At 43.6% G+C, this 144,179-nt stretch overlaps 1 protein-coding gene across 1 annotated transcript; it reads left to right on the top strand.

The window, feature by feature from the left end:
* The first annotated feature begins 38,609 nt into the window (after positions 1–38,609).
* CLGN (calmegin) lies at positions 38,610–142,826 on the top strand. The gene is made up of 15 exons (XM_077476937.1): positions 38,610–38,775; positions 52,368–52,524; positions 58,149–58,222; positions 65,947–66,005; positions 78,381–78,522; positions 81,039–81,120; positions 99,953–100,145; positions 103,363–103,552; positions 114,307–114,420; positions 120,158–120,314; positions 123,367–123,582; positions 125,629–125,748; positions 130,190–130,334; positions 132,982–133,085; positions 141,026–142,826. The coding sequence occupies exons 2-15, from the start codon at positions 52,375–52,377 to the stop codon at positions 141,104–141,106; spliced, it is 1,827 nt and encodes a 608-aa protein (XP_077333063.1). The 5' UTR covers positions 38,610–38,775; positions 52,368–52,374; the 3' UTR covers positions 141,107–142,826.
* The last annotated feature ends 1,353 nt before the right edge of the window (positions 142,827–144,179 follow it).

Here is a 144,179-nt window from a genome sequence, read left to right as displayed (position 1 = left end):
CGGAGGTTCCCCTTCCAGCAGGACAATGACCCCAAACGTGCTGCTAAAGCAACACTTGAGTGGTTTAAGGGGAAACATGTAAATGTGTTGGAATGGTTTAGTCAAAGCCCAGACCTCAATCCAATAGAAAATCTGGGGTCAGACTTAGATTGCTGTTCACAAGCACAAACCGTCCAACTTGAAGGAGCTGGAGCAGTTTTGCAAGGTGGAATGGGCAAAAATCCCAGTGGTAAGATGTGGTAAGCTCATAGACTTATCCAAAGCGGCTTATAGCTGCAAAAGGGGGCTCTATAAAGTATTGACTTTAGGTGGTGAATAGTTATGAACATTGATTTTTTTCTGTTATTTTGTCATATTTGTTGTTTGCTTCACAATAAAAAAAAGAAACATTTTCAAAGTTGTGGGCATGTTCTGTAAATTAAATGATGCAAATCCTCAAACAATCCATGTCAATTCCAGGTTGTGAAGCAACAAAACACGAAAAATACCAAGGGGGTGAATACTTTTGCAAGGTACTGTATATCAAGAAAAATGGATCTAGTGGGAACAAATGTCTGCTTCATATTTGAATGGTGCTCAGCTCCAGACTTTGAGGGAATAACAGTAAAGGCTGCCATTGCCAAAACTTTTTTACAGCATATATTTTCCATGTCTGAGACTCAGAAGTACTTAGAGCTGAATGCTGGTATAATAAATTATAGCCGAAATACAAGAGGAATGTGCATTCTTACTTGAATCTCTGTGTGCTTTGTGCATGTGTAAGTAGGTGCAGTTAGTCTGCATCTAGGAGGCTCTGTTCCAGAGTAGTGTCTGGTTACAGAAAGCAAAGTCATTAGGTGCTAGGCCCCTTTTAGTTGGAGCCCTCCTGTAGTGATTTCATTGGTCAGTTGATTCCCATATATAAGCCAGGTTGGGAGAAGCCTTTATGCAGTTGGGACATGGGAGCCAGAGATCCCACCATCAGGCAGATGTAGCCAACAAGTGGAGGCCCTGGACAGTGCTTGAGACCAGGGAGATGTAGACCTGCACCCAGAAGTGTCGGCTGTTGACTTCTTGACCCTCATGGAGTTGGGGGCTAGGGTTGGTTACAAAAAGGCCTATTTGGCCAGGACAAAAGTTCCTTTAAGTGAGGGTCCCAGGAGAGGTGTACCCATGGAGGAGGTGACTGCAGAGATCACATCTCGGTGAGTACTAATGACCCCCGGGTGAAGAGAGACTGTTTAAGGGAAGATGGCTTACCAAAAGTGTTGCATGATACTTTAACATTTGATTAATGCAGATCATCCACTAAATGTAACATAGAAAATTGTGGCTTAAGCTGCTCACATTAAACCTATTCTGGTACCATCTCCATCCAAGTACTATAGAAAAAAAAAAAAATCTCCACCAACCCTATGGAATGAATCCTCCGATAAGGGTGAGACCACATAGCACAGGACTTTCAAAGTCTATATTACAATTGGTAAAATATCACCTAAAAAATAGACCATAGATCAATATGCCATCAGCCATATCCAAATTATTTGTAAAAGTGTATAATCAACATCTTGTAAAAACATAAAGGATCAATGAGTTTTGGATGATTTGCTTTCTCACACTCGCACATGAAAAGATATGGCTAAACAAATAAAATTATAAAGATGAGATACAATCATCATATGATACAATACAAGCAACTCATGTCTATAGGGAGGCAGTGAAACCCCCACCTAAAACCCACTCCTCCATGTAACCATAACGGTCCCCCCCCCCCCCCACACACACAAAACACCAAGCACATACACCAAGGCAAGCCAGGAGGGGAGGGGGGGGGCAGCAGCAGCTCAAAGTATAGACCTGGGCTTGAGCACATGGCCACTGAAGTAATTGATGAAATAAATATTGTTCAAAGGTGGTTACAAATTCCCTCTATCGCACCTATGTATTCATTTGTCTAATGTCCTAGTTAGCTAGTCTATGAAAACTCTGATCATGTTACTGTTGATATCACAATAACACAATGTTGGCTATGCGACCAAGCGCACGGCTTAATAAAACAAAGTCTTATTTATTTCCCAAGAAAATAGGAAAATGCTAACATAAAATACTAAGGAAATATATTACAAACATAACAGAGCACATAATATCAGACTATCAAAGATACATATCACAATGCTTTCCCTCAAAGCTTTATATCATCAGGCTGGGCTCAGATGGCAAAGAGAGAAAGCCATGCGGCTCAAAATTGTGGCGAGAGAGAGCCAAGTGGCCCAGGCAGAAGCCAAGACTGATAAGGGTAGAGATAGAGAGGCATGCAGCTCAGAGAACCACCAGTGAAAAGGGAGGAATTTCCTCCTGTGTGCCCTCTTTACACATTCATCTAGACCCATTTGTAACCACCCCCACTAGCCTTCTGTCCAATGAGCTATTGCGAAGAGGTAGTCCTTTTAATATCTTGTATTGCTGTCCATCCTGCTGTATTGGCTTCTAGGGGCAGCATTGTCCATGTATCATGTCGCTGTATCCTAGTTCAATCTTCAATCTTAGCTGGACCTTTTGATCTTCTGTAGCAGGACATTTCATCAATCATCTTGTCAGCTATGCTCCCTTTCAAGTTTGCTTTATAGCAACAGACAGTCCGGAGCCAAGAGCTGTTCAAAGACATTCCAGACCGCTCCAGCAAAGCAAATGCTTGGTTGTATAAACCAGAAAGAAATTCAGACCTTTAATCTTTAAAGTCATGGAACTGCAAGTATCAGCATGGCTGATCTTTGGGAATAGGAAACCTATGTGTAGAAACTCCAGAAATATAACATTAGACCATGTTGCCTTCCAACAGCCACTATTCAATAAATAACTCGTACTACATAACCATCAAAGCAACTACTAGCAACCAACATGGAAGGCATACATAGTTTTTCTCCTTTTAGTTTTTCACCATTCTTAGTTACTTTCTGTACATGGCCCGCTTGAGCTAAATAGTTTGAAGTATTTATGGAATAGTGGCCATGTGCTAAAGCCCCAGTCTATACTTTGAGTCCCTCCATGGCTTGCCTTGGTACCCTTGCTTGGTATTTCATTGGGAGGGGAGAATCTATTTTCATTCTATGGTGGAGCGGGGGGGTTCTTTTCCTTTACTTTATAGATGTGGCTAGGCTTGTATTGTATATTGCACAATATGTATCTCAAGTTTTATCATTTTGTTTTTTTAGCCATATCTTTTTCATGTGCAAGCATGGATCCTAAGGAAGCAAATATGATAAATGCATTGATCCTTTACGCTTTTGTAAGACACTGATTATATACTTTAACAAACTATTTGGATATGGCTGATGGCATATTGAAATGTGGACTACTTTGTATGTGATATTTTAACTATTGTGATGGATACTTGGGATTTTATTAATATTTGTAATTTTCCTATTTCGGCATAACTGAAAGTCCCATGTTGTGTGGTCTCCCCCTTACGTGGGGAATTTATCTACTAAATGTGACTAACAATATACTGTTAAGTAACCCTGGATACTATGTCAATGTGATCCTTTGGGATCCTCTGGGAAAGTAGGCCTCTGGCTTTGAGTGGGCACAAGATGGTGGATGGTTAAAGTCTGAATCAGGTGGGTTATTCTAGCAGGAGAGGAAGTGGGGCAGGGACTGGTGCTTTGTGCCCCCAATTCTAGCCATTCACAAGCCCCTCTTAAAAAGTATTGCAGCCTAAAACATGGCCTTTGTGCAGGATTATGCTTTAATAAAGACCAGTCACTTCTGTTTCTCTCCTTGTGGCTTGTCTTGTATTTTCCCTTCCTGTAATACCTGCAGACAGCCTCTAGCAGGTGGTCCTGATGAATAATGGTGTGGCCACCATTATTTTACCTACCTGTAATACCTGCAGACAGCCTCTAGCAGGTGGTCCTGATGGGTTTCTCTTATGTTCCGTACACATTATCCGAATTTCCGACAACAAAACCATGGATTTTTGTTTGAAGGGTATTGGCTCCAACTTGTCTTGCATAAACACGGTCACACAAATGTTGGCCAACAATTATGAATGGGACATACAAGACGTACAGGATATCTCCATTATGAATGCTAGTTTTACAAGACCGATTGCTTCCGACTCATTATTGATTCCGAGCATGCGTGGACTTTTGTCCGACGGACTTGTGTACAAGCGATCGGAAAGTCCGACAACAAACATTTGTTGATGGGAAATTTGGGAACCTGCTAGCCAACATTTGTTGGTGGAAAGTCTGACAACAAATGTCAGATGGCGCATACACATGGTCAGACTTACCGCCAACAAGCTCACATCCAACATTTTCCATCAGAAAATCCAATCGTGTGTGTGCGGCATTACAGTTCGGCTTCGTGCAGCACAGTGGTGATGTCAATACTACATTTACAATGTAATAACTAGGCTTGCAAAGGCATTTGGGGCACATAAAGTAGATTTATATCCTTTGTGGCCTATCGTGAATATTTTAAAATGTTTTTGTGCCTGGAGTTCAGCTTTACAGCTTAATTATGGAGCTAATTGGAAATTGCATATACAGTATCACACAAAAGTGAGTGCACCCCTCACGTTTTTTTGTAAATATTTTATTATCTTTTCATGTGACAACACTGAAGAAATTACACTTTGCTACAATGTAAAGTAGTGAGTGTACAGCTTGTATAACAGTGTAAATTTGCTGTCCCCTCAAAATCACTCAACACACAGCCATTAGTGGCAACAAAAGTGAGCACATCCCTAAGTGAAAATGTCCAAATTGGGTGCAAAGTGTCAATATTTTGTGTGGCCACCATTATTTTCCAGCACTGCCTTAAACCTCTTGGGCATGGAGTTCACAGGTTGCCACTGGAGTCCTCTTCCACTCCTCCATGATGACATCACAGAGCTGGTGGATGTTGGAGACCTTGCTCTTCTCCACCTACCGTTTGAGGATGCCCCACGGATGTTCAATAGGGTTTAGGTCTGGAGACATGTTTGACCAGTCCATCTTTACCCTCAGCTTCTTTAGCAAGGCAGCGGTCCTCTTGGTGTGTTTGGGGTCCTTATTATGTTGGAATACTACCCTGCGGCCCAGTCTCTGAAGGGGGGGGGGGATCATGTTCTGCTTCAGTATCTCACAGTACATGTTGGCATTCATGGTTCCCTCGATGAACTATAGCTCCCCAGTGCCGGCAGCACTCATGCAGCCCTAGACCATGACAATCCCACCACTATGTTTGACTGTAGGCAAGACACACTTGTCTTTGTACTCCTCACCTGGTTGCGCCACACACACACTTGACACCATCTGAAACAGATACGTTTATCATGGTCTCATCAGACCGCAGACATGGTTCCAGTAATCAATGTCCTTAGTCTAACACAAGGAGAGGGGCGCCCCTCTCCTTGTGTTTGTATCATAGTACCTGGAAAACCTGGTTTCGGTTCCTCCTTGGTGGCAGCCCTGCGTGTGGAAACCCCTGGAAAGAAAATAGCCCATTCTTATGGGATTATATGCCATAAATACATAATGGATGTTTAAATCTGTATATAGATTGTTGTGAGGGTTTTTTTTCCCTACTGTGTGTATTGTCTTAGGTGATTTGCGCCTCTACTTGTCCTATGTCTAATGTCCTTGGTCTACTTGTCTTCAGCAAACTGTTTGCGGGCTTTCTTGTGCATCATCTTTGGAAGAGGCTTCCTTCTGGGATGACAGACACCCAGACCAATTTGATGCAGTGTGCGGCATATGGTCTGAGCACTGATAGGCTGACCCCCACCCCTTCAACCTTTGCAGCATTGCTGGCAGCACTCATACCTCTATTTCCAAAAGACAACCTCTGGATATGATGCTGAGCATATGCACTCAAATTCTTCTTTGGTCGACCATGGCGAGGCCTGTTCTGAGTGGAACCTGCCTGTTAAACCACTGTATGGTCTTGGCCACCGTGCTGCAGCGCAGTTTCAGGGTCTTGGCATTCTTTATAGCCTAGGCCATCTTTATAAAAAACGCCGGCTGGCTTTTCTGTCTGTTCCTATCCGAAGCGATTGATACAACTTGTGTTCGTAAGTGCAATTTGAACATATTTAATAAAATGTTTTAATGATTTTACATTATGGGAGGCTTCCCTTCTTTTTGAGTCACCATAGCAATATACACAATAGAAGTATGGAGTCTAGGAGTCCTTAACACGGTCTAGATGGTCCGTTCCAGGGTGATCTATAGTTCCTGATTAATCCTAAGGAAGTGGAAGGAATATATTTAAATGCTCCCCATTGTTTGCCGTCTGGTAAGCACATCTGCATCTCGGTGCTCGGGCATCTCCTTTTCACATGTATATGTGTGAATCACCGTGGTGTTACAATAGAGAGTACCTGAGAGGATTGTTTCATTCCAATAACCCCTTCTTGTGAATGAACTATTGCAGTGTGGAAGTCACTTCCTGCAAATTTTTACTGTTGAGGACATTGATATTGGAGATTATCAGTGACCAAAAACTGTTTTGATTATATAATTATTGTATAAGGGTTAATTTTTTGTAATTTTATTTTTGGCGCAGCTAGTTTTCTTTTTCTGTGCTTTTCTGGTGTGTGCGTCCCACCTCTGGCTGCAGCCTGGTGATTTTTGTTTCTTTTTTTAGGTTTTGTGTTCCGCACTTTTTATTTATTTATTTTTTTTCCATAGGCCATCTTTATGTAGAGCAATAATTCTTTTTTTTCAGATGCTCTAATGTCGCATACAGATGATTGGACATTCCGACAACAAAACCGTGTTTTCTTTTCCTTCGGATGTTGGCTCAAACTTGTCTTGCATACGGACGGTCACACAAATGTCGGAAATTCCAAACGTCAAGAACGCGGTGACGTACGACGAGCCGAGAAAAATGAAGTTCAATAGCCACTGCGGCTCTTCTGCTTGATTCTGAGCATGTGTGGACTTTTGTGCATCGGAATTGTGTACACACGCTCGGAATTTCCGGCAAGAAGTCTTCTTGTCGGAAAATTTGAGAACCTGCTCACAAACGGTTGTCTGAAATTCTTACAGCAAATGTCTCAGGGAGCATACATACAGTCACAATTTCCAACAAGCAGCTCACATTGAACATTTGTTGTCGGAAATTCCGATCGTCTGTACACAGCATAAGAGTTCTTTGCCATGAGATGCCATGTTGAACTTTCAGTGACCAGTATGAGAGAGTGAGTGCAATAACACCAAAATTAACACACCTGCTCCCCATTCACAGCTGAGACCTTGCAACACTAACGAGTCACATGACACCGGGGAGGAAAAATGTCTTAATTGGGCCCAATTTTGACATTTTCACTTAGGTGTACCCACTTTTGTTGCCAGCGTTTTAGACATTAATGGCTGTGTGTTGAGGTATTTTGAGGGGACAGGAAATTTACACTGTTAGACAAGCTGTACACTCACTACTTTACGTTGTAGCAAAGTGTAATTACTTCAGTGCTGTCACATGAAAAGATATAATAAAATATTTACAAAAATGTGAGGGGTGTACTCACTTTTGTGAGATACTGTATGAGTCCCCATGTAAATAATGTATTGTTGTTGAGCTGCCAGTAGATCAGTTTTTTTCACCACATTTTTAGCACACTAATGCTGCGTACACACAATTGGACTTTCCAGCAGACTAGGTCCAACGGTGGTGAGGAGTCAGAAGAGACCCAGAGCTCCCTAATAAACTACTTAAAAAACCTGTCTAGTGTGTTTTTTTTATTGAAACTTTTTCCCCCCCAGGTGAATGGGTAGGGGTACAATGTACCCCATACTTATTCACATAGGGTGCGTGGCTGGGATCTGGGGGGCCCCTCTTATTAAAAGGGCCTCCCAGATTCCCATAAGCCCACAGACCCCGACAACAAACGGCCAGGGTTGACGGGAAGAGGCCCTTGTCCTCATCAACATGGGGACAAGGTGCTTTGGGGTGCTTCCCCAAAACACCCATCTCCATGTTGAGATGGGCAAGACACACTTGTGGCAAGACACACTTGTCTTTGTACTCCTCACCTGGTTGCGCCACACACACACTTGACACCATCTGAAACAGATACGTTTATCATGGTCTCATCAGACCGCAGACATGGTTCCAGTAATCAATGTCCTTAGTCTAACACAAGGAGAGGGGTGCCCCTCTCCTTGTGTTTGTATCATAGTACCTGGAAAACCTGGTTTCGGTTCCTCCTTGGTGGCAGCCCTGCGTGTGGAAACCCCTGGAAAGAAAATAGCCCATTCCTATGGGATTATATGCCATAAATACATAATGGACGTTTAAATCTGTATATAGATTGTTGTGAGGGTTTTTTTTCCCTACTGTGTGTATTGTCTTAGGTGATTTGCGCCTCTACTTGTCCTATGTCTAATGTCCTTGGTCTACTTGTCTTCAGCAAACTGTTTGCGGGCTTTCTTGTGCATCATCTTTGGAAGAGGCTTCCTTCTGGGATGACAGCCACCCAGACCAATTTGATGTAGTGTGTGGCATATGGTCTGAGCACTGACAGGCTGACCCCCCCCCCCACCCCTTCAACCTTTGCAACATTGCTGGCAGCACTCATACGTCTATTTCCAAAAGACAACCTCTGGATATGATGCTGAGCATATGCACTCAAATTCTTCTTTGGTCGACCATGGCGAGGCCTGTTCTGAGTGGAACCTGCCTGTTAAACCACTGTATGGTCTTAGCCACCGTGCTGCAGGGCAGTTTCAGGGTCTTGGCATTCTTATAGCCTAGGCCAGTGATGGCGAACCTTGGCACCCCAGATGTTTTGGAACTACATTTCCCATGATGCTCCACTACAATGCAAGGTACCAGAGCATCATGGGAAATGTAGTTCCAAAACATCTGGAGTGCCAAGGTTCGCCATCACTGGCCTAGGCCATCTTTATAAAAAACGCTGGCCGGCTTTTCTGTCTGTTCCTATCCGAAGCGATTGATACAACTTGTGTTCGTAAGTGCAATTTGAACGTATTTAATAAAACGTTTTAATGATTTTACACTATGGGAGGCTTCCCTTCTTTTTGAGTCACCATAGCAATATACACAATAGAAGTATGGAGTCTAGGAGTCCTTAACACGGTCTAGATGGTCCGTTCCAGGGTGATCTATAGTTCCTGATTAATCCTAAGGATGTGGAAGGAATATATTTAAATGCTCCCCATTGTTTGCCGTCTGGTAAGCACATCTGCATCTCAGTGCTCGGGCATCTCCTTTTCACATGTATATGTGTGAATCACCGTGGTGTTACAATAAAGAGTACCTGAGAGGATTGTTTCATTCCAATAACCCCTTCTTGTGAATGAACTATTGCAGTGTGGAAGTCACTTCCTGCAAATTTTATTTACTGTTGAGGACATTGATATTGGAGATTATCAGTGAGCAAAAACTGTTTTGATTATATAATTATTGTATAAGGGTTAATTTTTTGTAATTTTATTTTTGGCGCAGCTAGTTTTCTTTTTCTGTGCTTTTCTGGTGTGTGCGTCCCACCTCTGGCTGCAGCCTGGTGATTTTTGTTTCTTTTTTTAGGTTTTGTGTTCCGCACGTTTTTTTTTTTTTTTTCCATAGGCCATCTTTATGTAGAGCAATAATTCTTTTTTTTCAGATGCTCTAATGTCGCATACAGATGATTGGACATTCCGACAACAAAACCGTGTTTTCTTTTCCTTCGGATGTTGGCTCAAACTTGTCTTGCATACGCACGGTCACACAAATGTCGGAAATTCCAAACGTCAAGAACGCGGTGACGAACGACGAGCCGAGAAAAATGAAGTTCAATAGCCACTGCGGCTCTTCTGCTTGATTCTGAGCATGTGTGGACTTTTGTGCATCGGAATTGTGTACACACGCTCGGAATTTCCGGCAAGAAGTCTTCTTGTCTGAAAATTTGAGAACCTGCTCACAAACGGTTGTCTGAAATTATGACAGCAAATGTCTCAGGGAGCATACAAACAGTCGCAATTTCCAACAAGCAGCTCACATTGAACATTTGTTGTTGGAAATTCCGATCGTCTGTACACAGCATAAGAGTTCTTTGCCATGAGATGCCATGTTGAACTTTCAGTGACCAGTATGAGAGAGTGAGTGCAATAACACCAAAATTAACACACCTGCTCCCCATTCACAGCTGAGACCTTGCAACACTAACGAGTCACATGACACCGGGGAGGAAAAATGTCTAATTGGGCCCAATTTTGACATTTTCACTTAGGTGTACCCACTTTTGTTGCCAGCGTTTTAGACATTAATGGCTGTGTGTTGAGGTATTTTAAGGGGACAGGAAATTTACACTGTTAGACAAGCTGTACACTCACTACTTTACATTGTAGCAAAGTGTAATTACTTCGGTGCTGTCACATGAAAAGATATAATAAAATATTTACAAAAATGTGAGGGGTGTACTCACTTTTGTGAGATACTGTATGAGTCCCCATGTAAATAATGTATTGTTGTTGAGCTGCCAGTAGATCAGTTTTTTTCACCACATTTTTAGCACACTAATGCTGCGTACACACAATCGGACTTTCCAGCAGACTAGGTCCGACGGTGGTGAGGAGTCAGAAGAGACCCAGAGCTCCCTAATAAACTACTTTAAAAACCTGTCTAGTGTGTTTTTTTTTTTTTTTATTGAAACTTTTTTCCCCCCAGGTGAATGGGTAGGGGTACAATGTACCCCATACTTATTCACATAGGGTGCGGGGCTGGGATCTGGGGGGCCCCTCTTATTAAAAGGGCCTCCCAGATTCCCATAAGCCCGCAGACCCCGACAACCAACGGCCAGGGTTGATGGGAAGAGGCCCTTGTCCTCATCAACATGGGGACAAGGTGCTTTGGGTTGCTTCCCCAAAACACCCATCTCCATGTTGAGGGCATGTGGCCTGGTACAGTTCAGGAGGGGGGGTGCTGGCTCGTCCCCATCCCCTTTCCTGACTGGACGGGCTGCATGCTCGGATAAGGGTCTGGTATGGACATTGGGGGGACCCCCAAGCTGTTTAATTGTAGGGGGTTCCCCTTAATACCAGACCTAAGGGACATTGTTGCCTCTCCCTCACTGCAATAGGAAAATGTGTTTTTTCTTATTGCAGCGAGCGCGAGATGTATAGTACCCTGCAGCTGAGAACCAGCACGATAGGATCGCGCTGGAAACATTCTCGCGGGCAGGTGCTGTAGCTGCCCTTGCATCATATTTGGTCCTTTGGACCAGCATACAGAAGAACAGTTTCCCGATGGGAACTGGGTCGGGGGGAAGTTTAAAATATGTTCTATTTCTAAAGTCCGTTGGATTTTTGGACAGCAAAGGTCTGATGAAGCCCAAACACGATCGAATTTTCCAACGGATTTGTTCCGTCGGATCTTTTCTGTCAAAGTCCGGTCGTGGGTACGTGGCATCAGACCCAATACACACTATTAGATTTTCTTCAGATTTACCAAAATCTTGTAGTGCAAGGGCCTGCCTGATTGCATACAAATTTAAACTCTTATGCCCCGTACACACGATCGGATTTTATGACAACAAAACCGTGGATTTTTTTCCGAAGGATGTTGGCTCCAATTTGTCTTAGCATACACACTGTCACACAAATGTTGGCCAAAAATTCTGAACGTGAGAACGAGGTGTCATACAAGACGTACAACGAGCCGGGAAAAATGAAGTTCAATAGCCAGTGCGGCTCCTTCTGCTTGATTCAGAGCATGCGTGAATTTTTGTGCGACGAACTTGTGTACACACAATCGGACATTCTGACAACAAGTTTTGTTGTCTGAAAATTTGAGAACTTGCTCTCAAGCATTTGTGTGTGGAAATTCCGACAGCAAATGTTCGATGGAGCATACACATGGTCGGACTTACCAACAAGCTCACATCGAACATTTCCCATTGAAAAATCCAACCGTGTATATGTGGCTTTAAGGTTTTACCTCCTATTATAGGGCTTTGGTAAATCTTTAGAGAAAAATCTGCAGAAAGTTTAACCACTTCAGCCCGGGACCATTTTGCTGGTCAAAGACCAGACCACTTTTTTGCGATTCGGCACTGCGTTGCTTTAACTGACAATTGCGCAGTCGTGCGACGTGGCTCCCAAACAAAATTGACGTCTTTTTTTCCCCACAAATAGAGCTTTCTTTTGGTGGTATTTAATCACCCCTGCAGTTTTTATTTTTTGCGCTATAAACAAAAATAGAGCGACAATTTTGAAAAAAACGCATTATTTTTTACTTTTTGTTATAATATCCCCCAAAAATATATAAAAAAAACATTTTTTTCCCTCAGTTCAGGCCGATACGTATTCTACATATTTTTGGTAAAAAATATCGCAATAAATAATTATTGATTGGTTTGCGCAAAAGTTTTAGCGTTTACAAAATAGGGGATAGTTTTATGGCATTTTTATGAATATTTTTTTTTTACTAGTAATGGCAGCGATCAGCGATTTTTTTATTGTGACTGCGACATTATGGTGGACACATCGGACATTTTTGACACATTTTTGGGACCATTGTCATTTATACAGCAATCACTGCTATATAAATGCAGTGATTCCTTTGTAAATGACACTGGCAGTGAAGGGGTTAACCAGTGGGTGTCAGTGCAGGGGTTAAGTGTTCCTAGGGGTGTGTTACTAACTGTTGGGGGCTGGGCTTTAATTTAGTGAACACTGATCTCTGCTCCAATCACATGGAGCAGAGATCAGCATCACTAGTTGCTAGGCAGAACGGGGAAATGCTGTTTACAACGGCATTTCCTCATTCAGCTGCCCCGTGAGACGATCGCGGGTATCCCCGCGGCGATCGAGTCCGTGGGACCCGCAACCGGACTCACAGGGGTCCCGACCAGCACGTGAGCGATGGCAGGGCGGCATTAAAGATTGGACGTACCTGTACACCAATATGCCTGCCCATGCCATTCTGCCAACATACATCGGCGTGCGCTGGTCGGGAACCGGTTAATAGTGTGTATGGGGCTTTAGTTCTCCAGCAAATGTGGCATTTTGCAGGGTTTGCGACAAACCTGTTCACACTGATGGAGGTGCTAAAACCGATCCCCTTTTCTTAATATGGGTAAGGCCTCTTTCACACAGGGTGGAACAGTGCTGATCCGCCCCATGGATATCCGCTTGCTCAGCGGGGATCACCGGAGCGGCCTGGCAGGTTAGGAAAGGGGCACTTCATGACAATACCAGGCCACATGCCTTCAACATGGGGGGTGCTTTGCTTTTATCAGACCTTTATCCAAGCATGCAGCATGGCAGGTCAGGAAAGGAGAGGGGATGAGCGAGCACCAGGCCACATGCCCTTTACATGGGGGGTGCTTTGCATGCATCCCCCCCTTTTTCCTGGGCTGCATGCTAAGATAAGGGTATGGTATGGGTCTTGGGGAGACCCCATGCCATTTTTTTCAAATTTTGGCACGGGGTTCCCCTTAAAATCCATACAAGACCTGAAAGGCCTGGTATGTATAGGGGGGGGGGGGGAGCGGGGGCACGCTGTTTGTTTTTGTTTTATTTATTCCATTTATTTTTTATTACAGGCATTCTTTTCACACACAGGTCGCATGTACAGTGGATATAAAAAGTCTACACACACCTGTTAAAATGTTGGGTTTTTGTGAAGTAAAAAAATGAGAAAGATAAATCATTTCAGAACTTTTTCCACCTTTTTAATGTGACCTATAAACTATACAACTTAGTTAAACAACAAACTGAAATCTTTTAGGCGGAGGTAAGTAAAAATAAAAAACAAACAATATGATTGCATAAGTGTGCACACTCTTAAAGTGGTTGTAATGTAAACCCTTTACAACCACTTTAAACTACATACAATTATATAATAATATTATTATTGTACTGTGCTGTTCCCGGCAGCTCCCGCAGCATGACCTCCAGGAGAGATGTCGCAGGGGGAATACAAGGACGACTGCGGAGGCAGTCGTTCACTAATACTTTGTTGAAGTTTTGATTTTATTACAGCACTCAGTCTTTTTGGGTATGAGACGATGAGCATGGCACATCTTGACTTGGCAATATTTGCCCACTCTTCTTTGCAAAACTCCAAATCTGTCAGATTGTGAGGGCATCTCCTGTGCACAGCCCTCTTCAGATCACCCCACATATTTTCAATCGGATTCAGGTCTGGGCTCTGGCTGGGCCATTCCAAAACTTTAATCTTCTTTTGGTGAAGCCATTCCTTTGTTAATTTGGATGTATGCTTTGGGATGTTGTCATGCTGAAAGATGAAGTTCCTCTTCATGTTCAGCTTTCTAGCAGAAGCCTGAAGGTTTTGTGCCAATATTGACTGGTATTCGGAACTGTTCATAATTCCCTCTACCTTGAGCAAGGCCCCTGTTCCAGCTGAAGAAAAACGGCCCCAAAGCATGATGCTGCCACCACCATGCTTCACTGTAGGTATGGTGTTCTTTTGGTGATGTGCAGCGTTTGTTTTTGCGGCAAACATATCTTTTGGAATTATGGCCAGAAAGTTCAACCTTGGTTTCATCAGACCATAACACATGCTTCTGGGAGACTTCAGATGTGTTTTTGCTAAATTTAGTTGTGCTTGGATGTTTTTCTTAAGAAATGGCTTCTATCTTGTCACTCTACCTCTCTATAGCCCAGACCTGCGAAGAATATGGGAGATTGTTGTCACATGTACCATACAGCCAGTACTCGCCAGATACTCCTACAGCTCCTTTAATGTTGCTGTAGGCCTCTTGGCAGCCTCCCTGACAAGTTTTCTTTTAGTTTTTTCATCAATTTTGGAGGGACGTCCAGTTCTTGGTAATGTCACTGCTGTGCTATATTTTCTCCACTTGATGATGACTGTCTTTACGGTGTTCCATGGTATATCTAATGCCTTGCGAATTCTTTTTCTGTACCCTTCTCCTGACTGATACCTTTTAACAATGAGATCCCTCTGATGCTTTGGATGCTCTCTTCTGCGGACCATGGGTTTTGCTGTTTGATGCGACTAAGAAAATGTCAGGAAAAACCTACAAGGCATTTTAAATGATGGCAGGTGTGTGCTGACTCCTATTTAAAGAGGAAGTAAACCCCTTCAAACCACTTTGACCTACAGGTAAGCCTAGATTAAGGCTTACCTGTAGGTCCAAGCAATATCTCCTAAACCTATATGGTTTAGGAGATATTTGCCCGAAAATGGGCACCGCTGTCTACGGCGCATGCGCCGTAGACAGCGGCGCGCAGGCGCACTAAATGCGGCAAGTCCAAGAATGGATTTGCCTAATTTGTCGACTCCCGTGCGCATGCGCGGGAGTGACGTCATCGCGGCTTCGCCGAATGGCAGCGGAGGAGCTGCGAGACGCGACTCCCGTGCGCATGCGCGGGAGTGACGTCATCGCGGCTTCGCCGCTGTCATTGGTCGGAGCTGCGAGACGCCACCAGCAAGATGGATGTGGCGGACTACAGGGATCAGCGGCGACTTCGCTGGCTCCTGTGTCAGGTAAGTGACACATAATGAGCTACTATGCGATGCATAGTAGTCCATTATGCTTTACCTTTGCAGGGAAAAAAAGAGGAAGTAAACCCATCAGGGTTTACTTCCTCTTTAACATGAGTTTGAATGTGATTGCTTCATTCTGAACACTGAAATTCCCCCCCCCCCCCCCCTAAAAGATTTCAGTTTGTTTTTCAATTTATAGGTCACATTGAAGGCGGAAAACGTTCTGAAATGATTTCTTTGTCTTTTTTTATAACCCAGAAACCTAACATTTTACCAGACGTATATTATTCACACCATAAGATTCAAGGATATTTTCCCCCCATATTTCTGGGGGAAACAAGTGCGTCTTATGGTCCGAAAAATATGGTAAATCTTTTGCTCTATTCTAAACTTAAGAAATTGAACTGATTCATGCATGCCTAGCATTTCAAGATGGTATTGCTCCAGGCCACCCTTCAAGAAGATTATTGCATGAAATCATCACGCTGAAAGAGGCCAGCCTCTCAAGTTGGATGCCCATTTGGGGGCATCTGTGATTAAGGCCTATGAAATTTCCTGGCTCGGGGATAGAAAAAAACATTCTAGAACTGGCCGCTGTTTTTTTTGGCCCTGTAATCCTACCCTCTCATCAAAGGCAGATCAAGTCCTTCCTTGCAAACTATAGCCTCTGATCTTATAGGCCCAGAAAAACTTTGAAGATCTGAAAGCATCCTATGATCCAGCTCCTCATAGTGTTAGCAGATCATCTCAGCTATTTCAGACAATTACCTATAGTTCATACAAACCTGGGGGACACCAGAGGTCAGCCTTAGGGCATTGTTGACACCTATTAATTTTTTAGTGCATTTTCAGTTTTACAGAAACACAATACAGTCCATTTAACATGGTTTTCTATGGATGTAGTTCACATCTGTGCATTTTATGGAAAGGGCCAGGGACTTTTTCTGTTTTTTGGTTTAAAAAAATCAACCTAGGCGATCTTGAATTCTTGAGGAAGACATGGGGCATATTTTTCTCGCTGTTTGAAGAATAGGAAGAGATAAAAGATTAATTATGCAAACATGTTTGATATCTCTGGAGATATTAAAAGTGCTAATGAGTTTTAATGGTGCAGTTATTTTTAAAACCATAGCCATGACGCAATATAACTTTTTGACTGTTAACCGTTTCCAATGGGAAAAGAGCCAGGCAGTAACTAAATCGTAATTCAGCAAGCATTTATTATTGGAACATTTTGATAGCATGTCTTATCGTCAGCTTTTTTTTTTTTTTACCTATAACAGTAAACCTTCCCAAGTATTACATTAGTTTTACTACTGCCATGCTGCCCTCTAGCGGCTGTAGTTATCACAAATTTATTTTTTTCCTTTCTCTCTTTAGCCAACAGTTTTTAGTTTTTTTTAAATAGTTGGGTAATTTATAACAGTTTTCTTGCATTCTCAGTCATATGAACATTTTGGAAGTTGCCATAACTTAATACACAAGGTTTATCATATCCTATTGTCCTATTGTTATCCCTCGTTTTGGGGAAAAGAAGAATTCGGAAACTGAGTTTTAGTTTTAACCTAATCTAGAGATTCAACAGTTTAGCAGGAAGGGAAGGTGATAAGCAGTGGTGTATTTCAAATAATATGCTTACCTATGTAGCTCTGGCTCCGGACAAGCAGGTGCTATGTTTTTTCTAAAGTTAATTTGCCTGAAACCACAGTTGGGTTTTGGGGCTCTTTCTCAAAATTTCTGGTTTCAGTACCAGTCCAGCTGGGTTGCACTGGATTCTCCTTGACCGCAGGTGTCACTGTCACCGCCGGAAAGGTTAGAAACGCAGTCTAGCTGGGTGTATTGAATGCCACTGATTCCCTCAGAACCAGCCCAGTGGGAGTGTTCTCCAGCTGTGCATTCTGGAGGGTGGTACATGCTTTGGGGTTCCGGAGATTATTTTCTGTCTGTTCGGTTCTGGTGGTCCTCCTGACCCAGCCCCCTGGCCCTTTTGGCCTGGGGTGCGGAACCATGCATTCCGAGTCTCAGTGCTGTCTGACAACGCAACTGCAGGGGCAGGCCTGAATGGATTTCGGGGCCTATTGATCCAAAGGTGGTCCGGTGACATCTCATCTGAAGGGAGAGGCCCAGCAACTGGAAGACCCCAGGGGAGGGCTCTTTGGGAGAAGCCCGTGCGTAAGGCTGGCTTCTCAGAAGGAGCATGGAGGCTAAGTTGAAGGACGCAACCTGGACAAACACTCATACGGTATCGCCGGATCGGCTAAGAGATGCTGATACCGTATGATAGCTCTTTAAATTTGTCTATGTCCCTCAGTAACGCTCAAGTGTACATCATAAGTCTGTGGCAGAGACTTTACCGGCTGCTAGGCCTAGTGAGAGGAGGTCTATCCGGGGGTTGTAAAATCCATCTGTGAAACGGTTGCTATTCTCTGGATTTTTTCTATAAGAGACTTCCATTTTTGCAATCAAGTACCTGAACACACTCCTAACCCTCTATCCTTATCGAAAGACTCTGTTTCTGTTCTGAATAAATAACCCAAAAGAAGATTCAGTGTCAGTTTCCACATTTCTTTGGGCCATCTACCACAGGAATCCCTAGAGGGAGAAGCAGACAAGAAGGTAACGGTAAGCCCAAATCAAACCAGAAGCTCCTTCGGGGGTCAGTGCTACACCTAGAAAGTAAAAGAAAGAAATAATACATTTTGATGCTAGACTTCTAGAAAATGGCCTCTGCATTGAAGGCTTCCATAGTAATGGAAGTGGAGGGTCTCTCAGTGTTTGGCTTCCCTCTTCCTCTCTGTTCAGGGGTGTGCACCTTCTTCCCCTTCCTCTGGGTACACAAACAGGATAGACTGGCCTCCACAGGCTGCACTGTGATGAAAGTGTACTATGTCAGGATGCAGAGACCATTCTCCTAGAAGCAATTGCTGGCAACTCAAGAAATCTGCCTGCCAATTTTCCACTCCTGGGATAAACACCGCAAATAGATAAGGGAACATGCTCTTCTGCCCAAGCCAGAATATGGCTTACCTCTTTGTGGGCGGCATGACTCTTGCTGCTGCCTTGGTGATTGATGTAGGCTACGGCCGTGGCATTGCTGGACTGAATCTGGACAGGATAGTTCCACAATCTGCTTGTCCAGGCTCTTAGGGCCAGACGTGCCGCCCGAATTTCTAGAATGTTGGTGGGCAAGGCTCTTTCAAATGCTGACCCCTTCCCCTGGACAGTGTTCTCTTCTAAGCCCTTGTACGCATGGTCGGACATTCCGACGGAAAATGTCCGATCGGACCGCGTTGTCGCATAATCCGACCATGTGTGGGCTAATATCCGACGACAAAGTTTTAGAGCTGGGCTATAAAATTTTCCGACAACATGATCCAATCGGACAAAGTGCCACCCATGCTCAGGTCAAATTCCTAGACCAAAGCTATTGGCTACTAGCCTGAACGTAGTCCCGTCGTAATGTAATAACGTCATCACGTTACGAACGATCGGATTTTCCGACAACTTTGTCCGATCGTGTGTATGCAACACCAGTTTCGGACAAAATCCGTCGGACAAAATCTGATGGATTTTGTTGTCAGATTGTCCGACTGTGTGTACAAGGGCTAAGACTGCTCCCCAGTCCAAGAGGCTTGCATCGCTTGTCACTACCCTCCAGGTAACCGGCATGAAGGTTTTGTCCTTCTGTAAGTTCTTGGCTAATAACCACCAATTGAGACTGATACATGCTTGGAGTCAAGCACATCGGGCAATCCAAATCCTGTATTTTTCTGCTCCAAACAGACAGAATACTGTTTTGCAGTAGCCTTGAATGGAATTGGGCATAGGGAACTGCCTCGAAGCTACCATTTTCCCAAACAACCTCATGCAAAGGCAAACAGAGGGACCCTCTCTTGTCCTGACCATGTGAACCAGCGCGCTTATAGTGGCAACTTTTGCCTGGGGTAAAAAAACACTTTCTTGTGGGTTGTGTCTATAACTAGAAACAAAAACTCCAGCCTTTTTACTGGCCGTAGGGATGATTTTTCTAGGTTGAGAATCCAACCTAAATGCTCCAGATATTTGACTCTGCTTGCCACATTCTGATCTAGCCCTATTACAGACTGATCTATCAGCAGCAGGTCGTCTAGGTATGCCACTACCATTATACCCTGGGCTCTTAATCTTGCCAAAGGCGGAGCCAGGACCTTTGTAAATACCCGAGGAGCAGTGGCCAACCCGAAGGGCAAGGCCATAAACTGAAAATGTCGCTGTTCTACTGTGAATCGCAGGAATTTCTGATGAGCGGGAAATATTTGAACAAGGAGATAAGCATCCTCGATGTCTATTGGTGCTAGGAGTTCTCCTCCCGGAAGAGTGGACACTACTGTATTGTGCTATTTTGCTATTATCACTATTGCGGATGTTATTAGTGAGTGGCCGCGGTGTTTCCCAATCAGCGTATATTTGTGTGCTTGATTTGACCTATTAGGACCGCTCACCGGCCATATAACTTCTGCCCTATCATAGCCCACGTTAGGCCTGAGAAAGGAGTGTAGCTCCGCAAACGCGTGGCCTATCCACCCCAGTATCCGGAAGTGACGTCATTCTCCTGGTTGTCAGCGTGCGTTCCACCGTCCGGAAATGTCAGCAACTATTGATTCAGCTTGCTCCCTGGACACCGCTGCCATCTCCAGTGTTTCCAGAAGATTGCTTGCTGCTTCTTATTCTTAAAACGGGGCTGCCTTCCATAGCTGCTATTTTTCCACAAAATTATATGGACTTTTTTAAGCCATGATCTGTTTATATGTCACTTTTGTACTTGTCACTTTGTACATGTAGTCTCTCCAATTTTTTTCGTGAGCAATTAGATTGGTGGTAAACACAGTGTAGGAGTTAGCGCTCACTCCATTCATCTATATGTTGAGATCTAAAATGGGTCTGACATCTCCATTTGGTTTTGGCACCATAAAGAGGTTTGAGTAAAACCCCATCCCCTGTCTTCCTAAGGGAGTCTCTATGCTCACCCTCTGAGACAGCAGCCAGTCAAGTGCCTGGAATAAAGACCTCCTTTTTATTAGGTCCTTGGGAACGCTCGATCTTAGGAGGCGAGATGGTGGAAACTCACGAAACTCTAGTTTGTATCCTTGAGACACTGTGGAGATGTCCCATCTGTCCTGGATTTCCTGCCACCAGGAAAATTGTCAAAGTCTTCCTCCCCACTAGATCGAGCGGGGGCACCCCTTCATAAGTGGGCCTTGGGACTCTGCTTTGTAGATTTCTGCCCCCAGGGCTTTTTCTGGCCCAGCGTTTGGTTCTGAGGCCTTCCTCTTGGTGTCAACGGCAGAGGCCGTTGTAACTGCCCAGAGGCTGTTGTCCCCGGTGATGGAGAAGCTGAACGTTTGAAAGAGAGACGCCTTTTCTTTCTTTTCACTGGAAGAAAGGTATTCTTTCCACCCAAGATTTTCTGGATGTATTTATCCAAGTCATCCCCAAACAACCGTGCCCCATGAAAGGGAAACCCAGTCAGCAGCTTCTTACAAGGCAATGCCTCCTGGATGATCCCAGTCAGCATAAATAAGCTGTTCCAGCAATGGGTGTGTTACCGGCCTCAAAATGTGAATTAAGAGAGCCGATGATGTTAGACGCGATGAGATAAGGTGATCAGCTTGGCGTGGACTGCAAAGAATCACACAAACAGCATGAGATATGACCACTGACTTTATGGCTGGAAGTAGTTTTATTTTTACATAACAATACATCTTTTACATTTTTATAGTCACATGTTTATAACCATTAACAATATATATAATACCGATTTTAACTAAAGTATTTTAAAACGTAGTTATAACAATGAACATTACTATATTTTAATAACATATATATCCCTGTTATTCAGTGTTATGGATAATTATCTTTATCTCTCTGGTACACTTTAAGTGCCCGTTCACACTACCGCGACTTGTCAGGCGACTTAGCCGCCTGACAAGTCGCGCTCCGTTCTGTACTATGGAACCGTTCTAATAGGAGCGACTCAAGTCGCTCCGACTTAGAAAAAGGTTCCTGTACTATTTTCGGGGCGACTTCAGGCGACTTGCATTGACTTCTATACAGAAGTCATTTTGCAAGTCGCCGCTGAAGTCGTGTGCAGGTCGTGTCTGTGAGTCGCGCTGCAAGTCGCGTCGCCCCTGTGTGAACGGGCACTAAGTGTGCAATAATCATACTAGCAATGCATTGCTTTAATACAAATATTTTCATGGTAGTACTCTTTTTTAACCACTAGATGGTGCACATTGCATGTCTGTATGATGCAATACATAAGCTTTACATACCATAGGTTTTTTTCTATATTAAATAACAGAAAACGTGCTTCTATAAATCTATGCAATTTTCAATAAATCAGGTTTAAATATACCTATTTAGAACGGTTTAGTGTTTATCATAGACATTTGTTCTGACTAATGCAGTATTTTCATGTTCTTATGCACTTTTCACTTGTTTCTGACACATGCTGTTCTAAACTTCTAATTACAGCAAAACTATAGCATAAAATCTGCTGAGACTTTTTCTGCATCTGCTCAAGATGTTTAGGAATCTTTCTATCACAGGTTAATACAGATTATGAACAATTTAGAGTACATACCTGCAAAGAATCACACAAACAGCATGAGATATGACCACTGACTTTATGGCTGGAAGTAGTTTAATTTACAGTCACATGGTGTGTGGCCTTATATAGACTGTTTGTGTACCTTCTCTGCCATCTACTGGTTATTAATAGAATAGAAGGGAGATGTTTAGAAAATATATAAAAAAAAATGAATATGTACTTTGCTTTGGGGTGTCTGTTTTGTGACCATATAAACCCCAGTCCGTCACACTCTCCCCTCCTTCAGTTAATGGCTCCCGACATTAAACTCAATTGGTATCTGAACACTATTTAGTGATTTAAGTAACCCAAATAGGTACTTGTTGCCACCAAGGAGCTACGTTAACTACCTGGCATGTCCTGGGAGTAGCTAGCATTGTGTGAGTTTGTATGGTGTGAATCTGACTTGGTATGTATCTTGGCTGACCTAGTGTGTCATATGTAAAGATCTCTTTAGGCTTAGCTTGTCTGGTAGATCTTCTGACAGGAGTTGAGTCTTCTCCATCAACATCATTCTCCATTTGCATATCGTGGTTCACAGGTAAGTTTTGACTTAATGAGGGTAATTCTGCAGTGTCTAGTCCCACCATGTCTGTAGCCCAGATTTGGTCGCCAACTACTGTTCCATCATTTTGTTCTTGTTCAAGATTGGGTGTGGTAGTTGTAGGATAGAACTCTTCAGCAGAAACTCTTAATGGGATTTTCTGTACATTTTGAGAGTTTGGTTGAGACACAACACGATCATGACTTTCTGTAGTCTCTGGTATATAAGGATAATACCATCTTTCTTCATCTGAACATTCCTCCTCCTGGTCCACATCCATTCTGGTATCCTTTCTGTTACTTGATTGTCTTTGTTTCATCGGTACTCTTGGAATGTGTCCTTCAATTGGTAGGTCATTTACTGGTAGTAAAAGATTTCTGTGCAGTACTCGAATAGTCTTTTTACCACTTTCAGGCTGAATTTTGTACACAGGCCCATCTTTGATTCTTTCTACCACTTTGTGTACTGGATTCTTCCCAGTATGAACGAAGTTTACCAGGTCCTCCTCTTTCAGAGAGATTTCATACTAAGACCCGATCACCCGGTTGAAGAGATGCTCCTTTTATCTGTTTGTCATAGTACTTCTTCCCTTTAGCAGATGATTTTTTGCTATTCTCGGATGCGATTTTGTAAGCTTCTTGCATTCTAGATGCCCATTTCTGAGTAAATATTGGTTGACTTTCTGATTCCTTTTCCAAATTTAGGTTGAGCATTAGGTCAATTGGCAAACGAGGAGATCTTCCATACAATAGAAAGAATGGCGAGTATCCTGTGGCTTCATGCCTGGTGCAATTGTATGCATGAACCATATGTGGAAGATGTTCTTTCCAATCTGACTTTTTCTCTTCCTCTAAGGTGCGAAGCATCTATAACAAAGTACGGTTCAGTCTCTTCACTGGGTTACCCTGTGGATGGTATGGAGTAGTTCTTGAATGAGAAATCCCTGCCAATCGTTGCAATGTCTGAAATAAGTTGTTTTCAAATTCTCTTCCTTGGTCATGGTGGAGTTTCTCTGGATAGCCAAAACGTGGTATGAAATCTTGAAAGATCTTTTCTGCCGCCATTTTTCCAGATTTGTTCTTAGTTGGATACGCTTGTGCAAAGCGTGTGAAATGGCACATGCTGTTCTAAACTTCTAATTACAGCAAAACTATAGCATAAAATCTGCTGAGACTTTTTCTGCATCTGCTCAAGATGTTTAGGAATCTTTCTATCACAGGTTAATACAGATTAGGAACAATTTAGAGTACATACCTGCAAAGAATCACACAAACAGCATGAGATATGACCACTGACTTTATGGCTGGAAGTAGTTTAATTTCCAGTCACATGGTGTGTGGCCTTATATAGACTCTGTTTGTGTACCTTCTCTGCCATCTACTGGTTATTAATAGAATAGAAGGGAGATGTTTAGAAATATATAAAAAAAAATGAATATGTACTTTGCTTTGGGGTGTCTGTTTTGTGACCATATAAACCCCAGTCCGTCACAGGTGCATAAGAAAAGTGTGTGAACCCTGAGGAGGTTTAAGAGAACCCAAAGAGGAGAACAGATCTTCAGTCGTCTCTACTAAGGGTAACTTATAACCAAAACGCACTGTTTCAGTGAGTGATTGAATTAGCAACTTTTGCAACTGTGAAGTTGAACAAGACTCCTCTGGAACAGAATCCTAAAATAAGGAACCATCCTCCTGCCCCTCTAGTGGGCCCCCCAGGGGCACATCTGAATCCTCTACCCACTCCTGATCCGCAGATGATGGGTCCAGGACACGGGAAGGGGACCTATCACGCTTCCTCTCAGCCTGGGAGGAGGATGCAAATAAACTAGCTATCTTTCTCTCCAAACCAGCCAAGGCTGTAGCTAAATTACCCTTACTGACTTATGCAGAGGCTGGAATGTTGGAGGTAGCTACAATGCCTGACAGATTCAATGGCTCAGCTTGGTCAGCCGCATCAGGAATTTCAGGGGGAGGATGATAGTGTGGAGGCATGACTAGGGTGCTGAGACCCTGACCGCTGTGCTTTTGCGCCCCTTCTCCCTGTTTTTGGCCCTTTCTTTTGGGAATAAATAGTCCTAAGCACACAGCAGATCTACTATTATTATGCATCTATTGCTGAGCTCAGTTTTAGCAATGGTTAATATTCCGCTATCAAATGCCACAGCAAGATGCTGCGTAGATGGATGTGAATATGCCTATAGCCAGCACCCAGCTTGCATGCCCCTGGAATAGTGTCTGTTAATATGCCACGTCCGGCGGCGTTGAGTCACCCCCCACCCCCCGTGATGTCCCCTCTTTTCATATAATATGAAGGAGGGAGCGCTCGTGCGTGTGCTGCAGTTTCGCATTTGGAATCCCGGGGGCGATAGAGTCACGGGGGGGGGGGTATACTGATGCCTGGATCCCCAACCCCAAGCTGCTGGCAATAGGAGGATGAGAGAGCAGATGGGAGAGCAGACACCTCCACAGTACTGCTTGACACAATCATCCAGGAAGCAAGTATGAAATGCTTAACATCAGGTGTGTCATATACACCCTCTAGTGGTTGAAATAAAAACAGGTAAGACAACATCTACTCAAATAACAAAAGAAGTCTACAGGAATCTCCCCGGATCTTCTTTAACTTGCCATTCCTGCCGCGGGGTACTTACTGGAATACTCACAGTGACCCAATCTTCACCCATCACTGTGGGTTGGAGCCATGCCAGACCTTCAAGGACGGAGTCCCCTTTATATGTAGGGTCCACTGCCTTGGACCTGTATAGCGCCCTGCCCGAGCAAACCTGTGGTATAGGAATGTGACCAAGGTGCTGGATGCCAGGACCCAGCTCATTTAAGAGAAGCATTACAGGCAAAACCTCGTTCTTCCGTACCAAGGCTTGGGTACCATCCACTTTGGCCTTTGTTTCTGGCTCTTTGAATGGATCCGAATGCACAGCTCCTTGACCCTGACAGGACAATCTAAGATGCATTCTCAGCACAATCTTTAACCGTGACCAACACATTAGACACTGGCGAAAAAACTGAGGTACTCTCTGTGTGGGAGGGGTTATATAGGGAGGGGGGCACTTCACTTCCTGTCTTTGATTATGCCAGTGTCCATCATCTGAAGGTGGCGTATAACCCATACAATAATTACTGTGGTACTCTGTGTCCAGTGATGTACGATAAAGAAATGGACCGTTTGGCCATTGACATCAATTTATGGTCTGCTTCCGTTTTTTAAACGGACGAAAAATAGGGCTTTCTTCCGTTTAAAAAAAAATGGATGTTAATGAAGGCAGATGTTGGCAGATGATAACATCCACTTGCCCATAGTAATACATGGGTGGTTATTTTTCATCCTTCATTGGACGGACGAAAAATGGACAAACTAAATGCCCTAGGCACCCTCAAGTGCAATGTTATTTTTTATAGGAGGAATTCCAGACATTTGGTAGATTTATCAGGGTGTTGCTTAGGTATAGTATACATTTCTAAATGCTCCTTATAAGAGCTAATCTTCATTTATAGAGTTTTTGTCTGCTTTAAGATAATGCTGCAAAGGCAGGCTCTCTATTTTTGTCTTGTGTACATAAATTACTATAGCTGTGAGTGATGGGGTGAGGAATTGTGCCCTATAATCCAATATATGGGCCTTCACAAATTAAAATAGTCTCATGATGTAAGCAATGACATACACTCCAAGTAATTTATTGGGTACACTGTGCTAATACTAGGTAGTGTCTCTTTGCACTTAAAATAGCTTCATTTCTTTGGGGCATGGATTCCACAAATATCCTTTGAGACTCTGATTGCATCATGTAATTTCTGCAGATTTTTAATTTGCATATTAAGGCTTTAAATCTCTTGTTCTACCACATGTATATCGCCTACCATATGTGTGCATCAGCAGACATCGGGATTAATCAGACTAGTATATTGCTTGGCCAGTGTTCAGTATATAATCGGCAAATATTACTGTTCTCATGTACATATAAAATAAATATAAATTCGACATAAACTTTTTTTTTTTTTTTTAAACAACAATAACATTAATGAGATTATTTACTTCTATCAGAGCTCCTTTTGATGACCACACAGTCTAATTATAGTTGTACAGACTCAATTAGATTTACCAAGTAATATCAGGGTCTCCTTTAAAGCCTAACTCCATGTTTGAATAAACTTTAGTTTGTTTGGATCAAGCACAGATTTTTCTCTGCAGACAGGAAAGAACAGGGAAAGTCACGTGACCACTGGACAGTGCTCAAAAAACAAGGTACTCGTGGAATTTTTGATTGAAATAAATACAGCGACAAGATCTACAGTATATGCATCACTAAATATGATAATGGCAATTAATACTTGGCTATACATGGCTATAAAAAGAGCTGGAAAAAAAATCACAACTAAAGGTTTTAAACTAGGCATTCTAAACAAGAAAGAGAAACAGTTTCTAATTACCAGGGCACCATGCACTCCTATCCTATACTATTTGTTCCAGATACATAAGAGCCGTACCTGCCCCCTGGGCTGTCCCGTAGTCAGTGGAATTGTTTGTCTTGTCCTGGGTGGGAAGGTATATTGATTCTTACCTTCAACCTCTTGTGAAAAAATGCCTTCATATATAAAGGACACCAGGCATACCATCAATCTGCTATCCAGTCACAGATCTAGACAATGGACTGTGGTTGGTGACAGCTGATGTATCCTCATTGTATATGGTTACATCGCATGATCTTGGTCTAGCAGCTGTTAGATATTATCTAAACTGTGATTCAGATTTGAACAGGTGTCGCACAATAATTTTTCCCAAGACAGAGGAGTAGCCATGGGGAGGCTAAATGTGCCCCTAGCATGGCAAATATTTTTATGGCCAAATGGCAGGAGGATGTCATCTATGCCCAACAGAGACCCCAGCTGGTCCTGTGGGCCAGGTATATAGACCACATCCTCCTCCTATGGGATAGTAGTGCGACAGATCTGGAAGGGTTCATAAGCTCTCTGAATGACAAAAACAGGGGGATCCATCTGAGCTATGAAGCTAGTTTGGAAGAGGTCAACTTTTTGGATTTTACGACTTCCATTAAGGTGGATAGATTTGTCACTTCCACATTTTTCAAACTGTTAGAGAAATTAAGTATTATACCTCTAAATGTCAACTATGAATATGCATAGAAATATATCTTTATCTTCATTAAGTTTAAAATGCTTAGAAATATGTTTTATATAACCCTATTATACTTCAATATGCTGAATAATCATGTAACTAGGCAAATGCTTACATTAGCAGAAATTGAAAAACACATCACAGCTCACAACAATGAAATGTTTAGAATCTCATGTATGTGGCAGGGTGTTGCCTGTATTCCCTCCTTCCTGCTTCACGTTCAGAATAAAGGTTGAAATTATACATGGGATCAGGACATTACAAGCAGGAAGGGGGAAGGTTTAAGGGTGATAAAAAGAAGCATGTAATCATATGACAGGCAGAATTGAATTTTTGAAGCCTGAACGTACATGCAACAATTTCTCTTGCATATGCAAATAAATAATATCTTAACTTGAATCGAGAAACGGTCTGAGAATACAGATTATTCTCCAACACAAACCTACTGATAATTCTTATATTCCTTTAGATGGCTGCCACCACACATCTTGGCTTAGGGCAGTCCCTAAAAGCCAATTTATGTGGCTTAGGCGTAAAAACACAGGTGATCATGTTTAAAACACAGGCTACCATTCTAAAGAATAGGTTAGTCAAGAAGGGATATAACTGTGAGTCTTTCCAGGGTACTGTGGGTGAGATCCAGTAAATGGATAGAGTGGCTTCACTTGAGAAAAAGGATTGGTTTTCCTCTCTCCCATTTCTTTACCAAGCGTTTTATACAAAGGCATATTTTTAGTAATGATAGATTGTTGAGCACCATTTTACCCACTAGACCTAGAGTTATTTTTAGGGGTGCTCCCTCCCTTAGGTTTATGATTGTGCCAAATGTGTGTAACCCCCATCTGAAAGTTTCTTTCATTATCTTATGGATATATCATTGGAATTATTTTATTATTTTTTAAATTAGACTTTTTTTTTGGGAACATATTAGGACGATATATGTTGTCCTTATGTCTCCTAATATTTTTCTTAGCCACCAGATGTTGCTCTTGGTGGGTTTATAGACGAAGTATGAGATTTCCTGTTGCTGAGTACCGTTTATATGGTTTAGGCATCTATTACAGGAATTCTGGAATGTTCATGATCTAATTTGTAGCCACTAGATGTCGCCCATCATACATTTAGTGTGGTTACCCCTTGAAGGCAATTTATCTGATTTCCTGTTATGCAGTGGTGTTTAGTCGGTTTGGGCAGTCATTTGGCCACTGGTGGTCTGTTCGCTCATCTTATTCCATGTGGTTTTCCCTAGGGTATAGTTATCTTTTTATTAATAATGTGTTCTATACTCCTTAAATTTTTTTACATATACAGTAATATATGCTGCAGTTTAATGCCTGCTATATAACTGATTTTAGTTGCTAGATTGGTTATCCACATGTGATTGGCCACCCAAGGCTCAGACAGAAGTGTGGTTAAGCTGTATTGTATATAGTGTGGTGACTCGATCAGCTGCCTAAGCCCTGGACGACAATGTCTTATGATGAAATGCATAGGGCGGAGCGATGTGCTGACGTCATTGCACTTCTCGGCTCCCGGAAGGATAGGTAGCTGCGAATAGCCGGCCGGCTTGTGTTTGTTTTCCAATGCAATTACATGCTCTCCATGTCGTAAGTGCAATATTTTATATCTTTATTTAAAGTTTTACGTATTTTTTACACTATGGTAAGTATTTTATATTTTGGAGACAGTCTGTGACATTGATACCTGGAAGGGGATTTTACTAGCTCTAAGAGACTTCTGGGACGTTTTAAAGGCCCTGGCTGGGTTTAGAGCCGTAAGTGTCACTGACCTTCCATGATAGAAGGTCCATGCAATCTGGTAAGGGACCATTTTGCCTATGGTGGAGGTGATCAGGGCTCAAGTCCTGTGGGAACTCATGGGAACGGAGTTCCTGTACTTTTTCCACAACAGGAACTCAGTTCCCGTTAGCAGCCGCATCCTGCGAGACTTTGAAGTATGCAAGCTGTGTGGCAGGTGCTACACCAGCAGCCGCCGACACAGCTCGCAATAGTAACTGCCGCACACCAGGGGTGGACTGACCATTCAGGCATTGCCAGTAGGGGGCCCCATGACAGATTCCTCTTCAATCTACTGTCAATCACAGCTAGCTGATGGGTAGATCAGGTCCCTGCTGCTAAGAGATTGTATTTAGTCAGACCTCTCTTGATGCGCACCTCCCCGCTCATCCCACTTTTGGAGCTATTTTTTCTCCTGGCGTTTGACTGTTTTTGTTAATAATAGCGCAGTGTCATATATTTTTCTTTATGTAAACAATTCTTGTCTATTTAAAATATTCTCCAAGCATTATTTAAAGGATTTATGTATTTTCGATGTCGTCTTTTGAACTGCATAAAAAGATCCTTTCCTTACTGGTTAGTATTTTTTCATTGCATTTTATTTTTTAAATTGGTACATGTCCTAGCATGGTAGCTACTTATGCTCTAGACCAGTTTTTCTAAACTCCAGTTCTCAAGGCACCTCAACAGGTCAAGTTTTCAGGCTTTCCATTATTTTGCACAGGTGATTTGATCAGTTTCACTGCCTTAGGTAATTACCACAGCTGTTTCATCTGAGGGAAATCCCAAAAACATGACATGTTGCCCCCCCCCCCCCAAACAAAGGTAACCTTTATTCATATATAATAAAAATACAAATTCAACATTTTATATTAAACATTCCACTTGCACAAAACTATCACAAGCCATTTCCTGCATGTACTCCACACATTACCCTTCTCATAAATGCTTGTTCTGATAAATATGCCATTGACAGCACTTTCTTATATCTTTGATCCTGCCATAAATATTGTAAGTTGATATGAATTGTTATCAATTAGAGTTTTTAGATCTCTGTGAGAACAAAAATCATACAAAATCACACACCTCTATGTTATGTAGAATAGGAGAGGAGTGGAGTGGAGGGGTGATTCATAGTCTTATCCTGTTTCTGTTGTCCTGATACAGAAGAGAGAGTTAGTGCTGTCATCTTAGATCTCAAGGTGGCAAAATCCCCAGATGAAAATGGGATAGAACAACTATCAGATGATGACTGCAGCATTCCTAATTGTGATAAGCAAAATCACTGACCTCTAAAATAAAATCTTTCCATAATGCAAAATATGTATTCTTCAGCCATACTCAACACCAAGGAGGAGAGAATCATAGATAATCTTGAATATGATCTGTATGTTCCAAGCATCAACTATTACCTAGATCAATGTATCAACGAGTGGCTGAAAGCCATAAAGAATTTAGGGCAGAAAGCCTTGAAGCAGGAAGTAGGTGGAGAAATTACTCACTATAGAAGGTCAGAGGAAGGCAAAAAGGCCCCTTTCACACTGGGGCGTTTTTCAGGCGCTTTAGCGTTAAAAAAAGCACCTGTAAAGCGTTTGAAAGAAGCCTCATCTGCAATCCCAATGTGAAAGCCCAAGTGTTTTAAGAGCCCTTTCACACTGCCAGCTTAAGCTAGCTGCGCTTTACCAGCATTTTTCAAGCGCTAGTGGGGCGCTTTTAACCCCTGCTAGTGGCCAAATAAAGGGTTAAAAGTGCCCACAAAGCGCTGCTGCCAAAAGCGCTTTGCATGCGCTTTTCAGGCGCTTTGCAGGTGCTTCCCATTGATTTCAATGGGAAGGGGCGCTTTAGGAGCGGTGGATTCACCACTCCAAAAGTGCTGCAAAGAAGCTGCTTGCAGGACATTTTTTGATGCCGTGCCAGCGCAGCACCCCAGTGTGAAAGCACTCTGGCTTTCACATTGGGATTGCAGTTGAGGTTTCTTTCGGGCGCTTCACATGTGCTTATTTTAACGTTAAAGTGCCTGAAAAACGCCATAGTGTGAAAGGGGTCTCAGTGTGAAAGCACTCGGGCTTTCACATTGGGAGTGCAGATGAGGCTTCTTTCAAGTGTTTTACATGCTCTTTTTTTTAATGCTAAAGCGCCTGAAAAATGCCCCAGTGTGAAAGGGGTCTTATGTGGTTTGTGGGAGAAAGCCTCAGTCTAGGTAGTCCAGCAGAAGAAAGACTGCTCCTGTGTAGGTGGTCAGTTGGAAGAGGAATGCCCCAGTTCAGGTGGTCAGTAGGAGTAAGAATGCTTCAGTGTAGATGGTCAGCGGAAGGAAGAATGCCTCAGTGTAAGTGGTCAGTTGGAGGAGGGATACCTCAGTGTACGTGGTCAGCTAGACGAAAAATGCCTCAGTGTAGGTGTCAGCTGGAGGCTAGAATGTCTCACTGTAGGTGGTCAGAGAGAGCAGGAATGTCTCAGTGTAAGTGGCCAGCAGGCTCAGTGTAGCTGGTCAATTGGAGGAAAAATGCCTCAGTATAGGTGGTCAGGGAAAGAAAGAATGCCCCAGGATAGGTGGTCAGAGGGAGGAATAATGCCTCAGTGTTGGTGGTCAGAGGGGGGAAGAATGCCCCAGTGTAGGTGATCAATAGGAGGAAGAATGGCTTAGTGTAGGTGGTCAGTGGAAGGATCATGCCTCAGTGTACGTGGTCAGCGGGAGTAAAAATGCTTTAGAGTAGATGGCCAGTGGAAGAAAGAATGCCTCAATGTAGATGATCAGTGGGAGGAAGAATGCCTCAGTGTAGGTGGTCAGAAGGAGGTAAAATGCCTCAGTGCAGCTGGTCAGCAAGAGGAAAAATGCCCATGTATATGTGGCCAGCGGGCTCAGTGTAGCTGGTCAATTGGAGGAAAAATGCCTCAGTATAGGTGGTCAGGGAAAGAAAGAATGCCCCAGGATAGGTGGTCAGAGGGAGGAATAATGCCTCAGTGCAGGTGGTCAGCAAGAGGAAAAATGCCCATGTATATGTGGCCAGCGGGTGGAAGAATGCCTTGGTGTAGGTGGTCAGCTGGAGGCTAGACTGTCTCAGTGTAGGTGGTCAGAGAAAACAGGCATACCTGAGTGTTGATGGACAGAAGGAGGAAGAATTCCTCAGTGTAGGTGGTCAGAGAGAGCAGGAATGCCTTAGTGTAAGTCAGGAGTATGCAACCTTGGCACTCCAGCTGTGGTGAAACTACAAATCCCATCATACCTCTGTCTCTAGGAGTCATGCCTGTGATTTTCAGGGTCTTACAATGTCTCATGGAATCTGTAGTTTCAAAACAGCTGGAGGGCCGAGGTTGCCTACCCCTGGTGTAAGTGGCCAGCAGGAGGAAGAATGCCTAATTGTAAGTGGTCAGTGAAAAAGAGAATGCTCCAGTGTAGGGGGTCAGTTGGAGGAGGAATGCTTTAGTGTATGTGGTCAGCGAAAAGAAAAATGCCTCAGTAGGTGGTCAGAAGAGGAAAAATATACCCCCAGTGTGTGTGGTCAGAGAGAGCAGGAATGCCTCACTGTAAGTGTTCAGTGGAAGAAAGAATGCCCCATTGTAGGTGGTCAGTTGGAGGAGTGCCTCAGTGTAGCTGGCCAATTGGAGGAAAAATGCCTCAGCATAGGTGGTCAGTGGAAGAAAGAATGCCCCATTATAGGTAGTCAGTTGGAGGAAGAATGCCCCAGTGTTGGTGGTCAATGGGAGGAAGAATGCCTTAGTGTAGATGGTCAGTGGGATGAAGATTGCCTCAGTGTTGATGGTCAGTGGAAGGAAGAATGCCTCTGCATAGGTGGTCAGTGGAAGGAAGCATGCCTCTGTGTAGCTGGTCAGTTGAAGGAGGAATGCCTCAGTGAACGTGGTCAGCAGGAGAAAAAATACCTCAGTATAGGTGGTCAGTTGGAGGAGGAATGCCTCAGTGTAAGTGGCCAGTGGAAGAAAGAATGCCTCAATGTAGGTGATAAGTAGTAGAAAGAATGCTTCAGTGTAGGTGCTCGGCAGGAAGAATGTCTGTGTAGGTGGTCAGAGGGAGGAAGAATGCCTCAGTGTTGATGGTCAGAGGAGAAATGCATCAGTGTAGGTGGTCAGCAAGAGAAAGAATGCCTCTGTAGATGTGGTTAGCGGGAGGAAGAATGCCTTGGTCTAGGTGGTCAGCTGGAGGCTAGAATTTCTCAGTGTAGCTGATCAGGAAAAGCAGGCATACCTGAGTGTTGGTGGTCAGAAGGAAGAAGAATTCCTTAGTGTAGGTGGTCAGAGAAAGCAGGAATGCCTCCATGTAAGTGGTCACCTAGAGGAAGAATGCCTCATTGTAAGTGGTCAGTGAAGGAAAGAATGCTCCAATGTAGGTGGTGAGTTGGAAGAGGAATGCCTCAGTGTAGGTGGTCAATTGAAGGAAAAATACCTCAGTGTAGGTGGTCAATTGGACTAAAAATGCCTCAGTGTAGGTGGTCAGTGGAAGAACGAATGCTCCACTGTAGGTGATCGGTCAGAGGAAGAATGTCTTAGTATAGGTGGTCAGAGGGCAGAAGAATACCTCAGTGTAGGTGGTCAGAAGAAGGAAAATGCCTCAGTGTAGGTGGTCAGAGGAAGGAAAATGCATCAGTGTAGGTGGTCATAAGGAGGAAGAATCCTTTATGCCGCGTACACACGATCGGACTATCCAGCAGACTTAGTACAGCTAACAATCCGATGGACTTTGCAGCTGAGGTCCGCCGAATTTTCAAGCGAATGGACTTGGCCACACACGATCACTCCAAAAGTCCGGCGCATTCTAACGTGATGACGTAGAATAAGGAAGTTCGTAGCCAGTAGCCAATAGCTGCCCTATCGTCGGTTTTAGTCCGCCGGACAATTTTGAAGCAAGTCTTATTTCTAAGTCCGCCGAACTTTTGGGAAGAAAAAGTCCGCTTGAGCCCACACACGATATAATTGCTGGATAGTCCAATCGCGTGTACGCGGCATTAGTGTAGGTTGTTAGATGGAGGAAGAATGCTTTAATGTAGGTGGTCAAAAGGGGGAAGATTGCCTCTGTGTTGGAGGAAGGAAGAATTCCTTAGTGTAGGTGGTCAGGAGGAGGAAGAATGCCTCTGTGTAGGCAGTCAGAGGGAGGAGGATTGCCTCTGTGTAGGCAGTCAGAGGGAGGAGGAATGCCTCTGTGTAGGCAGTCAGAGGCAGGAAGAATGCCTCAGTGTAGGTGGTCAGTGAGGGGAGAAGGAAACTCCAATGTAGGTTGTTAGAGGAAAGAAGAGAGTTTCTAGTGTTAGGTGCTCAGTATAATGCCGTGCACACTTTCTGGCAGACTAGGTTCGGCGGACTTTACGAACGAACTTTCTGGCAGACTAGGTCCGACGGACTTTCGGCGGACTTTACGAACGAACGGACTTGGCCACACACACTCACACCAATGTCCGACGGATTCGAACGTGATGACATATGACCGAACTAGAATATGGAAGTTCATAGCCAGTAGCCAATACAGATGAATGGATTTTTCGACCGGACTCGAGTCCTTTAGAAAGATTTGAAACATGTTCTAAATCTAAAGTCCGTCTGATTTTTAGACAGCAAAGGCCGATGAAGCCCACACACAATCGAATTGTCCGGTGGATTTGTTCCGTCTGACCTTTGCTGTCGAAAAATCTGGTCGTGTGTACACGGCATAAGACCCTGCAAGTGTGGGAAAAGTAGTGCTTAAAAAAAAGGTTATTGCGGGTTTACAAATCATTTTTACATGTCAATTTTTCCTGGTTTGTGTAATTTGGGGGTAGCAGGTGGCGTGTCCTTTGTCTACATACTTTGTGCCATACTGTGTCCCTCTTATCAATCTCAGAAAAGCTAAACTTTCCTCTGAACCCACCTTCTATGGGACCATCTCACTCAATTGCTGATTGTTTAAAAATGTAATGTGTGTCTAGCAGTGGCGGCTGGTGCTCAAAAATTTTGAGGGAGCCCAAACAAACTGAAAACTACTGAAACACCCACCCCCCCCCCCCCATCAATTGCAGCCTCACTGTGTCCATCAAATGCAGCCATTGTGCCCATCATATGCAGCCACTTGTGCCCATCATATGCAGCCACTTGTGTCCATCAAAAGCAGCCATTGTGTCCATCAATTGCCACCACTGTGTCCATCAATTGCTTCCACTGCGCCCCATCAAACGCAGCCAGTATGCTAGATCAAATGCTGCCACCGTGCCGCCTGCAGCACTTACCTGTCTCGGTGGGACAGCTCCTCGATGTCTTCTCCTGTCCTCTCTTCCCGTCCTCTGCTATGATTGTACCAACCACAGTGCCTGTCGTTTCAGCCAATCAGGTGACAGTTAACAGATCCAAGCACCTGAATGGCGGAGAGGCGGTTTAGTGTTAGGAAAACGAATATCCATTCACTTTTCTAACACAGCTGAGTGACCTGTGAGCTCCCAGGTGCAGATCACCATTTTTGACGCCTATTAGAACCTATCTCTCTAATCAGGTGCTTCAAAACCACCCCCCGCCGCTGTAATTCAAACGCCCTGTGCCAGAAAAGGGGCCGGGCCCCTGAATAGGGGGTGGCAGCTGCGGCGATAGAAAGATTTATCCAATGCATCAATCTATCTATTGGTGCTAAAGGGGGTGGCAAGAGAGAGGGGGTGGATGCACCGCCACTGGGTCTAGATTACTAATGTAAGTAAATTGAAATAGTGACTTTGTATCACCACAGAGTGGTACTGTGGATACAAGAAGTTAACACATGTGCCACGTCCTAATTACTTGGAAATTAAAAATAGAGCATCGAACCTTGACTTTTTAGGCACACCCGTACACAATATTAAATTGAAAATATTTTATTACAGCAGTTAAGACAATAACCAAACAAACAATATGCTTTAAACTCACGCTAATGTATACTGCATGTATGATAAGGTATTCACCACTTATATATCAAACAATTGCACAACGTCAAAAAATGAAAACCATTGTAAACGGTATATTGTTTCCAGAATGCTTGATGAACTGTCGTTTTGTGGCATACTGTATCTTGACTTGCTCTACATGTTTGCGCGCTGAACGCTTCTTCAGGAGCTTAAGGCACTTTATGATCATTATGCCGAGAGTTTATTAAAAACAAGAATAAGAGAAAGGCAGTTGTTGAGGACCATGGATACCCCTCAAAAAGGATATTTGTATGCTGGTGTCCAGTTCCATTTGTAGGACCAGTGACATTTAATACAGAGAAAAAAAATATATTAATATAAATAACGTATCCACAGGAGTTAATCACAAAGACTTCTAGTCACTGGTGATAATATATTGCAAGAATCAAAGACTGCTCAAAGGCCAATCAACAGGTGAGCACCATGTAATCTATCAAGGGGACCCTCTAGATAACAGACGGCCACTCCAGGACCATCCAATGGTAACTGGTAACCATTACCGTTGGATGGTCCTGGAGTGGCGGTCTGTTGTCTAGAGGGTCCCTTTGATAAATGACACGGTGCTTACCTGTTGATTGGCCTTTGAGCAGTCTTTGATCCTTGCACTATATTATCACCAGTGACTAGAAGTCTTTGGGATTAACCCCTTTAGTTTGTGAATACATTAATTATATGAATATATTTTTTTTCTCTGTATTAAATGTCACTGGTCCTACAACTAGAAATGGACACTAGCACACAAATACCTTTTTGAGGGGTCTCCATGGTCCTCAACAACCGCCTTGCTCTTTTTCTTGTTTTTAATCAACTATCTGCATAATAATTATAGAGTGTCTTAAGCTCCTGAAGAAGCGCTCGGCGCGCAACATGTAGAGCAAGTCAACATACAGTATGCCACAAAACGACAGTACATCAAGCACTCTGGAACCAATATACCGTTTACAATGGTTTTCTTTTTTTTTTGAGGTAGTGCAATTGTTTGATGTATAAGTGGTGAATAACATCATACAGGCAGTATACATTAGCAAGATTTTAAAGCATACTGGGCGTCATTTACAGTAAGTGCACTTGGAAGTGCAGTCGCTTTAGATCTGAGGAGAAGAGCTGAAATCATCATCCAATCATGTACAAGCAAAAATACAGTTTTTTTTATTTTCCTTGAATGTCCTCATCAGATCTACAGTGACTGCACTTCCAAGTGCACTTGCAGTGCAAAGTGGATTTTCTTTTAGTACAGTACAGTGCAGTTGTAGTGCAAAGTGGATTTTCCTTTGGTAAATCAACTCCATTGATTGTTTGTTTTTTGTCTTAAATGCTGTAATAAAAAATGTCAAATTTGATATTGTGTAGGGGTATGCCTAAAAAGTCCATGTTCGATGTTCTATTTTCAATTTCTAGTATGAGCTTCAAAGTCTACCTAGTGTACATATTCCCAGAATCATTCTGTGCAGTAACCAGAGAAGTATGAGTCTGCAGAAATGTTTTGGCTTTTGCTTGGTCTCAAATGTTGCTGTTTATTTTCCAAGGATGTAAACTCATGATGCTTTTTTTTTCTTGTGGGTCTCCCTGCCTTGACCAAAGAATGGTGGTCCTGATGCTGCTGATCCCTTTCATTTACACCATTGCTCTTAGCAACAAAAAAAAAATGTTCGCTCTGGTGTTTCTTCATATTTTTCTTCTTGCTTATTGTTTTCCAAATAGTAAACACTGTTTAAATGTCTATTTTTTTCCTGCTTCTTGGTGCAATTTTTATGTTTATTTAAAAATAGTAAAAAAAATGAAATAAAGCATTTACCATACTAGTAACAACCAAACAATATTGGCATGCAGCAGATAAAGAGCTGCACAAAGCATATCCAATGCATAAAACAAAAGAGGAAGAATAAATCAATACAAAGCAAGGAAAAAAGTAATCTGTGATCTGGAAATTAAAGCAAATATCTCTTTTCACATGATCACACTTGCCCGCATAGACTGAAACAGTCAAATCTCATATTGCCATAACAAAAAAAAAGAAAAGAAAAGAAATCAGCTGTTGTATAGCATTACAATTACACGCTTGCTGCTGGAAGGGATGCTATCACACATCAAGCCCCCCAGCAGAGAAATGCTGTCATTGTGTGTCTCCTCCTCTTGCACACCCATCCCCCCGCCCAGACACAGAGGAGGAGGATTAGAGACAGGCAGATCTCCAGGCAGCACATAGAACAAGCTGAATCTCCTGTCATCTCTCTGTCATTACTGTTACTGAGATACCTGGAGCTTTGCATGTTGGCTGCACATCCCTGATCCTCTCCTGCAGTGAGTATATACTGATGATCACATCTTGTACTATGATATCCATCCCCTAGCTCTTCTCCTACCTCTCCTCCTCCTCCTCCTCCTCCTCATTGCACCCCCCTAAAAAAAGGACCATTCCCCTCTCTGCTCCCAATCATCACCTCCTCTCTCCATAGAACCCACTGACTCAGCTTGGCTGGGATCAGCAGTCATCTCATTTATTAAAGACTGGAATGATTATCTATCTGTATTTCTTGCAAGGCATTTACATATCCATGAATAACTGTAGCTTATTATAATGGTAAATCTTTGACATAGGCCTACAATAATAAGTCCATAGGCTGTAACAAGCAATGTTAATCATATGTTTATTTCCAGCGAGCAAAATGTTTGTAAATGAATTACACAATACGTTTCAGTGTGCATATTGTGTTTATGCTGTCATTTGTTGTATCTGATTTATTTAGTAAACATGCATCTTTGATCTCCGATACTATCTCGCATTGTATTGTTTTACTTTCCTTCTCACTTTTGCAGTGTGATAGTATTACAAAATGTATTTCTTAGGCCTCCTGCATGCTGTACGTTTTTTCTGCTGCTCCTAGAGGCGTTTGGCGTTTTTTTTCCCCCTGCCTTTAAACGCCCTTGCATGTTAGCCTATGTATCAATGTACACATAGGCGTTTAGGGGCAGGGGCATTTAGTGGTAGTAAAGAAAAAAACACAGCCAGTGCGTCCAAGAGCACCAGAGTTTTGCCAGAAAAAAAAAACGCTTGATATACGCAAAGCTGGCCATAATTTATACAATTTTCTTATTCAAGTTCCTTATGATTGACCTTCAACTATGTAGTGCAAGGGCCTCCCTGCCTGCATACAAATTGAAAGGGTTTAGGTGTGACCTCATATTATATGGCTTTGGCAAATTTAAAGGAAAATTGTACAAGAAAATTGTATAATGTATGGCCAGCCTAAGCGCTAGCATTTAGCGCTTGTGTGTTATATCATTTCATTCGCCTGAGTATATTATTATTCTTGCCACTAAACTGTATTATCGGCCAATCGCTTTACGCACCTAAACGCGTTACACACGTTTACAAACGTCAAGCGTTATATTTTCCTGCAAAACTCTGCTGCCAGGAGGAAAGTCTGCATGAGGCCTTATTGAAATGAACCATGCTTTTACAGTAAGGCCCCTGTACGGTCAGGTCTGTGTCAGTTTTTCAGGTTAACCTGATCAGAAGCTCCATGTAGGTCAATGGCTAGGCAGATATAAATGGACGCACTACCTCTAAGCCCTTGTACACATGGTCGGACATTCGGACCGTGTTGTCGGATAATCTGACCATGTATGGGCTCCATCGGACTGTTTCCGTCTGAATATCCGACCGACAAAGTTTTAGAGCTGGGCTGTAAAATTTTCCGACAACATGATCTGATCGGACGTTGTCCGATCGTTTGTAGAGAATTCCGATCGGACAAAGTGCCAAGCATGCTTAGATCAAATTCCTAGACCAAAGCTATTGGCTACTTGCCTGAACGTAGTCCCGTCGTAACGAAATAACATCATCGCGTTCCGAACTATCGGATTTTCCGACAACTTTGTCTGACCGAGTGTATGCAACACCAGTTTCAGACAAAATCTGTCTAGATCTGGGGAAAAAAATTTAAACCGCCTGCATGCTTTTCAGATTTTTTCCACACCTAAACGTGAAGGCTCAGATGTAATTGGCTGTAAACCAGTGTTTCTCAATTCCAGTCCTCATGGCCCACTAACAGGTCATGTTTTCAGGCTTTCCATTATTTTGCACAGGTGATTTGATCAGTTTCACTGCCTTAGTAATTACCACAGCTGTTTCATCTGAGGGAAATCCTGAAAACATGACCTGTTAGTGGGCCATGAGGACTGGAATTGAGAAACACTGCTGTAAACAGACACAAGTCCCTTTTCATCAGGTTGCCCATAGATCCAACATGGCTCTGGAAAGCTCAGGTTTGTAAAACCAGAAAAAACAACAACTGAACAGGCCAAAGTAACATCTGTCCTGTTCTGATCTAACTAATCAGGTGATCTGTTCATGGATCCCTTGCTAGTCAGAATGGACAACGCCCCTGTGAAAGGGGCCTAAAAGAGGTATTGGTAAATATGGAGGAAGAGGATCCCCACAGTCAGAGGCCTGTTTTCATTTTCTATCCGACCCCCAAACAAGGGATGACTTACTTTAAAACACTTTTACTTCTTGTTAACAATGTATAAAAAATTCAATGTCCGTAATTTGGGCAAAGGTGCACTTTAACTAGACTTTCGCACTATATGATTGGTAAATTTAAAAGAAGACTTTACACGGAGTGTTGTAACTCTTGGCCCCTGTTACTTAAGCTGAATTCCAGGTTGGCTACCTTTGCATAGTTAAATTCATCTAGCTTGGACCAATATAAGTATGTATTTGTCATCCACCTAGAAGCTGGAAACCACAGTAGTAGGCACAGCTACTGCAGAGACCACCATTGGCTTACAGGTCCCGTGATGACCAGTTGCCCTGCTGCTTAGTGCACACGGGGATTCAAAGAACACTCTGCATTTTCTCAATGAATGCAAAGTGTTCTGTGACTGGATGAGGTGGAGATCATGATGTCACCCCCTCCTGCCTCTTCACCTCATCCAATCAGAGAATGCATTGCATTAATTGAGAATATGCAAAGTGTTCTCTAAATGATGCCTGTGCCGAGTGACCTCCTGTGCTCACTATGTAACAGAGCGGTCACTTGGCACAGGAACCAGAAGCCAGCAACAATCACTGTACTAGATGCTTACTACAATAATTTCCTGCTTCCACTGGGATCCCACAGGTATGGCACATGCATATTTACAATGGTCCAAGCTAGATGATTGTGACATTGTAAAAATTGTCATAGCTAAATTTCAGCTGTAACATTTTCCATTTGTAAATAATCCTCAAGTAGGATAAAATGGCATTTACTAGACATTCAGTGCCCATAAACATGTGTCTTTGGATCCAGTAAATGTATATCTTTATGCCTACAGAAGAGGTGTTGCTAAGTACTAACCAATACAAAAATTCCCTATCGCTCAGTCCTGCTAGTCAGAACAACCTGTTCTTACATTTGGGTTTTATGCAGGGCCATCTTTAACACGGGGCAAACAGGTCAGCTGTCCTGGGCCCAATCTTTGTTGGGGGGGTACAAAGCAGCTATCGTTTGACGCCTCGCTGCCCGCAAATGGGGGCCCTGATGATGGCATTGCAGAGCGCATGCTGCACGGAGGACACTGGAGGCTGTGTTGAAGTTCCATAGCCAGCTGAGAGGGGGCAGGGACAAGACGAGAGCTCCACTGATGCTCTGACCCTGCCCCATGCAGCCTGTATGCTTGAGAGAGAGTGGCTGCAGTAAAAGCAGGAATTGGAGTGGGAGCCCCACCCCTGGACCTCTTTATGTCCCAACCAATAGAGAGGGGGTTGGGCCGGGAGATATACTGATGCTCTGACCCCACCCCATGCAGCCTGCATGCTCAGGAGGGAGCGGCAGAGATCCAAGTTGGAGCCCTGCCTCCGGACCTCTGAAAGTGTATGGAGAGCCTGGCTGGCCAGGTATGTTCTTACCTCCCATAGGATGCCTGACTGCTCTTCTGAAACTCTGAGCTGTGTTATTTAATTGTAAAGCTTTGCATTGCTAAAAGTTCTCTGACCATCTCCTGTAGAATGTCTGCAGTCTCTGATCATCTCGTGTAGTATGTCTGCAGTCTCTGGTCATCTCTTGTAGCATGTCCGCAGTCTCTGGTCATCTCCTGTAATATGTATGCAGTCTCTGGTAATCTCCTGTAATATGTCTGCAGTCTCTGGCCATGTCCTGTAATATGTCTGCAGTCTCTGGCCATCTCCTGTAATATGTCTGCAGTCTCTGGTCATCTCCTGTAATATGTCTGCAGTCTCTGGTCATCTCCTGTAATATGTCTGCAGTCTCTGGTCATCTCCTGTAATATGTCCGCAGTCTCTGGTCATCTCCTGTAATATGTCCGCAGTCTCTGGTCATCTCCTGTAATATGTCCGCAGTCTCTGGTCATCTCCTGTAGCATGTCCACAGTCTCTGGTCATCTCTTGTAATACAGTATTTCAAAAAAGTAAGTACACCCCTCACATTTTTGTAAATATTTTATTATATCTTTTCATGTTACAAGACTGAAGAAATGACACTTTGCTACAACGTAAAGTACTGAGTGTACAGCTTGTATAACAGTGTAAATTTGCTGTCCCCTCAAAATAACTCAACACACAGCCATTAATGTCTAAACCGCTGGCAACAAAAGTGAGTAGACCTCTAAGTGAAAATGTCCAAATTGGGCCCAAAGTGTCAATATGTTGTGTGACCACCATTATTTTCCAGCATTGCCTTAACCCTCTTGGGCATGAAGTTCACCAGAGCTTCACAGGTTGCCACTGGGCTCCTCTTCAACTCATCCATGATGACATCATGGAGCTGGTGGATGTTAGAGACCGTGTGCTCCTCCACCTTCCATTTGAGTATACCCCACAGATGCTCAATAGGGTTTAGGTTCAGAGACATGTTTGTCATTACTGTTACTGGGATACCTGGAGCTCTGCCTGTTGGCTGCACCTCCCTGATCCCCTCCTGCAGTGAGTATGCACTAATAATCATATCATGTACTATGATATCCATCCCCTATCTCTTCTCCTCCTTCTCCTCCTCCACCTTTGGTGTCCCTGCCTTTAAACGTCCTTGCATGTTAGCCTATGTGTCAATGCACACATAGGCATTTAGGAGCAGGGGTGTTTAGCAGAAGAAAATTAAAAAACACAGCCAGTGCATCCAAAAGTGCACCAGAGTTTTGCCAGAAAAAACGCTTGATGCACACAAAGCTGGCCATAATGTATACAATTTTCTTATTCAAGTTCCTTATGATTGACCTTCAACTATGTAGTGCAAGGCCCTCCTTGATTGCATACAAATTGAAAGAGTTTAGGTTTGACCTCATGTTATATGGCTTTGGTTAATCTAAAGGAAAATTGTACAAGAAAATTGTTTAATGTATGGCCAGCCTAAGCACTAGCATTTAGTGCTTGTGTGTTAAATCATTTAATTGGCCAGAGTATATTATTATTCTTGCCACTAAACTGTATTATCGCCCAATCGCTTTAGGCGCCTAAACGCGTTACACAAGTTTACAAACGTCAAGCGTTTTTTTTTCTGCAAAACTCTGCTACCAGATGGAAAGTCTGCATAAGGCCTTATTGAAATGATCCATGCTTTTACAGTAAGGCCCCTGTATGGTCAGGTCTGTGCCAGTTATTCAGGTAGACCTGATCAGAAGCTCCATGTAGGGCTATGGCTAGGCAGATATAAATTGGCGCACTACCTCCAAGTCCGTCTAGATCTGGGGAAAAAAAATTAGAAACTGCCTGCATCCTGTTCAGATTTTTTCCACACACGTGAAGGCTCAGATGTAATTGGATGTAAATGGATGCAAGTCTTTTTTCATCAGGTTGCCCATAGATCCAACATGGGTCTGCAAAGCTCAGGTTTGTAAAAGCAGAAAAAAAAAAATTAACAGGCTAAAGTAACATCTGTCCTGTTCTGATCCAACTAATTAGGGGATCTGTTCATGGATCCCTTGCTAGTCAGAATGGACAAAGCCCCTGTGAAACGTGTGAAAGAGAGGTATTGATAAATATGAGGCTGCCCACGGTCAGAGGCCTGTTTTCATTTTCTGTGCCGAACTGGCAGCTCAGCGGGTGAGTGGGCAGGTGGCTCGGTGGGTGGGTGAGAGGGCAGTTGGCCAATCATCTCTGATATTATCTCTCTGCTCCCCCGCACAGTGCCATCCCTGCAGTTCTGCCTTCAATATGCAGGCAGCAGCAGGCGGCAGAGGGATTACATCATCTCTCTGCTACTTGACTTCACTCTGGGACGCAGGAAGTGATAACCCCCACCTTAGCAGGAAAGTGAAACAGCAAGTGACATTTGTAGCAGGCAAGTGACAATCTGCAACGTGTGGCATGTGACATGGCAAGTGGCAATCCATAACTTGTGACAGGCGTCGTGGCAAGTGACAATCCGCAACTTGTGGTAGGTTACATGGAAAGTGACAATCCACAACTTGTGGTAGGTTACATGGCAAGTGACAATCCGCAACATGTGGAAGGTTAGGTGGCAAGTGACAATCCGCAATGTGTGGCAGGTGATGTGGCAAGTGACAATCTGCATCTGGTGCAGGAGACGTTGCAAGTGACAATCCACAGCGTGTGGCAGGTGACGTGACAATCCACAACGCGTGACAAGGAACAATCCGCATCTGGTGACAGACGACGTGGTAAGTGACAATCCACAACTTGTGGCAAGTGACAATCCACAATGTGTGGCAAGTGACAATCTGCAACTTCTGGTAGTTGACGTGGCAAGTGACAAGCCGCATCTGGTGGCAGGCGACGGTGGCAAGTGACACTCTCAGGGCTCCCACTGGTTCTACATTATGGTGAGTTGAACTATTTCATTTTATGTAATAATAGAAATAATGTATTTCAATCATCCTGACACCATAACAACCATGGTGCCAGGATGATTGAAGCGCCAACACCAGCCATTTACCCAATAAATTGCCTGTAAAAAAAACATATTTTCTGGCAGTGCCCCTCCCGAGACTAGACTCTGAATCTGCCCCTGGTATATGTATTATGTTCCTAGATACCCAGATTTGTAGGAGATCATCCTCTATCAAGGCACTTTTAAAGTGTACTGACATAAAAAAAAAAAATCATCCATGGATGACAAACTAATTTGTGCAACAATATTATAATAAATTTGGGTAGCACTGCTATACAGCTAAAAATAGTTTGTAGGAGCTACTGTTAAAAGTATTGATCTGATCTATTAGCATCTTAGGATGGACATAGTGTTAAGATGAGATGACATCACTGGGAATGACAGGTGGCAAGACATCTGCCAGTCTTTGGACTACACAGAAAAGGAAATAATTGGGGCCCTCTCACACAGTTAGAAAATGGGAGAAAGCACTTCTCCTAGTAAAAAATTTAACTTTTTTCTCCTCAAGGAGGCCCTGCCAGTCAGATCTTCTAAGGCAATGTCAGGGGACATGCTGAGGGATGTTCAGACCAACTTTCTATGGCTATAGCCAGTCTTAGCTTGGACCTGCACATAAGCAAAGTTGGATGATGGGATTGATCTCAACAATGCTTTGCAAAACCACAGAGCAGCCCTTTAGAGCTTCATCCCCTGGCCTGGGGTGCCAGCTGTACGGGTCTCCTCACAAACTATGGTTGGCACTGAGCTATGTACAGGCATCTCCTCTTCTCAGACCACCCTGTCTTTTAAAGTTTAGGACATCTCCCTAGCTCACCTTTAAAAATGTTAACAATGTTGTAACAATGAAATTCCACCAAAGTGTATATATATATATATATATATATATATATATATATATATATAAAGCATATTAAGTGACGGTATTATGTATTTTTATTACATTTCCTGAAACTGTGACTGCATAAGGCATACACCTGCACTGTAACATTCTCCTGTAACCACCCTAGGATGCTTAATGTTGTTCTTGGTTGTACAAACCCCCAAGGTGGGTGACTGCTGCTGGGCAACGTTGGAGGAATACCCAGATGAAAGCTTATATTGTAGTGAACAATAATGTAAAATGACATGTGAGTGGAGAGTAGATATATTCACCCATTCATATCATGTCATGAAAAATAGTTAAAATATAAATCCAAATCAAATCTGTATTATCTAGTGGTGTGAACTACAGTATGTAGAATACATGAGCAATTTATGGCTGCATTTGCACATGAATGATTACAGTCTAAAAGACTGGAGTCATTTGGAATAATGTTCCAATACAATTTTATTTTCTTCCTCTCTCCTAGATATATACACTATATTACCAAAAGTATTGGGACACCTGCCTTTACACACACATAAACTGTAACCTCCCTGATGGTATGATTATGTCAGATTTTTGAATCTCAAAGCGGTACATTGTTTTATATTGTAGGCCTGTAATTCTTAGTAATAACACACTTAAATCTGTCCAAACAAGAGTCTAGTAAACATCCCGAGTATGATAAAGTTTGAAACACAAAATCATAAATTATAATAAATAACTATAAATAATTCAAAAAAATACTAATAATAAAATGAATTTTCCCACGATTCACTATTGCTCAATTCTGCAAGTGTTCTAATTTACTATCGCTTTTCTAGCTGGTCTAAAACCACTTTTGACATAAAGGGACACTTTTTGGTTGCCATGGACAATCTCAAGTTTCCAGGCAGTTTCCTAGCTCATTATGAAATACTTACCTTAGAACGAGGCCCCGTCATCTGGCCCGATCCACGCCGAGGGAGCTGACATGTTCCCCTCTGCGTTTCTTCCGTGTATCGTGGCTCCGGCGCTGTGAGTGGCCGGAGCCTTGATATCGTCACGCATGCGCGCGGGAGATTTCTTCCCGGCAGGGTCCGGCGTGTGACGGACTTTCAGCCGAGAATCCCCTGTGCGCATGCGCCGCTGCAGTCAGCAGCGCATTGCGAGGGGAAGATTTTTTTTTTTACCTACAGGTAAGCCTTATTATAGGCTTTCCTGTAGGTAAAATTCAAAAAATTGACTATACAACCACTTTAAGTGGTCAGACTTTTTATACTTGCACACGAAGTCTATTCCATTGACAAATTGTTACAATGTTTATACTTAAGTTCAACTGATAAAGAATGTTTTGATTCTTGGCAGACTGCCCATTCTTTGCCTTCCTTTCTTTTGAAGGCTGTGGCTTCAGAAGAGCAGAGAGAATTCTTTGCATAGAAAGAATTGTGAAACACTTTAGTCAAGATCACAATGATTCTTGACGATTAATTTTGCTGCTCTACTGGCAAGTATATGAACACACACAAAATCCATGAAAAAATCCAGCATTTTCATGGATATATTATGCAGTATTAGCATGTCAGCAGTTCTGCACCAGTAAGCCTATCTCTATGTGGCACAGCAATGCTAAAATAAGCTAAGGTTATTCATTAATGTGAACTATGTATATCATGATTGTAAAAATGTAGGTTTGTTGTAACCCTCTTTAATATGTATGCAAATTCTCAAGATTTTCCTATTATGTGTAGAACAGTAACCGCATAGCAACACAGCCATAATCCATAGTTACCCGTAACAACCCATTCTACTCTGAGTATGTAGAAACCTCTAACAACCCATTCTACTATAAGTAGGTAGCAACCCATAGTAACCCATTCTACTATGAGTAGGCAGTAACTCATAGCAATTAGAATACATATTTGATTTCACTAAACTGACTTTGTTTAGTACAGTAGGTAACATCCTGGGTTATAGCACATCAGCGTTGCTGCTTGACAATATATATATATATATATATATGTATGTACATGCATACCCCATTCAGCAATAAGTTTATGACCACTGACAGGGTAAGTGAATAGCATTAATTATCTCAAATGGTATTCCATGGGTATCCCTGGGTAAACAGTGTTTGAGGTGTTGACTTTGCCTCCAAATTCTCCAGATCTCAAAACAATCAAGCATCTGTGGGATGTGCTGGAAAGACACGATTCATGGGGGGGGCCCACCTTCAACTTACAGGTCATATAGGATCTGCTACTAACGGCTTAGTGTGAAATCTGAAATTGTAATTGGTGAGCAGTTTAAGCCTTTAAAGAGCAATGAATGTGCATCAATGGTGTAATAGCGGTACAGATGTCAGACTCTCAAATGTTATTTTGGTCCGAGATATCCATTGGGAATAGACAGGTCTATAAATAATTTATATGTTTTAAAAATTATCTCAGCCGGGAACTGATAATTCAGTTTAGTGTCGTTACCAGCAAGTCAATATAGTTGCTTTTTGTAACACCAGCTGTTAACCCTTTGAGGACCATAAGATTACCATCATCAATATAAAAATAATTAAATTTTTTCCCTTTAAAAATTTATTTGAACAATAAATAAAACCATTTCCACACTTGTGTCATTTTTGGGTAAGGAATTATGACAACCATTTGTTAAGAACTAATATTTTGACTCAAACCAAAAAAAGGTATTTTAAGTTCTTAATCGGATGATACGGGTGATTAAAAACATTGGACAAATACGCCCCTTGGTCCTCAAAGGGTTAAAAATGGCATCCAGAATGCCAATTTCAGCTATTTTAAAGCAATGATGGTGTCACACTCTTCACAGTGTGGAATAAACAAAGCAATTGCGGCTGTCCGCCTGTAAGAGTGGGACGCCTTCATTATGAAGTAATAGGGAGCTAATAACTACTCAGCTCAACAATGGAGTCCTGGAGAGATATACAACGTTGGCAAGTTTACTATTTTATCCCAAAAAAGAATGAATCTCAAAATCCATATAATCTGGTTAAGCTCAGGCATAGAGCAATGAAAGCCTTCAACGTCTTGGAAGACATGCCCCATATTCAACAGTTATACCACGCCCTTGATGGAGACTGCAGTTCTACAGATGCAATGCTAGTGCCAACCTCCTGACTGATCATTGACATTCTAGAAAACATTGGCAAATTTGTGACACCAATCCCAGGCTTCTTTCTTTCTTTAAACCCACCACATTTTGCTATTAACTAATTCTGATTGTAGCCCTAAACTAATTTATGGCACCGCATTATAAAGACAACCAGTTACAAAAGATTATACTAAATCATTTAAATGGTATATTTATTAGCCCAGATTTGTATTTATTTATGCATGGAAAGTGACAAAGCAGATTTTACAAAAACCTACAACTAGATTATATTGGGTCCTGCTGACTGTATTGATAAGATTTCTTGCAGTCATTCAAAGCCCTATTGTCATTTAGATTGCTTTTCCAAGCTGTCAAAATTAGTGTATGCAAGCATAGGGATCTGATGCCTGTAGATACTTTCGCAGCTAAAGGAGCAATATAAAGATTGCCCTTATGGAATGGCCTACAAACTGATTACTGTACCTCCTTGTGAATGTTAATAAAACAATTTAAAGGGGGGTATTTTGGACATAGTAAACATCGTTTAGTGAAACCGTTCATGGATGTGTTTGAACCATAAGTATATGAAATGTATTTTTTACTACTACAGAGCAGTCATGATGTACTCTCTGGAGTCCTATATTATCTAGAGAGAAAGATCATTTGTGATCATCGGTAATTAGTCGTATATAAACTGTGGATGCTGATGGAGGTAGCACTGAGCCATTAATTATAGAAACAATAATAAGCAAAAGGTGTGATGATCACTAACGTTGAATTCACATTTAAATCCCTAATCTCTGATACCTTTTTATGTAAAATTATTTACCAGTAATTGTAAATACTTGATTTTTCCCCAGGAAAGGTGTAAAAAACAAAAAGTGTTAAAGTGTGTCTAAACCCAGGAATGAAGGTTTATTATATTGCAGCTAGTTTAGCATTCCCTAGATATGGTGGTTGCACTCAAATTTTTTTTTTTTGGGGGGGGGGATTTTTTCCTTTTCACCCAATGAAATCTTGTGTTGTATAAAATTACAGTGTGGCTTAATTTTTTTTTAGGGTCCTTTTTTGGGGGGGAGTTAGATAGTAGTGTACACCAAAGCAGTGGTTGTCAACTTGCACAGTAAAGGGGGCTCAAATGTGGCTCATAATATCTCCAAAGGGCCGCATGTTTATTACATGTAATACTACAGAAAACTGCCACAGACTGAAGTTACGTCATTTCTTTGGGGACATTCGAGATCATACTTGGATCATGGAAACAATAGGCAGTATTATAATCCCATATGGACTGTTGGTATCTCCACCATGCACCCTACAGTGGAGATCTGTACTCTCCATGCAGTCTTTGAATATTTATTACATCTTTATAGGTTAGTCTCACATTCCCAGGGTGGATGTCACCAGGGGGCCCTATACACCATTTGCTAAAATAGAAAGCTGAATTATACGCTGATTGCTCCTGAGGAAGTGGAATCACACGAAATGTGTCAAGTATTATAGGATGCAATTTTTATGTTATAATCATGCATTTAGATTGGTGTAACCATTTTATATCTATTATATATATGCATTGTAATTGTGACTCCTAACATCTTCAGTTTCCTAAACTATATCCCCACTTTAGTGTTGTATGGTTCTATTCCATTTTTATGTTATTTATTACATTAATTGCTACAACCATAATGCATAATATGAATTGTAACCATAATGCATATCAATATTTATTATTTGTCAACAAGGCTATTTAATAAAATATTCTTTATAATATTTTCTTTTTTTGCATGCATGAATCTGCTTTGATGCATATGATACCTTTATTAGTAGTGACACACCTCATTTAAAGTCCCAACCCTGTCTTCTTTCTACAGTGATTAGTTACAGTTATGCCACGTACACATGATCAAACTATCTGGCGGACTTGGTCTGGCAGACAATCCACCCGTGTGTGGGCTCCGGTGGACTTTTTCCCCCAAAAGTCCGGCGGTCTTAGAAAGTAGTTTTGACTCAAAAATTGTCTGGCCGTGTGTGTGCTAGTCAGCCGGACTTTTTAAATGAACGGAGCGCCCCCCCCCCTCCTGAGCCATACCAGCCCGCGTGCCCTCAACATGGGGGGTGCTTTGGGAAAGGGGGGGCCGTGCGTCCTCCCACCCCAAAGCACCTTGTCCCCATGTTGATGAGGACAAGGGCCTCTTCCCGACAACCCTGGCCGATGGTTGTCAGGTTCTGCGGACGGGGGGCTTATCGGAATCCGGGAGCCCCCTTTAATAAGGGGGCCCCCAGATACCGGCCCCCCAACCTATGTGAAGGGGTATGGGGTCTTGTCCCCCTCTTCGGTTCTTCTTGCTGGGCCTCCGCTTTCTTTAGCTCTTTTACTAGCGGTGGCCCGGTCTTCTGTCACCTCCAGCCGCCTCTTCTTCTGACTTCAGGGGTCTTGTCCCCCTCTTCGGGGGTCTTGTCCCCCTCTTCGGTTCTTCTTGCCGGGCCTCCGCTCCTTCTTCCAGCTCTTTTGCTGGTGGAGGCCCAGTCTTCTGTCGCCACCTTCTCTTCTCCTCTTTCTTCAATTTTTGAGTCAAAACTACTTTCTATGTCCGCCGGACTTTTGGGGAAAAAAAGTCCGCCGGATAGTTTGATCGCGTGTACGCGGCATAAGAGTTTACAACCACTTTAAAGGATCTTTCGCAAATCAATGCTCCCTCAACTGACTGCTGGGCACCAAAGGCCACAATTCAAACACCAAAGAGCCGCAAGTTTGGCACCAGGGCACTAGAGTGTTATACGTTTTATCTAAATTTCAAATGCTGCAGTTGAGCCACTCATTTTAAGCAATATATTAGGGATGAGCTCAGACGTGTTCACATGGAACACGTGCAGAGCCCGACAGGAAGTCGGCGCAACGCTGCGCTAATCACAGGCAGTGAGACATTGCCCCGATGTGCGGCTGCAGAGATTGCTTCTGAATACAATAATGAATCTCACTGTGTGTATTGTGATTTTTAAACCAGATGTGTTGGGGTGTATGTTATGTACTTTCTCTTAGCTACTGTTGAGTCATTCTGTCAATCTTCTGATTTCAGCTTCACAATGCAGCTTCATTGGTGTTGGCTATACATGGCCTCAGTGCTCATCGGTCTAGCAGCAGCAGAAGCCAATGACAAAGTATATGAAGAAGAGGAGGAACTGCTAGAGACCACAGAGGAACCTGAAAGTGAACAAAACAGGAGCTTCTTGGAGGTAAGTATGGTTTCTCATCACTCAATTTGTATGCATGGTGCTTTGCATAAATATTCACCCCTTGAACCTTTCCACATTACGTAGTACCATAGTACAGCAACAATATATTACATGTATATAATTACATGTATAACATATTACATGTGTACTGTATTTGTATATTGGTGTTTTATTGTGGCACAATTTTAATAGGTAGCTTAGTATTAGTTTTTTTGTGGTAGCCTAGTATTTGCTGTTTTCGATCAATAGTGGCAAAATCACCCTTTGGCTCCAATTACAATTGCGCTTTTTTATTTTTTATAATAAGCCCTTGGCAGCTTTGTATGCCTACATCCTGCTTTTTTTTTTTCTTTACAATATTGCTCTTGCTCTTGCTCTGTCAGGCTGGATGAGGACCTCTTTCCACATATTCTTGATTAAATTGAGGTCTGGGATTTGACTGGACCATTCAAAAGCATTTAGGTTTTTTGTTCCAAACCATATCGGTGTAACTTTGAATGAATGAATGAATGAAATACTTGTATAGCGCACAATGCGAACTGAATCGCCTCTAGGCGCTGTGGCGAGCTTTAATCATCTGCTAAAAGAGGAAGGTCTTGAGTTTTTTCCTAAAAGCCAGGTGATTTTCTTCCTGGCGGATGTTGATTGGTAGAGCATTCCATAGCCGAGGCCCTTGGACAGCGAATCTCTGATCACCCTTGGATTTATACCGGGCTTTGGGCACGAGAAGGAGGTTTTTGTTGGCTGATCGAAGACTGCGGTTTGGTGTGTAATGATTTATTTTCTCCATTAGGTATTGCGGAGCTTCTCTATGCACACATTTGTGGGTGAGGCACAGGGTCTTGAACGTGATCCGATTTTTTACGGTTAGCCAATGTAAGCTCCTCAGTGAAGGAGAGATGGATTCCCAGGGTTTTTTTTCCTGTTATCAGCCTTGCCGCCGTGTTTTGGATCAGTTGTAATCGCGCAAGTTGATATTGTGGTAATCCTATGTAAAGCGAGTTTGCGTAGTCCAGTCGTGAATTAATGAGTGTTCCAACTACCACTGCTTTGTCATTCTTTGGGATAAAAGGGATGAGTCTGCGAAGCATGCGCAGCAGATGGTGAGATCGACTGACTACAGATCCTATTTGCGCATCCATTGACATTTGTGCGTCTAAAATAACCCCGAGACTCTTCGCTTTGGTCTTTGGGGAGATAGTCTGCCCAAAGACGGTTGGTGGAGACCAGGAGGTTTTGGTTGCGGGCTTATGATTTGGGTGTAAGATAAGAAGCTCTGTCTTTGATTCGTTCAGCTGGAGGGAGTTGGTGGTCATCCATTATAGTCCTCTATTGATTTGAGGCAGTTTTCAAGTTGTTGTTGGTGATCTTTTTTTCCATTGATCCGGAAATAAAGTTGCGTGTCGTCAGCGTAAGAATGGAAGCAGAGATCTGAGCATCTGATGATTTGAAGGAGTGGGCGAATGTAAATGTTGAAGAGAACGGGTGACAACGGAGAGCCTTGAGGGACTCCGCAGGTGACTGCCCGAGTTTCGGAGAGGAATTTTCCTAGTTTCACTGTCTGTGACCGATTTCCTAGGAAGGACGCGAACCATTGGAGATCTATGTCTTGGACTCCGGCTACTTCTGTGAGGCGGACGAGTAGAGTATTGTGATCTACTGTATCAAACGCTGCACTTAGGTCTAGCAGTACGAGGAGACACGGCTCTCCATCATCTGCTGCTTCGAGGGCGCCATCCCAAATCTTGAGGAGAGCTGTTTCTGTTCCATGACCCGGGCGGAAGCCTGATTGCAGCGGGTCCAGGAGTTTGTGAGTATCCAGGTGAAGTTGTAGCTGATGTACTACAGCTTTCTCCATGATCTTAGAAATGGTGTTGAGGCTTGTAATTGGCCTACTACTTTGGTAGTGTGTTTGGGGTCCTGATGGACTTGCAGACTGAAACACATCAGTGTAATGAGGGCAGAGGGGGTTATGTATGAAAGGCAAAGTGCACTTGGAAGTGCAGTCACTATAAATCTAAGGGGTAGATCTGAAATGAGGGGAAGCTCTTCTGATTTTATTATCTAATCATGTTCAAGCTAAAATTGTGTTTTTTATTTTCCTTGCATGTCCCTCTCGGATCTACAGTGACTGCACTTCCAAGTGCACTTTCAGTGCAATTTTAAGTGCACTTTGCACTTGTAGTTTGCACTTGTCGTGCAAAGTGGATTTGACTTTAGTTAATAACCCCCAGTGTGTTTCTGGTCCTATTGGACTCACAGATTGAAACAGGGTTTCCTGTTGAATTGCCCTGTAATGGCTATATACATCTTGCTCTTAATCATGATGAGTTTGCCATGCCTGTGAAAAAAACATCCCCACAACACAAGGTTGCCATTACTATGCTTTAGTCCCTGTACACACGGTCGGAGATTTCGTCAACCAAATCCGTCGGATTTTGTCCGTCGGATCTTGTCCGAAACTGTTGTATACACACGGTCGGACTAAGTTGTCAAAAAATCCGATCTTTCAGAATGTGATGACGTAATTTCGTTACGATGAGACTACATTCAGGCTAGTAGCCAATAGCTTTGATGTAGGAATTTGATCTGAGCATGCATGGCACTTTGTCCGATCAAAATTCTCTACACATGATCGGAGTATGTCCGATCGAACCAGTTGGTCGGGAAATATTTCCAACAAGTTGGAAAATTGGGTCCGACGGATATTCCGACGGAATCAGTCCGATGCATACCACACACAGTCAGATTATCCGACAACACGGTCCGATAGGACACATTCCAACTGATTCGCCGACCGTGTGTACAAGGCTTAACAGTGTCATGGTGTTATCAGGACAATGTGTAGTATTGGCTTTTCATTGCTTTTATTGTTTTGACAAAACGAATTGCAACTGGAGATCTCTGCAGCTATTTTAGATACCTCTGGCTTCTTGGTGGTTACTTTTGTAGCACCCTCATAGTTCAGAGTAGGCTGCTAGGTAAATTTAGTTAGTGGAGCAGGGGTTGATTATTTAGGGCTGTTCAGTGTCTGCTGTTCTGCTACTCCTACCTGTCTAGAGACTTCTAGAAGTATAGAGGGAGGGAGAGCAGGAAAGGCAACCTGAATATTTATGGGGCTCTGGCCAATCCTTGGGAAGGTGTGCCAAGGAGGTGGAGGGAGAGCCTAAAGGTATTCTGAGGCCATGCAGCCAGGGTGCAAAGTTCCTGAGTCCAGTCCTTTAGGATGAGACTTTTATGCAGGGACAATGCCCCTGGGGCAGAGACAGACAGAGAGGACGCTAGAGGAGCATTTGAAGACATTGAGGTCCAAGCTAGGCTTAGCTGAGGCAGCATATTGATGGGAGCTGTGTCCAAAGACTGAGGGGAAGGGAGTTGCTGGGAGGACTACTGGATACTGATACAGAGAAAAAGTGACTGTGGTGTTTTCTAACCCCTCAAGCAGATGCAGTGCAGCCAGGAGTGGTGCAAAACAGAGAGATTATACAATTGAGATTACATGATGCGTAACTAAACAAAGTGGGCTACAATCAGCCAATCATGTCATTTCTGCATGCAATGCAATTGTATTAGATGCATGCGATTGTATTAGAGCTAATTTAGAGGTGTGACAGGAAAATGCCAATTCATTTAGGGTTCGTGTACACTAGCCTACACTGGCAGATCCTCAACTTGACATTAGAAGCTATTGCCATTTTTTTGCCAAAGCCCCTAAACTCAACTCCATAGAAGCCTATGTGTTAATGTACACATAGGCTTTTAGCAGAGTTTAGGAGCTGCCTCATTTAGGTAAGCTTCAACCTCCCTCTCCTGAGCACAGAAAAATTGTGTCCAGGATAGGAACATTTTGACTGCCGGTCGTAGGAAAACGCAAAAAGGTGCATCGATTTGGCCGTGTTTTTGCCACGTTTTGCACTTTCCTGTGGCTGCGGTAAATGGCCAGTGTACATGAAACCTTAGGCTGTTTCTGTTTTTTCTAAATATAATTTGAAAAATTATTCTGATGTTTTGCTCCCTTAACTGTTGAACTACTTAGGGTAGATCAGTGACATAAAATCTCAAATAAATCTATTTTAACAACAAAATGTGGAAAGGCGTGGGGGATACTTATGCAAGGCACCTTTTTAAAAACTTCAAGGAATAGTTTCTAGTATTGTATTACAGGAGACATTTAGCTCCTAAAGGTCAGTGGCCCTGAGAATTGCCCATATATATCAATAGCAGTGTGCAGATTATATTTATATATGTTATATTATCTGTATAATATATGTTTATTAACTCACATAGTACATGGTAATTCTCAGCACAGATCTTTGCTGGACTCTTCAACTTTTGTCTAGGATGCTGCTAATGTTTAAACTCTAGCTGAGTCAAACAGCTACTGGATGTGGCTGTTAGAAAGCAGTGCAGGTTATAATACTGGGTAGGAATTTTGAAGATTAGAGATATTATTGCCTCTTGCACACTGGGCTGTGTAGCTGCTGTGCCTCCTTTCCGGTATTTTAGAGTTTCTGGGAGGGACAGGTGCTGTACCCAACCCTGCTGCCTGCAACCTGTCAAAGTATATGACGTGCTGCGGCTGGACAGGGCTGAATGTTGTATCAAGTGGTTTTCACATTAAGGGTGGGTTCACATTGGTGCAATGTCAGACATTGCATGTGATTCACACTGCACTGCTGTGCAAATCACATGCGATCTCTATGCGATGCAAACTCAGCCATACAGATTGTATGGATGAATTTGCATCGCATTCGGACCAAACTTGTGCAGGACCCTTTTTTTGGTCCGCACTAGAATCAGATCACATGTGTGTTTACACCCATGTGATCTGATTCCTGTCCAAATTGACAGTTTGCACTACGATATGTGAACCGATCTAGGGGTCTCATTAACTTTGTATTGACACACCCAGCGGTTCACATAAGGCAGTGGATTTGCATGGTATCCGTATCGAACCAGTGTGAACCGAACCTAAGGGCTGCTCTATGCATTCAGGGACTAATGCCAGAACACAGATGTCCTGCTTCTCGACATTCATCCTTGAATACATAAGTCCCTATGACAAGTTGACAAATGTTGACAAATTGCAAGTAGCAGGACTGGTTGCTGCACCTATCCCTCCTGGGACACTAAAACATTGGGATAGACACACAGCAGCTAGATGGCCCTGTGTGCAACGGGCCAATATCAAAGTCCATGCAAAGCTTTGGTCTGGGCTATTCCAATTATGTTGTGTGCTTACAGCTGGTTTCGTCTGGTTCAGAATTATTTTCTAATATAAACAGAGATTTTAGATTATCTTTTTTCAGTGTTGTCCTCATTGACTGGGGACATTCAACTGATGCCAAGCTTTTTTGATTAAAAATTCTGAACGATGTGACTAAGCACAATGGTTTACCTTCACTTTAATTAACTACTAATATTTATATTAGCACTGAATTAGCGTGTGTTTTGGATCAGTAAAAAATATTTTTTTTAATCTATTGTGCACATTGCTTTTAATCTATACAGAATAACAGAACATTGTCATAAAAAAAACTTTCATGCTGTTTCTTATCATGCTTCCTTCTCTGATAGACATGGCATATCTGATGTTATCTGATCCTTGTTTCCTTTTATAACAGGTTCCATACCAGACACCTGTTCCTAGCGGCGATGTGTTTTTTACAGAGACATTTGATGATGGAACGCTGAATGGGTATGTGTACTGGTAGAAGCAAACACCCCTAAGTATATAATTTACAGTTAAAGTTGAGCTCAGAGACTAAAATCTCCTATACGATTTAATATATTACTGCATTTCCAAAGTTGTTTTTAATCATTTCTAATATGCAACTTTCATTAAAAGTTTACCTGGGATGTCTGAGTTAAAAAGCAAGTTCAGTTTTATTTTTTTCAAGGATTTCAAGGATCATACTTACCTAGGTGGATGCAGCAGCGGTCCCCTGCAGCCTCTAAGACTGAGAACAGAGCCATCAAATGTTGCTGATCGCTTGATTCTCAAAGCTCTGTGAGCAGAGAGCTGGTGAGTGTCAGTCACCGGCTCTCTGCCCTGATTTCCAGGCAAAGACTTTCCCAGTTAATGAAAGTTAGTATACAGTGCTAAATATCTCATTACCCTTTAACTAGTGATCTAGTGCTTCTTTTTATAACTACAAATATCTAAACCACATGCCTGTGTTGCTCAAAAGTTACCGAAATCACACCCTTGCATATATATGCTACAATATATACATTTCAGCCATTAATAAATTATATAAATGAATCACACTCTCATATAAAGTGCTGCTGTGCATATATGTCAGTCCTTAATTACTCAACTGAGTCCATAAATATGCTAAGTCTTATGACAACATATAAATATCCAAATACAAATACAAATTATTGAAAATGTCCATATCCAAGTGATATAAAAGTTCTGCTGTATAAAATGCAAAGTGTTTTATGTGCAAAAAATTCCACCACCATGAATAACCACCGCTCTGGGAAACTCACCAGATGACCATGACCTCTCATTTAAAAGCAAGGTCTCTATGTACTTTTCCCCAAGGGGTTAAACATCCAGGGTTTGTGCTTTACTCTCTCATTCCATGTTCACCATTACCATAAAATTAGAGGAAAAAGAGCTCCAATAATGTGAAACCTTTTATCAACATGTGACATACAACATCAGTTAATGCACTTACATTTCATTGTGCTTTCTTTCCTGCACCTGGATTTACACACATTATGTTATTGCTGGCCATCCCCACTCTGTAACAGTTCGAGCGCGATCCACGTGTGGTCTCTCTCTACTCCCAGCTGTCACTTCACAGACAGATTAGCTTGCTTCCCATATGCCCTAATGTATGTTTAGTGGTAATGAGGTCCTCAGGAGGCAGGTGGTATTGGTAAAGAGTTTGCCCTATTTGTGAAAATGACTGTCCTGTTCTGTTCAGATTCTTCATATTTTGATGTCAGTGTGTCAATTGGCGGGTTGGCCAGTGGCCGTCCAGTGGCAGGTTTCCCAGTGGCGGGTTGCCCAAGTGGCCAGTGAGCAGCTGCAGCAGAATGGCTAAGAGGCTGCCTGATGGCAGTCTGTGTCTGTCCTGTCCCTGGATGCCTGGGGCTGTTGCACCATTGGCTCCGCATGCATGCCACTGCTACAAGCACCTGTGCTGATACACATTGTGCAGATATGGTCCACAATTGCCACTATTAGGAAGCCAGTCTTGAGCAATGAGTAAACAAATAAAAAAGTGAAAAAAAAAACATGGTACGTGCTAAGCCCTGCCACCCCATTAATATAGAGAAAAGCGACACAAGTTTCACACTAATGCAGAGTGTGAAGCTCCAGTGTATTGTTTGAGTCTAGAAGACTGGCTTTTCAGCATCCTCTGGGTTTTGTGATTCCAGATCAGGGTCTGGAGCTTGAAGGCTTCAAAATGTCTTGAGCAGAATGAAGCCTTCAATACTGTGTCCAGGTCTTACTGGAGACTTGCAGGTTGTGTGAGTGCACACAGGTGTGCATGCTCATTCTAAGAAAGGTCTGGGTATAGCTCAGTGACCCTGTCATGAGAGAGCTGTGTGCTCCAGCCAGGAGACAGTTCACATTTAGAGAGGTGGCTCCCTTGAGAGACTGCACTCCATGTTGGAGAGATTCCTTACCTGCAGGATTGAGAAATTGGGGACAGCTTTTATTATTATTATACAGGATTTATATAGTGCCAGCAGTTTGTGCATCTCTTTACAATATAAAGGGACAAAATACAGCAACAATACAATTTAATATAAGAGGGTTAGGAGTACCTTGCACATGGGAGCTTACAATCTAATAAAGAGGAGCTAGTGGAACAAAAGGTAATAAATGTGAGAAATGAAATGATGAGAGAAATAAAAGTTGTTACCTGATGGGCAGGATAGGCTAGGATAGTAGGAGATAGTAGGAGATGGCCAGGCAGATTGGTGTAGGGAGTTCCAAATGATGTGAGCGGCTCTGGAGAATTCCTGGACATGGGAGGAGCAGAGAGGACAGTTTGGGTGATATTTGGAGACAAGATTGGTAATGTAGCTCAGGGCAGGGTTGTATATGGCTTTGTATGTTGTTAATATTGTGAATTGTATTCACTGGGCAATGGGAAGCCAGTAAAGGGATTGGCAGAGAGTGGTGGCAGACACTGAATGGTTGGTAAGGTGGATAAGTCTGGCAGCAGCATTCATGATAGACTTAAGAGGAGATAGCCTGCAAAGAGTGGGCCTAGGAGGAGGGAGTTACAAGAGAGATAACAGAGTAAGATAACAAAGTAGAGATAACAAAGAGAGATAACAAAGTAATAAATACGTTGCTTATTGGTTTCAACGACTAAAAAGGGGCATATTTTGGAGATGTTACGAAGGTGAAATCTATAAGATTTGCACAGTGATTGGATTTGGGGCTGAAATGACAGGCCAGAATGTAGGATTACACCTAGCACCCTGGCATGAGGGGAGGGATTGATAGTTGCATTAATGATCTTGATGGAGATATCAGGGGAGGTGGCATGGGCCAGAGGAAATATTATGAGCTCAGTTTTAGAAAGGCTAAGTTTGAGGAAGTAGTACAACATCTATGCTGATATGTCAGTTAATAAGTTAGTATTATGAGAGGAGACTGAAGGGGTGAGGTGGGGAGTAGAGAGATAGATTTGCATTTCATCAGCGTGGAGATGATACTAGAAGCCGTGGGGGGGGTCTGAGGAGAGAACCTTGGGGGACCCCTACAGAAAGAAGAAGTGGATTGGAGGAGACAGAGGAATAGAGAGGAAGAGAACCAGGAAAGAGCAAAGTCTTGAAGGCCAAGAGAGTGGAGTTTTTGAAGGAGGAGGGGATGGTCAACAGTATAAAAGGTCGCAGAAAGGTCTATGGGACCGTAGAAATCATGCAAATATTAACTATAACCAGCAAACATGCATAGAATAATATAAAAGAAAACCCACGCCACACTTAATCAGTTTGGATAAAAAAATAGGCCACGGCCTGGTTTATTGATTTAAACAAATATATCAACGTATAAACTTCATTACTTAAATAATTTTCAACAAATTCATCCAGTATTCACCAAAGTAACTCAACACAGCCACTAAGACTCGGGCTGATCATCATCTCTTCTTTAAACATATCTTCACATGTCCCCCTTAGTTTTTCAACGAAGGGACCCTACCACATAAACCTGGCCACGACAGGAAAAAGGGGGGGTGGTGGGTGGGAAGCTCTTCTGACGATTCCTCTCAGGTGACTGGCAAAATTCCAGCAAGGGGCCCTATAAATAGCCCCCAATCACCTTATAGAAAATTCCAATTGTCACCTAAAACCTTAGCCCAATCACCTTTAACCTTCTCACCTTCTAGAAGCTACCTTGTCAAGTGACCTTGCTAACCTATTAGAATAAGCCCCTTTTGACCTACATATATTTTTTATCTAGCTGACGCCATGGTCCCCTAAGGCAAGGGGGGGCCAAATAGGTCATTCCCCCTTTTACCCCATATTATTATGAGTGTGGAGTAGTGGCCATTGGTTTTAGCAGTTAGTAAATCATTACTGAGTTTTAGTAGGGCAGTTTCAGTGGAGTGAGCAAAGGACAGACTGCAAGGGGTCAAGAAGGTTGTTATCAGTGAAGTAGAAGCTCAGACAGTTGTAGAGTAAGCGTTCTAAATGTTTAGAGGTAAGCGGTAGCAAGGACACGGGTCTTAAGCTGCTTAGGCTGGTGGGGTCCAGTAAGGTTTTTTTAGGTAAGGAGGTGATCACCACATGTTTTAGAGATAAGGAGAAGATGCCAATAGAGAGGGAGAGATTGAAGATGTGAGTGAGGGAGCATAGGATAGATGAAGAAGGTGACCGTAGTAGTTGTGAGGGAACAGAATCCAGCGGACATCTGGTAAGGTGAACTTCTGAAAAATGTTTGGCAATCCTTTAGGACATTACTGGAAGTGGCAGCAGAGAAGCTTATTAGTGGGTGACCCTTCCTCCCGGCTGCAACAAGGTGTGATTGTGAGCAATTATCCAGTGAGAGGTGCGAACAAAAGATTTTGTTTTCTGTGCCTGTTACCTAGCACAGTCCGGCAAGAGTCTGATTCATAGGTGGATTTTTTACCCCCCAACTCTTCACGTGTGGAGTTGATGGTGGAATGATTATATTGAGGACGTAATTAAGCACTCTATCTTTGTTAGTGTCTATTTAAATCTTAATGTGAAGTGATCACATCTCTGCAATGATTATTTTTGTATTTATATATGCACTTGCATGACAGCACACCCGTGATTGTAGGATTGTGTGTTTATGTAGCGCTGCCTCGATGAATGTTTTTGTTTTAAATTGAAATTGCTTGCCATTGGCAGGCATATGTGGTAGCTGCTTCAGTTTTAAATAGGTAATTTGTGGTAGTTTCACCTAATCCCCAAGCGCTTGGATTTATAGGAGGAGGTTCGTTTGTCTACAAGTTGTTTATAAATCTCTTTGGTAGTAGCAAGGTCAAAAGAGGGAAGTATTGAATGTGGTTTTGTACAGGGTATGTTAAGTGGCATAGATATTTGTGCAGTGGAGATGTCCCTGAAAATTGCATCAATCTTGTTTTTGAAGTGATTGGCAATCTTGTAAGCAGTGGGTTAGTTACTGGGTGGAGGTGGTGGTAGAGAGATTAGACGGTTAAAAATTGAGAAGAGACGACAAGGACTGACAGAGAAGTGACAAAGCAGGCTTGTCTGGCAGCATGGAGGGAGGAATTGTATTTTAGGAAGGCAGATTTAAATAGGGTAAAGGCTTGCTAGGATTTGGTTTTATGCCACAATCCCTCAGGTGCACAGCTGTCTTCTAATAATTTGTGGTGTTATCAGTCTGCCTCGGTTGTAATGGTCGGGGCTTGATACTTCGTGTAGTGAGAGGAGCAAGTGAGTCCAGTGTGGATGACAGTGAACTGTTGTAAACAGAAATGGTCATGACAGGACAGGGGTAAGATTTTGGCATAGAGGTAGTTCGCTGTAGAGTAGAAAAAAGAAGGATTAAAGTGGCAAAGGTTTCTTTGGGTAATTGTTTGCTGCTTGGAGAGATAGATGGTTGAAGACACGGACACTGTGAAAATGATGAGGTTGTGATCAGAGAGAGGAAAGGGGGTGTTAGTGAGGTTGCCAGGGGTGCAAAGATGGGAGAAAAGGTCAAAGATGTTACCATCAGAGTGAGCGGAGGACTGTGTCCATTGTGTTAGGTTAAAAGATGAGGTTAAGTTGAGATGTTAACATTAATGGGGAAGTTAAAATCACCAATAATGATAGTGGGAATTCCAGAAGGGAGAAAGTAAGGTAGCCAGGCAGAAAGGTCATCAAGAAAGCGTGAAATCGGTCCAGGAGGCTGGTAGCTCAGAGAGTCTGGGAAGAGCTGAGGCAACTATGCAAATGCAGGGAGAGTCTGTAAAGTCTCTAGGGACTGAGGGAGCCAGAGGGACAGGAGATCCCCTATCTAGAGGCCAGTGGTGGGCCGATGCAGGAAGGTGCTGTAACTAAACCGAATGAGCCAGAGAACCAGAGAGCTGGGTCTGAAGGATCCTGAAATAAGCAGTGGTGCTGCTAAAGAGTAAGCCAAGTGGCTTGGTATTTTTTTCTTACCCGTTTTTACTTATAACACTTTTTGAAGTTGAAACACCTGCTGGGAAATACTGACATAAGAGACTTTGTTTTTATTTTCAATTGTGTAAAAAAAAAATTGGGCAAGCAAGCCCTTAAACTCAGTTCGGACTGGCATTACTGAAATGCTCACCACCACTGAGTTAAACACCCCTCATGTTACTGATAAACAGGCCTTTAGCAAGCAAAATGTCACCTGGTTAGGGTTTAGATCTATTTTAAATTGTAAAAACAAATCCATGCTCTGATAAAGTCACATTGCACCTGTTCTGTAATTAATATAATCACAGCTGTAATTAAAAAAAAATAGTAAACTGTCTCAGCAAAGCTGGCCCCCTCCACCTCACTCCAAGGTAAGGTTGATCTATCACTTGCTAAAGTCGTCTTCCACAGCAAACAGGAGGACTGGGGGTTGGGACTTTAAATGAAGCAGGCAATCCTTACAGATATTCTTGTTACTATTATACTACAGCATTCAGTTTTCCATGTGCATGCTCCTGAAGAGTGGATGAATCCACGAAATGCATAGAGCTATTATATGCTATGTTTTTATGTCAACTATATGTTTTATTGACTTGATGATCACTTATATTATTAATGGATAATAGTCGTTGCTGTATGTTTATCCTTTGAACAAAATATATTGGTTTCCTTGGTGTACTCATGATTACCCCCATGTAACTTATCACTGACTTCCAATAAATTCTAACTTTTTACACCTGCCTGCTTCATTTAAAGTCCCAACACCCAGTCCTCCTGTTTGTTTCAATTAGATAGGGATGGAGACAATTGACCTTACCCGGTCACCGCCTCATTTAAAATCCCAACGTTTTCTCTTTTCTTCTAAAAAGTCTTCCACAGCAGGCTAACATGTCTAAAGGTAGAACAGTGTAAACAGTGTCATGCGAATCACAGACTATATAAATGCTTGGCCCCAGGCTTCCCTTCATACCTTTTCTGACTCTGGGTGTTTCTCCTCAGCTTGTCCACTACTGTCTTAACAACCAAAGAAATGCAAACTGCACAAAATATTGCCTACTTTGATGAAAAAGAGGATTTTTCATGTGTGGTCTCCATTTATTTGGATACCATATAAATGAGAATGTAGTATAGAACACATGCAAATGTTTTCATATAGGAGATGTGACTCTCTAAAATTTTAGGAGGGGGCACAATTAGGTCAATATGCAGTGGCGGCTGATGCTCAAAATTTTTGGGGGGGCACAAACAAACTGAAAAATTCTGAAAAAAACCCCATCAAGTGCAGCCTCACTGTACCATCAATCGCAGCTACTGTGGCATCAAACGCAGCCACTCTGCCCATCAATTGCTGCCACTGTACTATAAAGCGCAGTCACTGTGCCATCAAACTCAGCCACTGTGCCATCAAACTCAGCCACTCTGCCCATCAAACGCAGCCACTGTGCCCATCAAACGCAGCCACTGTGCGCATCAAACGCAGCCAATGTGCCATATCAAATGCTCCCTCTCTGAAACAATGAATACAACTCTCCATATGCAATGCATATATTAGTACTTTACAGTTAAACTGACTTTTATATGACAGGATTCATGTAACTATTATACTGTTCTTTATAATATTTAACAATATACTGTATGTCAATTAACAGACAAGTGTTAGCTTCCATGAGTTACCTATCCTACCACAGTTCTGTAAATTTGTAAAATAATGGGGTCCTGTTTTATTCATTCATTTTCTAAGTTAAAAATTTAAGTATGCAGTCTAGACACAGGTTATTAATTATTTGTGTTGATTTTTTTTTATTCCAGGTGGGTACTTTCTAGAACAATGAAGGAAGATACTGATGAAGACATTGCCAAATATGATGGTAAGCTATATATATATATATATATATATAGTGTGTGTATGTGTGTATATATATATATATATATATATATATATATGTGTGTGTGTATATACAGTATTTTACAAAAGTGAGTACACCTCTCACATTTTTGTAAATATTTTATTATATATTTTCATGTCACAACACTGAAGAAATGACACTTTGCTACAATGTAAAGTAGGGAGTGTACAGCTTGTATAACAGTGTAAATTTGCTATCCTCTCATAATAACTCAACACACAGCCATTAATGTCTAAACTTCTGGCAACAAGTGAGTACACCGCTAAGTGAAAATGTCCAAATTGGCCCCAATTATGCATTTTCCCTCCCCGGTGTCATGTGACTTGGCAGGTATGAATGGGGAGCAGGTGTGTTAAATTTGGTGTTATCGCTCTCATTCACTCATACTGGTCACTGGAAGTTCAACATGGCACCTCATGGCAAAGAACACTCTAAGGATCTGAAAAAAAAGAATTGTTGCTCTACATAAAGATGGCCTAGGCTATAAGAAGATTGACAAGACCCTGAAACTGAGCTGCAGCACAGTGGCCAAGACAATAGAGTGGTTTATCCAGACAGGTTCCACTCAGAACAGGCCTCACCATGATCGACCAAAGAAGATGAGTGCACAGGCTCAGCATCATATCCAGAGGTTGTCTTTGGGAAATAGATGTATGAGTGCTGCCAGCATCGCTGCAGAGGTTGAAGGGGTGGGGGGGTCAGCCAGTCAGTGCTCAGACCATACACTGCACACTGCATCAAATTGGTCTGCAAGGCTGCCGTCCCAGAAGGAAGCCTCTTCTAAAGATGATGCGCAAGAAAACCTTCAAACAGTTTGTTGAAGACAAGCAAACTAAGCACATGGATTACTGGAGCCATGTCCTGAGGTATGATGAAACAAAGATAAAAAATATTTGGTTCAAATGGTGTCAGGCATGTGTGGCGGCAACCAGGCGAGGAGTACAAAAACAAGTGGTCTTGTCTACAGTCAAGCATAGTGGTGGGCGTGTCATGGTCTCGGGCTGCATGAATGCTGCCGGCACTGGGGAGCTATAGTTCATTGAGGGAACCATGAATGCCAACATGTACTGTGACATACTGAAGCAGAGCATGATCCCCTCCCTTCATAGGCTGGGCCGCACGGTAGTATTCCAACAAGATAACGACCCCAAACACACCGCCAAAACGACCACTGCCTTGCTAAAGAAGCTGGGGGTAAAGGTGATGGCCTGGTTGAGCATGTCTCCAGACCTAAACCCTATTGAGCATCTGTGGGGCATCCTTAAATGGAAGGTGGAGGAGCGCAAGGTCTCTAACATCCACTAGCTCCGTGATGTTGTCATGGAGGAGTGGAAGAGGACTCCAGTGGTAACCTGGGAAGCTCTGGTGAACTCTATGCCCAAGAGGGTTAAGGCAGTGCTGGACAATAAAGGTGGCCACACAAAATATTGACACTTTGGGCCAAATTTGGACATTTTCACTTAGGGGTGTACTCACTTTTGTTGCCAGCAGTTTAGACAATAATGGCTGTGTTGGGTTATTTTGAGGGGACGGAAAATTTACACTGTTATACAAGCTGTACACTCACTACTTGTGTCATTTCTTCAGTGTTGTCACATGAAAAGATGAATATTTACAAAAATGTAAGGGGTGTACTCACTTTTGTGAGATACTGTGTGTGTATGTATATATATATATATATATATATATATATATATATATATATATATATATATATATATATATATATATATATACATACATACACACCAATGGGCCATTAACAATATGACAAGACAACACTGACAAGTAAAGTGAATAACATTGATTATCTATATGCTGTACTCATATAAACACAGTGATTTAGATGCCCATGTGAATGAGTAGAGATGGCCTTGTGGTTTGCCCGGCAGTCGGTTTGCTGCAAATTTTGGTCGTTCGCGATTTGCCAAACCGACGGACTTCTAGCGCTGTTCACGCGGTGGACGTATGCGTTTACCTTGTGAAGAACTTTGAGGTACAGGACAGCCAATTGAGACATTTCAGCACATGGACAATTGGACATACCTCCTACCTTATAAATAGACCTGATCTGGCGGCCATTTTACATTCTGTCTTTTGTCAGTGTAGGGAAAGGACGCTGTGTGGAGCAGGGACAGTCAGTTTAATCACTAGCTATTACTATTAGGTCCACAAAATACCTTTTAAGGACTGATATAGGTGTACAGTATATAGGGTTGTAATACACTTAGAATATACTTTCTTTCAAATATACAAAGTATATTATGGTGCACTGCTGACTGCTGTGCTGCTGACCGATTCTGCAGCTGTCTTTTGTCAGTGTAGGGAAAGGATGCTGTGTGGAGCAGGGACAGTCAGTTTAATCACTAGCTATTACTATTAGGTCCACAAAGGTCCTTTTAAGGACTGGTATAGGTGTACAGTATATAGGGTATGTATAATATACTTTCTTTCAAATATACTAAGTATATTATGGTGCACTGCTGACTGCTGTGCTGCTGAGTGCTGACCGATTCTGCAGCTGTCTTTTATCAGTGTAGGGACTGAGGGACAGTTTGGTGTTTTGGAGCAGGGACAGTCTGCAAATCACTAGCTACTAGGTCCACAAAGGTCCTTTTAAGGACTGGTATAGGTGTACAGTATATAGGGTTGTACACGTATAATATACTTTCTTTCAAATATAGAAAGCATATTATAGTGCACTGCACGGCTGTGCTGCTGACCGATTCTGCAGCTGTCGTTTCTCAGTGTAGGGAGGGACAGTTTGGTGTTTGGAGCAGGGACAGTCTGCAATTCACTAGCTACTATTAGGTCCACAAAGGTCCTTTTAAGGACTGGTATAGGTGTACTATTTGGTGTGCAGTATATAGGGGTGTAATACACGTATAAAATACTTGCAAATATAGAAAGCATAGTATAATACATTTCCACTGTGCAGCATTGTGACTGCTAAGCAGTTCTGCAGCGATACTATAAAGAGCAACAAGCTTGAGCCAAAGTGGCAAATTGCAGAAGGTGCGTTTGATTATGTCAAAGGACTTGGTTGAGTGGCTCACTCAGCCTTACTCTTCTGCACCCTCCTCATCCCCTCGATCTGCACGCTCTCCTTCACTCTCTGCTGTGTGCACCCCCAAAGACACTACCACCAAAACCACCACCACCACCATATACCCTCCGCTTGAGTCACAGGAATTATTTTCTGATCCATCACAAGACATTGCCCTATGCGCAGCCACTCTTGGCATTGGATCAGGAAAAGGAGGTGCAACAACCGCCACTCAGCAGTCTGACGACAGTACCCAGATCAGCCCAAGGAGGAGGTTGGTCCCCGGTGTTGCTGCCTACTCCGAGATCTCTAATCATAGCGGTGGGGAAGGTGACGTCGATGATGACGTGTCTAGTGATGTCACGTGGGTGCCCACAAGAGAGGAAGAGGAGGGGAGTTCAGAGGGAGATATGGACCAGCAGATAGGGCGGAGAAGCAGGCGGAACTTACATTACACAGGAGGGACAAACCAGACTGCTAATGTATCAGGAGCGAGGCATCAACCATGTACGGTCACATCTGGTGCTCCCAGGACGCCGGCACATGGCTCCGCAGTGTGGGCTTTTTTTTAACGTGTCCGCTGATGACAATAGTGTTGGCATCTGCAATCTTTGCAGTCAACGCATAAGTCACGGTAAGCCCAACACTCACCTAGGGACGACCGCCTTAAGAAGGCACATGAGCTGCCATCACCGAGCCCAGTGGGAGCAACGGAACACACAAAGCCACACTCCAGGCTCTCACCGTCCAGCCTCATCTTCTACTTCTACTTCTCCTTCTCCTCTCTCCTCACAATTGTCCTCCACAGCACCTTCCATCATGCCGTCCTCACGTTTTACTGGAAAAAGGCAGGCTTCCATGGGCCAAATGTTCGAGCGTAAAAAAATGATGACGCCGGATAACCCTCTTGCCCAACGGTTGATGGCTGGCTTGTCAGAACTGATAGCCCGCCAACTACTGCCAAAGAAATTGGTGGACTTGGAGGCCTTTCGAAAATTTGTGGCCATTGGAACACCACAATGGATGGTCCCAGGAAGGAAGTATTTCTCACAGAAGGGCATCCCAGAGCTATATGGCCATGTTCAGCGGCAAGTGAATGTATCTCTGGCACACAGTGTCGGTGCCAAGATACATCTGACCACAGACACATGGTCTAGCAAACACAGGCAGGGAAAGTATATCACTTTCACTGCCCACTGGGTGAACCTTCTGATGGCCGTCAAGCATGTAACCCGTGGCACCCGTGTAGATTTGGTTTTACTGCCACAGATTGCATGCAGGCCTGCCTCTTCTTCTCCTCCTCCTACTCCATCCTCCTCTCTCCTCATCGGCTGACTCCTCCTTTTCCGCTGCTAGCGTCTCTTCCTCTGCACCGCCCAAGATCCCCAGAACCTATTCGGCATGCCAGGTGAGACATTGCCATGCTGTGCTGCGTCTGTTGTGCCTGGAAGCCAAGAGCCACACTGGCCCTGAATTCCTTTCAGCTTTGCGTTCACAGGCAGATCAGTGGCTAACACCGCTCAATTTGACAGTTGGTAAAGTGGTGTGTGACAACGGTGCCAATCTGCTCAGCGCATTGAAACAGGGCAAAATTACACACGTGTCATGCATGGCACATGTCTTAAACTTAGTCGTGCAGCGATTCGTTGTCAAATACCCTGGGGTCCAGGACATCTTGCGGCAGGCAAGGAAAATCTCGGCCCATTTCAGAAGATCTTACTCGGCCATGGCTCGCCTTGCTGACATTCAGTGGCGACACAATCTGCCGGTCAGACGTCTTATTTGCGATTGCCCGACGTGATGGAACTCAACCTTCTATATGCTTGATAGGCTGCTCCAGCAGAAACGTGAAGTTAACGACTACCTGTACGAACTCTGCGGCAGAACAGGTTCTGGGAGCTTGGTTTTTTTCACCGTGCCAGTGGCTGCTTATGCGTGACGCATGCAGACTTCTGCGGCCATTTGATGAGATCACCAAACTGGTCAGTCGCAGCCATGGCGCCATCAGTGACATCGTACCTTACGCCTTCTTTATGGAGCGTGCATTGCATCGTGTCATTGATCAAGCCGTGGAGGAGCAGGAGCAGGAAGATGAGGAAGTCGCAATGCTCACTTAACAGGGACCCCCGTATAAAAAGCATAAAGGTCAAGGACCAGTACTGGGTGGCAACGGACTTAGACCCCCGGTACAAACACAAAATGGCGGAAATGTTACCACCATCACAGAGGGCTGTCAGAATGGAGCACTTACAGGGCTTGCTTCCAGAAATGCTGTATTCTACTTTTGCGTGCGCTGGCAGAGGAGGAATTCCCACTCCCAGAGAAAGAGTTGCGGGTACCAATCCAACAGCGCCTGCAAGAAGAGGGCGGTTTGAAGATGTGTTGGTGAATTCTGATATGAGGTCATTCTTTCAGCCGACCCATCGACAGGTGTCATCCTGATCCAGCATCAGGGAACGCCTAGACCGACAGGTGTCCGACTACATCGGGTTAACGGGCGATGTGGACGTTCTGAGAAGGGATGAACCCATGGACTAATGGGTGGGCAGGCTTGACCTCTGGCCAGAGCTTGCCCGATTTGCAATGGAACTGTTGGCTTGCCCCTCGTCCAGTGTCCTGTCCGAAAGGACGTTCAGCGCAGCAGGGGGGGTCGTGACCGATAAGCGCACTCGCCTAGCTCACGACAGTGTTGACTACCTCACATTTATAAAAATGAATGAGGCATGGATCTCGGAGGAATTCAACACATGTGACCAGTAGACCTTGTATATGCATAACTCTATAAACGATTTATTTAATCTAGCACATAGACCTTTTTTCTACCTTTGGCTCACTTCCTTGTACAAAAAAAGCACACCGTACTATATGCCCGTACCCTCCTGTTTGAAGAGGTTGAGTGGTATCATATTTTTGGGTCCCGCAGCGAGTTGCTGGTATCAGTGCTGGTGTCAGTACTCTCTATCTCGGTGCTGGTGTGGTGTCAGTGCTCTCTATCTCGGTGCTGGTGTCAGTGCTCCCTATCTCGGTGCTGGTGTGGTGTCAGTGCTCTCACGGTGCTGGTGTCAGTGCTTTCTATCACGGTGCTGGTGTCAGTGCTCTCTCTCTATCTCGGTGCTGGTGTCAGTGCTTTCTATCACGGTGCTGGTGTCAGTGCTCTCTATCACGGTGCTGGTGTCAGTGCTCTTTCTCTATCTCGGTGTTGGTGTCAGTGCTCTCTCTCTGTCTCGGTGCTGGTGTGTTGTCAGTGCTCTCTATCTCGGTGCTGGTGTGGTCTCAGTGCTCTCTATCACGGTGCTGGTGTCAGTGCTCTCTAGCCACGGTGCTGGTGTCAGTGCTCTCTATCTCGGTGCTGGTGTCAGTGATCTCTATCACGGTGTTGGTGTCAGTGCTCTCTATCACGGTGCTGGTGTGGTGTCAGTGCTCTCTATCACGGTGCTGGTGTCAGTGCTCTCTATCACGGTGCTGGTGTCAGTGCTCTCTATATCGGTGCTGGTGTCAGTGCTCTCTATATCGGTGCTGGTGTCAGTGCTCTCTATCTCGGTGCTGGTGTCAGTGCTCTCTATCACGGTGCTGGTGTCAGTGCTCAGTCTCTATCGTGGTGCTGGTTTCAGACAGTGAGGGAGATAGCAGCAGAGAAGCCAATCAGCAGGTAGTGCCAGCACCATGGCTGAGGATCAGCACTCGACTGGCACCTCCGGACCACCACAGTGGAGCCCTGCATAGGTGGGGGTAAGGGCTGGGCAGAGGGAGGGGCTCAAGCACAGGTTGGCACACTGGGACACTGGCACAGGACTGCGCTGCCCTGACTGTGGCACTGATCATCCCCTGCACCCCCTTCATAGCCTGCCCTGACCTTGCCTCTCCTCCATGGCCTTCACGCGCTCCTGAATTGTCAAAATTTCACAGATAAAAAAAGAATGCTTGTCGTTGTCGATCCCAGATTCACGTAATACTTGTTGTTATGTCAGTGTCCATGTTGTGGGACTATGTGTGCACAGCTAGTAAGTATTTTGTGGCTTAAAATATGACCTGGAGGTTTTTAAGGTTCGCCTGCCATTAAAGTCAATGGGGTCCGCGTTCGCGAAACGTCCCATCAGAAGTTTGTCCATCACTATGAGTGAGCTCTAAAGTAGCTTGATGCAGCTTAGAATGGAGTCAAATGCAGGTCAGAAGGACTTCAACTTCAGATAGGGTTGTCACCCCGGCTTGTAAAAATTTTACCAATGTAATAGGGAAACAACCAGAAGGCCAGACCCTAACTGTTAGTGAACTCTGACTGATCTCAGAAGCATCTCCAGCTGATACAAAATGCAGTGGAATGATTCTGAAACCTGCTACATTTGTCCATTGGCAGAAGTCCAAATCTTGATGACACAGACCCTTTGAACATTTGGAGTGGAAATATGTGTTCCTTGTAGCCAGTCAGTACATATTAGTATATAGAAATAACAGTGCAGATTATTCATGTGAGGTTCTTTTAATTGATATTGTACTGCATATCTTTGTTAATACTGAAGATGCACAGCAGATGCTGATCTTCAGTAGTATATAAGTCCATCACGTACCGCGCTTCTTCCCAAATGTGCCACATGTGCGCAAGGCCATTAGCATTTATCTGAGCATGACCACGTACAGCCATTCGCTTGTATTGGTGGCTGTACATGGCACATGCAGCATCTAGGGTGCCAGATAGGGATTTTAAGCTAGGCTATATAAGCTAGGGATTTTACTCCTCAGCACACAGGATTTGTTAAACTTAGGCTTAATGTACACGGGACAACCTCTCCTGAATGATTTAACTTGACAGATAGTAACTCACGTTTAAAACATCCATTTTGCCGTGTTTACATGCCGCATTTACCCGCGTTTGCATTTAGAAATATATATATATATTTTTTTTTTTTTCAAAATAGCCAAAAATGAAAAACGCCTGTGTAGCGCAGGCTCCCGAAGAGCATATGTTTTTCTCTATTTAACGTTACTAGAACCGCAGTTTGGTTTTGGGTTTAATTATACCAAATTATGGTTTCAGTACCAGTCTAGCTGGATTGCACTGTGTTCTGCTTGGGCATAGGTGGCGCTGTCATCTCTGGCAGGTGTGAGAACGCAGTTCAGCTGGGTGCATTGAGTGCCATTCTTTCTCAGAACCAACCCAGTGGGCGTATCAATTCCGAGTCTCGGGGCTGGCAAGCCCGAGGCAGAGTAACTGGAGGGAGGATTCGGAGGTGGTTCAGTGCCGTCTCATCTGTGGAGAGGCCCAGCAGCTGAGGAAGCAACCTGGGGAGGACTCTTCGGGGGAAGGCCACGCTGGAGGCTGGCTTCTCAGAAAGAGCCTGGAGGCTTAGTTGAAAGACCACAAGTGAATTTACACTCGTACTTTATCGCCGGGTCGGCTGCAAGATACTGGTACCGTATGAGGGTTCTCTAAGTTTTGTCTATATCCTTCAGTTACTACAAGTGTTTTACAACAAGTCTGTGGCAGAGAATTTACTACAAGTGTTCTACAACAAGTCTGTGGCAGAGACTTTACTACAAGTGTTCTACAACAAGTCTGTGGCAGAGACTTTTTTTCAAACGTTCCATATGCAAGTCTGTGGCAGAGGCTTCGCTTTATCTGAACACTCTATCGGCTGCTAGGCCTAGTGAGAGGAGGTCTATCCGATAGCGGTGAGGATCCAGTTGTGAATGGCTTTTCTCTGGATTGTTATAGTGAGAGACTTCCTACTTTGAATAAGTTCCAAGAGTACCTGAACTTTCTACCTGAAACCCTTATTGAGAGACTGTGTTTTGTCTACTCCTTTTTGCAAATAAAAATCCCAAAAGTGGATCCAGTGTCAGTCTCTACAATTCTTTGGGCCATCAACCTCAGGAAACCCCTAGACACACACGAGGTCAAGAAGGTAATGGTAAGCCCAATAACATCAGTAGCTCCTTCGGGGGTCAGTGCTACATCTGTAAACGAAACGCGGCTAAACGCAAGCTTTTGGCCGTGTTTAGAAGCGCTTGGCACTTGAAATGCCTCTAAACTCAGCATCTGAACTAATTTCTTTGCTTTCCAAAAAAAGGCCTCTAAACTCAACCAAAAAGCCTAAAAACTACATTAAACGAACCTGTGTACATGTGCACATAAGATAACATTGGATGAGTTCAGGGGCAGCTGAAAAAAGCAGCCAACTGCCTCTGAACATCCGTTTACCAGCAGCAGTGTACGTGAGGCCTTAATGTGCATGAGGCTGTAATAACAGTGTAGAGAGGCTTTTGGCGCCAGGGGACTGGAGTATGAGTGTATATTTTCTCTGTACAAAGGAAACAGATAAATGTAGAAAGTCTACCAGTGGAAAGGGAAGTAGGCTTTCATTTGAAGGTTATAGTCCACTGTACAAATACAATCCAACCATACAATATTTATACAATCAACTTTAAATTCACCAAAATTATGTAATATTGCATAAGCCCCCAACGAGGGACACCTAAAGTATGTAGGCATAGGAAACATCCCCTGACTACTACCTTTATACTGGTTTTTTAAATTTACAAATGCAGCAATTTAGAAATTGGATGAAAGGTTTAGTACTTGGAAACACTTTTTGAAAGATTTATACAACTATATTGATCAGGCCAAAATAAGGGACAAATGAGGAAGAAAGAGAGACTTTTTTCCAAATCAGGGACAGTTAGGAGCTATGATATTAGGACATATAAAAACTATGCAATAAATCTGTATCCAGTCACGTAGGCTCTTGCACTGCATAGTTATTGATAGATCTGTAGGAGATTATATAGTAACGTGTATGATGAGCTTTACACTGAGAACAAGAGGAGGGATGCAGATGGAGAAACCTATACCGCAATTTCTTTTTTTGCAAATGTGTTTCTGCAAAGTTTTTCTTTTCTCAGGAACATCTTGCTGTTGAAATAATATAATGACAATGTTATGGTTATAATGGATGCATATATGTTTAATGTAGTAAAACACTTGCACATCCTGCTATATTACCAGGCTGCTACTATAACCCCTCTAAAGAATGTCTTGCTGCATAACTACGGCTATATCTTACTATAGCAACACAGCAAAACAAATCCTGTCATGGTAACACATGCTAACAATGCATTCTACTCTTGTGCTGTATTGAAATAATTTTCATTATACACTCTGAAGAAATTATACTTTGTCACAATGTAAAGTAGTGAGTGTATAGCTTGTATAACAGTGTAAATTTGCTGAAATGTAGTTCCAAAACATCTAGGGTGCCAAGATTCGCCATCACTGCCCTAGGGTTAGATAAATGCCAGATGGCAGATATACATATACAGTATAAAAAGCACATCGCCAAACATGAAGGTGTCTGTCACTAACTAGTCACATATGTACTGTACCGCAAGGAGAGTTTGTTTCACATAAAGGTGCAGTATATTTAGAAGAAGATAATAGCCTGTACACTGCTTTACTCAAGTCTTGCTTTTACAACAACTTGAATCCAGTAAAAATCTACTTTAAAGAATTCCAGATATGGATATGTTCTACATAGTTACTTTGATCCAGCTTGGAACAATGTACCTATGTGTGTGCCATACCTGCATGATGTGTGCCCCTGGAAGCTGTCGTGTCAGTAAATTTCAATCTGGTTGGTTGGCAACACTGTTCTAGAGGTATCAACCAGGTATGGAATATACATAGTTACATTGGTCTGAGCTGGACCAATGCAACTACTGGTATATAGAAATATCCATACCTGGAATTCTACATAGCTGGTACATAACAGACACTGACCTGAGGTAAGCTGTATCAAACCAAGGTACGTAGGCTCATCATTTTAAATGTGTATTTTACATCATAAATCTAATCTAAATGGCATTAAATAGTATTTAACAGTTTTGGTCTTTTAATAGACAAACCCCCCTAAAAGTATATATATATATATATATATATATATATATATATATTAAAGAGGAAGTAAACCCTGAAGCAGCTACAAATAGCTGCTACTTTAAAAAAAAAAAGAGGTCCTTACCAGTGCCTAGGGGTCCAGTGCTTTCTTCCCACAGCCGGTTCTTCTTAGCCCTTGTACACACGGTCGGATATTCCGATGGACAATGTCCGATAGGACCGTGTTATCGGATAATCCGACCGTGTGTGGGCTCCATCGGACTGTTTCTGTCGGAGTATCCGACGGACCAAGTTTTCCAGCTGGGCTATAAAATTTGATCCAATTGTGTATAGAGAATTCCGATCGGACAAAGTGCCACGCATGCTCAGATCAAATTCCTAGACCAAAGCTATTGGCTACTAGCCTGAACATAGTCCCATCGTAATGAAATTACGTCATCACGTTCTGAACGATCGGATTTTCCGACAACTTTGTCCGACCGTGTGTATGCAACAGTTTCCGATAAAAAATCAGTCGGACAAAATCCAACGGATTTGGTTGTCAAAATGTCCGACCGTGTGTACAAGGACTTAGCCCCTGGGCACGCGGTCGGAAATTCCGATGGAAAAGGTCCGATCGGACCATGTTGTCGGATAATCCGGCCGTATGTGGGCTACATCAGACTTTTTCCGTCGGAATGTCCGACCAACAAAGTTTGAGAGCTGGATATAAAATTTTCCGACAACATGATCTGATCGGACTTTGTTCGATTGTTTGTAGAGAATTCCGATCGGACAGATCAAATTACGAGACCAAAGCTATTGGCTACTAGCCGCAACATAGTCCTGTCGCAATGAACGAACGTCATCACGTTCCGAACGATCGGATTTTCCGACAACTTTGTTGACACCAGTTTCGGACAAAATCCGTCTGAAAAAATCAGACGGATTTTGTTGTCGGAATGTCCAACCGTGTGTACAAGGGCTTAGGGTCTCCAGAGCCACCATATTGGATATGGGAGCCTATTGTGACTTCCTTAGGAATTTCAGCCAGCTATCCACACTGCGCATGTGCAAGATTTTGGATAGAGTAAGGAAGGGTTATAACCTCTGTCACTTTGTGTCCCATTGGGGAGATTCCCCTTCACTTCCTGTCCCATAGTATAGTATAGCAGTAAACAGGACAAATAGAGAGGGTAAATCTTCCTAATAGAAACACAGGCTCTCTATTTATCCTGGTGATCATTGTAATTAAGACAAAGAAGCACTGGGAATATTTTTTCTTTATAGAAGGTGAAAGCTTCAAGTGGTATTTCTACTCGCTTTAGTAAGACTTCTTATTTCCTGTTGTGCATCCAGGACAAAACAGAACATTTACAATTCTAGTTATTTTAATCTATGCTAGTCATTTTTCTTTATTTAGGTGAGTGGAAAGTGGAAGAGCTAAAAGAAAACAAGCTATCTGGAGATTTAGGCCTTGTCCTAAAGTCCACAGCCAGACACCATGCCATTTCATCCAAGCTCTATAAACCTTTCACCTTCGAAGACAAACCTCTGATTGTCCAGTAAGTGTCCTCTCTCTTTCCTCTGTGTAGTAATTTCCCATGTGTATCTTTTTTACTGTTTGCATCACAATGTTTGTTTGCTGAAAATTGTGCCATAACGTACCCCACCAAGCTATAAAAAACAGAAAAGTGTAGGCAGAAAAAGACCAAGAGAACCAAGTCTTCTCCCTTTTTTAACATTTTGTTTTTACTTTTGTGTATAGATCTATTTTTAATCTAAGCATAATTATTCCCAGTAAACCTTTTTCCCTTTTATGGAAGTAATAATAAGAACACTGTAATTTGTAGCTTTTAATATAGTTTTATATAATATGGCTTTCATATATTTGTTAAAATATATTAAAATAAGATAATATATACTTATACTGTTAGATCCCTCAGGACCCCATTGTTCACATTAAAGGAAAAGTACAGCCAAAGCTTGTTTGGCTGTACTTCTCCTGTAGATTACTGGAGTGCAGTTTGTTCTGCACTCCTGTGACCTGTTTTCAGCAGAAGCCCGCTGTCCGCTGACATTACAGAGCCAGTCCAGGCTCTGTAAAGGTCGCGACCATGGAGTCAGGATCCACCCAAAAGCCTGGACTGGCACTCTGCTCAGTGTTTCAGCGTCTCAGCGAGCCTGAGCCAGTCTCTCCCGCCCCTTCCACAGCCCAGCGATCTAGTGAGCGTTGGGAGGCAGAGCAGAGAGCTGGTGACTGACAGTCACCAGCTCTCTGCTCACGGAGCTGTGAGAACTGAGCGATTGGCAGTGTCTGATCGCTCGGTTCTCAGTGTTAGAGGTGCCAGGGGACAGATGCAGCATTGGACTGATGCTGCATCCATCTAGGTAAGTATAATTCTGAAAAAAAAATCTCTTTTAAGTTATGCTATAAGTTAGGCTATGTGCAAAGTACATTGAGGAGACTAAAGTTAGATAGAAGCTGATTGGTTGTCTTGCACATCTGCCCCAAATTCTGTTTGCTGCAGTTTTGATAAATCCCCATATTAACCTTTAACTACAATGAAAACTGCTTAACTTCTATAACTTTACAGTATATTTGGCTTTGGGAGGTTAATGGGAGGTTAATGCACATCATTGCTTTCTGCGCTATATAATTAATAAAAGCCTGTGCCTAGGTACAGTTATTTAAAAAAAAAGTGGACTGCCCGGTTTAATGTTTGCAATCCCCAAACAATGAACTCTTCTTTGTTCCCTTTTGATCAGTTAAATATACGGTTGAAACTGTTTTGCTACTTTTCATCTATAAGCCCTGGTTGACGCACTTTAAAAAAACGCAGGGCTGCCATTCATTCTTAATGGCATCCTCTACACATCTAAAAATGCATGGTGCAAAAGTACCATCCGATTTCCCGGACGCTGTGTTTTCAAAATGGTGCAGGAACATTTTTCCTGCATGAAACGCAAGTAAATGAATGGGCTGCCGTGACCACGCAAACACGGCCTGCAGAGCCAAACTAGTGTGAAACGCGCCTAAGTGCAGATAGAACCTGTTGATCCTGCCAGATGCTCTGTGCTTGTTCTGCACTCTTATCAGTTAGTATTGTTCCCACTTCTGTTTGTGAATTACTGGACACATCTATTTTATAAAAATGATGAGAGGGGAAAGTGTTCTGTAGTCGTAACACTTTATCCAAGGGTTCCTCCATCAAAATGAGCATTATCACCCTAGGGTAGGAAGTGTAATACTGGCAAGAGCACTGGGCAGTGGCGGCTGGTGGTATATTTAAACAATGCACCCACAGCCAATCCCTTCCCCCCCTCCCGGTCTTTTGGGCGGGTCGATCACCAGCTCCGCACTTACCCATCTATCAGGCAGCTCTTCCTCCAGGCGATGTTTTTCCCTGCGTCTCAGCTTCTTCCACATCACAGCATCTCCTCCTCCCTTCTCCTCCTAGATGGCCAAATGGATTGGTTCTCCATTCGGCCAACCAGGTGAGGGGTCTCCTGACCCTCTTCCTTAATGGCTGAGAGGAGAATTAGGAAGACATTGGAGAAAATGTATTCACTATTGTTACACAACTGGGTGGGTTCGGGGCACAGTGCTCTGTCCCCCGAGCCCACCCTTTTTTGGAGCCTATTAGAGCCTATGGCTCTATTTGAAAAAAAAAACAAAAAACATTGGAATCCATGCGTTTGGCACCCTGCATGTAGATTAGTGGGCATTACAGGCCGCCACTGTCACTGGGTGAAAAAAAAGGGATAATAAAAGCTTGATTTGAAAAAGTAAACTAATGCAAAACATCTAGGGACTGGTAAGAAGAAATATATTAGTTTTGTTCTAGGGTTTACATTTGCTTTAATGAGCTCCTAAATGATAGGCCATTTGCCATCTAATCAGAATTCATCTTCTACTGACCTACCAGCGAAAATTAAAATTTTGAGCAGTTGTCAGTTACTTCACAATGCACATTACTTGTATTCATTACCTTTCATTATCCTATATGTCGTACTATATTGTGCATTATCATAGACAGAGCTATTTCTTGTTATCTGTTTATATTTTATTTTTACCCAGGTATGAGGTGAATTTTCAGGACAGCATTGATTGTGGAGGGGCATATATGAAGCTCCTCTCCCATTCGAGCAGTTTGAATCTGGTGTGTGAGTTGATCTTATTTTGTTTTATTATTTACTCCAAATGTAAAGCTAAAAGTAGGGAAATCATGTAATTGCACAACTGGTGGCCATGGAAAATACTTTAAGTATTGCAGCTATTCGGGGATAGTGTTGAACCAGCACTCTGTAACCATTCATTTTCACCTGCTCTTATGTAGATGATTGTGCTGAGTCTGCCAAAATACAGCTGGTCATACACTAATCGAAAATCGGCTGGTTCAGCAGGGGCTGGATGAGGGGCAATCCCCACTCTACATAAGTCGATCAATTGATGGAAAACTTTTGTCGATCAGCAGCTGTTGATCAGTGTGTTATGACAGTGCTGGATCCTGCTGGGAGAATAAAATGTTCCAGCGGGTGGGGTATTCATTCATCCACCTTATTTTTGTTGACAGAGGAATCCGAGAGCTGAATGAAATAAATCTAGCAGCATACGGCCACTGCCACTTTACTGTCCCATCTTTATGATCAGCCCCCTAAGTGTCTCTGGGTGAGAGGAAAGCATTACCAGGCTTCCAATGTAGGTGGGCAGATCCAAGTTGAACTGCATAGACCAGCTTCCCAAAGTATGATAACACTTTCACAATTCAAAATGTGGATGCTTTTCATCCAAAACTACTGGTCCAAGGTGGACCAATATAATTATAAAAATATCCATACCTGGAATTCATCTTTGAAACTGCACATTTTTGTGCATTTATGTGTGTTTTGTTATAGCGTTTGAGGGTCAGGTGTTTTTGTATTAGCCTATAGAAAACAGTATCACTTGTTGCTGTGGGGTGGCGACAGATTAAAAATGCATGACAGAATAGGATTTTTATAATAGCTTACCTGTAAAATCCTTTTCTTGGAGTACATCATGGGACATAGAGCCTTAAGTAATTACTTAATGGGTTATAGGCCACCTTCAGGTGATGGACACTGGTATACCCAATCCAGGAAGTTCACTTCCTATATAACCCCTCCTCCTTCCAGGAGCACATCCGTTTTTGTAACAAAGCAATATATTTAAATCCCCAAAAGAGGGGAGGGAACTCTGTGTCCCATGATGCACTCCAAGAAAAGGATTTTATAGGTAAGCTGTTATAACAATCCTATTTTCTTTATCATACATCACGGGACACAAGGCCTTAAGTAATTATTTAAAGGAACGTCCCATAGCAATGCCACTTGAGGGGAGGGAGACACAACCCGGAGGGTATCCCCAGACTTGAGGACCTCTAATGCTGCCTGCAGCACACTGTGCCCCAAGGCGATATCCCCATACCTCCTTACATCCACCTGATAACATTTTGTGAATGTATGCACTGAAGACCAAGTTGCGGCCTTACAGATCTGAGCCATGGAGGCCTGGTGATGCACTGCCCAAGAAGCACTAACTGCCCTTAACTTGAAAAGGGGGGAATCTTTCCCCTTAGATTATAAATTTGAATTTTAAACTTGCTGAATCCACTTAGCGACAGTGGATTTCGACACTGTCTGTCCTTTCTTAGGACCCTCTGGCAGAATAAATAAAACATCAGTCTTACGAATCTGAGAAGTTGTCTTTAAATAGATTTTCACTGCTCTCATCACATCAAGACAATGTAGTAATTTTGTGCAATTCGTTTTGTAACGAATCGAAATTCGGCCGAATTTTGCATCTTTCGGACATTCGGATGCATACGAATGTCCGAATAAAAAAATAACGAATAACAACGAATAACAACGAATACGAATGAATTCGACATGATTTGGTAATTCTTTAAAGATCTAATGAAACAAAAGGTCAGCTCAAAGTAAATCTTATAGTCCAATCAGCTAATTAATTTTGTGCCGGAGGATGGATTACTGGCAAAGTGCATTCCTGAGAACTGAGTTAGAAGGGGGTTGTATTGTATTTGAGCCGAGGAGAAGAGACATTGTCATTGTGTGTGTTAAAAGATTCTATAAACAAACGACTTTCCAAACTACAAATCATTATCAAGAATGTCTATACATACATAAATAGCGAATTTCAACAAATACGAACAAATGAATTCGACACTCTACGAATAATAACGAATTATCCAAAAACGTATTAACGTAACATAACGAATATAACAGAACCAAATGATGTATTTTACGAATGACAACGAACCGAAACTAAACAACATTTTCTGTTGTGCACAAGTCTACAATGTAGTGACTTCTCTTCCCTGGAACATGGTTTTGGAAAAAACGAGGGAAGGACATTATCTTGGTTCAGGTGAAAACCTGAAACCACGTTTGGCAAAAAGTCTGGACAAGGGCATAACACCACTCTGTCCTCATGAATAATCAAATATGGCTCTTTACAAGGAAGAGCAGCCAATTCCGAAACTCTCCTTGCTGAGGATATAGCAACCAAAAATACAGACTTTGTTGTATTGGTTTAAATGGTTGTTTTTGTAACACAGACAAAACTAAGTTCAAGTCCCAAGGGTTCAAGGGAGGTTTGACTGGTGGATTAAGCCGCATCACCCCTTGCATAAAACCCCGGACTAAAGAATGTGTAGAAAGCGGTCTTAGAAATAAGACCGATAAAGCTGAGACTTGGGCTTTAATAGTACTCAAAGCCAATTTCATCTCTACCCCTAATTGTAGAAAGGCAAGAATTCTGCCTATGATATATCTCAGAGGGTGTCAAACCTTGGATTCACACCAGGAAACATAAGCCCTCCAGACCCTATATTATATAGTTCTGGAAGGTGGCTTCCCTGCATTAATCAGGGTAGAGATAACTGACCCAGAAAGCCCACGTTTCTTCAGAATGTGGCTTTCAATAGCCAAGCCGTTCAATTTAGAGACCGTAAGGTAGGATGGAATATTGATCACTGTGAGAGCAGATCTGGATGTAGTGGGAGGGACCATGGACCCTCCACTACCATCTTTACGATTTCTGCATACCATGACCTTCAGGGCCATGCTGGTGCTACCAGAGTTACTGGCTTTCTTTCCAGCTTGATCCTGCAAAGAAGTAGAGGCAGCAACTGAATAGTTGGAAATCCATAGATCAGTGAAAACTGATCCCACAGGGTCACTAACGCATGTGTTCCGCATGCGAGTGGATCCTTTGCTCTGGCCACACAGTTGACTAACTTCATGTTGAACCTGGACGCTAGAAGATCTAGAATATGGTTCACCCCTCTCTGCGCTGAGAGACTCTTGGTGCCCCCTTGGTGATTGATATAGGCCACAGCTGTGGCATTGTCGGATTGGATCCTGACAGGACAATCCGTAACCTGGAAGTCCAGGCCTTTAGAGCCAAACGCACTGCCCAAATCTCTAGGATATTGATGGGCAAGGTTCTTTTGGCTCTTGACCATTGTTCCTGGACAGTCGTATTTTCTAGTACTGCTCTCCAGCATGAAGGCTGGCATCTGCCGTTACCACTTTCCAGATAACTGGTCTGAAGGAGTTTCATTTCATCAGATTCTGGGTTAGTAACCACCAACTGAGGCTTTGGGACACCTTTGGGGACAGCCACATTGGCGAGTCTAAAACTTGAATCGTTTTGTTCCAAGTAGACAGGATACTGTTTTGCAACAGTCTTGAATGGAACTGGACATAGGGAATCGCTTCGAATGAAGCCACCATGGTTCCTAGCAACCTCATGCAAAGTCGAATGGGGGGATTGCCTTTTGACCTGACTATCCGCACCAGCTCTCTTATGGAGTTGATCTTTGCCTGATGCAAGAACACCTTTTCCTGGGCTGTGTCTAAGATCAGACCCAAGTACTCCAGCCTTTTTAGCAGTATTAAGAAATATTTCTCTAGGTTGATAATCCACGACAGGTCTATTAGCAATAGATCGTCTAGGTATGCCAAACTGTTATGTCCTGTGCCCTTAACCTGGCTAGAGGTGGGGCCATGACTTTTGTAAACACCCAGGGTGCTGTAGCTAGCCCAAAGGGCAGAGCTACAAACTGGAAATGCTGCTGTTCTAACTCGAACCGCAGAAACCTTTGGTAAGCGGGAAATATAGGAACATGCAGATATGTGTCCCTGATGTTGATAGATGTCAGAAGTTCTCCTCCCTGTAGGATAGAAACTACTGACCTGATCGTCTCCATGCGAAAGGAGCAGATCTTCAGGAACTGATTTCAATTTTTTAGATCTAGAATGGGTCTGACATCTCCATTTGGTTTTGGTACCATAAAAAGATTTGAATAAAACCCCAAACCTTTCTCTTTTGTGGGGATCTGTATGATTACCCCTTGAGATATTTATCGGTCTAGTGCCTGAAACAGAGATTGTCTTTTCTCTGGATCTTTGGGAACACTTGACCTCAGGAAACGAGACAGTGGAAAGTCCTGAAATTCCAGCTTGTACTCCAGCTTTACTGTGGAGATGACCCATCTGTCCTGAATTTCCTCTTGCCAGACTTCTGAAAACTGCAGAAGTCTTCCCCCCACCTCGGTGAGGGGGGGTGCCTCTTCATGATGAGGCTTTAGGATTCTGTTTTGCAGGTTTCTGGTCCCAGGACTTCTTTTGAGCCTGGGACTGACCTTGAGGTTTTCCTCTAGAGTCTGACAGCGGAGGCCTTCACCACTGCCTGGAGGCGCAAGCCCCTAGTGAAGGAGAAAGCGTGTTTATACTTTCTTTTGACTGGCAAAATAGTACTTTTCCCACTAGAAATTGTTTGAATATATTTGTCCAAATCTTCCCCAAATAGCCGCTCCCCATGGAAAGGGAACCCAGTTAGGAGGTTTTTACATGGTGTTTTGGCTGACCAATTTTTTAATCACAGGATTCTATGCATATGTACTAGCATAAGCGTAAGGCAGGACGCCTGGTGAATAGGATCTTTAATGGCATCTATGGCAAAGCATAATGCTTTTGGTAGTTCAGCCAATCCCGGGCTTGTTGTGCAGGAACCTCTTTAAGGGCCTGTCTAAATTGGTCCTTTAGGGATTGACAGATGCCTATTGCAGCACCTGCCAAGGAAAAAGCTGATTTTAACAGGAATTGAAATATTTTTATCTGTTGGATCCTTAAGCATGTGTGCATTGTCTACTGGGCAAGTTAGGCTTTTATCCACACTGGAAATTGCAGCGTCAACTACTGGTACTTTCCATTTTTGGGTGAATTTCTCCTCCATGGGATAGAGAACTGAAAATCTCTTTGGAGGGAGGAAATGCTTATCCGGGTGATCCCATTCAGCAAAAACAAGCTGTTCTAGTAATTATTAAGTATAAAGCTACAAAGAACAAACAATATACACTTCTCTAGTTACATAGCCACCAGGTGGGTGTACATGGTTTAGGTGGTATCTATCTAGTGTAAGGGTTAAAGGGCTGTCCAGCCATCTGTCCCATATTTTGTGAAAGGTTTTGGTCTTTTTCCGTATCTCAAATGTGAGTTTGTATAAAGGTATCGAGTCATTAACCAGTTTTAACCAAAGGGATTTTAGGGGTATCTATGATCCTTTCCAGGACAATAGTATGGTTTTTCTCGCATTGAAATGATGGATACGAATAATAGGATTTTTATATACAGCTTACCTGCAAAATCCTTTTCTTGAGAGTACATCACGGGACACAGGAGCTTCATTACATAGTGGTTATATAGTCACCTCTGGTGATTGGACACTGGTTAACCCCAATTAAGGAGAATTCCTCCCCTATATAACCCCTCCCATATGGGAGGCACCTCAGTTTTGTAGCAAAGCAATAGGAAACCACGTAAAACCCAAGAGGGGCGGGAGCCCTGTGTCCCGTGATGTACTCTCAAGAAAAGGATTTTACAGGTAAGCTGTATATAAAAATCCTATTTTCTTGATCATACATCACGGGACACAGGAGCTCATTACATAGTGGGATGTCCCAAAGCAATGCTCAGATTGAGGGGAGGGAGACACAGATCATAATTATAGACCGCCATGGGCCGTAGGACCTAAACTGCAGCCTGCAGTACACTGCGCCCAAAGGCGATATCCTCTTGCCCTCTGACATCCACCTGATAGAATCTGGTGAATGTGTGGACTGATGACCAAGTTGCAGCCTTACAGATCTGAGCCAGGGAGGTCTGATGATGCACTGCCCAAGAGGCACTTACAGCCCTAGTAGAGTGCGCTTTCACTTGAAAAGGAGGGATTTTCCCTCTAACACTATAGGCCTGAGAAATAATCTGTCTGATCCACCTTGAGAGAGTGGATTTTGATGCCGCCTGGCCCTTCCTAGGGCCTTCCGGCAAAATAAATAAGCAATCAGTTTTCCTTATCTGAGCCGTTGCTTGAAGATAGATACTGATTTACCTAACCACATCCAAAGTGTGCAAAGATTCTTCTTCTGCGGACTGTGGGTCCGGAAAAAAGGATGGTAGGATTATATCTTGATTCAAATGGAATCCCGAAACCACCTTAGGTAGAAAGGACTTGTTGGGGCGCATGACCACCCGGTCCTTATGAACAATTAGATACGGCTCTTTGCTGGAGAGAGCTGCTAGTTCTGACACTCTTCTAGCTGTGGAAATGGCTACCAAGAAAACCAATTTTTTGGTCAAAAGAACTAATGAAGCCAGATGCAAAGGTTCAAAAGATTGCCCCTGCAAAGCCGAGAGAACCAAATTTAGATCCCATGGGCATACCGGAGGTTTGACTGGCGGCCTTATCCGCATAGCCCCCTGGATGAAAGCCCGCACCAGGGAATGCGATGCAAGTGGCTTCTGAAAAAACACTGACAAGGCCGAAATCTGCACCTTGATAGTGCTTACGGCCAAATTCACTTCTAGGCCTGACTGGAGAAAGGCCAAGATTCTGCTAATGACATACTTTCTAGGATGCCATTCCCTGAGTTCACACCAGGAAACATATGCCCTCCAGATTTTGTAGTAAATAAGCCTGGAGGCCGGCTTTCTGGCATTAACCAGAGTAGAAAGGGCTGGCCCCGAAAGCCCACGGTCTCTCAGAATGTGGGTCTCAGCAGCCAAACCGTCGTCAAATTCAGACTGTGTAAAGCAGGATGGTAGATTGGACCCTGTGAGAGCAGATCTGGCCAGAGAGGGAGGATCCATGGCCTGCCTACTGCCAACTTCATGATCTCTGCGTACCACGGTCGCCTGGGCCAAGCCGGGGCTACCAAAAGGACCGACTTTGTTTCCCTCTTGACTCTTCCCAGGAACCGCGACAGAAGTGGGTACGGGGGGAAGGCATAAATCAGATTGTACTGATCCCAGGGAACTGTCAGGGCATCTGACCCCTGAGCAAGTGTATCTCTTGTTCTTGATACGAATTTGTCCAGTTTTCTGTTGAACCTGGACGCAAACAGATCTACGTCTGGAGTACCCCACCTGCGACATATGTCCAAAAACACGTCGGGGTGCAGAGCCCATTCTCCTGGGCACAACTGCTGGCGGCTCAGAAAATCCGCCTGCCAATTTTCCACTACTGGAATGAAGACTGCAGAAAGGCATGGAACATGCTTTTCTTCCCAGACAAGTATGCGATTCACCTCTTTTTGCACTACCAGACTCCTGGTACCGCCCTGGTGATTGATATAGGCCACTGCTGTGGCATTGTCGGACTGAACCCGAACAGGGAGACCCCGTAGTCTGGAAGACCAGCTTATGAGAGCCATATAAACTGCCCGGATCTCCAAGACATTTATGGGCAATAGCTTCTCGATCGCAGACTATTTCCCCTGCGAGCACGTCTCCTCTAACATTGCTCCCCAGCCTGTCAGGCTGGCATCTGTCGTAAAAACCTTCCATGGAAGAGGAAGAAAGGTTTTGCCTTTCAGCAAATTCTCGGTTTGTAACCACCAGACGAGACTCCTGCGTGTCCCTGGGGATAGACGCATAGGAAGATCCAAGGATTGGGGCTTCCTGTTCCAGGCCGCAAGGATGCATCTTTGCTGAGGCCTTGAGTGGAACTGGGCAAATGGAACGGCCTCAAAGGAGGCGACCATTTTTCCTAACAGTCTCATGCATAACCGAATGGGGGAAGATCTCCTGCCCAGAATTAGGCGCACCAGATCCCCGATGGCCAAGGCTTTTGGCCTTGGAAGAAACACCTTGCCCTGAGCGGTATCGATAAACATACCCAGGTATTCCAACCTGGTAGCAGGCTGTAGGGATGACTTTTCAAGGTTTATAATCCAACCTATACGTTCCAGGTGTTCTAGTGTTCTGGAAACCATACCATGTACATCAATGTGATTGACCTGGAAAAACACCAAGGCAAGCACTAACAGCGCTTGTACTGCTTACTGGTGGAATTACCAGTTTCCTGTTTCCGCCGTGCAGTTCGTTTAAATTAAATGCATTATTATTTTCCTAATAATCATTAACAAAACTTTAGGAGCTTACAAACATACAAAGAGGAAAAACATATATATAAGAAACACAGTCCCGTATTATTCAGTCCAACATCAAATTGTAACGGAGTCCTTCGCACTCTTTGTGCGTGATTATAGTTTATATCATACAGTCTGTCTTCCCATGTGTGTTGATATACAAAGGTGGAATCCTACACCTTCACCAGATTTTCACCTCCGTGTGTGTCCACTCAAATGGCCGCTTACCAGACATTAATATCTTTAGAGCCTATCTCTGCTGTGCAGGGTCCCACTGTGTATTCCTGTGTCCTCCGTTTGGATCTCACTCATTAGATGCGGACATGAAAAAAATGCAAGGGGTCTAATATAGCGTAGTATCGTTTATTAATGGTAATACCCTTCTACCCCCTTACATAATGCGCTTACTTGAAACAGTTTCTATTAAAAACATATAAAATGTGGACTCCCTCTGAAGACGTAATCACGAAACCCATCAGGGCGTGGTCACGCGAGCAGTGAGGGTGAACAGCAGCGGACAAGGACCCGGGTCTCCACACGCAGGCTACGACGTACGAGGGTTCTCAGCCTGACGCTTGTCTGGTACAGCTGACATCCACGTTTTATATGTTTTTAATAGAAACTGTTTCAAGTAAGCGCATTATGTAAGGGTATTAGTGCTTGCCTTGGTGTTTTTCCAGGTCAATCACATTGATGTATATGGTATAGTTTTTATTTTTATAATAGCGGCTGAGATATTGAGCTTTAACCCCAGGTGGGAACAGGTTGATCACATACATGAGCGCTGGGGGCAGGTGCATGCACACTAATTACTGAGTGGATACTCCTGCATAATACTTGTAGTGTTCTGGAAACACTGTGGTTCAGGAACGCTACTGTTTTCTCCATGAGAAGCAAGTCGTCTAGATAAGCCATGAAGGCTATACCCTGAGCTCTTAGGTTTGCCAAGAGAGGCTCCAGAATCTTTGTAAAAGACTCGAGGGGCCGTAGCGAGCCCGAACGGCAAGGCCACAAATTGAAAATGGCGCCGCTCTACCGCGAACCTTAGATACCTTTGGTGTGCGGGAAATATTGGCACATGGAGATATGCATCCTTGATGTCTATTGATGCCATAAACTCTCCCCCTTGCAGGGAGGAGACCACAGTGCGAATTGACTGCATTCGGAAGGACCGGATGCGTAGAAACCGGTTCAGATCCTTCAGATCCAGGATAGGTCTGACACTTCCATTTGGCTTCGGAACCCTGTTCTTTTGGGTCCACTTCTACTATCACCCCTTGGGATAGTAAGTGATCTAAGGCCAGAAATAGAGGTTTTTGCTTTACTGGATTCCTGGGGATCCTTGACCTTAGAAAGCGAGAAGGTGGAATCTCCTGAAATTCTAGCTTGTAGCCCAGAGATACCGAAGAGATCACCCACTTGTCCCGGATCTCTTCCCGCCAGGCTTCCGCAAACTGCTGAAGCCTTCCCCCCACTCGGCCGAGCGGGGGCGCCCCTTCACAAGGAAGCTTTTGGGCTCTGCTTGGCAGGCTTCCGCCCCCAAGTCTTTTTCTGCCCTTGGGCCCGGCCCTGAGCCTTTCCTGTAGAGGAGGGTTGAGAAGGCCGTCGCCACTGCTTAGAGCTTGATGCTCCGGGAGAGAGAGAACGCCTAAATGACGGACGTTTGCTCTTTTTGACTGGAAGGAGAGTAGATTTACCCCCTGAAATTTTTTGGACAAATTTGTCTAATTCTTCTCCAAACAGACATTCCCCTTTAAACGGGAACCCAATCAAATGCTTCTTGCACGATAGCTCAGCTGCCCAATTCTTTAGCCATAGGGCCCTTCACATGTGTACTAACAGGAGAGATAAACGAGATGCTTGTTGGACATAATCCAAAATCGCATCAATCATAAAACACAGAATTTGAGGTATTTCTGCATAATTCTCCACTTCCTCACTGGGAAGGAGGCCAAGCATCCGCTTAACCTGTTCCTTGAGGAACTGACACAACCCCACGGCTGCGACTGTAGGTTGCACTACAGCGCCAGTCATGGAAAAGGAGGCTTTAAATAATGTTTCCAACCTATTATCAGTTGGAACTTTAAATACCTGAGCATTATCCAGCGGACAGATCAGGTTTTTATTCACACAAGAAACAGCCGCATCGACAGATGGGACCCCCCATTTCTTGGTGAAACTTTCCTCCAGAGGATAATGCATAGAAAACCTTTTAGGAGGAGTAAACAGTTTATCGGGATGTCCCCAATCCTCATACATCAATTTATCCATTAAGGGATGAATTGGGAAGGAAAAAGCAGTCTGTGGGACTTTCCTGACTCCTAGGGAAGAAACAGAGGACGTAGCGACTTCAGCAGCAGGCATTCTGAATGTGCTACGCACCAATTCAGTATAATACTGCACCTGTTTTCTGAGCGCCTGGGAGGAGGGGACTCTCTCCTTTTCCTCTGATTCCTCCGACTGCTCAAGATCCCTGTCCCAAGATAGGGATCTCTCCTCATTGTCAGAATAATCATCTGAAAGAGGAATCTCAGCAGAGGGAGGGGATCTACCTCTTTTTTCCTGCTATCTTTCAGGGAAGCAGAAATAAAATTCATGATTTTCCCTTCAAAACCCTCCAATGTAGCCCTAAGGGAGCCCTCAGTGACATATACCGGGGCTGGGACATTAGGAGAGGCTGCAAAACCTGACAGGGGCACTGACTCGTCCTGTGAGGCTGGCTCCAGTCTTGCAGGGGGGGGTGGTAACTTACAGGCATTTTTAGAACCCCTGGACCTAGGCGGTGATTTACCAGTGCCCTTGTTACCTCCCCCTGAGACCCTCTTACGAGGAGACATAGTCCTAAGCTACAAAGCAGAGGTACTAATACAAAGTGCAATCACTGTTGTACTAAAAGTCTCACAATAACATATATATGCTTAATACTGCACAACCTGATGCTGAGTAGGTGTCTAAGGTTTGCCTGGATCCAATCCCCTGGGATGCTTACTGCCCACAGCTCCTGTGTCTCTCACTTACAGTCCCCTGACGCTCTGGGCTTTAAAAAACTGCCACCTGGCGCCTGCGCAGTACAGTGCCGTGCACACCAACGTGCACGGCTCACAACCACACTCCCCCCTCCTCCATTAGCCCGGGAGCGCACTCGATGCGTGTGCACACACCCGTGCGCGTGCACGAGGACCGCCGGAATCCAGGGGGGGAAAAGGAGTCTCATCAGAGCTGCGTGGGACCCCCAGACTACGAGGGACCCCTGTATTACCTTGTTGTGGCAGGGACTGCAGTGGAGACGTGAGACCTCTGGAGAACCAGGCTTCACTGAGCGTGTGTACTGAAAGGCATGTAAGTATGCATCAGGCTGCTCTTACTCCCTCTAGTGGTGGAAACCAGGTAAGACATACAACTACTCAAAATGAAGAAATCCATCATATACATATATATAGGATTAACTTCCCTTACCTGTCCTCGCCGCAGGAATTGCTGAAACAGACAGATTCCAGCCTTCACCCATCACGGCGGGCAGAGTTAGCCAACCTTCAGGTTTATCTGGGGTTCTTTCTCAGAAGAACCTCCTACCTGGACCTTGTAAAAGACTCTGCCAGAAACTTTCATGCACTCTGTGTAAACAGTACACCAAGTCTGGTTTTCCCAGAGCCCAGTCTTCCAATGGAGAGGACTTACAGGCCAAACCTCGTTTCTTCGGATGACGAGGCCCGGGTACCATACCATCTTGGGAGTCAAATATCGGCCCGAGATATGGATCCGGTTTGTTGTAGCCCTTAGGACTCCGCAGGGACCTGCACAGAGCTTTCTTCATAGCACATGTTTTATGTGACCAACCACCATAGACACTGGTGAAAAAACGGAGGTGCCTCCCATATGGGAGGGGTTTTATAGGGGAGGAATTCTCCTTAATTGGGGTTAACCAGTGTCCAACCACCAGAGATGACTATATAACCCACTATGTAATGAGCTCCTGTGTCCCATGATGTATGATCAAGAAAAGTCTTTTTGCATGAGTTGAAATGCGGAGATCCCCAAAAATACCCAGGAGGCAGTTTTTTGGGTGGAGAATGTTTGGGAGGCCTATCGCCAATGAAATGAAAGACCCTATTTCTGTCCAAAAGTTCTGAACTATTGGACAAGTCCAGAAAAAAGGTAAAAAGTCCGCTGTCTGGCCACAACCTCTAAAACAGTCCGCATGTGGGAGCCAAGCCCATTTTACATAACCTAGCAGGGGTTAGGTGGGAAAAATGTTATATTAATGATACGGTCTTTGGATGGTATTACTGGGGTCTTGTATGTATCACTGAATTCTGACCAGTCATCCTCTGTAAGTGTAGAGTCCATAAAGGTCCATTTTGTCTAAGCCACTTGGAATCTAGGGTTACAGTCAGTCATGAGAGCTGCATAGTATGTGGAAATAAGTTAACTGGGGTCAGGGTGTCGAAGAACTTTCTCTAACGAGCCAAACTGGGCACGGATGGCGTGTCAGAGTTGGTAGTAGAAGAACACATACGAGTGTGGTAGGTCAAAATCAACCCGCATCTGTTGGAAGGATTTAATCCCTGTGTCTCGTATAGATGGCACAGGTATTTAACTCCCTTGGAGCACCATCATTGCGGGTCAGGTAAGGAGCTTAGTTCTTTAAAGTTGGGGTTAAAGCACAGAGGGTTATTAGGGGACATTGACCATGGTTCTTTTGAGATTGTGGAGACAATTATTTTAACCACTTAAGGACCGCCTCATGCCTATATACGTCGGCAGAATGGCACGGCTGGGCACAATCACGTACCTGTATGTGGCGCTTTAAGTGCCCAGCCGCTGCCTATCAGTTTAACCGATCAGTACCCAATATTGCCACCTATCAGTGCCCATCACTGCCACCCATCAGTGCTCATCACTGCCACCTAAGGGTGCCCATCAGTGCCACCTCATCAGCATACATCAATGAAGGAGAAAAATTACCTGTTTTCAAATTTTATAACAATATATAAAAAAAATAAAAAAAATTCGGTCTTTTTCAATTTTTGTTACAAAAAATAAAACCCGCAGAGGTGATTAAATATCACCAAAAGAAAGCTTTATTTGTGGGAAAAAAAGAATAAAATTTCATTTGGGTACAGTGTTGTATGACCTTGCAATTGTCATTCAAAGTCCGACAGCCCTGAAAGCTGAAAATTGGTCTGGACAGGAGGGGGATTTAAGTTCCCAGTAAGCAAGAGGTTAAATTATTTGCATTGGATTGCCTACTGCAGAATGGCTACATATGTAGCAATTTATGGGGAAGTGGAAATGGCTTTGAAAAAAATATTATGAAATGTTCATCTGCAGTAGTAAAGCAATGTCACGCAGCAACATAAAATAGTCCTAAAGGGGTTGTAAAGGTTCGTTTTTTTGCTTGTTTTTTAAAATAACAAATATGTTATACTTACCTGCACCGTGCAAGGGTTTTGTACAGAGCGACCCCAATCCTCCTCTTCTGGGGTCCCTCAACGGCGCTCCTGGTTCCTCCTCTTCCCAGGTTACCCCACAGGGAGCCACTTTCCATGGGGGCACTCGTGCGGCACGCTCCCGAGTCCTGCTGCTGCGTCCATTGACACAAACAGCAGGACTTGACCCCGCCCCAGCTCGTCACGTGGCACTGGATTTGATTGCTATCAATATATCCAATGGGGACCCAAGACAGTGGCTGGAACTGGTGTGCTCATCCCTGTCGCTGGAACGATTGGGTTCAGGTAAGTAAAAGGGGGGCTCTGGGGGGCTGCTGAACCACAGAAGGTTTTTCACCCGGAAATGGAACTACTGTGGATCAGATTCCTCCCCTCCTCTGGTGCCACATTTGGCACCTTTTCAGGGGGGAGCGGATACTTGCCAAATCCAGGTATCCACTTCCGGGGAAAGATTGCAGCAATATTGTGCGGCAAACTATGCAATGCCCGGCCATCCTCCTCCGCCCCCCCAGCTGCTTTCTTGCGAGACACACAGGTCCAGGAATACAGTAGGGACCATTCACAAAGTGCAGCACGAAACAGACTGTGAAGCCATAAGGACTGTTAGCCTTAGTAAGGATGCCGGCGCCTGCACCCGGAGCCGAGGGATGGGCCGGCTTTGGGTGCCGATATTGAGGGCTCCCTGGACAGGTAAGTGTTCATATATGAAAAGTCAGCAGCTGCAGTATTTGTAGCTGCTGACTATTAATTATTTTTTTACCCAGGTGGAACTCCTCTTTAATGCATAGAATGTGTTAAGGGGAAAAACCTTGAGGGTTTATAACCCCTTTAATAACAATAGATTTTCTGTCTTTGCAGCTGTATGTTATTATTCTGTGTATGCAGAATGAATCTGCATAAGGTAAGGTCATTCTCATGATTTAATAATGTATGGAAGCAGCACTAAATCAATAGATGATTAAATCCTGAATCAATGTTAGTTAAAACAAAAATATTATAGGTTATTGTGATGACAGTAAAACTTAATTTGTGACAAAACATAAATTATAAAGTGACACCAAACTAATTTGTCAAAAAATATATATAATCAGTCCATAAAAAGCCATCAATAGGGGCATAAAATGAAATGTTTTGCAAGAAAAAACAAAGTTCAAAAAAAGAACAATCAATTCGCAATCCAATTATTCAATGAATGTCCCCAAGTTTCAAATATTCAGTGATTCCACCATCGGGTGGCACCAGATAGGAAAGCCTGTTACCTGATCCTGTGGACCATCATATAATATGGTCAAATGCACATGTTAAATCTCTTTTAAACTCCAAACGGCAGATATGTATCCAGTCAGGGCTGCTGTCTATTCCTCTGCATCAACCAGATCACAGCTGAAGATTCTGTGATCTGGTTAAGGTTTTTCAAACTTTTATGCCCCTATTTATACCTTTATTGATGGGCTTTTATGGACTGATTATATATAATTTTTTCTCAAATTAGTTTGATGTCACTTTATAATTGATGTTTTGTCACTAAATAAGTTTTAGTGTCATCATAATAACCTATAATATTTTAGTTTTAACTAACATTGATTCAGGATTTAATCACCTGTCTATTGATATAGCGCTGCTTCCAATCATTATTATATTTTATCTGTTGGTGTCACAAATTGCTTAAGCGGCTGCTCATTTATAACATATATGCTCCAGCGTGGGTTTTCTATATAATTCTTTCATTCTCATGACCTACCCATACATGTTATGTGGTTGTGACTTTATTTCACTAACAGGGACCAGGCCTAGGGTGGCATTTCATGGGGGGGTAAAAAAAGCCACCTCCCCGCATGAAAAAAAAAACAGCCTTCTCCCAGCTCCCGCACATCCCCGCTGGCTTGTGCTACACTTTTAGTCTTAGTGGGGCTGACTGGGCCAGGGGGGCAGGGTCTAGGAGGCAAATCAGTCTGACGCCCCCTTAAAGCGGCCACACTGCTGCCTGCTAGTGTGTAAATATTGTCCGGTGAGGATGTTCGGACAGATTGGAAGCCGCCGGCCGCAGTTAGTACAGCTGGTCTGGCGGGCACCAATACTAAGTGTGGCACTGCAGTCCAATGCTCTGCATACCCTCCTCCACGGCCTCCTTGGGAGAAAGTTACGATATGTAACTCCCTCCCAGGTTCTGTGTCAATAGCGTGGAGAAGAGAGGAGGGAGACCAGAGGCCCCAGGTATGGCATCACTTCAATATAATTAATTTCTTTAAACATCCTTGTCTTTGCTTGAGCATATTGAATTGTTTCATATACTATTTACTATATATATTATATACTATAAATATCACTTTTAATTGTATATGATGGCAATAACAGTAGTTGATAAGCGTCTTTCTAATGCCCACCTTACCACCTGCCCCCTGGACCCTATTCCCTCTCAAACACTACGGTCTCCCTCTGAATCTATCTTAACACTCTTTAACTCTCTTTATCCCACATCTTCAATCTCTCCATCACCTCTGGCATTTTCCCCAATGCTCTAAAGCATGCACTGGTCATCCCCATACTTAAAAAGCCGTCCTTGGACCCTACCAATCTTAACAACCTATTCCCTATCTCCTTGATCCCCTTTGCCTCTAAACTCCTTGAATGCCTGGTTTACAACCAACTGAGTGACCACCTCATTAAGAATAACCATCTTGATCCCCTTCAATCTGGATTTCGCCCTCAACACTCCACAGAAACTGTTCTTTTAAAACTCAAAAATGACTTACTAACTGCAAAAACCAACGGACACTATTCTGTACTCCTACGTCTGAATCTTTCAGCTGCCTTTGACATGGTTGACCACCCCTTCCTCCTCAAAAAACTTTACTCCCTTGATCTCCGTGACTGTGCTCTTCAGTGGCTCTCATCCTATCTATCCCAACGCACCTTCAGTGTCACTTACAATTCTACTTCCTCCACTCCTCTTCCCCTCTCCGTCAGTGTTCCCCAAGGTTCTGTTCTTGGACCTCTTTTATTTTCAATCTACACCTCTGCCCTGGGTCAGCTGATAGCCTCTCATGGCTTTCAATATAATTTCTACGCTGACGACACACAAATCTATCTCTCCACCCCTCAACTCACTCCATCAGTCTCCTCACGCATCACTAACTTGCTAACAGACATATCTGTATTGATGTCACAAAACTCCCTCAAACTCAACTTATAATATTTCCTCCCCCATGTGCTTCTTCCCCGGACTTCTCTGTCAAGGGCAATGGCACAACCATCCACCCATCCCCACATGCCAAGGTTCTAGGTGTTATCCTGGACTCTGAACTCTCCTTTCGGTCTCATACCCAATCACTTTCCAAAGCTTGCCGCCTCAACCTCCACAACATCTCCAAGCTACGTCCATTTCTAACCAAGGAAACCACAAAGCTCCTGACTCACTCCTTGGTTATCTCTCGCCTTGACTACTGCAACACCCTCCTCATTGGCTTACTTTTAAATAGACTATCCCCCCTTCAGTCCATCATGATTGTTGCTGTCAGACTCATCCATATAAACCCCTCAGTGTCTGCTACCCCTCTCTGCCAATCCCTCCATTGGCTGCCACTTGCCCAACGGATTCAATTCAAAATACTAACATTAAGTTACAAAGACATCCACAACTCTGCCCCCAGGTACATCACTAGCCTAGTCTCAAAATACCAACCTAATCGCCCTCTTCGTTCCTCCCAAGACCTCCTGCTCTCTAGCTCCCTCATCACCTCCTCCCATATCCGCCTCCAGGACTTCTCCCGAGCCTCGCCCATCCTCTGGAATTCACTACCCCAATCTGTCAGAATGTCTCCAAATTTATCCACTTTTAGGCAATCCCTGAAAACTATCCTCTTCAGAGAAGCCTATCCTGCCTCCATCTAACAACTGCACTATTTTCTCCATTAGCTCACTCCCCACAGCTATTACCCTTTTGTATAAATTGACCCTCCCTCCTTGATTGTAAGCTCTAACGAGCAGGGCCCTCTGATTCCCCCCTGTATTGAATTGTATTATAATTGTACCATCTGCCCTAATTTTGTAAAGCGCTGTGTAAACTGTCAGCGCTATATGAATACTATATAATAATAATAATAATTAATACTTTAGACCTGCTCACCTCATATGTGCTATCACAATATGCCACTGGATAAGTAAGATTATTCCTATCTTATAAGGTATTTGGACTTGTGTTTGCTGCCACTGATTTTGCCACTTATTTGTATATTGACTAGGGACTTCCTAGTCATTATACAAATAAGTGAAATAATCCTATGATTACAATCAGCAAACACAAGTCCAAATATCTTACAAGACAGGAGTAATATTACCAATTCAGTGACATAAGGTGGCACTGAAAATGATGCACTGATGGGCACTGATGAGGCTGCACTGTTGGCCACTGATGAGGCTGCACAAATGTCCACTGATGAGGCGGCACTGATATGCTGCACTGATGGGCACTGATGAGGCAGCACTGATGGCCACAGATTTTCTGCATTGATGGGCACTAATAGGCTGGACTAATAGGCTGCACTGATGGCCACTGATGAGTCAGCAATAATGGGTACTGATAAACTGCACTGATGGGCACTAATGAGGTAGCACTGATATGCTACACTGGTGGGCACTGATGGACACTGATAAGGCTGCACTGATGGCCACGAGGCGGCACTGATTGGCACAAATATGTTGCACTGATGGGCACTAATAGATTGCACTGATGGGCACTAATATCTTGCACTGATAAGCTGCACTGATAGGCTGCACTGATGGGCACTGATAGTTTGCACTGATAGGCTGTACTGGTGGTCCCTGATGAGGATGTACAGATGGCCACTGATGAGGCCACACTGAAGGCCACTGATGAGGCTGCATTGACAGGGCAGGTCTTAAACAGGAAGGGGTGGGTCATATTTAAATTAGGGGGTCCACAAGTTGAGTCAGGCCTAGGGCAGGACAAAAGCTAAATATACAACTGTTTTTTGTGACTTTTCATTAAATTTTCTTCCTTTTCCTTCATATTCAAGATATTTATTGATTTCACTTTGTGTCTTATACAGGAGGAATTCCATGACCGGACTCCATACACAATCATGTTTGGACCAGACAAATGTGGAGAAGATTATAAACTGCATTTCATCTTCAGGCATAAAAATCCAATAATTGGGGATTATGATGAAAAACATGCAAAGCGTCCTGATGTTGATCTAAAAAAGTATTATACAGACAAAAAGACACATCTTTATACCTTGAGTATGTTTATTTCTGTATGGTTAACAACCTTCAGTAAAGTAGCAAACGGTCTAGCTAGACTTTTTACCATAATAACGTATGTAGCAGTGTAGTTGCCACTAGTAACAAATATCCACCATATCACCCTGTTGCCAGACCTCCATATATCACATCTGAGACAATGAACAGTCTTTTGCTTTGTTTTGTTTTTCTTTTTTGGGGGTATAACTTGGTTGGGAAAGGGGTATATGGGATGCCCATAGATCAGATCACTTTGCCATCATATTTAAAGACTTTATAGATTAGAACATAGCTTGAGCCTGAAGAATGATGCACGTTTATAACAACTACAGTCTCTTCCCTGCATCACAATGCAGACTATTGCTCCTCCTCTGCATAACTCCTGCAGACTGTTGCTCCCAGAAATTCCACATAAGATTACCATGTAAAGATAAGGATTTCACTCATGACAGTGTAAGGTGAATTTTTCAGAAATCCTCTCCCCCTGCACAAACTTATACTGAAGCACATTAATTTCGTGTCGCATCTTCTTTTATGTGCAAAGGATCCCACATGTAATGCTGACTCTGGTTTCCCGCTGCTACTAGGCCAGAGGTCTGCAGTACCTTTCCCCGGAGGCCTAGTAGGTTAAAAGCATGTGTTGGACGGTGGACTACTGTTCCCAGCCAGCCCAGCTTGCAAATCCTTTGCCCTTGGGCCACATCAGTTTTACACTATTCCCTACATTCTCTCCACTGATCCAGGACTCCTCATCAATGACCGTGTAATGATGAGGACTTCACCAATGACCGTGTAAAGGTGAAGTTCCCTCACAGACTTCCTGGCATGTCTCCACATCCAGCCCTCCACTGTGGTACACTCACAAACCTCTCTCTAACATGAGTCCATGATGGAGAATTTAACCGGACTGTACATTCAGCTTCATCTGCCTCTCTGCTCCAGGAGTTCCTCATCAATGACCGTGCAAATGATGAAGACTTCACCAATGACCATGTAAAGAATAAGTTCCCTCACAGTTATCACAGCCTCCTCCTGCAATTGGCGCCCACCCCCCCCCCCCCAGATGGGGTGCCCTCCTGCTGCTGTATAGTACTCCATTCTCCACTTCTACCGGCCAACAACTCCCCCCAGTGGCCTGTTACCTCAGCTTATATAGGAGGCCCGTCCCCTGCTAATACCAGTTGGGGACTGGTCAGGGCTCCCACATGAGCTGCCTGCCACCCCAGTTCTAGGCCTTGCCCCTCTTCCAGAACATTCTCCCTGGAAGCAGGGGAGGTGCCTCAGAACTAGAGCACAGGTGGTCACACCCACTGCTACACTAACCATTCCATGCCCCAGATCAAAACAGACAGGCCTAGCTCAAAGCATAGGCCTGACTAAATTTACCTGTGCTGACAGTTTCCCTAGCAAGAAATCCTATGCTAGCACCTACCTATGGTAGGGGGTACTACACATATATGTTCTTGTGGACCTGCTACATCATAAAAATGAAGTTACTTACTGAAAACATGTGCTAAGTGAAATCTGCAGGCAGCCATTGCTGACCTCTGTTGGAATAAAATGGAACCGTATATTAAGCAGGCAACTAGTTTTTCGGAAGAAAGTAAGCAATGGCAACCTATAGATTTCTGTGACGACAGGTTTTCTTTAACCCTTAAAGATGTTATATGAGATCATTCCTTTACCCCACTGTGGGCAACCTGCTGAGACAGGCTGTCAGTCTAATTTGCAATTATCTAATTGTAACAAAGCTTAAAGCCCCATACACACTATCAGATTTTCTTCCTTCAGATTTATCAAAACCATATAATATGAGGTCAAACCTTAGGAGTTTCAATTTGTATGCAATCAGGCAGGCCCTTGCACTACATGGTTTTGGTAAATCTGAAGGCATGGTTTTTATTCTAAAGCCCCAGTGTGTATGGGGCTTTAGAATAAAAAACTGTAAGCATCACATGTATGGCCCAATAGGAAAACGTGAATAGTTTGAATGGCAGGATCAAGATTTTTACAGGAAAATTTGAGATTTGTATGTACATTAGTTCACCTGCGTGTGTAATTGGATCTACCGATTGTGTTGACATGTGATTTTCGTGGAAGTTGACCTCTTCCTATCCTCAGTTGGAATTGCCCCTAGTCAAAGTAGAACTTAACTACCCCCTACAACTCCCCGCACCCTCTTACCTGCTATGCTGGCTTGAATTTAATTTGTCTATGCCTGTGTCCCATGCCGCCATCTTGGTCCTCTTTAGCTGGCTGCCTCTTTTGGGTTCAGGTAAGCCTACAATAGCGCATCAGCTCTGCCCCTACCCCCACTGTTCTGTGAGTGGACTCTTGCAGCCTCATAGGATATGGTGCAAGGTTTCCCAGGGAGCTGCTAAAACAAGACACGTTGTGTCAGGGAGCTGCCAGGAAAAAAAGACAACCTGCTATTATTATTTTGGAGGCATGATGGATGGACCCAAACTTTTATTATGGAGTGAACTTCCCTTCAATTACAGGTTTATATCATTGTATTTAAGTGAAAGCTGCATTCTTGTTTCATAAAGTTTGTAGTTACAGGCAGTATATTAGATATACAATAACCTTTACATGATGGAACTTTACAAATAATGTAGACAAATGAAAAGTAATCAGATTAAATCTAATACAGCAAATGCATGCCCTGTGCACCATTTTAATCTACAGGAACCAACCGGTAGTATACTGAGATATCATTGCTGTAGTTCTATAACTGCACTTGGCATGTAAATTCTAGTTGGTAATGATAATATGGTTTCAAATTTTTGAAAAACAGAACACATAATATACTTTAACAATTATATATAATTAAATAGGCTTTTATAATTTGGATTTAATAGCTGTACCTTGCTATTAAAAATATGAACATGTAGACTAGAGGACTCTGTAAGGAGATGCAATGAACTGGGTCTTAAGCTGATTGTAAACATTACAATCTAATTGTACACTTGCCTTTACATCTACCAACAACTGCGATGCAAAAGGGCCTGTTTGTATGAATACAAATGAAATGGATTGTTTAGTTAGGTCCTCGCATTACAAGGTTATGGTAACTCCAAAAGAGATTGGACAGAGATTCAACAATCAAATTGTAATGTGTATGATCAGATTTAATCTCCAGCCCAGAGCTGAAAAAAAACTATATTTTGTAAAGTCCATGCTGATTGTGGTGGTTGATATCCTTTTTTTTATCCAGTTCTGAAGCCAGAGAACACCTTTGAAATTCTTATTGATCAAACGGTTGTTAGTCAAGGAAGCCTTCTGGAGGATGTCATCCCACCATTAAATCCGCCAAAGGAAATAGATGACCCAAAGGATAAAAAACCTAAAGAGTGGGATGAGCGCGTCAAAATTCCAGATACTGATGCCGTCAAACCAGAAGACTGGTAAGATCACTTTATGTGGCCTAGGTTGAGAACACAATATCATGAGTCATTAGTGTGACAGGGTGACAGAAAGGTGCTGAGCGCTGTAACCAGGGCCGTTGATAAGGGGGTAGCACCGGTACTCCTGTAAGGAGGCCATGCTCTATATGTTTAACGGGAGGCCCATGCAGTTTTATGGCAGTTCACTAGACTAGCAGGGTGGGCTGTATGGGGAGCAATGTTTTTTTTTTGTTTGTTTCTTTGTTTGTTTTTTAGGGCATATCAATTTATTTATTTCAAAAAGCTTTTATTGTCAATAACATGCAACATTACATCACAAATAAGGTGAACAATAAATGTCAAGTGTGACATAAAACTGGTCGATTACAGAGATCTTTGGATTACACATAAAATAACTGTTAATAATAGACTGTTAATCTTATCACTCCCCCGGGAGTATATCGAATTGGTGGCTGTGAAGCAAAGGTGTTGATCTGCGCTTAATTGATAGCAATTGATCAATTGGCCTCTACAGTCTATGCTTACTTTGTTAAGCAGTCAAGGTGCAGTCTATCCTAGGTCTCTGAATAACCTTTCCATGACCATAAAGATAATCATAAGTAATATGGTGCACTAAGAGGTAGTGCAAAGTTATATTTTTAAGGAAGGAATAGTCTGAAAGCAGAGAGGAAAGAAAGAAGGTAAAGCTATCAAGGAAATTAGCAAGCCCCTCATGATCCCTCTCCTGGGTCCCTATCTATATTCTCCATATTACTTTGAAATGCCTATATAGGATGCCCAGGGCTCCCAGGTTGCCTCGAACTTAGCAGCTGAGTCCGTCAGAGAGCTGACCATTTTTTCTTGTGCCATCACCCAAGAAGTTTTTTGTTTGGCTACTGCCACGGAGACGTTTGATTGTTTCCAGGCTCGTGCAATGGTCAGTTTTTCTCCCAAAAGAATAAAGAAAATCTAATTCTGGGTGGCATTTGTGGTTTTAGAGACCAGGGCATTTAGTAATGCTATGTAGGGATCTTTGGGGACCTGACATCCTGTAACCTTGCGTATCATGTGTAAAAATCTGATCTAGAATCTTCTGATTCTTGGGCAGTATCACCATATGTGAATCATGAACCCTCAAAGAGTACACCCTCTAAAGCATTGAGAAGAGGCAGAAGGGAACATTTTCGCTAACTTGGTTGGAACCAAGTACCACCTAGTAAAAACTTACATTTGCTTTAATCAGGGCAGTGTTGTGCATACCTTTGTAAGATTGGAGAAAGTTTCTATTCCATACCTTCACGTCCCAGCTGTCTCGTAGCTCTCCCTCCCAGGCCAGCATGTACCATAATTTAGCGATGTCTAATGCAAGTGACAGGTATATTGTGGAGATGCCCCCCCCCCCCGTGACTTAGCCACACCATTGCATATAAGAAATGGTGTGACTTAGCCACACCATTGCTTATATGCAGTCAGCTTTGGGGGTTCTGGTTTATTTTTCCATTGAGAGTTTAAGAAGTGGGATATTTGCATGAATCTAAACCTCTCAGAGTCAGGTATCTCAAATTTGCTTTTACAGTAGCTGAGTGAGATAGGGCCAAGGGGGGTAAGGTAGTGTCCAATGCGGTATAACCCCTTGTCTAACTGCCACCTGAAGGCCTTAATGTTCATTCCCAGAGGTTAGAGCGGGGAAGCTTTACAGGCTTTCCCAAAGGGAAATAGAGTGAGACAGTATAGGAGACATTATAGGAGGGCCATCTTTGGGAGGACACCAGAGTAAGAAGTTTAATGTATGTGTGTGTGTGTGTGTGGGGACTGCTTGCCGTTCTATATGCAAACCCAATCAGGTTTCTATAAACGTATATAGACAGTCGACAGTAGGGATGAGCTCAGGCGTGTTCGCATGGAACACGTGCAGAGCCCGCCAGGAAGTGAGCACAACGCTGCGCTAATCACAGGCAGTGAGACATTGCCCGATCTCTGCAGCCACGCATCGGGGCAATGTCTCACTGCCTGTGAGTAGCGCAGCGCTGCGCTCACTTCCTGGCAGGCTCTGCACGTGTTCCACGCGAACACGCCTGAGCTCATCCCTAGTCGACAGTTGTGCCAAGTGTGCCACTTGGTAATACCACTGTAGGTTGTGTACTCTAGATCCTCCCTGTGTCCTAGGTCTATATAACATTTTCCTGCAGAGGCGGTGTCCAGAGGATCCCCAGAATAATTTTATAATTTTGCTTTGGAAAATCTGCAGATGATCTTTATTAATGGGAATCTGGAGAGCCCTAAAGAGATAAAGTATTTTGGGAAGTAGTGTCATCTTAACCGCATACACTCTCCCTAGCCAGGATATTTCATGGAGCGCCCATTTCTTAAGATTAATTTCAAGTTTTTTGTAGATGGGGGGAAGTTTACCATGTACAGTCTGTCAATCTTTTAAGAAATATCTATTCCCAAGTATCTAATGGTCGAGTCACTCCACTCAAATTGAAAGGAGCTTTTAGGATTCTCAACCTTCTGATGTGGGATTATCATGTTTAGAATTTGGGATTTAGATAGGTTGACCTGCAACCCGGAGGCTTTAGCGAAGTCTTCCAGCAGTTTACATATGTTTGGAAGGGAGGTCGTTGGAGCCATGAAGAATAACAGGAGATTGTGCGCAAATAGGGCACATTTATGTGTCTGTGGACCGCAGTTAACCCCTTGGATGTCTGGGTGAGCAATATATCTAAAGCCCAAAAGAGGGGAGGGACGTCTGTGTCCCATGATGTACTCCAAGAAAAGGATTTTACAGGTAAGCTGTTATAATAATCCTATTTTCTTTATCGTACATCATGGGAACAGAGCACCATAGTAATCACTATGTGGGACATCCCATGGCAATGATTTTTGAGGGAAGGGACAGACAACCCGTAGGGCACCCCCAGACTTGAGGACTTATACTGCTGCCTGCAGCACACTGTGCCCAAAGGCGATTGCCTCATTACATCCACCTGATAAAATTTGGTGAATGTATGTACTGAAGACCAAGTTGCGGCCTTACAGATCTGAGCCATGGAGGCCTGGTGACGCACTGCCCAACAAGCATTAACTGCCCTGGAACAGTGCGCTTTGACTTAAAAAGGGGGATCTTAGCGACAGTGGATTTTAACACTGCCTGTCCCTTCTTAGGACCCTCGGGCAGAACAAATCTGAGCAGTCGTCTCTAAATAGACTTTGACCGTTCTCACCACATCAAGACAATGTAGTGACTTTTCTTCCCTGGAACATGGTTTTGGAAAAAAACAATGCAGGACAATATCTTGGTTCAGTTGAAAACCTGAGACCACTTTTGGCAAAAAATCCGGACGAGGGAGCAACACCATTCTGTCCCCATGAATGATCAAGTATGGCTCTTTACAAGTAGGAGCAGTCAATTCTGAAACCCTCCTTGCTGAGGTTATAGCAACCAAGAACAGCAACTTCCTTGTCAGAAGGACTAAGAGAATATGTTGTATCGGTTCAAATTGCTGTTTTTGTAACACTGAAAAAACTAAGTTCAAGTCTCAAGGGTTCAAAGATGATCTAACTGGTGGATTAATCCGCATCACCCCTTGCATAAAACCTTGGACTAAAGAATGTGTAGCAAGTGGTCTTTGAAATAAGACCGATAAAGCTGAGACTTGGCCTTTAATAGTATTCAAGGGCAACTTCATCTCTACCCCTAATTGTAGAAAGGCAATAATTCTGCTTATGATATACCTCCGATGGTGCCAACCCTTGGATTCACACCAGGAAACATATGCACTCCAGACTCTATAATATATAGTTCTGGAAGCTGGCTTCCTTGCATTAATCAGGGTAGAGATAACTGACCCGGATAGCTTACGTTTCTTCAGAATGTGGGTTTCAATAGCCAAGCCGTTAAATTTAGCGTCCGCAAGGTAGGATGGAATATTGGATTGGCCCCTGTGAGAGTAGGCCTGGCCGTAGTGGAAGAGACTATGGATCCTCCACTGTCATCTTTTACAATTTCTGCATACCATGACCTTCTGGGCCATGCTGGTGCTACCAGAATTACTGTCTTTCTTTCGAGGCAGCAACTGAATAGGGGGAAATGCATAGATCAGTGAGAACTGATCCCACGGGGTCACCAACACATCTGTTCCGCATGCAAGTTGATCCTTGGACATGGACACAAAGTTGACTAAGTTCATGTTGAATCTGGATGCTAGGAGATCTATGTCTGGAGTCCCCCATTTTTGGCATACAGCCCGAAAAATGTCTACTGGTGACTCAGGTAGTCTGCCTGCCAATTCCCTACTCTCGGAATGAAGACTGCTGATAGGCATGGAACATTCCTTTCTGCCCAAGTTAGAATATGGTTCACCTCTGTCTGCGCTGCAAGACTCTTGGTGCTCCCTTGTGATTGATATAGGCCACCGCTGTGGCATTTTTTGATTGGCTCCTGACAGGACAATCACATAACCTGAAAGTCTAGGCCTTCAGAGCCAGACGCACTGCCCGAATCTCTAGGATATTGATAGGTAAGGCTCTCTTGGTTCTTGTCCACTGTCCCTGGAAAGTTGTCTTCTCTAGTACTGCTCCCCAGCCTAAAAGGCTGGCACCTGTCGTTACCACTTTCCAGATAACTGGTCTGAAGGATTTTCCTTACAGCAGCTTCTGGGTTAGTAACCACCAACTGAGGCTTTGGGACACTCTTGGGGACAGTCGCATTGGCAAGTCTAAAGCTTGGATCCTTTTGTTCCAAGCGGACAGGATACTGTTTTGCAACATTCTTGAATGGAACTGGGCATAGGGAACCACTTCGAATGAAGCCACCATCTATCCTAACAACCTCATGCACAGGTGAATGGTGAATGGAGGGATCTCCTTTCGACCTGACCATCTGCACCAGCTCTCTTATGGAGTTGATTTTTGCCTGAGGCCAGAACACATTTTTCTGGGCTGTATCTTTGATCAGACCCAAATACTCCAGCTTTTTAGTGGTTTTAAGAAAGATTTCTCTAGGTTGAGACTCCAACCCAGACTTTCCAGGTAACTGGTTGTAATGCATACACTTTGCTCCAAATGAGACACCGATTGGTCTATTAGCAATAGATCATCTAGGTATGCCAAGACTGTTATGCTCTGTGCCCTTAACCAGGCTAGAGGTGGGTCCAGCACTTTTGTGAACACACGGGCTGCTGTGGCTAGCCCTAAGGGCAAGGCTACAAACTGAAAATGCTGCTGTGCTACCTCAAACCGCAGAAATCTTTTTGTGAGCGGGAAATATAGGGACATGCAGATATGCATCCCTGATGTCGATAGACGCCAGAAGTCCTCCTCCTTGTAGGATAGAAACTACGGACCTGATCGACTCCATGCTAAAGGAGCAGATTTGCAGGAGCTGATTTAGATTCTTCAGATCTAGAATGGGTCTGACAACTCCATTTGATTTTGGTACCATAAAGAGGTTTGAATAAAACCCCAAAGCTTGCTCTTCTGTGGGGATCTGTATGATCACCCCTTGAGCCAGTAATCGGTTAATGCCCAAAACAGAGATTGCTTTTTCCCTGGATCTTTGGGAACATTTGTTTTCAGGAAACAAGACTGTGGAAACACCCGAAATTCTAGTTTGTATCCTAGAGACACAGTGGAAATGACCCATCTGTCTTGATTTCCTCTTACCAGACTTCTGAGTATTGCAGAAGTCTTCCCACCTACTCTGGTGGTAGGGGGGGGGGGCACCTCTTCATAATGAGGCTTTAGAATTCTGCTTTGCAGATTTCTGGGAAGGGAGGGCTGGGGAGGCGGGAAGTTTAAAAACCTTCTTGGCTTGCTGAGACCACACACGTGCTGTTTAGCTGGGACTTCTGAACTGACTGAGACGCAACCTACTAAGGTACGCATTTACTCCCTCTAGTGGAGACTTTAGGCAAGACAACATTTTACTTATGTAAGAAAAAAGTATAGGTGGACTTTTTAAAGTTCCTGGGTTTCTTCCCTTATCTTTTCCTCTCTGCAGTATACTGCTGTAACAGACAGCTCCAAACTTCACCCATCACGACGGGCTGCATTAGCAAACCTTCAAGGACCGGGTCCCTATTATAGGGGTTCCACTTCCTTGGACCTGTATAGCAACCCTCAGGAAAAACTTTAGGTAATGTAGCATGACCAAAAAGTCCTGGGTCCTTTGGTCCAGCCCTGCAAAGAGAGGCATTACAGGCAAAACCTTGTGCTTTGTATACCAGGCCCAGGTACCATTCACCTTGGTCTCAGTGGCACTTTGGATGGACCTGGTCTATGGAGGCTGTTTAAATCCAGGAGGGATCCCTCCAGCTTGGAGCTCTTCTGAGCACATCTTCACTCGTAACCAACACCTTAGACACTGGCGAAAAAACTGAGGTAGTCCTGGAAGGAGGAGGGGTTATATAGGGGAGTGAACTTCCTGTATTGGGTGTACCAGTGTCCATCACCTGAAGGTGCTATATACCCACATAGTGATTACTATGGCGCTCTGTGTCCCATGATGTACGATAAAGAAATCTGCCCTCTGGGTCCTTATATTCTAGCTGCGGTGTGAATTTATAGTTATTTGAAAACAGAATAGATAGATTAGAGGTGTGCTCTCTAGGAGCTCCTTCGGGCAGGAGAATAATGCTATCTCACTGCCCCTGTAACCAACAGTCATCTCAACCTCATCAGTTGAAGTTGAGGACCCACTAAGTGGGCATGGAATAACCATATCTACTGGGTAGGGGGAGGCGAAAAGGCAAGCTACCCCAGTGGAGGCCCACCCAAACATATAAACAATAAATGATGTGGCGATATCTGCCTGGAACTAGCATAACACATTTAAGACACATATAAATGACCTTTTCCTGGTAGGCTAGCATGGGGGGGGGGATACAGGCAGAAGTGAGGGGGGGTAGAGGAAGGGTGTAGGGGGTAGGGAGGGTGATGGGAGTCATGTAGAATGAGATATAAGTGAGGGAGTGGAGGGCAAATTAATACATTTTGCGTGTCGGAATTGGTACAGACGATCGGAATTTCCGATCTGAACTTTTTCCAAGCGAAAAATTGAGAACCTGCTCAAACCTGCCAAAATTCTGCCAACAAAAGTCCGATGGAGCATGCACACGGTCAGAATTTCCAACCAAATGCTCACATCGGACTTTTGCTGGTGGAATTTCAAATCCTTGGGCATAAGAGATGATCAAGTTTTTGGTTGATTCTTCTCTGGGAAAGTCCAGAAAGGGAAGTGTGTTGGCTCCGATCACCAAAATAGTCAAGGGGGTCTGCCTTCCTTGGGTTTCTCAAAGCTGTTTTTGTTCCACATTGGAGAGATAGGACTAGAGGGTGTTTGTAATTTGGTGGCCCCCGTTTGGGTGTTGGTGGGAGTGTGCGGAGTCCGTGTATGATGAATCTCAGGCTCAAAAATAGCTTCTCTCCTTGTAAACTGGAAAAGGAATAGGTTTTGGATTTGTAGGCAAACTTGAGAGAAAAAGGGAAGGCCCACCAATACTTGATGTCCTTTTGTGATAGGACCAATAGCAGGGGTTTCAGGGCCCGTCTTCTTTATATGGTCAATGGGGATATGTCTGCAAAGACTTGGACAGGGTGGTTGCGACAGAGGAGTGTTGATTGACTTCTTCATGACTTCCTCTTTCACCGAGTAGAAATGGGGTTTGATCACCATATCCTTGGGGGCTCCATCTTTGCATGGTGGGCCCAAACGCTCTGTGAGCGCGATCCTATTCCAGTTTACACAGTGGAATGTCTGGGATAAAATCCCTGATAAAGTCCTGAACTGCAAGTATTACGTCTGTGACGGACTCCAGGAGACCCCTTAAACAAAAGTTATACCTTTGAGATCTGTTCTCAAGATCATCAATTCGCAATAGAGCTGTGTCCAATTGATCCTGGAGAGCAACTTGGATATGATATGAGTTCTGGTTGGTCCTAGCTACTGTAGAGTCCAGTTTATGTTCCATTGCTTCCATTCTGTCTCCTAGATTCTGGAAGTCTGCCTTTATGTCCCCAGTAATTTTAGCTGCCGTAGTGGAGAGACCCCTGTCTAACAGTTACGATAGTTTATTGAATAGATCAGCAGTATTAATCAGTGTGTCCGAGCTGAGGTGCCCTGGCTGTTGTGAGGAGGCCAGATAGGCCTCAGCAGATGGGGGGAAGCATATAATGGGGGAAAGCATATAATCCTGCAGAGTGTGCCCTATGAGTGACTCTGTGTAGGCTGGGGAAGGTGCCATTGTGTAAAGGTTACTCACGAATAGGCCCGGAGGTGCTTGTAGTGAATTCAGGATCAATGGCAGAGGGAGTTCTTCCTCCATTTCAGCACATTTCAGCACATGTTTGTGCACATGTTTGTGCCGCGGCCACCATCTTGGATACGAGTGAGTCCTGTGCAGGCTCAAATCGCAGCCAATAATCCCTCCTGGCCAAACTTTTTTGCATGTGCTGGCTCTTGGGGGGTTCCCCAATACTGCAGTGTGACCCTAGTCTGTCCCACTAGCCGCAGGCTGCTGTGAGTTGAGCCATTCAGCCAGGGTGGTGCGGAGCTTCAGGCTTATGTGGCCATCTTGGAGTCTCCGCGCATGCGCCTCCGGCCTCATGATTTCTAACAGCAGACCTGGCAGTAACCAGTCAGATCTTCTAGTGTACACTATAGAGGATATGACATCTGATGTATTGCTGTGAGCAACATCAGGAATCTAGGTACCCACAAATATTAGATGATCATTACTTAATACTTAAAGTGGACCTTCAGTAATTTTTTTTCTTCTTTCCATCTATTAAATCTTCTGCCCTTGTTGTTTTAACTTTGGATAGTAAAACATTTTTTTTCTGCCAGTAAATACCATATACAGCCCACTTCCTATTTCTTGTCAGGAAGGAAGGGGGGGGGGGGGGAGTCATAAGAGGGCCAATGAGAGCTGCAGAGGTGGAGGCGAGAGCCTCTGTGTGTCTGTAAATCCAGGAAGTTAACAGGCAGCAGCTCCAGCTGCCCACAGTTAAAATGGAGGCAGCCAGACATAGTGGAAGGAGATTTCTGCACCATATTTGACAAGTACAGAATCACAGTTTATAGAGGTGGTATAGAGGTGGTAAACTCATTTCAGGGAGGTGGCGCAACCCCCACCCATGCGGCAAAATATTTTTTAAATCACCTCTTTAATATTTTTCCACAGTGCTCCTGAGGAAGGGGGTGGGTGGTATGTGGCAGTGGACGGTGTCAGTAGTTTTTTTTATTTTTAATAATAGATTTTTTTACAATTTAATTAGTTATTTGTTGTTTCTTAATTTTTTTTTCACGATGCTTTTTGGAAGGATGGGGTTGGGGCAGTGGACAGTGTTGGTAGAGCAGGGGAGATTGGTGTCAGTCTTTTTTAATTGTATTTATTTACACTTTTTAATTTTTTAGTATTTGTTTTACATTTTTTTTTATTATTTTTTGGGGGCTTTGGTGTGATGTCAGCATATACACTTGTTATATATTTTTTTACTTCGGAGCAGATTATATATATATCTGCTCTGAAATAAAGTAAAAAAACATAAAAAATAAACAAACAGTGTGTATGTGTGTGTGTGTGTGTGTGTGTGTGTGTGTGTGTGTGTATATGTATGTGTGTATATATATATATATATATATATATATATATATATATTGTCCTATGCTGTAAGGAGGTGTTTTTCTTAGGAAAACGGAGACTCTACACAAGAAGAACGTTTGTTCTCTAGCGTTTGAGAATTCCCCCATTAAAAGCAATGCAATTTGGTCCACCACAAAATGGCCACCAGCCGGAGCCCTAATTACAGTGTTTAGTGTTTATGGGGATGCTAGGAGTGCAAGCTGTTTGCAGAGACATCTGCGTGGACAGAGTCGGTCTTCACAGCTGTTCCCTGCACCAATCATTCCCGGGAGATCGAGAGGCGCTTACAGGTGTATGGGAGCAGCAGCAGAAATGTGGGAGTCTCCCGCACCTCGCAGGAGACTTGAGATGTCTGGAACAGCAAAGATGTTTTTATTACAAATTATGTGATCCTGTTTAAAACACCTTCAGGACTATTATTATACAGGATTTATATAGCACCAACAGTTTGCACAGCACTTTACAATGTTAGGACTGGCAGTATTCAGGCAATCTGAGGTGTATGATTATTTCTGTGTGAATACAAAAAGTCTGGCGCTAGGAGACCAGAACGAGGAGTCCCTCGAAAATAGGATGTGGTGCCATCCGGGACCATAAAGCAGCTGTGTGGAGGTTGTGCACCAGAAGCGGTGCTAGAAAATAATCCGGGGGTCTAGCTGTGCTTTTCGTCTGCATTGAGCAGAGTCCATTGAACTCTGTTCATTGCAGACGGGGAGCACAGCTAGACCGCGGCAGCACCGTCCTGCATGGCTATACCACAGCCAACAGCATGCACAAGGTACTTACACAGTGATTACTGTTTTTACGCTGACTTGATTTTCCATTTGTCTGAGGAGAGCCCTGCAACAATTGCTTTATTATCATCTTAGAACATTGTTTTAATAAACTTCTTCTTGCTTTTAATGAAATTGGCACCATCAGAGATTGTTTTCAGTGTTTATAGCGGTCATCCGTTTTACTTCACAGGAGATTCCAATTAGCGCTTTTTTGTGTATTTTTTTTCTGGTGTTTGATTTTGGATCATGTCTGTGTGTCTGCCGAGTGAAAGATAAGCAGTAGAAAGTCATTTTATATATGCTACTATTTTTATTGTCATTAAGTCCATATATTATATATTTGTATATACACAAGGGATGAAGGAGGGCCTGTTAAAATAGAAGATCCCAATGCTGTAAAACCTGAAGGCTGGCTGGATGATGAATCTCAGCTAATACCCGACTCAGAAGCTCATAAACCAAGTGACTGGTAAGAAGTCAGTGTTCACTTAAAAATTTTTTAGAGTATTGGGAAAAAGGGAAAAGGCCAAGTATGGCAACCCATTGAAATGTATCTTTCTCTTTTGTGACTTCCATAAAGTAAATTCTAATTGGATGATGCTGATTACAGAATGTTGCACACCAGAAAAACTTTCTACGCTATCTTTTGGATGAGCCATATAATAAATCATGGGTTGATTTATGGATGTAATCAGTTTTCTGTGTATGAAAATGTTTGGTATCTCTTGGTGAATAGACTCTGTTTAGTTTGTAGAACTAACCATTGTGGTTAGAAGCCCTATAGAACTAAAGCCTGGTACACACTAGTTTTTTTTTTTTTCGTTTAAAATCCCCCCCCACCAGAACAATCTGGTCAGTGCTCTCAGACATTGGCTGAGAATGCTGGTCGGGAGCTGATTAGGAGACCTTTTTTGGTCATGCTCCAAGACAGAAGCTGGTCGAACAGCTGATGTACACATGGGTTTAATTTCAGCTGGTTTCTACTGAACTGGCCAATGCTGCTCGACATTCAGCCCATGTGTACTAGGCTTAAGGAAGAAAATGTACATTCCTTTGTCAGTCATGGCTCAGGCTTGGTTCACACCTATGCAGTTTGCTTTTAAACAATTTCTGTGCTTTTTTTTTGCACTTGTGCTTTTGAAGAGTTTTCGTGCACGGGATCTGGGGTGGACGTGCGCGCTGCCGGCAACACCCGTCCGCTGTGATTGGACACAACGGGAGCCAATGTCTGCTGTGACCTGCCGATTGTTCTGAGGAGAGGCAGAACAGCGGTCTGCTTATGTAAACAAGGCAGATCGCCGTTCTGCCAGAGGGGAAAATGGAGATCTTTTTTCTCTTATTTTCACTGACCGACACAGCTCCTCTCTTAGCCATTGGGTTGTTATGCCCTATTACTAGGAGATACTAGGCATTAGTTGTAATACAACACTCAGAGCTCTTAGTTCCGCCCAGGGGGTGGTCTCTTGGGCAACAACCCTCCAGCCTGCCATGCAGCCATCAGTTTTATTTTGCCTAGTGAAGGAGAAGGACCTAGGAACCCTGCGGGCCCATCGGTCTGTACTTTTTTCTGCAGAAGCGTGACGTTTTGCGTAAGATGATTGATCCTGTGATCTGCTATCAACAGCCAGCTGGGTGACAGGCTGGATACTCTTATCCTTGTAGTCTCCCCAGTCTGGCCATCGAGCATGTGCAGGCCGCAGCTACGCGGTAGGCAGGCCACGGCGAAACCTCAGCTCCAGAGGTGGTCGGTGAGCTTTTATGCTCCAGGGGGCATACATATGACTGGGCTACTGATGTCTGTGTCACAGTATGCCGGGGCCAGCACACACCCTGTACTGATCAGTGAGTGGGTCTGTGATGGAATGTCTCCCAGCTCTTCAGGACTGGTAAGTACAGCTCTCCCTGCCTTGGCGGGCCTGAGCAGCTGGGCATTCTCTGGGAGGTCGATTCACCTCCCTGTCTTCTCTCTCTGTCCCTATCTTTCTTCCCCCTCCCTGTGGGGGATGCTGCATGTGGCTGCTGAGCGGTGTGTGTGTGCGCTATGCAGGGGCTTTCTGGGGGGCTCTCACCTGGGGGGGGGGTTGCGCTGGCTAGCTGTGTCCTGGGTCCTGTTCTTCATGCCCCTGGAAGGTGTCTGTGAGGCCATGCTGATATCCTGCGCAGCGGTGTGCTCACCACCATTGATTTCTCCCTGTACCTCATGGAGCTGTTTTTCGGCGGGCATTTTAGGTGTGAGCAAGACAGCATGCTCTCCTGGGCTTCAGCGGCCATTTTCCTGGTGATTTCCTAGTCAGGCCACCAGCGGCATGTGCTCCTGTTCTGTGTTTTATATCCTTGTGCTGGACGATGGGCAGCCATTTTCCTGAAGGCTGAGCACACTTCAGAACAATTTTAGCGCCATTTGCATCTGCTTCCACCGACACAGCACTGTTTCCTCTGCACCTGGAAGCCAACAGGGACTACAGGCACTACCTGCTGAATAGCGCAGAACTCCTCAGGGTGGTGAGTCCAGCGGGAAAGAGCCCCTCAGCCAGTGGCAGTAAGGAGGGTGGGACTGTAACTGTCCTAAATCTCCTTCGGGTGGCAGACAGGGTAGGGTCAGCATGGCTTCAGAAACTGGTGTTTCTTCCCCCGAAATCCAGGCAATTGCAACCGGGTTGCCTGCGGACTGCACAGTGCCTATAGACACCCTGATGGCAGTCCTCAATTCGTTCGTTGCCAAGATGGAGGCTAGTGAGGATGAGTCCCCGCCCAGGTCCGTGCGCGACAAAGCGTTTGTTGGAGCACTTATAACAGCTGTGCCCGATACCCTGAAGATTCAGGAGCCATCGGATCCCTCTGCTGATGTAGCGGTCCCCTTTGGGTCCCGCAAGCCAGCATGTTCACCTAAGGTGTTCCTGTATCTGACTTATTTTGACACGTTCATTTACAAGGAATAGGGTCGCCTGCAACGAACCTTTTCGGTCCCCAAATCCATGGCGGTGCGTTACCCTTTTGAGGAAAGCCTTCTCAAGAAGTGGTCGGCTCCTCCGGTCGTGGACCCCCCCCCCAGTATCCAGGTTAAATAAAGTAACCACGATCCCGGTAGAGGGGACTCCTGCATTTAAGGATCCCATGGACAGGAAGGCCAAGGCAGTGGCTCATTCCGTGTTTACGGTTGTGGGGTCCGCCGTGCAACCAGTACTGGTGTCCGCACTTGTGTCGCAGACACTAACTGAGTGGGCAAAACGGTTGCACTGCGAATTGGGAGATCAACAGGCTTCTCCTGTCTGTGTGGAACTAGCAGACAAACTAGTGCAAGGCCTTAAGTGCGTTTGTGATGTGGCCCTGGATACTCTTCCTCTGTTATCCAGGGCTTCAGTGTCAGCAGTGGTGCTGAGGCGCCTGATTTGGTTAAAATGCTGGTCTGACCAGGCATCCAAAAAAGCCCTGACGGATCTTCCTTTCCTTGGCGACCGGCTCTTTGGAGCCTCTTTGGATGACATTATTAAAAATGCCACTGGTGGTAAGATTACCCTACTCCCACAGGCCAGGAAGGCTAAGGTGCCACGCCATAGACAAGGGCCCTCTTTTACCGCTCACAAATGACTTTTTCGTCCGCCCGGAGCTTCGGTTAAACATCCTCAGCCCGACAGGACGCCCACGGAAGGACGAAAACGCCCCTGGAACCGCAAGCTTGCAAACAAAAGTGCTATTGCATGAAGGTTTGCCCCCACCCATGTCTCAGGTGGGGGATCACCTTCGGGAGTTTGCAGCCCGGTGGTCCTCTCGACTATCCGACCAGAGAATTTCTCTCTTGGCCGCAAAACAGATTTTTCCCCTCCAGCATACCCATATTCTCGGCTCGCCGGGAGGCCCTCTTGAGGGCAGTAAGGGACCTGCTGAGTCGCAGGGTGGTTGTACTGGTTCCGGAATCGGAATGTTTCCAGGGATTCTACTCAAATCTGTTTGTAGTTCTCAAGAAGGAAGGGGTACGTCCAATCTTGGACCTAATAGCCCTCAATCACTTTGTGAAAGTGCAGAGGTTCAGAATGGAATTAGTTCGCTCAGTAGTTGCTGCACTCCATCAAGGGGAATCCCTGGCTTCTTTAGATATCTAGGTGCATACCTGCACATACCCATATGCCTTCGGCATCAAAAGTTTCTGTGATTTGCAATCGGAAGCCCACTCCCTTTTGGTCTGGCATCAGCCCCCTGAGTCTTTACCAAGGTATTGGCTCCAGTTTTGGCGTTGTTGCGGCAATGTGGGATACTTAGACAATCTCCTCCTGAGGGCATCTTCCACCTCAGAATTAGAGGAAGATGTGGCGATCACCATGCAGACCTGGGGCTGTTGAACCTAAAGAAGTCCGTGATTGTACCAACCCAGCGTCTGGAGTTCTTGGGCTTGCTGCTGGACTCCAGGGAAGCGAGAGTGTTTCTCCCTTCAGACAAACTGCAGACCCTCAGATCCATGGTAAAACTGCTGATGAACCGCTAGTGGTCGTCACTCCGCTTCTGCTCCTTCAAGGCAGTACCATATGCCCAGTTCCACACCAGAGTCCTGCAGAAGAAGATTTTGACAAAATGGGACAAATCCCAGTTGTCCCTGGATCGACAGATCCAGGTGAGCCAGTCAGTCAGAGATTCACTGATCTGGCAGCTGAGGTCCTCGGTGATTCAGTCTGGGAAGTCGTTCCTACCTCTGAAGTGGACAGTGATCACAACGGATGCCAGCCTATCCAGCTGGGGTGGAGGCTCAGGGCCTCTGGTCAGCAGAAGAATCCAAGTTGCCGATCAATCTGCTCAATCTGCTTAGAGTGATTAGGCTGTGCCTCTCCACATGGTCGATGAGTTTTCAGAGGCGTCCGATAAGAATCCAGTCAGACAATGCCACGGCTGTGGCATACGTCAATCAGCAAGGAGGAACAAGAAGCGCAGCCACCACAAGGGAGGTCGCACACATACTTCGGTGGGCAGATCGACACGTACCGGCCCTGTCGGCCATTTACATTTACAGAACTGGCAGGCGGACTATCTGAGTCGCCAGATGCTGGACCTAGGAGAATAGGCGTTGCATCCTGAGGTATGTGAATGAGTATGGGGTACAATGTACCCCTACCCATTCACCTGTAAAATAAAGTACAAAAAAAACACAACACACAAGATAAAATTGTTTATTGCACAGCTCCGGGGGTCTTCTGTCTTCGGGGGTCTTCTCGCCGGACCGCTATCTTCTTCTAGCTCTTTTGCTAGCGGAGGAGCCCGGCTTTCTTCCTCGCCACGGCCTCTTCTTCCAACTTCGGGGGTCTTGTCCCCCTCTTCGGTTCTTCTGCCGGGCCACCGCGCCTTCTTATAGCTCTTTTACAGGCGGTGGCCGGTCTTCTGTCGCCGCCGCCGCCTTCCGTTCTTCTTCTTCTCCTTCTTCTCCTGGAGATGTTGACTCGACGCTCTCTCCGGCCACAATGCCAGGGACGCGCTGCACGGCGACTTATATAGGGACAAGGGGCGGGGTCATCGGTTGATGTCACATGGGTTGATGTCACATGGCGACACATGGCGACAGTCCCAGCATCCTCCGGGACTGTGACATCGTAAGGGGGCGGGGTCACCATTCATTTCAAAAGTACGGCGGACTGGCATGCACACGGCCAGATTGTCCGCCGAAATGCGAGTCCGGCGGGAAGATTGGAGTGCAAAACTACTTTCTAAGTCTGCCGTACTTTCGGGTCAAAAAAGTATGCTGGAGGCTACACACGGTGGGATTGTCCGGCGGACTTGAGTTTGCCAGACTTTTCCACCCGATTGTTTGATCGTGTGTACGCAGCATTCGTTTTCTTAAACTGGATTTCTGGGTATGCTTATTATTGTCCAGATTTTTTCTCAAAATGTGCTTCTAGAACATTGTCTGCACTTTTACAAATATGCATCATGATAAAGTACTTAATTGTATATCCCTGGAGTTCTGGTTATGCATTGCAAAGCACACCATGTATTAAATGCACACGTGTAAGAACCTTAAATGATACAAAATGTCATTAACTAGAAGGCTTAGAAAGAGTGAACCCAATATACCAGTTTTTAGGTATGTAGACTGCAGCCTGTGAATCTTGCTGCAAGAATAATCAGGCTAGACCATAGGAAGTAGGTACCAATTTGTCTGTATGCATCAGGTCGAACCTTCTGTAATCATCAGAGTAATAGGATTAACTCCTTTTTGTTGGCAGGAATGATGACATGGATGGAGAATGGGAAGCCCCTCTGGTTCCAAACCCAAAGTGCAAAACCGCTCCTGGATGTGGGGAATGGAGTCCACCTCTTATAGACAATCCAAATTACAAGGGGAAATGGAAGCCTCCTATGATTGAGAACCCCAATTACCAGGTAATGATCAGTACTAATAACAGTAATAATAATACAGATTATCACCTAGTGCATCTACCTTTTTCCAACACATTAGCAGTAAGAAGGGTCGCTGGTTCGAATCCCAACCACGACACTACCTGCCTGGAGTTTGCATGTTCTCCCTGTGCCTGCGTGGGTTTCCTCCGGTACTCCGGTTTCCTCCCACACTCCAAAGACATGCTGGTAGGTTAATTGGATCCTGTGTAAAATTGTCCCTAGTATGTATGAATGTGAGTTAGGGACCTTAGATTGTAAGCTCCTTGAGGGTAGGGACTGATGTGAATGTACAATGTATATGTAAAGCGCTGCGTAAATTGATGGCGCTATATAAGTAACTGAAATAAATAAATAAAGAGATTTCTCCTCCCAGCTGCAGGTTTATTTAGCTTCCATTTAAATGGTTTGATAAAATTGGTACAAGTTTCTTTTTCACAGCAATACCTGTGATACAGGTATTGTAATACTACTGTCTAAATATCTGTCAGCAGGTGAATAGTCCCAGAGCAGTAGAAAGAGGGAATTTACAATCATTTCATCATAGTAACAGTGCCCAAGGGATACGCTACACCTGCTTAAAGAGACAACACAACTCTGTAGCTAGGTGGTGAATCACTTCACAGATTATTACCTGGTTAGTAATCGCACAGTACAGTGCCTTGCAAAAGTATTCACCCTCTTGGTGTTTTCCCGTTTTGATGCATTACAACCTGCAATTAAAATCTCTTTTTGGGGGCTTTGTACTATGTGATGTATGCAACATGCCTACAACTTTGATGGTGAAAAATACCTTTATTGTAGAACAAACAATAATTAAGGCAAACAAAAAAAAACTGAAATCTTAAGTATGCATAAGTATTTACCCCCTTTGCTATGAAACCCCCAAATAAGATGTGGTCAGTTCAATTAACTTCAAAAGTCCCACGATTACATAACATCCACCTGTGTGCAACCTTAATGTCACATTATTTTCTGAAAAGTCCTAAAGTTTACAATACCACTAAGCAATCAACATGAGGTCCAAGGGACTCTCCAACCAGGTCAGATACAAAATTGTTGTGAGCTATAGATCAAAAAAAATATCCCAAACTGTGAACATCATGCAGAGCATCTTTAAATACATTATCTCAAAATAGAAAGAATAATGCACCACTACAAACCTATCAAGAGAAAGCCACACACTAAAACTCAGACTGGGCAAGAAGGATATTAATCAGAGGCGCAGAGATGCAACAAAAAAAGATGGAAGTATCTGTTCATAGGACCAATAAAAAGCAGTTAATTAAAGAAATAAGAATACTGTACATGTTTGGAGTTCACCAAACAGCATGTCATTGCCTCCCTAAACACATGTAAGAAGGTTCTCTTGTCAAATAAAACAAAAACTGAAATTTTTGGCCGTCATTGGAAAAATTATGTGCGGGCCAACCCAACACTTCCCATCACTCTGAGAACACCACCTCAACAGTGCAACATGGTTGTACCAGCATAATGCTGTGGTGATGCTTTACGTTGGCAGGGAGCGGAAAACAGGTCAGGAGTGAAGGAAGGATAGATGACACCAAATACAGTGTCAATTCTTGAGGAAAACCTGTTTCAGTCTGCCAGACACCAGGATTGAAGTTCTCCTTCCAGCAGGACAGTGACCCAAAACATACTGCTAAGGCTACATTGGAATGGTTAAAGGAAACATTTACAGCAAATATCTTGGAATGGCCCAGACCTCAATCCAATTGAGAATGTGCATGACCTGACGAATTTTGTAAATCAACATAACCCATCTAAATTGAAGGAGCTGAAGCAGTTTTGCTTTGAAGAATGGGGAAAATCCCAGACATACTCCAGCTGTAATTGCAACAAATGATGTCTGGGATGAGGGGTGAATACTTAGACACACTTAACATCCCTGTTTTATTTGGGCTTAATTATTTTTTGTGTCACAATAAAACAGGCATGTTGTGTACAACATATGGTACAACCACCCCCCCCCCCCCCCCCCCAAAAAAAAATGTATTCCAGGTTATAATGCAACAGAAAAAAGGAAAAAAATTGCGCTACAGAATAATCAAAAAACTTGTGAAACTCAATACTGCTGCAGCCAGGAAGGAGGTGTGTCTTCAGAGAGCTCCGGTGACAGATCAGGACAACGCCCTATAGCGGCATCCTCTGACACTACACCCTCCGCTCCTCCATCGGAGATAGATATAGTGGACCATCCGTTTTTTACATTGGAATACCTTCGAATTGTGGTCTTGGATGAGAGTGGAGTTTTGCTGGAGAATTAAGGCACATATATGGTCTGGCTTGACCCCTTAAAGCGTACCTTATTAGGAAGTCTGGTAAGGAGCCAATCTTATCTTCTGGTGGTGGTGCACTTCAGCATTTTCTGTGATTTGGAATACATATCAGAAAGCCGAAGTTATTAGATGTGACACGTGGTGTTTTCTCTACAGCCCATCCTTCTGGACGTCTGGTAAGGAGCCAATCTTATCTTCTGGTGGTGGTGCACTTCAGCATTTTCTGTGATTTGGAATACGAATCAGAAAGCCGAAGTTATTAGATGAGACACGTGGTGTTTTCTCTACAGCCCATCCTTCTGGACTTATTCTAAGGACTATAATAATAGGACACATTTAGATTTTATATGGTCAGCTTATGACTTGCCTAATGTGTATGCACAATATATTTTGCACTTTCTTGTATAAATTTTAGGTATGAGTGTGGTATAACATTTTTGGGATCCACTACATATGTGATAAGTGACACTATTCTATATGTATTGTTTATTTTGTCCTCATATTATATATGTAATAAGTGATATTGCACTGTAATCACTATTTCTTTTTATTTAGTCTCCCGTGTGGGGGGCGTATACCCTAATATCAACTTTTAGGGATTGCACGGTTCTTCTTCTTCTTTTTACTATAATGCAACAGAATAGAAAAAACACCAATGGGGTAAATACTTTTGCGAACCATTGTATATGACCAATAGAATTTGTTGGCGCTTTTAATAAAAATATTGTCTTTTACAGGGTATTTGGAAACCACGTAAAATTCCTAACCCATACTACTTTGAGGACCTTAACCCTTTTAAAATGACAACGTTTAGTGCTGTTGGGTTGGAACTGTGGTCAATGACTCCTGACATCTACTTTGACAACTTCATAATCTGCTCTGACAAGGAAGTGGCTGACCGTTGGGCCTCTGATAGCTGGGGACTGAAGAAACTGGTAGCCAGTGCTAATGAGGTACTTTACAGCAAACGTTACTTGAGGAATTACATTCATGCATAGGGGTGCATGGTTATTTCTGCTTAATAAAACACTGTATGGGCAAAAAAAAATTCTATAAACATTGCACCAAACATCGTTTGTACATGCCAAACGTCCCTTTTTAACTCTGTTGTCAATGCTTGTATATATATGAAGTGTGAAGGTTCCCTATAGTGTCATAATTCTATTAATACAGTAATGATTATAGATGCACAACGTTTTAATGTTTCAGTTTAGCTGAGAGCAGTTACTAAAACCTTCATCTGATCAATGTTATCTGTGAGTGAAAAGGCGTGAAAAGGCGTACAATACTTTGTCAATGGTTAGGGTGATTTTAGATGTTGTCTATTAGGCAGTTGTATTTTAAGACCATACTGTATGATGATTAAAAGGATTGAGAAGTAGCAGAGGTGTGCAAGCTTTGAAACTTTATTAGAAATCAGAATATATTTGGAGTACACAAAAAGGCACTTATGTAGTACATTGTAGATCCTTTTTGTAGATGCAGAATGGGAACTCATTAAGAACTGAGGCTCTAGACAATGGCAATTTCTTGGGATTTTAATGTTTTAGTGGTTATAATGTTTACATGAGGGGAGAGAACAGTTTGATGCTGCACCATTATTGTCCAATCAGCAGGATGCATGGGTCCTTCACCAAGCTTTATTATGTATTACCTAAAGCCCAACTCAGGGCAAAATTTTTTTTTTTTTTTTTAGTTTTGGTTAGAATGGGGACAGGTTAGATCCTCTGTTAGGTGTTTATTATTTTCACATTTCCTGTTAAGATTTTCCCTTATATAGTGAAGTGAATGGGACCACATCGCAACTAAAGGATAAACATTATTTTTACCTTAATGCATTCCTTGCATTAAGGTAAACAATCATCCCCCCAATACTTACCTTAGTCCTCACTCGATCCAACGCTGTAGCCATACGCAGTGGCTCTCTTCTCTCACTTCTTGGTCTCACAGTGACAAAGGAGTATTGGGCCAAGCAAGGGACACAGACAGCGCAGTGCAGGATCGAGCCCACAGGTGTGCCAGCATAAGAAAAAGCATCCTATGGTGGCACACCGAGAAGAGGAGAAGCCAGGCACACCATTAGGGTACCCAAGAAGAGAAGGTTTGGATGCAATTCTATTGCACAGAGCAGGTAAGTATAAACCTGCTGGGGTTTTTTTTTATGAGTTTACAATCACTTTAAACGGCTGGATTGGTATATTTTGGCCTCCATTCAGAAGATATTAAGATAGGTATTTCCATTATCAGTCTCGGTTTTGTGAAAACAAACTTTGCAACATCAGCATCCATTTAATAGTGCAAATAACTCATGAGCAGAAATGCCAGAAGCAATGTGCAAAATAGCAACATACAGAATTGGAACTCACGTGCAGGTCACCTAAGAGGATTGTTGGCGTAAAGGTGTAAGGTGTAATCGGTATAATAGTCTGTCTCTAATCTGTGCACCCTTTGTGGATAGATAGCAACCCAATTGGATGAGCAAGGAGACAAGGATTTTTCTATCTGTCTACAAAGTGAATGCCTTTACTTTAATTCCAAGAAATAAAAATTTGAAGAGTCACATAAGGCTGCTTAGTGAATAGGACAGGCAATCCATAAATTACCCATTTACAATATATCAAAAATAGTTTTCCTTTTAGTGTCAGAGGGCCCGTGCCTTCTCAGTGGTCATCTTTGGAGTGCATAAATGGCATGTAGAACAAATTTACAAAATTATCTTCATGTGTTCTTTTTTTTTTTTTTGTTAAACAAAGAAATCATAAATCTAGTAACAAATCATGTTTGAATAACATAGGAAGCATTGATCTTATGTGTCCAGTAAGACATGGTATGTATGATTATCCACCATCACAGACAAGGAAATTAGAAGCAAGGACCTGCAGGATGATGAAGCTTTCCTGTTCTAATCTAGTGTAAAGTTCATACCAGTTCAGCTGCTTGCACTAGAAGATGCTTTCTCCAGTACACTCCAGTTAATGGATTATTCTGTTTCTCTCCAGCCAGGCATGATAAACCAGCTTCTTGCTGCTGCTGATGAGAGGCCGTGGCTTTGGGGTTTGTACTTGCTGACAGCTGCTCTGCCTGTAGGATTGCTGGTCTTATTTTGCTGGCCCAGAAAGGTGAGAATGATCAGAAAATTGGGACACAAGCATATGAAAAAGTATTTAGTGCCATTAACGTTCTTCTCTTCTCTTGATCTTTTTGTCTCTTACCTTTATTAATGGAATCTGACTCATATAAATTGTATCAGTAGTGGTTTCATTTGAAATGTACACCTATAGTGTGAAAAGCTATTGCACTTTCATAGTCTATAAATGATTGTTCTAGCTTCTGAGATGACACCTGCAAGTAAATACATCTTGTAGCTGTTGGCCAGGAGCTAACAACAGTGCAGGGAAAATGGGAAAATTGATTTGTGATAATTCTGTTTCACAGCTGTTGTCCCAGTAAATATGGCACAGAGTTCACGAAGTAGTGTAAAAAACACATCACACATCACGGAAACTTCATGATGTGACTCATAAGATTTAAGGATACTGTATTAGATCAGGTAGATACTTCTCTCTTTGTCTCTATACAGCTTGCTAAGTGATTACAGTGTACCTTGTAGTATATCATCTGTTACATTTTGATTTCCAATCAAATTTTCCAAATCACCAATGCACAGATCTGTGGACCTGTCCCTGCAGGATCTAGGTTTCATGTTCTCTTCACCCTAACTACCTCACCCCAACTAAGAATATGCTTATGTTGATGGTGAGCAGATAACTTGTGTTCAACATCTATAACTATATATAACTATGGATGTCCATTCCTGCCTCCCTCTGATTCCTGAGACTCTGAGTTGATACAATTTACCTATAGAACTTAATACAGTGCAATGTGAACTCTTACAGTCTTGACATTTATGGGATTAACGTTTAAAGCTTTAGAGCATGCTGCAAATGTGGTGGAAGTCATGAAGATAACCGTGACCCCTTCAGTGGCCCCATGGCCCTTCTTATGTAATGTATCTTATATATTGTAGCCTTATTAGTGGTAAAATGTGGTCGTTCTAGTAGGTCTTTATTAACGGGAAACAACATAATATAAGGTAGAAACATCCAGTAGGGAAAGGAAATCCTAAAAGTTGTACATCACTGGAAAACCCTGTGAGGAGGTGCATGACAGCCACACCCAAGGCTCCAAGTAGGCTACGCCCTCCCCCAATGCACTTCACTCTGCCCCCAGAACTTTACAAGTGATTGTAAAGGTAATTTTTTTAAAAATAACAAACATGTCTATACTTACCTACTCTGTGCAATGAAATTACACAGAGCGACCGCAAACCTCCTCTTTTCAGGTCTCCCACTGGCGCTTCTGGCCCCTCTCCTCTGTCCAGTGCCCCCCATGGGAAGGAGCTTGCTTGCTTGCTTGCTCACACCCAAGCCCTGCTGCTGTGTTCATTAACACAGAAAGCGGTACTTGTCTCCACCCCTCGATCCCTTATCATTGGCTTTAATTGACAGCATGGGGAGCCAATGGTTCCCAGTGCCCCAGCAAAGCCAGCAAGACCCAGAAGTGAGGGGAGAGAAGAACTGCACACGTACATAGCGCTGAATTAAATGAGGTCTCGGGTAAATTAAAGGGTGGGGGGGAGGGGGGTGAATGGGGATGCTAATACCTTAACATTTTTTACCTTAATGCAAGGAATGCATTAAAGTAAAAAATGTTTAGGCTTTACAACTACTTTAATGCTTGGTATGATCCCCATGATTAAGCTTTAGGGGCGAAGTGAAACACGTTAGGGGACGTGGCCTAGTTGGAGCCTGGGCTGAGGTTGTCATACACCTCCTCACAGGGTTTTGCTGTAATGAGCGACTTTTGGGACTTCCTTCCTTTCCCTACTGAATGTTTTGAGCTGGGACAAGCTCTATCCTTGTCGGTACTCCAAGCTGTTTATCATGTAAGGGGACCTGGTGGAGTCTTGAATGGCATCTATAATTTTTGTTGTGGGTCACAGTCAGTGGCGGCCCGTCCATAGGGGGTGCCCGGGCGCCGCCCCCCCTCCAGGCAGTCACAAAAAAAAAAAAATTGAAAAAAAAAATATTTTTCTTTTTGAAATGGCCCTTTAAAAAAAAAAATGAAAAAAAGTCCTTAAGTGCACTGTGTACGAGCGCCGGACACAGTGCAGCGCTGGACACAGTGCACTATGTGAAGCGCCACGTCAACGCAATCACAAGATTGCAGACGCGGCGCTTCATTTGCGGGGTTTTAACCCGCCTTGTGGCGCAACTAAAAGTGCCGATCTGCATCCGCCCGGCGCCCATAGGTTTACTATGCTATGGGCTTTGAGTGACAGACTAGTTAGTCTGTCACTTCCGGTCTTCCCCTGTGTCAGACCAGTGCGCCGAGCGGAGGAGCGGAGGAGCAGAGGAGTGAACTCCTGCACTATGAAACAACAAGGTAGATGCATTGCTGGAAATCCACAGGAGGGGGGCAGAGCTACAGGATGGATGGAGGGGGAGGCTTCACACGGACTGTGTGTTTATCAAGTGCTGATCGTCAGTGCTTCTATTATCTCCACTGGTGTTGCTGTGTCTCGGTTTGGAAGTGTCAGTGGAGGCTCTTGTGAAACACACAGCCCATATGAAGCCTCCCCCCACCCACCCATCCCTCTGTCCCTGATTCATCCCAACCACCATCTCTCTGTCCCTGATCCCTGATCCATCCCACCCACCCACCATCCCTCTGTCCCTGATTCATCCCACCCACCAGCTCTCTGTCCCTGATCCCTGATCCATCCCACCCACCCACCATCCCTCTGTCCCTGATTCATCCCACCCACCAGCTCTCTGTCCCTGATCCATCCCACCCACCCACCATCCTTCTGTCCCTGATCCATCCCACCTACCATCTCTCTGTCCCTGGTCCATCCCACCCACCATCTCTCTGTCCCTGATCCATCCCACCAACCATATCTCTGTCCCTGATCCTTCCCACCCACCATCTCTCTGTCCCTGATCCATCCCACCGTCCTTCTCTCCCTGATCCATCCCACCCACCATCTCTCTGTCCCTGATCCATCCCACCGTCCTTCTGTCCCTGATCCATCCCACCTATCATCTCTCTGTCCCTGGTCCATCCCACCCACCATCTCTCTGTCCCTGATCCATCCCACCGTCCTTCTGTCCCTGATCCATCCCACCTACCATCTCTCTGTCCCTGGTCCATCCCACCCACAATCTCTCTGTCCCTGATCCATCCCACCAACCATATCTCTGTCCCTGATCCCTCCCACCCACCATCTCTCTGTCCCTGATCCATCCCACCGTCCTTCTCTCCCTGATCCATCCCACCCACCATCTCTCTGTCCCTGATCCATCCCACCGTCCTTCTGTCCCTGATCCATCCCACCTACCATCTCTCTGTCCCTGGTCCATCCCACCCACCATCTCTCTGTCCCTGATCCATCCCACCAACCATATCTCTGTCCCTGATCTATCCCACCCACCATCTCTCTGTCCCTGATCCATCCCACCGTCCTTCTGTCCCTGATCCATCCCACCTACCATCTCTCTGTCCCTGGTCCATCCCACCAACCATATCACTGTCCCTGATCTATCCCACCCACCATCTCTCTGTCCCTGGTCCATCCCACCATCCTTCTGTCCCTGGTCCATCCCACCCACCATCTCTCTGTCCCTGATCCATCCCACCCATCCATCCCTCTGTCCCTGATCCATCCCACCCATCCATCCCTCTGTCCCTGATCCATCCCACCCACCCATCCCTCTGTCCCTGATCCATCCCACCATCCTTCTGTCCCTGATCCATCCACCCATCCCTCTGTCCCTGATCCATCCCACCCACCCATACCTCTGTCCATGATCCATCCCACCCACCATCCCCCTGTCCCTGATCCATCCCACCACCCCTCTGTCCCTGATCCATCCCTCTGTCCCTGATCCCATCCCACCCACCACTGATCCAACTCCCCACCCCACCTCCATCCTTCTGTCTCTGATCATCACCATCCCTCTGATCCCACCACCAAAGGCAAACATGTAAGATATTGCATTATTGCAGTCACTAAATGTGATGACTGTATTTGTTTTATTTTATTAGGCTTTCTTGTACTTCATTGTCTGCGGTGACCTCTGCCTATTGCTGTTTCCCGAGCACCTTTTTTGTGTTTCCTGTTTTTTTTTCTCTGGTGAACGAGGAGTGTGGCTGGGCTGTCAGACATATTGATGTGTCATTACAACCTGGTGTATAATGTAGAGCCTGGTATATGATGTACAGAGCCCTGTCTATAATGTAGAGCCTGGTATATGAAGTATAGAGCCCTATGTATAATGTAGAGCCTTGTATATGATGTACTACAGGGGACATAGTTGGTGGATTCTATAATGGGTGGGGCTTATGAGAAGTGGGATGGGTCAAAAGGGTGGGCGTGGTCTAGCACCCCCCCATCTTAAAACTTCACCAGCCGCCACTGGTCACAGTGAAAATTAGAAACCACACACAGTGGAAGCACTGCAATGAAACAAACACATAATTAATTGCTTGTTATTTTAGAAAGTTGAAGAAGAAGAAGATGCAGATTTCTCAATGAGTGATTTTATAGAATCTGATGAAAATGATTTTGAGCTCCAGAAAGATCTCAAGAAGGAGAACCAGCAAAATATGGACGGTGCCACATCAGAAACTCAGTATGACAAAGGTAATTTGACTTTATGGTGAGGAGGGTGGCTCTGATTTTAGAACCCCCGGGGTGGATGACTCTTGATATGGCATAGCACTACTGGACATTATTATCAGAGGGATCAGGTGGATCTGGTTGGGGGGGATCCTGTTTCCCCAACCTGTGAAGACAAACAGCAATTTCCAGGCAATTTGAGCTGCTTTCATCGAGCTTTGGGTAGCATTAGCAACCGAACAGTTCAATGCAACTAATAGAAAACATTTTCTCTTGGAAGCCTGAAATAATAGGAATTTTGTGGTTTTCTTGATGCGTTTAGCTGTAGCGATCAAAAGCGTGACTGTATATATTTTTCTCATATGATACAGGATTGTATCAGTTTCATTTAACCAGTACAATATTGGTCAGAAAATACAACGCAAATACAATATATTACATCACTTCTGAATTTTTATTCGGTCATACAAGATTTTTCATAACTTTAGCAAACTCTTCATTTTTGAAATGGAGATCAGCATGCAAAAAAAAAAACAGACGGGCATTCGTCCAATAATCTCATTGTGTGTACCAGGCTTTAGGGTGATTATATTTGGCAAATGTCCACCTTAGAACAACAGGCTATCAACCAACCTAAAACATGTTAGTGTCACCAATCTTCTTATTCTGTCTGATGGATGGATGTGTTGCAGTGAAAACATTAGGACAGATTCACATGTATGCCTGCATTAACACACACATTCTCATGTGTTAAGGCAGCCCTTACAGAACACACAGTGCATTGTCATCCGTGCATTGTGCTGTGCTATAGGACAGGTGCATTATTTTTTTAACTTTTTATGATGCTATTTATTCTAAAGTGTGAATCATTTCTTATTTCCTTTTAACTTTGGAAGACAGAAAACACCAGTAATTGTACCACTAGCCTAATTGTTGAAGATCTTGCAAGAAATCTTTTTTATGCAGTGAGTGGCAAGCCTAATCTTATTGTAGTGATATCAGATCAGATTAAAAAGAAACAATTGAAAATTAAGATCTAATTAATTTTTTTCAGTTTTAGCTAGAGCAGTGTAAGGCAAGAACCCCTGTCAGGCTTTATGCTGCCTATGGTGCGTTTAACCTGTTATGGACCCCCCAACACAGATATACTGCAGCAGGGCGGCCCTTCCTTGTGAAATACCTGTACGTGATTTGTGACTGGGTCTAGGACGAGTGTGCGGCCAGTGGCCTGCTCCCGCCGCCGGGACACACTGATCATTCTCAGGACAGAATGGCAGTTCGCCTATGTAAACAAGGCAGACTGCTGTTTTGTGAGAGGGAAAGATGGAGATCTTGTGTTCCTCCTAAGCAGGAACACGGATCTCTGTCTTTCCCCAGTCAAAGCATCCCCCACACAGTTAGAAAGCACTACCAAGGAGCGCATTTAAATCTTTGATTGCCCCTGGTGCTAACCTTTTCCCTGCCAGTGTCATTAGTACAGTGACAATGCATTTTTTTTTATCACTGATCTTTGTATTAGTGTCACTGGTACCCAAAAAGTGTCATTTAGTGTCAGATTTGTCCACCACCATGACTCAATCCCCTAAAAATCACTGATTGCCACCATTACTAGTAAAAAAAGAAACAAATAAATAAAAATTCAGTAAATATATCCCATAGTTTGTAGATGCTATAACTTTTGTGCAAACCAATCAATGTGTGCTTGGATTGGATTTTTTTTTTACCAAAAATATATAGCAGAATGTATATTGGCCTAAATTGATGAAGAAATTCGATTTTTGACATTTTTTTTATTGGGTATGTTTTATAGCATAATGTAAAAAATATTGTTTATTTTCAAAATTGGCAATCCTTTTTTGTTTCTAGAGGTGAGGTGTTGCAGAGGTGATCCAATGCCACTAAAATAAAGCTCTATTTGTGGGGAAAAAAGGACATCAATTTTAATTGGGTACAGCATCGCACTACCACGCAACTGTCAGTTAAAATAATGTAGTGCCGTATCGCAAAATAAAATGGCCTGGTCATTATTATGATTTATTATAATTATACAGGATTTATATAGTGCCAACAGTGTACGCAGCGCTTTGCAACTTGGTCATGAAGGGGGGTGAACCTTCCAGGGCTGAAGTGGAGATTTTCCATATTTTCTGTCTTGGTAACCACGCTGGAAGTTTAGGGGAATTTTCCAAATAAGGACACAACAGTAAAACCTGACAGAGGAGGTTCTTCTTGCTTCCTGCTCCAGAAAGTGATAGAAAATCTCACTAACTGGTTTATAGACAGCAATAAAAGCCAAGGTTCTAACACTTCTCATTCTACAAAAAATCCTTTGGCCTGTGTAATAGAGGCAGGATACGGCATATTCAAAATGCTACATTATCTGGGGTACTCACATAATGGACTTCAGAATGCCAGTCATTATTAATTGCTCACTCCGTAAAGTAAACAGACCTCCTGTGAGATGTAACATCCTTTTAGTGCTGAGAGTTTGAGCTGTAATTAAAGGAGGTTCAATGGTTAGTGGGACTGCAGGGCACAAATTGCAGGAAATCCACCCTGTGCCTGCATACTGGCAGTTTACAAAGTTTAGTAACACTCCTTTTACACTTTATAAGTTGTTCCTTAAATAAAGCTGCATGTCTCATTCCAAACATAAATTGTCCTATTTTAGAGGCTGAAGAAGATGAAAGCATGGAACAAGAGGAGGAAGATGAAGAGTTCAGTCAAGAAGAAGAGGAAATTGGTGATATAGTAGATCAGTCTTCAGATGATGAGGTAAGTGACCAGCACATGTCAAAAAGCTTTCTACATAGATAGTTTATATTTAATTAGGTGTGCATAAATATAATGTACAGTTTGTCATTAGTAAATGAATAAAATGGTGCTGAAATAAAATTTGTATCCCATACACATCCACGTGACATACTCCAAGGATTCAGCACCTTTCCTGGGAGAAACAGAGGTGGCCATTGCTGACTTTTCATTCTGCTTATGCTGGTTTGCCATGCTGATGATCTAGCTTCAACATTTTGAGTCACTAACCCAGAGAAACATATGCAGATAAAGACGTTTGACTTTTTTTTGGACTTTTCTGATCTACATACTTGTTCTGGGTCAGTAACTATGAAACAAACAAAAGTAGACTCTGGACTGCCGCACTCTTGAGAAAAAACGCCTTTCTTTATTTAAAAAAATCACATCAAAAGAACAAAGAACACAGCAGACAAAAAAAGGCTGACATTTCGCACTAGCAATAGTGCTTACTCTTAGCTCTGAGTAAGCACTACTGCTAGTGCGAAACGTCAGCTTTTTTGTCTGCTGTGTTCTTTTGATGTGATTTTTTTAAAATAAAGAAAGGCGTTTTTTCTCAAGAGTGCGGCAGTCCAGAGTCTACTTTTGTTTGTTGCTATCGGCAGTTGCCTGCACCTGTGGCCTCCGGGCCGAGAGAGGAGTTCACTATCTGCATGTGTGTTCCCGGAGCGGTAAGATCCCCTTTTCTCAGTAACTATGAAAGCATTGAAGTTCGGGGGTCAACATAATAGCCAGGTGTTTTTAGAAGGGGGGCCAGCAATGACATCCTCCATATTTCTCTTAAGAAATTTTTACTTCAACCCTGTGTCAGTCTTAACGTTTCTATATTGTTTAGGATGAATGAATACGATTGTGATGTTATCAGCATGTCTCTCTGCCTTAGCCAATCAGAAGAAGCTGTGTATTCATTCATAGAATACAACGCTTCCTGCGAATGGCTGAGCTCAGCCCAACTCGATTTTCTTCTAGATGTGGGACATGAAGTTATCATCTCACTGCAGAAACACAGTGCTGTATACTGTATTTAGCTGAGGCTACAGTTTATACTTAGTGAAGTGAATAGTTGGTTTGGACCAGCTTGCTTTAAATTAGGGGTCTCAAACTAGCAGCCCTCCAGCTGTTGCAAAACTACAAGTCCCATGGGGCATTGCAAGGCTGACAGTTACAAGCATGGCTCCCACAGGCAGCCAGAGGCATGATAGGACTTGTAGTTTTGCAACAGCTGGAGGGTAGCCAGTTTGAGACCCCTGGAAGGAATTATTTAAACTTCACTAAGAGCTAAAGATCAGGTTTAAAGAGTAACAAAACCTTCCTATCCCTTTCAGCCAAGGAAGCTGCCATCTTAGCCTCTGTTTGACCTTCAACTTCCATGGGACTGCACCTGCGATCAGTTATGACACCAGCCATTCAATGGTTTCACAGTTTGGTTGAGCACAAGCAAATGTGACAGTTAGCATTCCAGGCATGCCCGAAATGTAACAGCTTTTTGAAACTGTTAAATCGATGGGTTTAGTTTTGCTTTTTGTAAAGCCAATTTTAGGCCATTTGATGCCACTAATGCCGCGTACACACGATCAAACAAGCGGGTGGAAAAGTCCGGCAAACTGAAGTCCGCCGGACAATCCCCCCGTGTGTAGCCTCCAGCATACTTTTTTGACCCGAAAGTACGGCGGACTTAGAAAGTAGTTTTGCACTCCAATCTTCCCGCCGGACTCGCATTTTCGGCGGACAATCCGGCCGTGTGTATGCCAGTCCACCGTACTTTTGAAATGAGCGCACTTTTCCCGCCCGGAGAAAAGTCCGCTCATTTTGAGCGGGTCTCCAGGTAGGCAGGGCCCGCGAAGGAGACGTCGCTGGCCCCGCCACCTGGTATGGACTTAAAGGGGAACCCCTACGCCGAAAAAAAATCGCACCTTGTCCCCATGTTGATGAGGACAAGGGCCTCTTCCCGACAACCCTGGCTGTTGGTTGTCGGGGTCTGAGGGTGGGGGGCTTATCGGAATCCGGGAGCCCCCTTTAATAAGGGGGCCCCCGGATACCGGCCCCCCACCCTATGTGAATGAGTATGGGGTACAATGTACCCCTACCCATTCACCTGTAAAATAAAGTACAAAAAAAACACAACACACAAGATAAAATAGTTTATTGCACAGCTCCGGGTGTCTTCCGTCTTCGGGGGTCTTCTCGCCGGACTCCTCCGCTATCTTCTTGTAGCTCTTTTGCTAGCGGAGGAGCCCGGATTTCTTCCTCGCCGCCGGCCTCTTCTTCCGACATCGGGGGTCTTGTACCCCTCTTCGGTTCTTCTGCCGGGCCACCGCACCTTCTTATAGCTCTTTTACAGGCGGTGGCCCGGTCTTCTGTCGTCGCCGCCGCCTTCCGTTCTTCCTCTCCTTCTTCTTCTCCTGGAGATGCTGACTCGACGTTCTCTCCGGCCGCAATGCCAGGGATGCGCTGCGCGGCGACTTATATGGGGACAAGGGGCGGAGTCATCGGTTGATGTCACATGGGTTGATGTCACATGGGTTGATGTCACATGGCGACAGTCCCAGCATCCTCCGGGACTGTGACATCGTAAGGGGGCGGGGTCACCATGTGACATCAACCCATGTGACATCAACTGATGACCCCGCCCCTTGTCCCTATATAAGTCGCCGCGCAGCGCGTCCCTGGCATTGCGACCGGAGAGAACGTCGAGTCAACATCTCCAGGAGAAGAAGAACAGAAGGCGGTGGCGACGACAGAAGACCGGGCCACCGCCTGTAAAAGAGCTATAAGAAGGCGCGGTGGCCCGGCAGAAGTACCGAAGAGGGGGACAAGACCCCCGAAGTCGGAAGAAGAGGCCGGCGGCGAGGAAGAAAGCCGGGCTCCTCCGCTAGCAAAAGAGCTACAAGAAGATAGCGGAGGAGTCCGGCGAGAAAACCCCCGAAGACGGAAGACCCCCGGAGCTGTGCAATAAACAATTTTATCTTGTGTGTTGTGTTTTTTTTGTACTTTATTTTACAGGTGAATGGGTAGGGGTACATTGTACCCCATACTCATTCACATAGGGTGGGGGGCCGGTATTGCAATTAGAAGGGTAACATTGCAACACGCTACACACAAAAAAAATGACTGCATGCAAAGCAGTGGTGTAAACAGACTTCATAGCAAACAAGGCAAATTGCCTTGTGTTTGTGTTGGTACTGCAAGGTTGCCTAGCACAGGCCAACACATTTGGTATGAATGGACTCCAATGAGTTGCTGAAAGCTTAATAAAAGCTTTGCAAATGTTTTATAAATATTGTTGTAAAAACTATTGTCACACAAGCCTTGGCCCATATGTACAAAGCAATAATAGGATTCTTGTAATCACTATCCAATCCATTTCTTGAAGTCCATTGAGGGACACAGGAAGTCTTGACTGTCAGTTTATACTGCCTCCTGCATGAAGATTCAAAACTGAAAAACAAACTGTGGGCCAGCCCAGAATAAAACCCCTCATAGTCCCAGCATGCTTTAGTTTTGTGGTATTGCAGTACCAACAGCATGATCATTAGCACAGTGGGGTGGGACCTGTGTCCCTCAATGAATACCAAGAAAAAGATTTTACTGCAAATACAAAGACTTTCTTGTTCATCCATTGGGGGGACACATGCCATCTGTTGGGACGTTGAGGGATAGGCAACATAGCAAACAAACTGCCTGCAGCTCAAAGAGTCACCTGAAAGACCCATCTAGTAGAGTGTGCCCAACACAAAGCTTGTTGCTTCAGCAAACCACCTCCCTCACCCAAGCCATTTGATATGCCAGTTGTCCAAGTGTCCACAAAGGCTAAGCCCACGTACACGCGGTCGGAGATTTTGCCAACCAAATCCGTCGGATTTTGCCCGTTGGATTTAGTCCGACGGATTGTGTCTGAAACTGTTGCATACACACGGTCGAGCCAAGTTGGCGAAAAATCCGATCTTTCAGAACGTGATGACGTAATTTCGTTACGATGGGACTACATTCAGGCTAGTAGCCAATAGCTTTGATGTAGGAATTTGATCTGAGCATGCGTGGCACTTGGTCAGATGAAAATGCTCTACACATGATCGGATTAGGTCCGTCCCGCCCAGTTGGTCGGGAAATATTTCCAACATGTTGGAAAATTGGGTCGGACGGAGATTCGGACGGAATCAGTCCGATGCATACCACACACAGTCGGATTATCTGACGACACGGTCCGATAAGACTCATTCTGACAGATTCTCCGACCGTGTGAACAAGGGCTAACAGATGCCCCCTCACTTTGAAAAGTGAGGACACCTCTTCATGCTGAGGAAGATATTAGAGGTCCAGACTTTGTGGGCAGTTTGGGTGACAGACTTGGATTTGTTAAGGTTAAGGCCTGGGAGTAACAAAATAAATGCTTCTTGGCCTCTGTCAATGGTTGAGTTTTCCTAAACTGAGCACTAAGCTTCTTTTATTGAGGAAAATGGCTATTTGTGCTGCTGGTGACATCATTGTTTAGGGCAACCAGGGTAGCTCTGAAGAAGGGGTTGTTCCTCAAGGGCATGCAGGTTCTGCATTCCAATACTTTAGCCAAAGGATCCTCCTCATGTTCACTGACAAGAGACTCATACAGAAGCAGAAGCGGGAGATCTTCAGAAACCCATCCAAACTGTAGCTCAAAGCTGTGGACATGAGTTCCAAAGAGATAAACTGCTATATTGGTCATATCCTATCTAATAGCCTTAGACCAGTTAGCTTAAGTTTGACAGAATACAGTCAGGGCCAAGACAGATTAGAGTGCAAGGCTTGCCAAAAAGTTCTAGAAAGGGCCTTCAGCCACTTATTGCTGGGATAGGTGCATCCTCCATTGAGATGGTTTGTTAAGGCCTCATGGCCTACACTACTGCTTGTAAACGGATGTTTAGGAGCAGTTGGGCATTATTTTCAGCTGCCCCTGAACCCTCCTCTATATGTTATCTTATCAGTACATGTACACAGGGTAGTTTATAGTCGTTTCTAAGCAGTTGAGTTTAGAAGCATTTTTTGGAACGCAAAAAAATGTGTTCAGGAAGGATGTTCAGAGGCATTTGAAATGCCAAATGCAAACACGGTAACTCGCATTTAGTTTACAGACTTTTTAATTTTAACAAAAAAAAAAATGCTTCTAGGCACAAACACGGCTAAACGGACATTGGTTTCTAGCTGTCAAGGTAAATCGTTCAGGAGAGGATAAACAACGTCCAATGTACATGAAGCCTGAGCCCACATACACACGGTCGGAGATTTTGCCAACCAAATCCGTCTGATTTTGCCCGTCGGATTTAGTCCGACGGATTGTGTCCGAAACTGTTGCATACACATGGTCGGGCCAAGTTGGCGAAAAATCCGATCTTTCAGAACGTGATGACGTAATTTCGTTACGATGGGACTACATTCAGGCTAGTAGTCAATAGCTTTGATGTAGGAATTTGATCTGAGCATGCGTGGCACTTGGTCCGATGAAAATGCTCTACACATGATCGGATTAGGTCCGTCCGGCCCAGTTGGTCGGGAAATATTTCCAACATGTTGGAAAATTGGGTCGGACGGAGATTCATGCGGAATCAGTCCGATGCATACCACACACAGTCGGATTATCTGACGACACGGTCCGATAAGACTCATTCCGACAGATTCTCCGACCGTCTGTACAAGGGCTAAGACTGAACACTTGGATTCACAGAGAGAGCAGGCCACTTTTTATTAAAGTCCTTCTCAATCGGGTACAAGACTTGTAGTCACATGGGAGGTAAAAAAGTGCGTGACAAGGTTTTTTCAGTCTCCAAAAAGGAAAAGCAAATAACAGTGCTCCAGAAAAGGTCTTGGAATTCTTAGTGCCTTGAAAAATTATTCATACCCCTTGAAATTCTGCACATTTTGTCATGCTACAACTAAAAAACTTAAATGTATTTCATTAGGATTTTATGTGATAGACCAACACAAAGTGACACATAATTGTAAAGTGGAAGGAATTTAAATGGCTTTAATTTTTTTATAAATATGTGAAAAGTATAGTGTGCATGTGTATTCAGCCCCCCCCCCCCCCCCCCCCCCGTCAATACTTTGTAGAACCACCTTTTGCTGCAATTACAGCTGTAAAGTCTTTTTGGGTATGTCTCTACAAGATTTTCACATCTGAAGAGTGACATTTTTGCCTATTCTTCCTTGCAAAATAGCTCAAGCTCTGTCAGATTGGATAGGGAGCATCTGTGAACCATCTTGCCACAGATTCTCAATTGGATTTAGGTCTGAACTTTGACTGGGCCATTCTAACACATGAATATGCTTTGATCTAAACCATTCCATTGTAGCTCTGGCTGTATGTTTAGGGTCATTGTCCTGCTGGAAGGTGAACCTCCGCCCCAGTCTCAAGTCTTTTTCAGACTAACAGGTTTTCTTCTAAGATTGCCCTGTATTTGGCTCCATCCATCTTCCCATCAACTCTGACCAGCTTCCTTGTCCCTGCTGAAGAAAAGCGTCCCAACAACCTGATGCTGTCACCACTGTGTTTCATAGTGGGGATGGTGTGTTCAGGGTGATGTGCAGTTTTAGTTTTCTACCACTCAGCGTTTTTCTACTGACCAGTGCACCTTCTTCCACATGTTTGGTGTCCCCTACGTGGCTTCTCGCAAACTGAAAACAGGACTTCTTATGGCTTTCTTTCAACAATGGCTTTCTTCTTGCCACTCTTCCATAAAGGCCAGATTTGTGGAGTGCACAACTAATAGTTGTCCTGTGGACAGATTCTCCCACCTAAACTGTGGATCTCTGCAACTCCTCCAGAGTTACCATAGGCCTCTTGGCTGCTTCTCTGATGAATGCTCTCCTTGCCTGCCCTGTCAGTTTAGGTGGAAGGCCATGTCTTGGTATGTTTGCAGTTGTGCCATACTCTTTCCATTTTTGTATAATGGATTGAAAAGTTCTCCATGAGATGTTCAAAACTTGGGATATTTTTTTACAACCTAACCCTGCTTTAAACTTCTCCACAACTTTATCCCTGACTGCTGTGTTCCTTGGCCTTCGTGATGCTGTTTGTTCACTAATGTTCTCTAACAAACCTCTGAGGGCTTGACAGAACAGCTGTATTTATACTGAGATTAAATTACACACAGGTGGACTCTATTTACTGATTAGGTGACTTCTGAAGGCAATTGGTTCCACTAGGTTTTAGTTAGGGGTATCAGAGTAAAGGGGCTGAATACAAATGCATGCCACACTTTTCAGATATTTGTGTGTAAAAAATGTTAAAAATTGTTTATCGTTTTCCTTCCACTTCACAATTATGTGCCACTTTGTGTTGATCTATCACATAAAATCCCAATAAAATACATTTACAATTTTGGTTGTAACATGACAAAATGTGGAAAATTTCAAGGGGTGTGAATACTTTTTCAAAGAACAGTAGAAACCCCAAAGGAGCTTGGAATGGGAACATGAAAAGGCAACAGCTATCGGCTGCCCCTTGAGTTTTAAAGTGGTGTGTACCACAACAATAAGAGAAGAAACGTATAGCCCTGTATTAATCCTGTTACGGCACTCCAAAGTCAGTAAAGGAAAGGCCGCATTTAGAGACCAGCTCAGTAGCAATAATCTTGACTGAATATAAAAACTAAAGAAAAAGATTAGCAAGCAAAAAGGTTAGACTTTTCTCAGCAGAGAGAAGACATCTCTCCTCCCAGGATACTTGGAGGCAAAAAACTGAAGCAAGCTGGGAGTAGAAGGGGTTATCCTGGGTTGGCCCACAATTTTGTTTGCCAGTGCCCAATTCTCCTGTGGGTGGCAGTATAACCTGACAGTCAAGACTTCCTGTGTCCCTCAATGGATGAGAAAAATAATCACACTAGATCTTGAAATGTTCTAGCATAATAAGGTTCTGTTTGCTTTTCTACCAGATGAAAGAAGCAGATGAAGGTGCGGACTCTGGAGACAACCTAAAGAAATCCCTGCGGAAGAGACGAGTACGGAAAGACTAGTAACAATAATATTTATATTGGACTGTTACAGAGAGCCAGTCTATCTTAGCCTGGTGATGGACATGATGTACAGTGACTGGAAACCGCTTCTTACCTCTTGGTCCAATACTTCGTGTTACCTGAAAAGTTGTCCTGTTATGTTATTCTGTCAGGGGAAGGCAGAATTTTCCATGTAACTATAATACACAGATGAGAACCGCATGTGCAATAGCCTACCTTTATATTATTTTTCAGTCTTGGCTCTAATAAATATTTAAATATAATTGTTAGTGTAAAAAAGGGCAGTCCTTTTACCGCTGTCCTTTCTCTGTTTTTAGTTTCAATATGATTCAGTTTAGAGTTTCTGTTTGGGGCCATTTTTGCATAGTCAAAATTCTGCAGAAAAAACATATAAGCCACACTTCACTCTTAGCTCCTCTTGCCGTATTTATTAGTTATAAAAGCTCCCGCGATGCATCCCCTATCCATGAAGGATAGGGAAGTCCCTATCCTTGTAAGCAAGCCAGGAGTGGTAAAACGCATCAAGGAAGGTTGGTTCCCAGGTGGAGACATGGCTGTATACGGTCATTTTGTTGAAAGCTAATACGGCAAGAGGAACTAAGAGTGGAGTATGGCAGATACATTCTTTTGTATTTCTGATGGGGAGTGGAAACGAACTACAGTGGCCGGCGCCCAGGTTATCCATGTACAGGTGGGGTGAGTCTTGAGTGGAGCTGTGGGTTTGGGTACGTTTCCACAAGACTTTTGGCATAGGTAATCAGCACTCTGCCATTCTCAAGCATCCATTTTTATTACTGGCTATCTAAGTAATGATCTGCCTAGGATTTAGGCTTGCACATTTGTAATGAATCAATATACACATAATGCAATAGCTGACAAATAAGGAAAACTTCAGTAAGCGATGCTCAGGACAGTCATAATCATTCAGACACAGGTTTTAAAGGTTTTTTACAGAATAAAATGCATGTTGTTATATTCGATTTTTCGCTTCTGTGCCCCACATGGACTACTGCCAAACTGCAGCACTCTACAGAATTTGTAGAAAAAGCAAAAACTTAAAAGGGGGTCACTGGTTTTGTCATTACATATACTTGGGGCTAATTAAATGTGTAGAACAAATTCAATAAAAAAAAAATGTTTAGTTATCCAGCTTGCGATGCAGGATATTCAGTAGGCATCATCACTTTGCCCAATGGAGGAGACTCAGGAAGCTGGAGGGGAGGGGGAAAAAAAAAAAAAAAGAAGGAAAACCAGAAACAGCACAACGAAGAACAATGAACCTAAAAACAAAAAGCACAGTGGTTTCGTATATTAACAGATCATGAATAAATATATTTTCCCTTTTGCAGTTTCCACAGGTATTTTGAGGGTGCGCTTACAGAATGTGTATAATAAATAAAAATGTTTAAAAAAAATAATAATAATTTGAGAATTCTATGCCTACTAGTGCAATGAAGCTCCTAAATGCATACCCCAGCTGAGGTACTTACACTTTGGTATATGGCTTCCCATCAAGGTTCATAAAATGGCCTGTTATATAGTTTGTACTGGTGACTTGTAGATCATTACGTTTACACTGCTGAAACACTGCTCTATGAGCTAATGGAAATGATGTACAGATTTTTCCAAACTTTTATAGTTGAATGTTGGACAAAATGTTGTCAATGTTTATTTAAGAAAAAAAAAAAGACATTATTTAAAATAAATATTTATTAAAATATGTAGTTGGTCCTCATTGCAGTTTAGATAAGATGGATTGGTCTTAGAAACCATATTTCTAAACAAGTCGATCAAATTTATCATTAACAGTTATTTATTTTTTTGTGTTGCATAAAGAAAGAGAAACATTTTTTTGTTGTTGCAAGAAACTATTTGTACTTAACTGCCTTGCTTTATAAAGAAATGTAATTTTAAATCGGACAAATTATAGAATAAAATGTATACACTTTATTTACAGTAAACCCTGGTTCACACCAAATGCAACTTGGAAATTGGACTACTTAAGTGCGATTTCAGAGCCGCTGGTCAGTGTGATTTTATGTGCCAAATCACATGACAAGTTGCATGGGTGTGAACAGGGGGCTTAAGCTACTTTCTTTTAAAAACACTGGACAAAACAGGCCAATTAGATGTAAGAACCCCACTGGGGATTCCCATAATTGGCTGCAGGAGACAGCCCCATTGAACACAATGTGAGGCTGCCTGCTCCTACAGCTAATCACTCATTAGATTATATGTGAGTCATTGGCCTTGGATTAGACTGCCTGCATACAGGGCCAATCAATTGCATGCGTCTCCTGCAACTACCCACTGTTTTTTTTTTTACATCTAATCAGAATGCAGGTTTGAACGCACCCTTAAGCTACATTCACACTGGAGATTAAGGCCAGTGCGAACTGAAGCGGCAGGAATCTTCTGATTGGCTAGGGGCAGCTGCCGACCCCATTCTCTATAACAGGGATATGCAATTAGCGGACCTCCAGCTGTTGCAAAACTACAAGTCCCATCATGCCTCCGCATGTCATGCTTGTGGCTGTCAGAGTCTTGCTATGCCTCATGGGACTTGTAGTTCTGCAACAGCTGGAAGTCCGCTAATTGCATATCCCTGCTCTATATAGTGGTGGCCGCAGCTATTCCTGGCTATCTGCACCATCTGAATGTACAATCTCATTTTGATCCATCCACAAGTATGAAGTACAAGTGCCTGTTTGCAAATAAAGTGATTGGATAGATTAGGTAAACCCTCATATTACACAGTTTTGGTAGAACTAAGTCGATTGTACCATCACATTGTAAGTTGTATGGTGATCCTTTGTCCTATTGCTGTTTGTGTGCCTGCTGGGGTTATTTGCCCCCCTATTTGTCCTGGTCACCACCATCACTGAGCCAGAAAGTAGGAGGAAATCAACATTTTCAAGTTGTCTCTGAGTAAGAGGTAAGGCCAAAATCCTCCAATTAGCCCATTACTTTCTGTGACAATTCTCTAAAAATTCAAATTTCATTCACATATGGGACATTTCCTGTTTTGTCTCTAGTACAGGACGTGGATGGTTCTACATAATGTCAAAAAAAT

Source organism: Lithobates pipiens, unplaced genomic scaffold (genome assembly GCF_037356315.1).
Source record: "Lithobates pipiens isolate NorthernLeopardFrog02 unplaced genomic scaffold, aLitPip1_a1.2 Scaffold_13, whole genome shotgun sequence".
Classification (NCBI taxonomy): domain Eukaryota; kingdom Metazoa; phylum Chordata; class Amphibia; order Anura; family Ranidae; genus Lithobates; species Lithobates pipiens.
The sequence above is the reverse complement of the archived record's forward strand: the minus strand, read 5'-3'. Positions and strand labels throughout refer to the sequence as shown.

Excerpts from the sequence above, each read along its gene's own strand:
- CLGN (XM_077476937.1), top strand. The coding sequence starts at position 52,375 with ATGCAGCTTCATTGGTGTTGGCTATACATGGCCTCAGTGCTCATCGGT. Across the intron at positions 58,223-65,946 it reads GATGATGGAACGCTGAATGG|GTGGGTACTTTCTAGAACAA; the intron begins GTATGTGTACTG and ends TTTTTATTCCAG. Across the intron at positions 130,335-132,981 it reads AGAAACTCAGTATGACAAAG|AGGCTGAAGAAGATGAAAGC; the intron begins GTAATTTGACTT and ends GTCCTATTTTAG.